At 41.8% G+C, this 121,896-nt stretch overlaps 1 protein-coding gene across 1 annotated transcript; it reads right to left on the reverse strand.

The window, feature by feature from the left end:
* Nucleotides 1–52,068: 52,068 nt before the first annotated feature.
* Nucleotides 52,069–120,918, reverse strand: si:ch211-191a24.3 (tensin-3). The gene is made up of 26 exons (XM_034179387.1): nucleotides 120,745–120,918; nucleotides 118,845–118,895; nucleotides 118,643–118,765; nucleotides 118,491–118,555; nucleotides 116,043–116,126; nucleotides 115,117–115,229; nucleotides 113,637–113,697; nucleotides 113,469–113,544; nucleotides 112,989–113,118; nucleotides 112,757–112,822; nucleotides 108,383–108,487; nucleotides 95,024–95,950; nucleotides 91,536–91,654; nucleotides 88,564–88,666; nucleotides 88,402–88,470; nucleotides 68,881–69,028; nucleotides 66,773–67,203; nucleotides 65,659–65,742; nucleotides 65,425–65,556; nucleotides 65,233–65,328; nucleotides 61,856–61,933; nucleotides 60,544–60,621; nucleotides 58,951–59,119; nucleotides 54,878–54,946; nucleotides 54,593–54,622; nucleotides 52,069–52,777 (listed from the first exon to the last, which is right to left on the reverse strand). Exons 1-26 carry the CDS (start codon nucleotides 120,892–120,894, stop codon nucleotides 52,636–52,638), a joined length of 3,699 nt encoding a protein of 1,232 aa, XP_034035278.1. The 5' UTR covers nucleotides 120,895–120,918; the 3' UTR covers nucleotides 52,069–52,635.
* Nucleotides 120,919–121,896: the final 978 nt, after the last annotated feature.

Raw genomic sequence — 121,896 nt, forward strand, 5'->3', positions numbered from 1 at the left:
GCCACTATATGTATTGAAAGCTTAATTTAAAAACTGATTCGTTCTACATGTGGCCCAAGACCCAAAATTACCCCCCAACACCACCTGCACGAAAATGTTTCAATTCTAGAAGCTCTGAAATGCAATCTGGGACTATTCCAGACAATAAACTGCAGTGAGTGCAGCATCCATTTAGTGAAGGAAAAAAAAACACAACTTTCCTTATTCAGATTCATTCCAGTAGTATTCTGCTCTTACTAGGATGCAGCAGTTTCCTAGATTGGTAGATAGTTCAGGAGGAAATCACTAAAGAAATTAACACATTGAAAATATGGTTTGACCGAAACAAACATTAAATAAGAATCAAATCAAATCAAATCAATTTTATTTATATAGCGCCAAATCACAACAAACAGTTGCCCCAAGGCGCTTTATATTGTAAGGCAAAGCCATACAATAATTACGGAAAAACCCCAACGGTTAAAACGATCCCCTGTGAGCAAGCACAAGGAAAAACTCCCTTTTAACAGGAAGAAACCTCCAGCAGAACCAGGCTCAGGGAGGGGCAGTCTTCTGCTGGGACTGGTTGGGGCTGAGGGAGAGAACCAGGAAAAAGACATGCTGTGGAGGGGAGCAGAGATCGATCACTAATGATTAAATGCAGAGTGGTGCATACAGAGCAAAAGGAGAAAGAAACACTCAGTGCATCATGGGAACTCCCCAGCAGTCTACGTCTATAGCAGCATAACTAAGGGATGGTTCAGGGTCACCTGATCCAGCCCTAACTATAAGCTTTAGCAAAAAGGAAAGTTTTAAGCCTAATCTTAGAGAGGGTATCTGTCTCCCTGATCTGAATTGGGAGCTGGTTCCACAGGAGAGGAGCCTGAAAGCTGAAGGCTGTGCCTCCCATTCTACTCTTAAAAACCCTAGGAACTACAAGTAAGCCTGCAGTCTGAGAGCGAAGCGCTCTATTGGGGTGATATGGTACTACGAGGTCCCTAAGATAAGATGGGACCTGATTATTCAAAACCTTATAAGTAAGAAGAATAATTTTAAATTCTATTCTAGAATTAACAGGAAGCCAATGAAGAGAGGCCAATATGGGTGAGATATGCTCTCTCCTTCTAGTCCCCATCAGTACTCTAGCTGCAGCATTTTGAATTAACTGAAGGCTTTTCAGGGAACTTTTAGGACAACCTGATAATAATGAATTACAATAGTCCAGCCTAGAGGAAATAAATGCATGAATTAGTTTTTCAGCATCACTCTGAGACAAGACCTTTCTAATTTTAGAGATATTGCGCAAATGCAAAAAAGCAGTCCTACATATGTGTTTAATATGCGCATTGAATGACATATCCTGATCAAAAATGACTCCAAGATTTCTCACAGTATTACTAGTGTACCTCCACTTCATCCCTGTCATAAGACAGGGATGAAGTGGAAGTGTAAGAGTCACTAGGTGTTCACAGGAAACACTTATTTATTTATGTATGTATGCATTTATTTATGTATGTTCATTGTTAGTTGCTTTTATATTTTCTGTTGTGTTTCTATTCAGGTTCTTTTTGCCTCTTTCTCTAAAATTGTATATAATAATAATTAGATTATTAATATATAAACAAAAATAAATTTAAGAAATATTACAATTTGAAAACAAATGCACCCGAACGTGATGAGAGCTGCAATTGCTAAATGCTAACTTATAAAATACATCTATCAACTGTTTCAGAAGACCATAACAGGTCGGTTTAACATAGATTTAAATGTAAATACACTCAACAAAAATATAAACGCAACACTTTTGGTTTTGCTCCCATTTTGTATGAGATGAACTCAAAGATCTAAAACTTTTCCCACATACACAATATCACCATTTCCCTCAAATATTGTTCACAAACCAGTCTAAATCTGTGATAGTGAGCACTTCTCCTTTGCTGAGATAATCCATCCCACCTCACAGGTGTGCCATATCAAGATGCTGATTAGACACCATGATTAGTGCACAGGTGTGCCTTAGACTGCCCACAATAAAAGGCCACTCTGAAAGGTGCAGTTTTGTTTTATTGGGGGGATACCAGTCAGTATCTGGTGTGACCACCATTTGCCTCATGCAGTGCAACACATCTCCTTTGCATCATCCGTGAAGAGAACGCCTCTCCAACGTGCCAAACGCCAGCGAATGTGAGCATTTGCCCACTCAAGTCGGTTACGACAATGAACTGGAGTCAGGTCGAGACCCCGATGAGGACGACGAGCATGCAGATGAGCTTCCCTGAGACGGTTTCTGACAGTTTGTGCAGAAATTCTTTGGTTATGCAAACCGATTGTTTCAGCAGCTGTTCGAGTGGCTGGTCTCAGACGATCTTGGAGATGAACATGCTGGATGTGGAGGTCCTGGGCTGGTGTGGTTACACGTGGTCTGCGGTTGTGAGGCTGGTTGGATGTACTGCCAAATTCTCTGAAACACCTTTGGAGACGGCTTATGGTAGAGAAATGAACATTCAATACACGAGCAACAGCTCTGGTTGACATTCCTGCTGTCAGCATGCCAATTGCACGCTCCCTCAAATCTTGTGACATCTGTGGCATTGTGCTGTGTGATAAAACTGCACCTTTCAGAGTGGCCTTTTATTGTGGGCAGTCTAAGGCACACCTGTGCACTAATCATGGTGTCTAATCAGCATCTTGGTATGGCACACCTGTGAGGTGGGATGGATTATCTCAGCAAAGGAGAAGTGCTCACTATCACAGATTTAGACTGGTTTGTGAACAATATTTGAGGGAAATGGTGATATTGTGTATGTGGAAAAAGATTTAGATCTTTGAGTTCATCTCATACAAAATGGGAGCAAAACCAAAAGTGTTGCGTTTATATAATACTCACAGAAGTATGCTCTTTAGGGTTTTAGAGTGGGAAAATTAAGCGAAAGAAAGAAATAATAAACGAAGCAATAGGTCGAAGCATTGCTTCAATCTGCGAACCACTGATTCGATTGGTTCACGGTTCAAAGCAAAGCCGTGCTGCAGAAAAGTTGATTACAGGCGCACATGACGTGAAATATATATATAAACATTAAACTGAAGCCAAGAGTAACGAGGCTGTTTGTTTTAAAAATGTAAGGAATAGAAAGTACAGATACTTGTGTGAAAATGTAATGAGTAGAAGTCAGAAGTAGGCAGAAAAATAAGTAAAGGAGTAAAGAATAGATACCTAAAAAGTGTACTGAAGTACAGTAACGAAGTATTTGTACTTCGTTACTTGACACCTCTGATGACATGTGACATATGTTACCCCGTAACATGATAACTAAGCATGATACATGGTGCAAACTATTCCTTTTTTAAACCCTATTAACTCAATCAATAATTTGCATCACCTTTGAACAAAATTGGAGCAACTCTAACTTTTGAGCCCTGTACAAACTGAAACTGACCTTTGTCAGCATTTGTTTAGTCACTAGCATATAGCAGTCTGCCTCTTGGTAGGAGGGATCTGGTTAGGTTTAAAACTCCAGTTTTTGTGGCTTCTGTTTGTTCTTCTCTACAAGAGTCAAGACAGAAGTTAGACTACCAGAGCAAGAATTTTAGCTGAGGAAGCTTTTGTGATTTGAAGTGAAACGTCCTCGCGTCAAGCAACCCAGTCCAGTCGAGGATTCAAGCTTCTCTACTATGGAAACCACCTGGACAACTGAGAGCCTACACAGAAAAATCACCATTCTTGTTGTTTTTACCCCATAACTCTATAGAATTCATAGATAGTCCAAACTATACCTTTTTGGAATCTTTACAATCAGACAAATAATGTGGTATAATTTTCAATATGACTGGAGCACTTTTATATTTTGGTCCCTATGTAATTCTTCAATTGACCCCTATGTGGCCGCCTATTGAAAATTCAAGTGGCCCGTCGGTTGTTTTCAAGAGAGTAATATCTAAGGTGCACTTTTGCCAAAATTGGTGCTTGTATCACCATTTGAAGAATTCCTCTGTAAATATTCTGTTATCTGCTGCACTAATGTACAAGATACATGAAAATTCTTTTTCAATTATTCATTCATTCATGTTCATGGCGATCCAATAGACTCCTAAATTGACTGGTAACTTGAGAGTACCATTTATCAATTAAAACTTATGTACTGCATATGGCAGATGTTTTAACCTAAACATCTTTGAACTAAAGTGACCACATTCACACACCAGTACCATCAGAAGAAGAAGTGGAAGTGATGGGTTGTACCACTTTGATTCTTTGAGGAATTTGCATTTGAGGTCCATCTCAAATGTTTAAACAGTTGCACCTCATTCAGCAACCAAAACCTTCATACACAGCAGGGTGTTCATTGCACTTCGTCACCGTAGCTGCCATTCTTATGTCTTTTCTGCTGATGGTGTTCAGGTGCATAATGTGTAGCATCATCTACCTGTCTGTGTCCTTGTACAAGACTTAGACAATATCTGCACTGTCCCAGTCCACCCAGCTGTAAGTAGGTACAGGCCTTGGCTGGGGAGGTGACCTGTGATGGCCTGGTGTCCCATCCAGTTGGAATTATAGATTCTCAGCCAAAAGATGTCTCACTTGTCTATGCCAGATGTGTTCTCACCCACTGGAAATGCTCCTTTTGGTTTGAGTGATGGGCGGTGTCTCGGTACAGTGTGCAGGAGGAACTCACGCTTGCTGCTCCATGAAGTTGTCTGGTGATCAGACTGTATCTATGGAATTATATAGATCTTGTTGTCCGTCTAATTAGACATTTTTGTTGTCATCGGTTTGTAAATGGCCCTTCTTCACCCTAGTTGCATAATAAAATCATCCAAACAGTGACCAGTGACTTTCACTCATGGGGTGAATTACCCCCCCCCCCCCCCCCCAAAAAAAATAAAAAAAAATTACAGCCTCTGTTCCAGGCCACACCCATATTTTTTTTTCCACCAAAACTTTGTGAAAACAGCCTTTAATTTATTTTCCTGACCAACAAAATGTAATTCCATAATGATGATGAGTAAAGCTCTGAACTGCTTTGTCACAGCATGAAGGAGTGATTAAAGATGGAGGGAGATAACCTCCTCTTCTTTTCTTGTCATTCTTTTTTTTCCACGCCGGTCGACCTTCTCCGCCCCCAGTCCAACAGGACATCTATGTTTAGATGAGATAGATCTCTCTCTCTCTCTCTCTCTCTCTGGGCTAATGTCCATCAGTCAGCTGATTTGTGCCGCTGAGGGGATTTGGTGTTCCACGTAGGCTATTTAAAAGTACCAACACCTCCCTGTCTCTGTTCCTCTTTGACATGTTTTCACCATCTCATGCTTTCACCGTCTTACCAAAGCTCAACAGAGCCCTCACTCATTCACTTGTAATGTTTCAAAGCAAGCATGAGACTAGACATCATATGTTCTTGTATCAAGACGTCTGAGGTCCACTCCACCTCGGTTAATGATAGCGATGCAACAGGGAAGAGCTGCCGTAGGTAGTCGGCTTGGAACATCTTCAGAGTTGTCACAGGTGTCTTGGTGGCTTCCCTAACGTTTTGAGGATGACCTGCTGTAGACGAATTTGCCATACTGTGTCATAGGCTATGTTTACATGCCATTAATATTCGGGATAAGGTCAATAATCCGGTTTCTGAATCATTAGGAATAACCCGTTTACAACCCCTGGCAAAAATTATGGAATCACCGGCCTCAGAGGATGTTCATTCAATTGTTTAATTTTGTAGAAAAAAAGCAGATCACAGACATGACACAAAACTAAAGTCATTTCAAATGGCAACTTTCTGGCTTTAAGAAACACTATAAGAAATCAAGAAAAAAAATTGTGGCAGTCAGTAACGGTTACTTTTTTAGACCAAGCAGAGGGAAAAAAATATGGAATCACTCAATTCTGAGGAATAAATTATGGAATCATGAAAAACAAAAGAACGCTCCAACACATCACTAGTATTTTGTTGCACCACCTCTGGCTTTTATAACAGCTTGCAGTCTCTGAGGCATGGACTTAATGAGTGACAAACAGTACTCTTCATCAATCTGGCTCCAACTTTCTCTGATTGCTGTTGCCAGATCAGCTTTGCAGGTTGGAGCCTTGTCATGGACCATTTTCTTCAACTTCCACCAAAGATTTTCAATTGGATTAAGATTATTATTAAGACTGTTTGCAGGCCATGACATTGACCCTATGTGTCTTTTTGCAAGAAATGTTTTCACAGTTTTTGCTCTATGGCAAGATGCATTATCATCTTGAAAAATGATTTCATCATCCCCAAACATCCTTTCAATTGATGGGATAAGAAAAGTGTCCAAAATATCAACGTAAACTTGTGCATTTATTGATGATCTAATGACAGCCATCTCCCCAGTGCCTTTACCTGACATGCAGCCCCATATCATCAATGACTGTGGAAATTTACATGTTCTCTTCAGGCAGTCATCTTTATAAATCTCATTGGAACGGCACCAAACAAAAGTTCCAACATCATCACCTTGCCCAATGCAGATTCGAGATTCATCACTGAATATGACTTTCATCCAGTCATCCACAGTCCATGGCTGCTTTTCCTTAGCCCATTGTAACCTTGTTTTTTGCTGTTTAGGTGTTAATGATGGCTTTCATTTAGCTTTTCTGTATGTAAATGTTATGTGTCGGACGCAGCTCGGAGAACCGACCAGCGTTTGAAGGACCCAGTATGAAATAAGCAGAGCACGGTACAAAGGCTAACTGAATTTAATACATAACAGTGATGTGATACAAAACAACAAAAGAGTGTGCGGTCTGGCGTGGTGGTGATACGGTGCGCTCCCAGCAGCGCTAACGGTCCGGAGCCAGAAGCCGTTCGGACCCAAGGACCCCGCCGACACCCCCCAGGTGGCCGCAACAAACCGAGTCTGTGAAAGAAGGAACCATTATGTGAGTCCACACTCTACACACAGAGAGACCACTCAAAGGTGTACATAAACAGCAAACACTTCCTGGCTTAATTACTAATCAGCTTCCCAACCTGCAGGCATGGAACATCCAGTTCACAAAACTCCACTGCAGTGGAAGCCGATACATGACTAACGTACAGCTCAATATAATAAGGTGTGAGGGACACCACATTTACTGACTGTATAAACGTTAGTCACAAAATCTAACGTACCTCAGGAAGTGTGCTGACGAGCGTGAGACCTCACCCCCTCCTCTTTCACAGACCGTGCATCAAACCCTGGACGTTCTCTGCATCCACTGATGATGAGATGGCTCCCGAGACGACGATCTCACCCGTCTGGTCACAAGGTCGAGTCTCTGGCAAATGCACACTGTATACTCCAGTCTTAAATGCCACCATGTTCCAATCCATATAGATGCACCACAGCTGTGAGTCCTGACGAGCCGCAGGTGATCAGGGTGAGGTCCTGATAACCTCAGCAACACAGCCACTCAGTCCCAAATGCAAGCCACCTGGAAGGAAAAACAAAAGACAGAAACAAAAAGGAAGCCAGGCCCCCCCAGCCATACAACAGTACCCCACCCTCATGGGAAGCCTCCCGGCGACCACACAAACCTGGCCCAGGAGAAACACCCCCCTCCAGGGAACATGGCTGGAAACCGCATCTGCATTCGTCTTCCAACAGAATGGTTGATGTCCTCTCCTCTGGCTGCATCCTTGCCTTTGTTTCAGTCAGTCACTTAGCACAGGTGTGGCCAGGAGTTCTTAAACCTGTGCGGTCAGCCTTTATCCAACCATGTTCGGTCTTTAGTCATAAAACAAAAAAGACAAACACAAACAACCAAAACACCCCCCCTCCCCAGGGGACCGTCCCATCAAACCCTGGGAAGAGGAGAAAAGAAAAACCCCAAACTTAAGCTTACAAATAAAAGTGCTAAAACACCCCCCCCCCCCCCCAAACGACATGTAGGGACCAACACCCCCCAGAGGACTTCCCGCCAGCTCCAGGAGTAATAACCACAGCCGAGGTCCCTCTGGGATCCAACGTCACCCACGGGGACTCCCAGCGCCTCCCAGAGGACCACTCGTCAACCCCAGGAGACGCCTCCCCTCATGACCAACGGACCCAGCCCCGGCCGTCTATGGCTAGATGGACCCTACAGCCCTTTCCCCCCCAGAGGACACCACAGTCAAACCCCGAGGGCGGAAACTGGGGGGAAAAACAAGAAGAGAGAAGAAAAAAAACATACAAACAAAACAACCCCAACCCCACCCCCTTGGCGCAGTGGAAACTGGAAGCACGTCCAGTGTCACCAATCGTGACTATACCCCAGAAGCCAACCGGGAGGAGTGGAACAGCGGTTATGGTAAACGGCGCCACTCCTCCGACTTCTACACCAGCCACTAGCTGCGGGTATATCCCACTGCCCCAAACCTCAGCCACGCCGATGGCAGACGGCCAAAGGCGTGCTGAAGCCGGAGGTGGAACAGGGAATCAAAAAACACCCCCCCCCCCCCCCCAGGTGCAGAGGTTACCCGGGAAACGCCCAGTATAACCAAACTGCACCACTCCAGCAACGCCGACACTACGGCTCACCCGGCTGGAGCCAGAGGAGAAGAGAGGGAAGAAAAAGAAAATACCCCAAACCCCCCCCCCCCCCCCCTCCCGGGTGCAGAGGCTACCTGGGAAATGCCCAGCACAACCAAACTGCACCCCTCCAGCAACGCCGACACTACGGCTCACCCGGCTGGAGTCAGAGGAGAAGAGAGGGCATAACAAAAACAAACAAAAAAAAAGAAAAAAAAAACCCAAGTACCACCCCATCACCCCCCAGGGGACTGTCCCATCAAACCATGGGGAGGTGAAACAAAAGAAATAAAAAGAAAGACTAACAGACCAACATACAGTTGTTTGGGTCCTTTTTTTTTTTTTTTTTTTTTTTCTGCTTAGACAGGCTGCAGGGTCACAACCCCAGACACAAACAGTGGAAAAAAAATAATAAATCCCACACAAAAACCAACTCAAAAAACACCCACACGAAATGAACTAACACAAAACAAATCAGTGACGTATACCGTTAAGCTCAAACAAATCGAACACACCTGTTCTAACTTAAGAGCTTAACGGTAATGTGAATAAGTCACCAAAAGAGGGAGCCAAAGTGCTAAAAATGAAAAAACACCCTTTGGTGACAGAAAACAAACAAGCTGCATCTCCGTGCGCAGCTGTGTGCAACACACAACCAAAATGTGCTCAACTAAATAACGCCGGAGCTGATACAACAGACGCAGTAGTTATCTTTATCCGGGGAAACAGGGCTACAACTGTAACACAGGAAGCTCAGCGACCCGTGCCACAGAGCTCCGCCGTGCGCGTGCACCCATTACAGACACACTCTTGCAGCTCCCGTTTAAACCTCTTATCCGGTCGGAGCGTGACGCGAAGCCGTCGCCAGTCACACTCCACCACGACCCACGGATAAGGCACAACACAGGAACACGGCTGCAAGAGAGCACAAATCAGTATTCAGCAATGGGTCTCAAACACGCACCATCCGGGCGGAGAGCACCTGCAACTGATCCGGATAACTACTGAACGTCTGCTGCCACCTTCCCGGCGCGTTACCGTCTCTGCTACCGCTGGGTCCGTGATGTTTGGCCAGAGACTACTGTTATGTGTCGGACGCAGCTCAGAGAACCGACCAGCGTTTGAAGGACCCAGTATGAAATAAGCAGAGCATGGTACAAAGGCTAACTGAATTTAATACATAACAGTGATGTGATACAAAACAACAAAAGAGTGTGCGGTCTGGCGTGGTGGTGATACGGTGCGCTCCCAGCAGCGCTGACGGTCCGGAGCCAGAAGCCGTTCGGACCCAAGGACCCCGCCGACACCCCCTAGGTGGCCGCAACAAACCGAGTCTGTGAAAGAAGGAACCATTATGTGAGTCCACACTCTACACACAGAGAGACCACTCAAAGGTGTACATAAACAGCAAACACTTCCTGGCTTAATTACTAATCAACTTCCCAACCTGCAGGCATGGAACATCCAGTTCACAAAACTCCACTGCAGTGGAAGCCGATACATGACTAACGTACAGCTCAATATAATAAGGTGTGAGGGACACCACATTTACTGACTGTATAAACGTTAGTCACAAAATCTAACGTACCTCAGGAAGTGTGCTGACGAGCGTGAGACCTCACCCCCTCCTCTTTCACAGACCGTGCATCAAACCCTGGACGTTCTCTGCATCCACTGATGATGAGATGGCTCCCGAGACGACGATCTCACCCGTGTGGTCACAAGGTCGAGTCTCTGGCAAATACACACTGTATACTCCAGTCTTAAATGCCACCATGTTCCAATCCATATAGATGCACCACAGCTGTGAGTCCTGACGAGCCACAGGTGATCAGGGTGAGGTCCTGATAACCTCAGCAACACAGCCACTCAGTCCCAAATGCAAGCCACCTGGAAGGAAAAACAAAAGACAGAAACAAAAAGGCAGCCAGGCCGCCCCAGCCATACAACAGTAAATCCCATTTCCTTTAGGCGGTTTCTTACAGTTTGGTCACAGTCGTTGACTCCAGTTTCCTCCCGTTCGTTCCTCATTTGTTTTGTTGTGCATTTTTGATTTTTGAGACATATTGCTTTAAGTTTTCTGTCTTGACGCTTTGATGTCTTCCTTGGTCTACCAGTATGTTTGCCTTTGACAACCTTCCCATGTTGTTTGTATTTGGTCCAGAGTTTAGACACAGAACAACCAACATCTTTTTGCAACATTGCGTGATGATTTACCTTCTTTTAAGAGTTTGATAATCCTCTCCTTTGTTTCAATTGACATCTCTCGTGTTGGAGCCATGATTCATGTCAGTCCACTTGGTGCAACAGCTCTCCAAGGTGTGATCACTCCTTTTTAGATGCAGACTAACAAGCAGATCTGATTTGATGCAGGTGTTAGTTTTGGGGATGGAAATTTACAGGGTGATTCCATAATTTATTCCTCAGAATTGAGTGAGTCCATATTTTTTTTCCCTCTGCTTGGTCTAAAAAAAGTAACCGTTACTGACTGCCACAATTTTTTTTCCTGATTTCTTATAGTGTTTCTTAAAACCAGAAAGTTGCCATTTGAAATGACTTTAGTTTGTGTCATGTCTGTGATCTGCTTTTTTTTCTACAAAATTAAACAACTGAATGATACATCCTCCGAGGCCGGCTGATTCCATAATTTTTGCCAGGGGTTGTACATGCTTAAGCAGACAGAGTTACTCCTGTACACATGGTCATTGGTATCCATGTTGGAATATCCCCATCTAAACAGCGACGCACGTCTTCCACTGGTGCTGATTTGGTCTGGCGTTCGTGCAAATCCTGCTTCGCGAACTTTTCAGCCGCCTCTTGTTAAATGTGCTATCTCGGTACTTTCTACCATCAATAAAAATGAGGTGGGCTTCATAGATAATTGGCAAAGCTTCTGGGGAAAACTGGTCTTGTTAGGAGAGACGGCATCCATCCCACTTTGGATGGAGCAGCTCTCATTTCTAGAAATCTGGCCAATTTTATTAAATCCTCCAAACCGTGACTATCCAGGGCTTGGGACCAGGAAGCAGAGTTGTAGTCTTACACACCTCTCTGCGCTTCTCTCCCCCTGCCATCCCCTCTATTACCCCATCCCCGTAGAGACGGTGCTGCTCCCAGACCACCAATAACCAGCAAAATCTATTTAAGCATAAAAATTCAAAAAGAAAAAATAATATAGCACCTTCAACTGCACCACAGACTAAAACAGTTAAATGTGGTCTATTAAACATTAGGTCTCTCTCTTCTAAGTCCCTGTTAGTAAATGATATAATAATTGATCAACATATTGATTTATTCTGTCTTACAGAAACCTGGTTACAGCAGGATGAATATGTTAGATTAAATGAGTCAACACCCCCGAGTCACACTAACTGCCAGAAGGCTCGTAGCACGGGCCGAGGCGGAGGATTAGCAGCAATCTTCCACTCCAGCTTATTAATTAATCAAACACCCAGACAGAGCTTTAATTCATTTGAAAGCTTGACTCTTGACTCCATCCAAATTGGAAGTCCCAAAAAACCAGTTTATTTGTTGTTATCTATCGTCCTCCTGGTCGTTACTGTGAGTTTATCTGTGAATTTTCAGGACCTTTTGTCTGACTTAGTGCTTTAGCTCAGATAGATAATTATAGTGGGCGATTTTAACATCCACACAGATGCTGAGAATGACCAGCCTCAACACTGCATTTAATCTATATTAGACTCAATTGGCTTTGCTCAAAAATGTAAATGAGTCCACCCACCACTTTAATCATATTTTAGATCTTGTTCTGACATATGGTATGGAAATTGAAGACTTAACAGTATTCCCTGAAAACTCCCTTCTGTCTGATCATTTCTAATAACATTTACATTTACCTCTGATGGACTACCCAGACAGTGGGGAATAAAGTTTCAGTTACACTAGAAGTCTTTCAAGAAAGCGCTGTAACTAGGTTTTAAGGATATGATTCCTTCTTTATGTTCTCTAAGCCATATACCACACAGTGCAGAGTAGCTACCTAAACTCTGTAGTGAGATAGTAGATCTCGTCACTAGTTTACATCCTCATTGAAGACACTTTGGATGCTGGTAGCTACTCTGAAAAAAGAGAGCTTTAAATCAGAAGTGCCTGACTCCGTGGTATAACTCACAAACTCGCAGCTTAAAGCAGATAACCCGTAAGTTGGAGAGGAAATGGTGTCTCAACTAATTTAGAAGATCTTCACGTAGCCTGGAAAAAGAGTCTGTTGCTCTATAAAAAAAGCCCTCCGTAAAGCTAGGACATCCTCACTACTAGTCACTAAAGTGAGAAAAAATAAGAAACAACCACCAGGTGTCTGTTCTCAGCAACTTAGTAGCCACGGCTGACAAAGAGTCAGAGCTCTATTGAGCTGATATTCCTCTAAAATTCACTCATCACCTATCCACAAAGACGTAGCGTTAGCGTTTGGCTGCTTCAGTGATGCCGTAATTTGTTAGACTCTTCCTCTCAGATTGTTCTGTCTGAGTTATTTTCATTATTACTTACTTCCCAAACCAGCACATGTCTATGAGACCCCGTTCCTACCAGGCTGCTCAAGGAAGCCCTACCAATTTAATGCTTCTGAGATCTTAATATGATCATCTTAGCATTTATTAGTTGGCTATGTACCACAGGCTTTTAAGGTGGCAGTAATTAAACCATTACGTAAAAAGCCTCACTTGACCCAGCTATCGTAGCTAATTTAGGCCAATCTCCAACCTTCCTTTCTGTCAAAATTCTTGAAAGGGGTAGTTGTAAAAACAGCTAACTGATCATCTGCAGAGGAATGGTCCTATTTGAAGAGTTTCAGGTCAGGTTTAGAATTCATCATAGTACAGAACAGCATTAGTGAAGGTTACAATGATCTTCTTATGGCCTCAGACAGTGGACTCATCTCTGTGCTATGTTCTGTTAGACCTCAGGTGCTGCTTTGATACTGTTGACCATAAATTTATTACAGAGATTAGACCATGCCATAGGTATTAAAGCACTGCGCTGTGGTGGTTTGAATCATATTTATCTAATAGATATACAATTTGTTCATGTAAATGGGGATCTTCTTCACAGACGTAGGTTATTATGGAGTTTCCACAAGGTTCTGTGCTAGGACCAATTGTTATTCACTTTATACATGCTTCCCTTAGGCAGTATTATATAGACGGCATTGCTTAAATTTTCATTGTTACGCAGATGATACCCAGCTTTATCTATCCATGAAGCCAGAGGACACACACCAATTAGCTAAACTGCAGGATTGTCTTACAGACATAAAGACATGGATGACCTCTAATTTCCTGCTTTTAAACTCAGATAAAACTGAAGTTATTGTACTTGGCCCCACAAATCTTAGAAACATGTTGTCTAACCAGATCCTTACTCTGGATGGCATTACCCTGACCTCTAGTAATACTGTGAGAAATCTTGGAGTCATTTTTGATCAGGATATGTCATTCAAAGCGCATATTAAACAAATATGTAGGACTGCTTTTTTTGCATTTACGCAATATCTCTAAAATTAGAAAGGTCTTGTCTCAGAGTGATGCTGAAAAACTAATTCATGCATTTATTTCCTCTAGGCTGGACTATTGTAATTCATTATTATCAGGTTGTCCTAAAAGTTCCCTGAAAAGCCTTCAGTTAATTCAAAATGCTGCAGCTAGAGTACTAACGGGGACTAGAAGGAGAGAGCATATCTCACCCATATTGGCCTCTCTTCATTGGCTTCCTGTAATTCTAGAATAGAATTTAAAATTCTTCTTCTTACTTATAAGGTTTTGAATAATCGGTCCCATCTTATCTTAGGGACCTCATAGTACCATATCACCCCGATAGAGCGCTTCGCTCTCAGACTGCAGGCTTACTTGTAGTTCCTAGGGTTTGTAAGAGTAAGAATGGGAGGCAGAGCCTTCAGCTTTCAGGCTCCTCTACCTGTGGAACCAGCTCCCAATTCAGATCAGGGAGACAGACGCCCCTCTCTACTTTTAAGATTAGGCTTAAAAACTTTCCTTTTTGCTAAACCTTATAGTTAGGGCTGGATCAGGTGACCCTGAACCATCCCTTATTTAGTGCTGCTATAGACTTAGACTGCTGGGGGGTTCCCATGATGCAGCTGAGTGTTTCTTTCTCTTTTGCTCTGTATGCACCACTCTGCATTTAATCATTAGTGATCGATCTCTGCTCCCCTCCACAGCATGTCTTTTTCTTGGTTCTCTCCCTCAGCCCCAACCAGTCCCAGCAGAAGACTGCCCCTCCCTGAGCCTGGTTCTGCTGGAGGTTTCTTCCTGTTAAAAGGGAGTTTTTCCTTCCCACTGTCGCCAAGTGCTTGCTCACAGGGGGTCGTTTTGACCGTTGGGGTTTTTACGTAATTATTGTATGGCCTTGCCTTACAATATAAAGCGCCTTGGGGCAACTGTTTGTTGTGATTTGGCGCTATATAAATAAAATTGATTGATTGATTGATAAAAGACATTATATTCATGTCTTTCACGATGCTAATGAAGTACTCCGTTTCCTCCTCGCTCCAAAAGTGTGGTGCTGTGCTGCCACATATGGATTTCCCCATGCTTGTTTGTCTGTGCTTCTGTGGTGTCCGGTGGGTTGCGCGCGCCGCATACAAGTAGTTGCCATACTCAAAAGACCAAGATTCCTTGCGGATAGGACATGCACAGAACACAAAATAATGTTCCTTTCTATAGGGATATTCCGATGTGCGTTTATATGACCTGATATTTGGGTTAGAAAAGGAATAACCCAGGGGTCATATTCAGGTTTTTAAAAAACAGAATATGAGCGTATTCGGGGTTTTGCGGGTGTTTACATGGCCGTGCGCAACCAGGGTATTGCTAATATTCCGGTAATGAAAGGGTTATTGGCTGCATGAAAACATAGTCAGTTTCTTTGCAGTTCTTCAAGCTTTCAATCAACCTCTGGAGTGTGGATCTGATGGACCATCCAGTGCCAGAATCTACTGGTGGTGCTTTCAGTGGAGACTGGTGGGGCCTGGGAAGACATGGTGGACACTGGCTGACTTGGACATTCAGTGAAAGTCTAAGGAGCAGAACTGTCAATTGACTGATGATTCCACCTGTATTCCACATCACGAGTCCATGATCTTCACTGCTTGCTGAGTTTAGACAACTGGTTACAAGACCATCACTGACTTAGAAAAGATTGTAGGCAAACAACCAATTACTCAGTCTGACAGTTTTTTACAATTATTTGCTGTGTTTTGTTTTATTTGTGTAAGTTGTTGGTAGTATGGCCAGAGCAGGTGGTCACCCCACTGAGTTTGGTCTGCTGGGGTTTCTTCGGTGGCATCAAAAAAGACCTCAGGGAGTTTTTTCGTATCACTGTGCCACGTGCTTGCTCAGGGGTTGTTGGTAGGTTAGAACTTCTTTGTGAAGTGCCTTGGGGCGACTTACATTGTGATTTTGTGCCGTATAAATAAGCTAAATTCTTAATATTTGATTTAATGTATTTTGCCAGCGGATAATCACAGGTTTTTTTTTATATTTACCTAGGCCAAATATGGCCTTTTGGGTATTGTGAAGGACTTTGCATTCATCGTCCCTCCGTCCATCCATCTGTCTGTGCTCAGCATAACTCAGCATAACTCTATCCTGTTACTGCCAGGGTCTTCAAATTCACAGGGAACATTCCTGGGACACAGACCATGGACAAGTTCAAAAATGGCGAACCTTGACCTATTTAAGTGGTCAAAAGGTCACATGCTCATACGGCCGAGGGTATTTTAGAATTGTGTTATATTTTTAGTGTAGCGAGTCCCACAACGTCTACTCCGGTGTTACTTATATACAGAAGAATTGTCTACTGATGTTTTAACTCATCTTGCTTTTATTCTGCTTTGGGGCCATCCTTGTGGTTCTTTTAGCTTTTTTAGCACTGTTGTCGCTTTGTCTTGTTCTGTGTTTTGCTGTGTGTTTACCGAACGAGATGACTCACTCACTGTAAACTAATTTTACCCAAGGGTATAATAATAAATTGAATCTGAATCTGAATCTTGCATGTTCTTTGTTAAGAATAATTTAAGAATAACAATATTAACTCTTTATATTGTGCTTTCCTAGGATGCAACACAAGGATTTTCTTTCACGAAGACATTAAATCTAGGCTTGCATCTCAGATGTACCTTCTGGCAAATTGTAGCTGAACTTTCAGGTTTTCTTTTTAAGAAAATCCTCCTCTGCTCCACTTCATCATGAAGCTGTATAACTGGAGATACAAAATGCAAAACATGCACTGTGCACAATTTCTCCAATCACAGCCACAAAAACCTGTATCTTCTTCTGGGTTGTCTGGGTGTCTTGGTGGCTTTCCTCACGCTTCTCCTTCTTGCACAGTCACTCAGTTTTTGAGAACGATCTCCTCCACACAGATTGACCATAGAGTGTCATACTGTTTGTATTTCTTCATAACTGATGTAAATAAAGTTCAAGACATATTCACTGACTTGGAAATGTTCATGTATCCATCCCCTGACTTGTCTGAAGAAAACTGGCAATGAAACTGATTACTTACAGGTATTATACCAAAGGGGCCCATTACTTATGCAACACATCATCATTATATTGTTAATTAATATATATCAAGTTAGTTGTAGAGATTTGCTTTGAGTTTAAGTTTTAAGGAGGATAATATTTGTGTTTCAGAAAGTCAAAATAATAAACAATGTCAATGTACAAATGCAAGACTCAGTATAAGAGTGCGTCTGGAAAATATTCACAGCGCTTCACTTTTTCCACATTTTGTTATGCCTTATTCCAAAATAGATGAAATGTATTTTCCCCTCAAAATTCTACACACAATACCCCATAATGACAATGTGAAAAAATTGAGATTTTTTTCAATGTATTAAAAAATTAAAACAAAAATGAGAAATCACATATACATAAGTATTTACAGTCTTTGCCATGAAGCTCAAAATTGAGCTCAGGTGCCTCCTGTTTCCACTGATCATCCTTGAGATGTTTCTACAGCTTAATTGGAGACCACCTGGGGTAAAGTCAGTTGACTGGACATGATTTGGAAAAGCACCCACCTGTCTACATACAAGGTCCCACAGTTGACAGTCAGAGCACAAACCAAGCATTTGTATTTGTTTACTGAGCTTTTATTTAACCAGGTTAATCTCATTGAGATCACGATCTCTTTTACGAGGGAGACCTGAACAATTTTTTAAGTTAACAGTTCACCTAATCTGCATGTCTTTTAGGATCATCAATCAACTTTTTTTTATATAGCGCCAAGTCACAACAGTTGCCCCAAGGCTCTATCTATTGTAAGGCAAGGCCATACAATAATTATGAAAAAACCCCAACGGTTCAAAACGACCCCCTATGAGCAAGCACTTGGCTACAGTGGGAAGGAAAACTCCCTTTTAACAGGAAGAAACCTCCAGCAGAACCAGGGCTCAGGGAGGGGCAGTCTTCTGCTGAGACTGTGGTTGTGGGCTGAGGGAAAGAACCAGGAAAAAGGACGATGCTGTGGAGGGGAGCAGAGATCGATCACTAATGATTAAATGCAGAGTGATGCATACGGAGCAAAAAGAGAAAGAAACAGTGCATCATGGGAACCCCCCCACAGTCTACGTCTAAGCAGCATAACCAAGGGATGGTCCAGGGTCACCTGATCCACCCTAACTATAAGCCTTAGCGAAAGGAAAGTTTTAAGCCTAATCTTAAAAAGTAGAGAGGGTATCTGTCTCCTGATCTGAATTGGGAGCTGGGTTCCACAGGAGAGGAGCCTGAAGCTGAAGGCTGGTGCCTCCCATTCTACTCTTACAAACCCTAGGAACTACAAGTAAGTGCCTGCAGTCCTGAGAGCGAAGCGCTCTAATGGGGTAATATGGTACTACGAGGTCCTAAGATAAGATGGGACCTGATTATTCAAAACCTTATAAGTAAGAAGAAGAATTTAAATTCTATTTAGAATTAACAGGAAGCCAATGAAGAGAGGCCAACACGGGTGAGATAGCTCTCTCCTCGTAGTCCCCGTCAGTACTCTAGCTGCAGCATTCTGAACCACTGAAGGCTTTTTAGGGAACTTTTAGGACAACCTGATAAATAATGAATGACAATAGATACCAGCCTAGAGGAAATAATGCATGATTAGTTTTCAGCATAACTCTGAGACAAGACCTTTCTGATTTTAGAGAATATTGCGTAAATGCAAAAGGCAGTCCTACATATTTGTTTAATATGCGCTTTGAATGACATATCCTGATCAAAATGACTCCAAGATTTCTCACAGTATTACTAGAGGTCAGGGAATGCCATCCAGAGTAAAGATCTGGTTAGACACCATGCTTCTAAGATTTGTGGGGCCAAGTACAATAACTTCAGTTTTAATCTGAGTTTAAAAGCAGGAAATTAGAGGTCATCCAGTGTCTTTATGTCTGTAAGACAATCCTGCAGTTTAGCTAATTGGTGTGTATCCTCTGGCTTCATGGATAGATAAAGCTGGGTATCATCTGCGTAACAATGAAAATTTAAGCAATACCGTCTAATAATACTGCCTAAGGGAAGCATGTATAAAGTGAATAAAATTGGTCCTAGCACAGAACCTTGTGAACTCCATAATTAACTTTAGTCTGTGAAGAAGATTCCCCATTTACATGAACAAACTGTAATCTATTAGACAAATATGATTCAAACCACCGCAGCGCAGTGCGCTTTAATACTCTATACATGCTCTAATCTTGTAATAAAATTTATGGTCAACAGTATCAAAAGCAGCACTGAGGTCCCAACAGAACAAGCACAGAGATAGAGTCCACTGTCCGAAGCCATAACGAAGGATCATTTGTAACCTTCACTGATGCTGTTTCTGTACTATGATGAATTCTAAAACCTGACTGAAACTCTTCAATAGACCATTCCTCTGCAGGTGATCGTTAGCTGTTTTACAACTACCCTCTCAAGAATCTTTGAGAGAAAGGGAAGGTTGGAGATTGGCCTATATTAGCTAAGATAGCTGGGTCAAGTGATGGCTTTTTAAGTAATGGTTTAATTACGTGCCACCGTTAAAAGCCTGTGGTACATACCAACTAACAAAGATAGATTGATCATATTTAAGATTGAAGCATTAAATAATGGTAGGACTCCTTGAGCAGCCTGGTAGGAATGGGGTCGTATCTAAACATGTTGATGGTTTGGATGAAGTAACTAATGAAAATAACTCAGACAGAACAATCGGAGAGAAAGAGTCTAACCAAATACCAGCATCACTGAAAGCAGCCAAAGATAACGATACATCTTTGGGATGGTTATGAGTAATTTTTTCTCTAATAGTCAAAATTTTGTTAGCAAAGAAAGTCATGAAGTCATTACTAGTTAAAGTTAATGGAATACTCAGCTCAATAGAGCTCTGACTCTTTGTCAGCCTGGCTTACAGTGCTGAAAGAAAACCTGGGGTTGTTCTTATTGTTCTTCAATTAGTGATGAGTAGTAAGATGTCCTAGCTTTCCGGAGGGCTTTTTTATAGAGCAACAAACTCTTTTTTCCAGGCTAAGTGAAGATCTTCTAAATTAGTGAGACGCCATTTCCTCTCCAACTTACGGTTATCTGCTTGTAAGCTACGAGTTTGTGAGTTATACACTGAGTCAGACACTTCTGATTTAAAGCTCTCTTTTTCAGAGGAGCTACAAGCATCCAAAGTTGTCTTCAATGAGGATGTAAAACTATATGACGAGATACTCTAACTCCCTTACAGAGTTTAGGTAGCTACTCTGCTTCTGTGTTGGTATATGACATTAGAGAACATAAAGAAGGAATCATATCCTTAAACCTAGTTGCAGCGCTTTCTGAAAGACTTCTAGTGTAATGAAACTTATTCCCCACTGCTGGGTAGTCCATCAGAGTAAATGTAAATGTTATTAAAAAATGATCAGACAGAAGGGAGTTTTCAGGGAATACTGTTAAGTCTTCTATTTCCATACCATAAGTCAGAACAAGATCTAAGATATGATTAAAGTGGTTGGGTGGACTCATTACTTTTTGAGCAAAGCCATAGAGTCTAATAATAGATTAGAATGCAGTGTTGAGGCTGTCATTCTCAGCATCTGTGTGGATGTTAAAATCGCCCACTATAATTATCTTATCTGAGCTAAGCACTAGTCAGACAAAAGTGTCTGAAATTCACAGAGAAACTCACAGTAACGACCAGGTGGACGATAGATAATAACAAATAAAACTGGTTTTTGGGACTTCCAATTTGGATGGACAAGACTAAGAGACAAGCTTTCAAATGAATTAAAGCTCTGTCTAGGATTTTGATTAATTAATAAGCTGGAATGGAAGATTGCTGCTAATCCTCCGCCCCAGCCCGTGCTACGAGCATTCTGACAGTTAGTGTGACTCGGGGGTGTTGACTCATTTAAACTAACATATTCATCCTGCTGTAACCAGGTTTCTGTTAGGCAGAATAAATCAATACGTTGATCAATTATTATATCATTTACCAACAGGGACTTAGAAGAGAGAGACCTAATGTTTAATAGACCACATTTAACTGTTTTAGTCTGTGGTGCAGTTGAAGGTGCTATATTATTTTTTCTTTTTGAATTTTTATGCTTAAGTAGATTTTTTGCTGGTTATTGGTGGTCTGGGAGCAGGCACCGTCTCTACGGGGTTGGGGTAATGAGGGGATGGCAGGGGGAGAGAAGCTGCAGAGAGGTGTATAAGACCACAGCTCTGCCTCCTGGTCCCAAAGCTGGACAGTCACAGTTTGGAGGATCCAAGAAAATTGGCCAGATTTCTAGAAATGAGAGCTGCTCCATCCAAAGTGGGATGGATGCCGTCTCTCCTAACAAGACCAGGTTTTCCCCAGAAGCTTTGCCAATTATCTATGAAGCCCACCTCATTTTTTGGACACCACTCAGACAGCCAGCAATTCAAGGACAACATGCGGCTAAACATGTCACTCCCGGTCTGATTGGGGAGGGGCCCAGAGAAAACTACAGAGTCCGACATTGTTTTTGCAAAGTTACACACCGATTTAATGTTAATTTTAGTGACCTCCGATTGGCGTAACCGAGTGTCATTACTGCCGACGTGAATTACAATCTTACCAAATTTACGCTTAGCCTTAGCCAGCAGTTTCAAATGTCCTTCGATGTCGCCTGCTCTGGCCCCCGGAAGACAATTGACTATGGTTGCTGGTGTCGCTAACTTCACATTTCTCAAAACAGAGTCGCCAATAACCAGAGTTGATCTCGGCGAGTGTATCGTCGAGTGGGGAAAAACGGTTAGAGATGTGAACAGGTTGACGGTGTACACGGGCTTCTGTTTAGGCTACGCTTCCCTCCTCACAGTCACCCAGTCAGCCTGCTTTCCCAACTGCCCGGGATCTGCCAGGGGGGAACTAACGGCGGCTAAGCTACCTTGGTCCGCACCGACCACAGGGGCCTGGCTAGCTGTAGAATTTTCCACGGTGCGGAGCCGAGTCTCCAATTCGCCCAGCCTGGCCTCCAAAGCTACGAATAAGCTGCACTTATTACAAGTACCGTTACTGCTAAAAGAGGCCGAGGAATAACTAAACATTTCACACCCAGAGCAGAAAAGTACGGGAGAGACAGGAGAAGCCGCCATGCTAAATCGGCTAAGAGCTAGTAGCTACGCAACCTAGCGGATTCCTAAAAACACACAAAGTGAATAATGTGTAAATAATTTAGAGGTGATTCAGCAGAAGGAGTGCCTTAGATGTGGGAGGAAGCTGAAGGACCCATGAAGTCAAAGGACTTGTCTGTAGACCTCTGAGGATATAAATATGATATATTTGCAGTAGAATTTGATTAGAATAATTACAATGTGTGTACAGCGAAGCAGATTTAACAAAAGTATTACAGTTTGTTGACCTGGGATATACACAAGTAAATGTATATACACTTACTGGGAGCAGTGCAGGAAAGATGACTAGGCCGGGGTGCCCAACCTTTTTTGAACCAAGATCTACAGTGTATCGAGATGTACCAAGCCATATGGAACGCCACAGCGTAGCCACAATATAATGTGCACCAATATAATAACACAATTTTCTGGCAGGTTTTAATAATAATAATGCATCATTGAAGTAAATGTGCATGGTGGAAAAGAATAAGCACAAGTAGGCCTAGGACTGTCCTCAAGTTGGAAAAGTTGTTCCCTACCTCAGTGGGACTTCTGGCCCAGAGAGGAGGAAGCTGGTCTTTCATAGTCCGGACAGTAGGAGCTGAGTGCAGCCGTAAGCCGGCACTCAGACACTCTCTGTCTGCATTCCATTCCAGATTTGGACATTCATGTCAGGTGTTGCTCTGGATTTGAGCTCAATGTCATTTTTCAGTGTGAGGATCCAGGATGAAGAGTTGCCACATTGGACGATATACAGTCCACATCTATATTTTCCGCAAATGGACAACAGACAAAACTGACAACAGGGTCCTTGGATGCAAAGTCAGTGAAGCGCCTGTGAAATTCTGACAAAATGCTCTGACGTGATCATCATAACATGCACTCTCAGGCTGCGCCCAGTCTGTGTCCTGGTACTTAAGTTCTGTGTCCGTGTGTGGAAAGTTCTGCAGGACCTGCACGATGTTGCAACCTGCTTGATAGCACATGTAATTTGCTTTCAAATTTGCTTTCAAATCCAAAAGCTGTGCATATTCAGCATGATTTGAACATTTCAGAAATTCTTTAATTTCAGGCAGAAGACTCGGCAGTTGCTTGTGGCAGGAGTGTGGTTTTTGTTTTATTTTTGTTAAAATAATTCACTGTATCCACACAAAAGATTAATTCTGGCCTAAATAAGGTGCCTGAGCCCAGTGAAGCAGACTCCCCACTCACATAAAAAAAATCCAAGCAAACAGGCTGTAATTTCCAACGGTACATGAACGCAGCAGCAGCAGCAGAACAGAATAAAAGCGTCCTCAGACTCCCGGCCTGAACAGAACACTGCAATTTTGTTGGCCACATTCATCACTTTTCATATTTATGGACCATGAATCATTGTGCTGCTCGCCGACTTTTCAATTCCTGGACTTTTCGAGCGGGCAGAGGGGATTTAGCCGGGTTAGCATTAGACGTTACATCGTTGTATTTCTTGTGAATCGTCTGAAATGCCGCTCCAAATTCCCTTTCATCAGTAAAGCCACATTTACATTGCAGATAAGACAGATGGATTTACCATTTGAATAAATGAAAAAATAATACAGGATGAAAATAATTGTTCTTATGCACCATAGAAGAAGAGCTCTTCTTCTACTCTGGCATTTAACAGGCAGCCGGCATCCTTGTTGGTGCATTGCTGCCACCTGCTGCATCAGTCTGTTATAGCAGCACTAAATCCTCTCGAGTCCAGTGACAGGTTTTTTTTTTTTCATGCGATCGACTGGAACTCAGCCCGCGATAGACCAGTCGATCGCAATTGACTGGTTGGGCACGCCAGGACTAGACTATATGTACCAGACAAACCCTCCGTGACATCACCCACAGGTTTTCTGAAAACACCCCGAAGAGTCACTTTAACATCAAAAAGTGGCGCTCTGGGTGTTGCCAATGGCAGTGCTCCATCTACAATCTGACAAAGCATAAATAGGTAAAGAGACGAAGTGTGGGCAAGACCCTGTGTGGTGAATGACACCTGGACACGCCCCCACTCGGAGTTACCTTGCAAGCTAAAGCTAACAGGCTAACCTTTGTCCTGTTTAATTAAAGCATATTTTTGTGACCTGAAATTCGGTTTCCATGATGGGCGGCTTGGGTGCGGATATTAAATATTATGATGTGTGAATGGTGTGTGAATATATTATTAAATATTATTTCCTCAGTAATTATGGAGTAAAAGTGGCACTAATATTACAAAGCTAAGGGTGCTTATATTACAAATTAAATGACAAAAATTTCACTCAACAGAAATGCTGAAGTGCAGACGTCTTAGGTGATAGAGATACTTGTAATAAAATGCTGAGAAAGGACAAGTATAGCCAGTCCAAAACAGCTAGCAGCCACAGCTAGCGGCCGCTGGCCACAGAGCTCTGACTCGGCTCAACTACACACACCAGTTGGACATTTTCACATGAGCTTCTATGGTGATGTGCTCACTTTTGGAGCCAGCCTCAAGTGGCCATTCAAGGAACTGCAACTACTGACTGTTCCAGGTGGCTTAATTTTTGATGGCCAGAGGTTGGGGCTTGATCCATAATAACACGTTTGATCTGGATTCCATCTGCAACATTCTGATCAAACAACCAGAATGTGTATGTCACAATTATATGCTGCATACCCACACACTCACACACACACACACTCACGGCAGACACTGTGGCACACAGCAGGAAGCTGAGCCGTGCGGTCCTGCAAGTTTTACGTTCTGGGAGTGTTTCCGGTTCTGTCAGCGCCAACTGTGTTCCCGCTGTTACGTTTACAACGGAAACAAAAATGTGGCCTTGGGACTTCGTGACAGCATCTCCTGCAGGAGCGTCTGCATTCTCCAAATGCATGTTTATAGGTGTTTGGAACTGAGACAAACCAACGGCACAACGGTGATTTGCACAATGGAGTTGAAAGGAAGTGATCAAGATGTGCATGTAGTGGAGACGATCAGCTCAAATGAAGGCGTTTAACAAAAATATCACATTAACCTTTAAGGATTACAGCCATTTTATACATAGCGGCTTCATTTTCAGAGCTCATAAGTAAGTGTTTTAGACAAGTCTTCACTTTTACAGCCAGTTTAGTCATCAGGTGTATGAGTGGATGAATACATCAACATATGCAAGTAACTAAATATGTATTTACCAGAATTACTGCCGTGTGGTAAATGTGCGTGTATTGAATGTCTCACACGTGTAACATGATTAAGACATGATAGTAGATAACAGAACAAAGCTGTGTTGATTTTAAACTCTGTTTTCTCATACGTTTGTGTGAAAGTGGGTCACGTCTACCCCCTCCTCACTTTACATATCTTCTTCCCTCTCTTTGCGTACTGGAAGGTCCAAATATATTTGGACATGGGCAAAGTTCATGACACTGTAGCCGTCATTCCTTCGTGTTTTGAGGACGTCCTTCTACATTCAAAAGGCTGAAACACTGACTTTAGTATATTGCTATTAACAAATCAGCAAAAGAATGTCACAGAGACTTTGTTCAACCTGTGTCTTCTCCTTCTTTGTTTTGGCATTAGGGGGCGCCACAGAAGATGATCCCTTTGCATCTCACCCTGTCCTCTGTGTCTTTCTCTGTCTCACCAACCACCCACATGTCCTCCTTCAGCACATCCGTAAACCTCCTCTTTGTCCTCCCTCTTCTCCTCCTGCCTGGTGGCTCCATCCTCAGCATCCTTCTCCCTATATACCCTGGGTCCCTCCTCTGCACATGTTCAAACCATCTCAAGCTCACCTCTCTGACTTTGTCTCCAAACCGTCCTATCTGAGCTGCCCCTCTGATATGTTCATTCCTAATCCTGTCCATCCTCATCACTCCCAAAGAGAATCTCAACATCCACAATCTCGTCTTTTTGTTAGTGCCACCGTCTCTAAGCCGTCCAACATAGCTGGTCTCACTGCTGTCTTGTAGACTTTCCTCTTCACTCTTGCTTATATTCTTCTTATATTATTCTCCACCCTGCACTCTCTTCTTCACCTCTCTGCCACACTCTCCGTTACTTTGGACAGTTGACCCCAAGTATTTAAACTCTACTTTCACCACCTCTACTCCTTGTAATGGCACTATTCCACTGGGCTCCCTCCCATTCACACACATGGATTCAGCCTTGTTCCTACTGACTTTCATTCCTCTTATCTCCAGAGCATATCTCCACCTCTCCAGACTAGACTCAACATGGCTCTCTACTCTCACTCCAGATTACAATATCATCTGCAAACATCGTAGTCTATGAACACTCCTGTCTGATCTCATCAGTCAACCTGTCCATCACCACTGCAAACAAGAAAGGACTCAGAGCTGATCCTTGGTATAATCCCACCTCCACCTTGAATAAGTCTGTCATTCCTACTGCGTATCTCACCGCTGTCTCACCGCTATCCTCGTACATGTCCTGCACTATCCGCACATACTTCTCTGCCACTTCAGACTTCCTCATACAATACCACAACTCTTCTCTTGGCACCCTGCCATCAGCTTTCTCTAAATCCACCAACACACAATGTAACTCCTTCTGGCCAACTCTGTACTTCTCCATCAGTACTCTCAGAGCAAATATTGCATCTGTAGTGCTCTTTCTCGACATGAAACCATATTGCTGCTCACAGAACTTCGCCTGTTTTAAGTCTAACTTCTACAACTCTTTTGCATAACTACATGCTGTGGCTGATCAGCGTAAAGCCTCTGTAGTTACTGCAGCTCTGCACATCACCCTTGTCCTTAAAAATAGGAACCAGGACACTTCATCTCAGGCACCCTCTCACTTTCCAGATTTTGTCTTGGAAATGCCATCTGGATCAACTGCCTTTCCACTCTTCACCATCTTCATAGCTGCCCTCACTTCATCATTCTCTCTCTCTCGCTCTCTTTTTCTTCATTCACCAGATCCTCAAAATATTCCCTCCACCTTGTCAACACACTCTACTCATTTGTCATGCACATTGCCATCTCTATCCTTTATTACTCTTAACCTGCTGCAGATCATTTCCAGCTCTGTCCCTTTGTCTGTCCAATTAGTAGAAGTCATTTTCTCCTTTTTTAAACTGTTCAACTTCTTGTACAGTTTGCAATATGCCTTTTCCTTAGTTTTGTCACTTCTTTTCACCTTATGCCGCATCTCCTTGAACCACTGCCTACTTTCTTCATCGGTCCGACTATCCCAGTTTTTTTCTCCAACTTCTTTCTCCTTATGCTTTCCTGGACATCTTCAGTCCACCACCAAGTTTCCTTGTCTTCCTTCCAGTGTCCAGATGTCACACCCAGTACTTTCCTGTCTGTCTCCCTGAACACATCTGCAGTACTTTTCCAGTCATCTAAAATTGCTTCCCCTCCATCCAGTGCCTCTGTCACCTGCTCACAATTTCATACAACAGTCTTCCTTCTTCAGTTTCCATCATATGATCCTTTGTTGAGCTCTGACTCTTTTCTTCTTCTTCACCTCTAAAGTCATCCTACAAACCACCATCCTGTGCTGTCTAGCTACACTCTCTCCTGCCACCACCTTACAGTCTCCAACTGTGTGCGCCTTCCTCCACATTTGTATGTCACCCCGTGCTCCTTCCATTTTCTTATGTAGAGTTTGTTCAACCACTTCTTGAAATCATCAACAACAACGTTGTCCATAAGGTCAGGGGCACAACTATAAGTTGATTTTTGAATGTGAGTCTGTCTTTTTATCACCAAAAGTAAATGTATGAACCTAATAACCAGTCGAGACCTTGCCACACAGTTGAGCAGCTTTTGTCACCATCTAGTGGATGAGGTGAGCATTTCAGGGCTTCTGGTATGATTCCTTATTAAACCCAAAATTTAGTTGTAATTTATCAATTTATTTATAAAAGTAATTTATAAATGTCAGAAATGCATGATTTTTGTTTGTTTGTTTGTTTGTTTTTGGCACACAGACCTTTGACCTCCCATTATTAAGATGTAAAAATTTTGATATTGATGTTTGGTGTTGGCTTTTGAGTTTTAATATACAAATATTTGCCAGAAGGACATACAGAAGGATAGAATGTCTCCTGACAATCACAACTTATGTTGTGAGTAATAATAATGATGATGATGATGATGATGATAATCATTCATTCATGGAAATGACTGAAGGTATGATAAAATTAAACTGTACCTGGTGGGGAGTCCATGGACCCCAGAGGGCTAAACCAAATCAAATAAATCATTTTTACTTAAGGACATGTATTTTAAGTAAAATGAAAGGGGAAAATTGATATAATTGAAATGGATTACATTCATATAAGAATTTTACCTCCGAATCCGAATGTTAAAGGGCTTTACAATGATACCTCACATTCACCCTGATATCAGGATGCTGCCATGCAAGGTGCTTAAATGGGGGATTAAGGCTTGACCAAGGGAACTTAGTGATTTTCAAGGTCTGGCAGGTGGTTTGATCAGAGGATCTTCTGGCCTAAAACCCACTGCGTAACCACTGGACCATCACCTCACACCTCCTCCTTCACTTTGACAAGTATTGTACAGGTTTCATGCTTATACGGGGCAGCTCCAAATGTCACCATCTTGACAGTGCCAAGCCTTAAATGTAAAGAGGCTTAGTGGAAACCAGTGTGATCTGGCCCACATAAATAAGTCCCCACATCTTCTTGGAGTTACAAATTACCAATAATTATTCAGAATTTATGTCTTAATATTAACCAATAAGTTACATAATCCCCCCCCCCCCCCCCCACCACCACTGACCAAAGACTTCTTTTTTTTCCGTGTACCAGACTTTAAAAAACCTTTTTCTGCTGTAAAGTTGGAGAATTTAACATGGGTGTCTACGGGGAATGACTCACTTTTGGAACAAGCCTCAAGTGGCCAGTCAAGGAACTGCAAGATTGCACTGGCTTTATTTTTCAGTATTCGGGGAAACCAGATTCTCATGTCTTTTAATAATCTCAACACCCAAATGCATGGATTCTTCTTATTTTATAGTGTTGCTCATCCCACGATCTGATGTGATCCGCAAACAAACAAACACAAAACCTGACAAATGACAAATCTCTGACGAGACAGACTCGCCGCTTTCTGGACGTTTCCTGGTCCCGTTTGTGTGTCTGTGGGACAGCAACCGCCTCCGTCCTCCATCGTCCTGTGGGCAGAGCGGCTGAATGAGCTCATTGTCGGCCCGTAGAGAGTGCAGGTGCACCTCTTCTTTTTCACCTCCGACCCTCGGCCCTCGACCCCACAAAGCCCTTTGTGAACTCTATTTACTGGTGACTCCAATGAAACTGCAGTCCATTACCAACATCTCCTCTGGCTCTTTCTCTTCCCATTTTCAAGAAACCAATTAGCGACAATACAAGTAGGTTAGACTCTCTATTCAGAGTGGGCATTGTTGAACACAATACCAGGAAGCATTGTGAGCTAACAATTAGTGGCAATGGGGCAGTGTAGAGTGTCACTGACATTGTTGGGAGTTGCACAAGGCTGGGTTTGTTCCCAAAGAGGGAGTTAGACAGGGTGGAGATAGGGAGCGGACGGGTTCCCAGGTGCTGAATTAGCCCAACCTCAGCCCATGTGTCCCAGTCACACAAGGTGCTTATCTGCAGCAGAGCTCAAGATTCAGCGGCGTGGCCCCAAGAGGGCGTGTTGCTTTCTCTGGGTGCAGAAGTTTATGTTAACTGTAACTCTATCTGGATGGGATTGTGTGTGCGTTCAGTTTCTATGTGTGCATAAACGTGTGTCAGGTTTCCCGAGCTTTTCTGCGTGTGCACAAACACATTTGATTGTCTGCTGCATGTGGACATGCGAGTGCAGAAAAAAAAGGAGGTGTGAGCTCGGGATCTTCCTCTGACCTCTTGACCCTCAGGTCAAGACCCTGGGTCATTAGCGCAAGCTAAAGCTAACAGCAAGCTCCGCGCCACGTGAGGGTCCGCCCCCTGCTGATGCACACAGGCTTCACACGGCTGGTGACTCAGAGTTAGAAGGTCACGACCAGAAGGTCAGAGGTTCAATCATCATTGTTTTCCTGCCTCAACATTTTGCAACCTCTGCACACCCATAAACACGCCCCCAAATCACCATGACATCATAGCACACACACTCAGGGAGACTAAATGAGGAGGGGTGGGGGGGTGGGGTGGGGGGTGACGCCTCTGTTAGGTGAAGAGAAAAGAATGATGACTGGAATGTTCTGAATGAACTGTGAACATTTTTCCTGCAGTGCATCATTGATTCACACCACACTGTAAATAAACAAACAAACAAACAAACAAATGTGTTATTTTTGCAGTAAAAACAACAACAAAAAAAAAATGTCAGCTGCCGTTACTAGAATAATTCTGTTAAAAAAATATGTACCCTATTTTCTGGAGTATAAATCACATTTAATTTTTTTATTGTTATTCCTTATAGTTTGAGAGGTCCTGCGACTTATATATTAAAAAAATCCCACATTCGATTTTCTTATGCCGCGTTCACACCGGACGCCACGCGACGCCAAAAATGCACATCCCTCGCCTGGCGATGGATGCGCCACCATCACCCAGTATGCCTCTGCTTGAGCCGCGTTCACCCCGGACGCCACGCAACTCCACAAATTCATCATTTGCTGCAGGAGCTGCATCTGGATGATGGCCACTTTCAGCGGTACTTCCCCCTCTATAGGACCCAGTTTGAGGACCCCCTGTCCCGTTCACACATGAACAATAACAAAAAAAAAACTGGCTGCTGCTGCAGTTCCACGCTCTCCTCTCAAACTCTGTCATAATTGTGTTATAAAACAGTCACCATTTGTTTTTTTATACATCTGTGTAGTTAATAAAATTATCTTCACGGACGATTCATTCGCACACGCACATGTGATAAAAAAAACTGGATGCTGCTGCAGTTCCTCGCTTTCCCCGCAAACTCTGTCATAATTGTGTTAGAAATAAAGGACAAAAGGGACATAAGTCCTGCTCACAGGCTGGCTGCCAGAGAGAGGACATGTCCACATCAAGTATAAACTCCAGACATCTCCACGTCACTGCATATCTAGTCCCTGATTGGTCATTACGGTGTGACAAGATGAAAAAGTTCAGATTTTTCAACTTGGGGAAGAGGGCGATGTGACACGATGCAACGCGATATCGCACCACAAACACACCAATCACTCAAAATTGCTTTATTCGCGTCCGTCGCATTGCGTGGCTTGGACTTTTGTGGCGCCACAATGCATCCTTCCATAGGGATTACATGGTAACCTCTCGCAGCTGCCGCTCGTGTGGCATCCGGCATGCATCAGCTGTTCTCATCTTGTGTGCACGTGTATTTTCCAGCAGTGGTGGAGGCAATCTTAACTGATCAACCATGAATGGCTGCTGTGATACCCATCAAACAATCTATAATGATTCTTTCGTAGCCGTTTCTGCAACAGAATATGACTCTACTTTCACTTTCAGGGTGGAAGATCTTTTTTTAAAGGCCCAGATTTTCTTTAGACGTGTGAACGCTATGTCACACAAATCTTTTTTTTCTTTGTTAAGGGCCCCTTCACACGTAACACGATTGAAGCCGACTGGTGCACGAAGGAGGAATTGCATGCTATTCGTGAAGCCATTCGTGTAAGCACAACTTCCACGTGCTCGCACTGTGTTCATGCGCGTAAACACAAGCGTGCACAAAGCCATCATCGCGATATTGTGCACGCCTGTCCGACCATGCGTCCCTCCCGACAACAGGTGGAATGTTTTGCAGTTCCCCATTTCGTTTTTGGTTTGAGGACTTTCTTCCGGTTTCTGTGTCTTTCGTGTTATGTGTGAAGGGGCCCTATGATGTTAAAGTGAAAACTGTCTTCAGGTGGAGCCAGAATTTGTCACGAGGTGCTTCTTGTTCTGTGGTTTGGTGCATGTATCATAATCCAAAAAACCATGTGGTGTTTTTTTTGTTGTTTATCTGTTTTACGGCACCACTCCTCTTCCAGCTCTTGTTGTCTCTGTATGATTTGGAGTAAAGTGGTTGAGTGTTTTGCAGGTTTAAGAGTCAACAGTTGCTCTGCCATCCAGCCAGGTGGGGCCAAAATACACCAAAAGTCTACTTTATGCAAATTCTAGCAACACAACACGTTGACTGCCAATCTGAGTGAAAAGGCAACGTGAGATCAGCTGATTGTTTGCTCAAACAAAATAATCCCAGATGCTCCGAAACAGCTGTTTCTTTATATATTTAATATGTTTCTCATCTATTTTGTAAAAGCTGATGAGAAATAAACACTTCTAAGTCTAGAAATGCTGTTTTTGTAGCCCGATAATACCTCTGAAGGGATTTACGAGACGCCTGCCAAGAGACAAAGCCAGCTAGCTCCCTGTTATCGTCATTTGTAGCTAATGTGACCGTTGGGTAAGAAGTGCCATTGTTTGAGTCGTCCTTTAGGTCTGACATTATGATGTTAGTTTGCTAAACTTAATTCAGATTTACAGTGGGGTAAATAAGTATTTGACCCCCTGTCAGTTTTGCAGGTTTTCCCACCTACAAAGAATGGAGAGGTCTGTAATTTTTATCGTAGGTTCACTTCAACTGTGAGAGACAGAATCTAAAAAAAAAAAATAAATCAAGAAAATCACATTGTATGATTTTTAAATAATTAATTTGCATTTTTAATGCATAAAATAAGTATTTGAACACCTACCATCCAGCAAGAATTCTGGCTCTCACAGACCTGTTAATTTTTCTTTAAGAAGCCCTCTTATTCTGCACTCTTTACCTGTACAACACCTGGCAATAATTATGGAATCACCGGCCTCGGAGGATGTTCATTTAGTTGTTTAATTTTGTAGAAAAAAAGCAGATCACAGACATGACACAAAACTAAAGTCATTTCAAATGGCAACTTTCTGGCTTTAAGAAACAATATAAGAAATCAGGAAAAAAAAAATTTGTGGCAGTCGGTAACGGTTACTTTTTTAGACCAAGCAGAGGAAAAAAATATGGACTCACTCAATTCTGAGGAATAAATTATGGAATCACCCTGTAAATTTTCATCCCCAAAACTAACACCTGCATCAAATCAGATCTGCTCGTTAGTCTGCATCTAAAAAGGAGTGATCACACCTTGGAGAGCTGTTGCACCAAGTGGACTGACATGAATCATGGCTCCAACACGAGAGATGTCAATTGAAACAAAGGAGAGGATTATCAAACTCTTAAAAGAGGGTAAATCATCACACAATGTTGCAAAAGATGTTGGTTGTTCACAGTCAGCTGTGTCTAAACTCTGGACCAAACACAAACAACATGGGAAGGTTGTTAAAGGCAAACATACTGGTAGACCAAGGAAGACATCAAAGCGTCAAGACAGAAAACTTAAAGCAATATGTCTGAAAAATCAAAAATGCACAACAAAACAAATGAGGAACGAATGGGAGGAAACTGGAGTCAACGTCTGTGACCGAACTGTAAGAATCCGCCTAAAGGAAATGGGATTTACATACAGAAAAGCTAAACGAAAGCCATCATTAACAGCTCAACAGAAAAAAACAAGGTTACAATGGGCTAAGGAAAAGCAATCGTGGACTGTGGATGACTGGATGAAAGTCATATTCAGTGATGAATCTCAAATCTGCATTGGACAAGGTGATGATGCTGGAACTTTTGTTTGGTGCCGTTCCAATGAGATTTATAAAGATGACTGCCTGAAGAGAACATGTACATTTCCACAGTCATTGATGATATGGGTCTGCATGTCAGGTAAAGGCACTGGGGAGATGGCTGCCATTACGTCATCAATAAATGCACAAGTTTACGTTGATATTTTGGACACTTTTCTTATCCCATCAATTGAAAGGATGTTTGGGGATGATGAAATCATTTTTCAAGATGATAATGCATCTTGCCATAGAGCAAAAACTGTGAAAACATTCCTTGCAAGAAGACACATAGGGTCAATGTCATGGCCTGCAAATAGTCCGGATCTTAATCCAATTGAAAATCTTTGATGGAAGTTGAAGAAAATGTTCCATGACAAGGCTCCAACCTGCAAAGCTGATCTGGCAACAGCAATCAGAGAAAGTTGGAGCCAGATTGATGAAGAGTACTGTTTGTCACTCATTAAGTCCATGCCTCAGAGACTGCAAGCTGTTATAAAAGCCAGAGGTGGTGCAACAAAATACTAGTGATGTGTTGGAGCGTTCTTTTTTTTTCATGATTCCATAATTTTTTCCTCAGAATTGAGTGAGTCCATATTTTTTTCCCTCTGCTTGGTCTAAAAAAGTAACCGTTACTGACTGCCACAATTTTTTTTTCCTGATTTATTATATTGTTTAAAAAAGCCAGAAAGTTGCCATTTGAAATGACTTTAGTTTTGTGTCATGTCTGTGATCTGCTTTTTTTCCTACAAAATTAAACAACTCCGAGGCCGGTGATTCCATAATTTTTGCTAGGGGTTGTATTAATTGCACCTGTTTGACCTTGTTACCTGTATAAAAGACACCTGTTCACACACTCAGTCAATCACACTCCAACCTGTCCACCATAGCCAAGACCAAAGAGCTGTCTAAGGACACCAGGGACAAAACTGTAGACCTGCACAAGGCTGGGATGAACTACAGGACAACAGGCAAGCAGCTTGGTAGAAGACAACAACTGTTATGATTATTTATTAGAAAGTGGAAGAAACACAAGATGACTGTCAATCTCCCTCGGTCTGGGATTCCATGCAACATCTCACTTTGTGGGGTAAGGATGATTCTGAGAAAGCTCAGAACTACACAGGAGGACCTGGTCAATGACCTGAAGAGAGCTGGGACCACAGTCACAAAGATTACATTAGTAACACATGATGCTGTCATGGTTTAAAATCCTGCAGGGCAGCAAGGTCCCCCTGCTCAAGCCAGCACATGTCCAGGCCCATTTGAAGTTCACCAGTGACCATCTGGATGATCCAGAGGAGGCATGGGAGAAGGACATGTGGTCAGATGAGACCAGAATAGAGATTTTTGGAATCAACTCCACTTACCATGTTTAGAGGATGAGAACAACCAGAAGAAAACCATCCCAACCGTGAAGCATGGGGGTGGAAACATCATACTCTGGGGGTGCTCTTCTGCAAAAGGGACAGGACGACTGCACCGTATTGAAGGGAGGATGGATGGGGTCATGTATTGCGAGATTTTGCTAAACAACCTCCTTCCCTCAGTAAGAGCATTGAAGATGGGTCATGGCTGGGTCTTCCAACATGACAATGACCCCAAACACACAGCCAGGGCAACTAAGGAGGGGCTCCGTAAGAAGCATTTCAAGGTCATGGAGTGGCCTGGCCAGTCTCCAGACCTGAACTCAATAGAAAATCTTTGGAGGGAGCTGAAACTCCAAACCTGAAAGATTTGGAGAAGATCTGTATGGAGGAGTGGACCAAAATCCCTGCTGCAGTGTGTGAAAACCTGGTGAAAAACTACAGGAACCATTTGACCTCTGTAATGGCAGACAGATGTTTCTTTACCGATTGTTAAGCTCTGTTTTTCTCGGAGATCAAATACTTATTTAATGCAATAAAATGCAAATGAATTATTTAAAAATCATACAATGTGATTTTCTGGATTTTTTTTAGATTCTGTCTCTCACAGTTGAAGTGAACCTACGATAAAAATTACAGACCTCTACATTCTTTGTAGGTGGGAAAACCTGCAAAACTGACAGGGGGTCAAATACTTATTTCCCCCACTGTATTTATTTTTGGTGAATTTAAGACTTCAGGAATAATGAAAAGTGGATCACAACAATGAGAAACATGTTGGACTGGTGCAGCAGTTTCTTCGTGTGATCTGATCCTTTATGTGACGTCAGCTGATTGTCTCCGGACCACCTCACGGGTGGATCCTGCCCCTCGCACAACACTCCCAGAAATCCAAAAACAACTTATCCTGGTACATCAGCTTTTAGTGGACTCTGTCCTAGGTCAAAGTTTTTGGGAACATACTAACACTACCCTGGCTGACCTTCTCGTTTTATCATGGGGGAGGTGATGGTCTAGTGGTTAAGGTGTTGGGCTTGAGTCCAGAAGATCATGGGTCCCCGCCTGACTGGAAAATCACTAAGGGCCCTTGGGCAAGGCCTTTAATCCCTATTGCTCCCGGTGTGTAGTGAGCGCCTTGTATGGCAGCACCCTGACGTCGGGGTGAATGTGAGGCAAAATTGTAAAGCGCTTTGAGCATCTGATGCAGATGGAAAAGCGCTATATAAATGCAGTCCATTTACCATTTGTCATTTTCTCTCAACGTTAATTCCCTCTCTGAAGACAAGTTAACTAAGCTAAGTCGATTTACAAATAACTCGCCTCTTTCTTCTGACATCAGACAAAATGAAGTCTGGGACATTTCATCCATAAAATCACAGCAACGCTTCCTGGATCAAGGGCTAATAAACAAAAGATGAAGGTATGAAAGGAAAACCAGCAGGTAAAAACAAGGAAGAAGGAAAAGACCGACTGAAGTTTATTGCAAACATGTAAATAATAAAAATACAAGTGCAAATAGGCAAAAATATTCACAGACAATGAAAAACATCAAGCAACAGAAATTGTCTGACATTTGTTTTTATTTTAATATTTGAAAAGAAGTGACAAGAAGACTTTCATGAATAGTTCTACAGCTTCCTTATCAATCTGAATCAAAACTTGATTGCCTTCATTATTAAAATATAAGAGGTATTATTTTTATTAATTCATTACAATTATCCTTATTAAATATATAAACTGATTATCAACGAAAAATACAAATTTATGACTTATTTATTATTCTTATTTGAGCTTTATACTGAAGTGAGGAAAAGTTGGAAGGTAAAATGAAAATAGGAGTGAAAGAGAGAATGAAGAAAGGACAACAGAAGGCAATAATAGGAAGGAAAGCTGGGGGAAGAAAGGAAAGCCAGAATGTAAAAAGAAAGAAGGAAGAAAAGCTGGAAGGATGAAAAGAAAGCTGGAATGTAAAAAGAAAGGAAAAAGAAATAAGGATGAAATGAAAGCTGGAATATAAAATAACAAGGGGAAATTAAGAAAACAAATTGAAAGAAAGAAGGAACAAAGAAAAGAAGGAAGGATGAAAAGCTAGAAGAAAGAAAGAAAGAAAGAAAGAAAGAAAGAAAGAAAGAAAGAAAGAAAGAAAGAAAGAAAGAAAGAAAGAAAGAAAGAAAGAAAGAAAGAAAGAAAGATTCCATGGATCATCATAGGCTGGAAAATTACTGGGAGTGCTCTTGCATGGTTGACATCATACTTGACCAGTCGTTCTCACTGTGTTCTGTACAGTAACACTACCTCTAACCTTAGTGACATGAAATTTGGGGTTCCACAGTGGTCCGTCTTAGGCCCCCTGCTTTTCTCCCTTTGTATAGCACCCCTTGGGCACATATTGTGGCGCTTTGGGATTACCTTTCACTACTATGCTGATGATACTCAGTTATACATGCCAATAACTGCTGGTAATCTCATCCACATAAAATCCTTTGAAGATTGCCTTGCATCAGTGACAAGCTGGATGTCTAGAAACTTCCTACTTTTAAACTCTGATAAGACTGAAATAATGGTTCTTGGTCCACTAAGACATCTGCATCAATTTGACCAGTTAACACTTAGCCTAGGCTCGTGTGTCATACATCACACTGACAAAGTGAGGAACCTTGGGGTAATTTTTGATCCTACGTTGTCCTTTGACCTCTACATTAGAAATATTACTAGAACTGCATTCTTCCACCTGCGAAATATAGCGAAGATTCGTCCCATCCTGTCTATGGCTGATGCTGAGACCCTGATCCATGCATTTATCTCTTCTAGATTGGACTACTGCAATGTTCTATTTTCTGGTTTACTGTAGTCTAGCATTAGGGCTCTCCAATTGGTTCAAAATGCTGCTGCCAGACTTTTGACACGAAGCAGAAAGTTTGACCACATTACACCCATTTTGGCATCCCTTCACTGGCTTCCTGTCCCAGTGAGATCAGATTTTAAGGTTCTGCTACTAGTCTATAAAATTGTTCACTGGCACCTCCCTACCTAGCTGACCTAATTAAACCTTATGTACTGGCCCGGGCTTTGCGTTCTCAGGGTGCAGGACTACTTTGTGTCCCTAAGGTGAATAAGAAGTCTGCGGGTCACAGAGCTTTCTCTTATCGCACCCCTGTTCTGTGGAATGATCTCCCTGTGTCAATAAAACAGTCAGATTCTGTGGAGACTTTCAAGTCCAGACTTAAGACGCACTTATTTTCCCTTTCATATGACTAGCATACTGGTACAGTTTTGTTTTACGCTTTTTACTCTTTTAATTCATGTTATTAGTAATTGGAGCGGGCTGCGGCCTCAACTTCAAAATCTAAATTCTGGGTCTTACAGTGACGCTTAGGGCTAGTGGCCGGCGATCACCTTAGTATTTCCTGTTTTTCTTGTTTAATGCTGAAAATTTATACTGCATTTCTTGTCTTTCTGATGCCTGATTCTGTTTCTTCTCTGTTTAAGGTGCAGCTCCATCCAGAGATGGGAGTGGTATTTGTGCTGGAGACCCTCCTGTCCTGTGCACCAACAGCATTTCCTGTATATTTGTTTGTGAATTGCTCTGTAATTTATGTCTGTATCATGGCCCAAGCAGAGGGTCACCCCTTTGAGTCTGGTCTGCTTGAGGTTTCTTCCTCAGAGGGAGTTTTTCCTTACCACTGCTGCTCTGGGGGTTAGTAAGGTTAGACCTTACCTGTGTGAAGCACCTTGAGGCAACTGTGTTGTGATTTGGCACTATATAAATGAAAATAGTTTGAAAAATACATTGAAAAGAAAGAAAGAAAGAAAGAAAGAAAGAAAGAAAGAAAGAAAGAAAGAAAGAAAGAAAGAAAGAAGAAAGAAAGAAAGAAAGAAAGAAAGAAAGAAAGAAAAACTGGTTGTAAAAAGGAAGGAAGAAAAGCTGGAAGGAAGAAAAGAAAACCAGAATGTAAAAAGAAGGGAAAAGCAAGGAAGGAAGAAAAGCTGGAATGTAAAAAGATAGAAGGAAGACACACTGAAAGGATGAAAGGAAAGCCAGAAAGTAAAAAGAAACTTCAGCTTGGGACTCCGGCAAGGACAGTTACATAATTCGGACCCGGCGCCACGAGGGGGCGTTTGGGGACAACGTCCCCTCACGTCATCAACCTCGCCCCCTCGGATGTGAGAGTTATCAAAAATAAAAATAAAAAAGAAAGAAAAAGAAATACTGGCAAATATAGCGCCTCGCAGTTTCACTGATTTTTTTAGTCCAATTTTGCATGCTTTTTTTTTTTTTTTAACAGTGTGCTCTGCGTCCTCATCAAGCAGGCCGGTGTTCTGTCGAGATGACGGGACACCTGTTGTGGCACCGCAAAGGGAGAGCATGCGCATTGTGTTCTATGTGTCTGTTTATAAGAATCTTCTCGCCCAGAAGAAAAAAGAGCACCAACAACTACCCATAACTGTGTTCTTCACTCCGTAAAAGACACCTGCAGCGAGGTTTGACTCAGTGGAAAAAGGTGCGACAGTAGCGCGGCGCCAGGATGAAGAGGCGCGATCAGAGGAACTGTGAAATACAGTTCAGTCACTATTAATAATTTCTTATGTGTCCAACCTCGTAGGTTGATCGTTAAAATTAAATTTGTTAGTTCTAAAAACCATCATAATTATTTATAGGAAAATGTTCTATTTTTATTTCTCAAACAAATGTTTTGGCCTGAAAGCAGGTTGGTCTTATTTTTCTACTAAGGTTTGAACTTTGAGAGTGTTTACACACGAGAGAAAAGTGAGAAAATGTTAATGCCTGTTTGAGAAAAGTGTATAAAGTGTGTAGTGAGGGGTTTTACAGCCTTAAAACATCTATAATAATTGTAAAAAAATAACACTGACTACTTTGCGGATTTCGCCTATTGCAGGCTATTTTTAGAACGTAACTCCCGCGATAAACGAGGGACCACTGTACATCTACATGAAAGGTTTATCTTTGACCCGTTGTGTGACTGTCCTGCCCAATTGCGCTGTGTTTGCACTTGTGATGGAGGGCTGTATGTGGGGTTAATCTACTGTCTTGTGTCGTTTCTCAGATCAGTTGTTGGTTTGGTTTTGTGGTATGCAGGAGATCACTTGACCGAGGGTCTATACGTTCAAATAATAATAATAAAAAAAATACTGTCATCACTCTTTACTCTTACTCAGTCAGTCTCTTACAATGGTGATGCCTAAATACATGAGCTTTCTAGGAGCACACCCAATTCATTACGCACACTCACAGGCAGGTACCCTCCGGTGCACACTTTTTGGGGGGGGGGGGGGGCTGATCCCGCCCCCTGTGATAAACTCATCGCCCCCTTAATATTTTTTTTTCTGGCACTGGGCCTGGTTGCATTCCTCCCCTCTCCTCTCCTCCTTTCTGTTCCTTGTGTCTCTCCACTCCCCTCACCCTGGCTTCCTCCCTGCCACCTCAAAGGCAGCACAGTTTTTACTGCTGTAGCCTTCAACTCCCCAAGCTGGGCGGTGTGGGCCCCTCCTGCTGCAGCCTTCACTCACTTTGCCTCAATTCGGATGACGGACTGCTTCAAGTTTAGTGCACATAAACAATGTCAAATGTATATGTGTTGTCTTTAATTCTGATGTGTGCCATTATTACGGTAAACTAGCAATAATTGTGGATTCATTGATGTATTTTGTCTGAGGTAATTAGAGTGTAAATGTAATTTCGTTGTTGCACTTGTGTAATGACAATGACAATAAATCTCATCTCATCTCATCATCAAATGTAAAAAGAAAGGAAAAAGAAAGAAGGATGAAATGAAAGCTGGAATATAAATAACTGGGGGGAAAGGAAGGAACAAAGAAAAGAAGGAAGGACGAAAAGCTAGAAGAAAGAAGAAAGAAAGAAAGAAAGAAAGAAAGAAAGAAAGAAAGAAAGAAAGAAAGAAAGAAAGAAAGAAAGAAAGAAAAGCTGGAGGGAAGAAAGGAAAGCTGGAATCTAACAAGAAGGGAAAAAGAAAGATGGAAGAAAGGGTGGAGTGGTGAAAGGAAAGCTGGGATGTAAAACAACCGGGAGAAAGGAAGAAAATAAATGAATGACAGAAGGAACAAAGAGGGAGGTATGGAAAATAAAAGAGAGAAGGCAGGAATGTTTGAAGAAAAACAAGATGGATAGAAAGAAATGGATCCAAAGGAGTGATCAGGATGATCGCCATGTGATCGTCTCCACATTCTGAAAAGTTTTAAAATGAAACTAAAGCAAAGAAGAGGGCTTAAAAAAGAAAAGCGATAAAGGATTACCCTGACACGTGATTAAAATGTGTGCGCTAATGTGGCCCCGCCCACACTGAATCAGCAAAAAGTGAGTCTGGGCACTCAATTCGTGATGCAATGACATTAGAAGCAGCGCACACGGGCCACTGGGCCGGTGGGCCGGACCTCATTAGGCGTATTGTGGCAATGCTGATGTGATGCAAGTTAATCTGTTGGCCTCTGGTTGGCTCAGCGGCACAGTGGGAGCTCTTTGTGCGGGACATTACCCAAGCCCCGCCCCCCGGAGACAGGTTTATTAAGGCTGACGTTGATGCCCAAGTACCCAGGCCCTTTGTGTGTGAATGTGTGTGTGTGTATGTGTGCGTGTGTGTGAGACTTCTGACCTTTGTAACCATGTGCCACAATTAAAAACTAGGAGTTTCAAAGTGGACGTTTTAGCTGTTTGACCTCCACCAAAAAGATTTTGGGTTGTTTTTTAATATGTTTCCAGCTGCCCTTCAGGGAATGACAGTGGAATAATCTAGTTTACAGAAAACTCCCTGTTTCGTGTGATTTGAGACCTGGATGTGGATTCAGGATCATTTTTGTTCTTTGAGACAGTGTGTTGAAGTATTTTTTAACTTTTTGTTCATTTTCTCAAAACCTGATACACAGATCATCTTTATGTTAGTTTCTTCCAAACTAATCTGCAGATAATCTCCTATTAAACCCCATTTATATCCCAAGTCTAAATCCTAAATGTCACCCCAACTTTGCTCAACCCGAACTGCAAATTTTACCAGGACCCATCTCTAAATTGAACCAAAACCTAAACCCAACCTCAACCTTTAAACATCACTAACTATGACCATATACCAAATCTAGAGTGAAGCCTAAACTAAACCAAAACTCTGACCCCAACCTAACCCTAACTTTAAATCTAACTCTAACCCAAAACCAAGTATAACGTGGCCAACAGGAGGAGCAATGCAGCGAGTAAAACCTCACTCTTCAATGGCAAAAGATATTCTAGCAACAGATGCTCGGAGCCTTTTGATCGGACCGCCTGCTACCCATCACTGGGACTACAGGGTTTGAGTCCAGTGAGGGACAAATCGACAAAAATTACATAAACCCAAAGCTAGCATTACCCTAACTCTGTCCTGAACCTTACTTAGCTATAACCTAAAAACTAACCTTAACCCAAACTCTAAACCAAAGACCAACTCCAAACCAGACCTAACCCTACAACTAACACTGCAGAGCGGGTTCAGGAGCTGACCTGCCAACATGTAGACCCAGGTTTCAATCCTGCTCACATTACCTGTGTGTGTGTGTGTGTGTGTGTGTGTGTGTGTGTGTGTGTGTGTGTGTGTGTGTGTGTGTGTGTGTGTGTGTGTGTGTGTGTGTGTGTGTGTGTGTGTGTGTGTGTGTGTGTGTATCCTTGGACAAGACACCAAATTTGCATTGCCTCAGTCAACCCAGTTGTAAATGGGTGCTGGTCTTGACTGGGAAGTTACCTGCGGAGGACTGGCGTGTCATCTGCAGGAATTCATGGACTTTCATTGGCTTCTTGCCACGGGAAATCAGAGAGAAGCATGGGTCTGTGGGGCCTCAGAGCCAATAAGGACTTACCACCCAACCCTAATCGGAAATTCAACTCAAAACCCAACCCTTACTGCATCATGATTGTTTTTTTTTTTTTTTTTTTTGGTCCTTGCAAAATCTGTTACTTTTCCTGTTGCATTGTATCTTCTAGATGGGTGTCTGAGGACCTTCATCAGCTTGTTCAAAGCTTTCAGTCATGTGTAGTCGATCATAGACCACCAGCCAGGAAACTACTCGCCCAGATCTTCCGCTTGATCAGGATTCATGCTGACTTCATGGGGCAATTCCACAGAGCGCCGTTCCTTTAATCCCAAACAGCAAATCAGGGCAGGTTGTGAAGCATCACAGTAACTTCTTGAACCATCTTTGTCAATCTTGAACACACTTGGCATTCTTAGTAGTTATGGTCATCACTGGCACCAGATTTGAAATCAAGACGCAATTTTTTTTGAATTGTTCAAAAATTTCATACCGATTCTCAAAATTGTTGATAGTATGTGGTAACTTCCAGACATTCGTAGTCTTAACGGCTTAACTCATGTTCGAACTTCTTTAAACGGGGTATTTGTAGTGACCGATTTGAAGCTTGTTTGATTGTGCTCCATCAGGGAAAGATTTGAAGCTGAAACAGGGTTTGTTGTGGTTTTTGTTAAAAGTTGAACAGCTTGAGCTCCTTTCTTTTGTTTTTGGGTGGGTTGCCAGGTCTGCACTTTATAAGACGGATTAAGCCATTTCATCCCATTTTTACACTTTTTTTGTATCGTGGGCAATCGTAGTGGAACGACGTCCTGTGAAATACGACACATGATGAACAAGGAGACAACTGTGTCCAGTCTGGCCAATCTGGACAGCTGTATTAAATATCTGTCCCATTTTTATATAAAGTACACGGTGGTTGAAGTGACAAATCCAAATATTCATCCATCAAGCGATGGATGAATATTCGCAGAAGAAGAAGGAAGTGGAAGCGCCATTAAAATTCTCAAATAAACAAATGTCTTTAGTGCTTTTGTGACTGTCGGAAGATAGATTTCTATCATTTAAAAATTAAAAACTAATTGAAAATAAATAATCTTCACTTTGCATGTGGTTAACTGAATAAAAGACGCATCGCGTCTTTTCTTGTGGGAAGGCGGGAAGCGAGAAAAACAGTCCAGACTAATCAAATCCTGAGAAATTGCAATGCAAAACAAAAGTCAGCACTTCTGCTGTCCTGCAGGATCCCACCACAGCAGCAAATTAAAAAGAGCAGAGGGATTATTTGTGGCTTTAGCATGTGCACGCTCCCCCATGCAGCCAGAGCAGTGGCAGCAGTCGCGCACTTAGCTTGAGCTTTAAATAGCAAAGTCAAATAAAGCCGGAGGAGGCCGGGGATCAGAGGCTCTCAGGGACTCTATGAGGTCGGCATTCCCCAACGGAAGCCTGCATTTGGATTTCCAAGCACCATTCTCAGCCAGCAATGCCAGGAATGTGATACTGTCCAGCGGCGGCTGTGCAAACCACCGGGCTGCCAGGTAGCTTTACCGGAAGTGTGGCTGAAAGTACAAGCACGGAACGGCCAGACGGGATAAAATGGCGGCTGGTTACTCAGCAGAAAGAGGGCAGAAGCTTTTGCATTCTTATTGCTTTCTCTTCCATCCCATCCGCCCTGAAAATCCCTGCAGTGAAAAGCCGACACAATTCCCGTCTTTCTTGTCGGCTAACTAACCACTCTTCCGCACACTGCCTCCTCTCTCTTTTTTACACACTGTGTTAAATTTCTATTCTTTCTCATCCTTTTTACCTTTTGACGGCCTTCTTTGTGTGAAGGCTGTGGGAAAGTTTTCCGTAATGGTGAGGTCATCCACCACCGACACTCCCGCCCCCTCAACACACCACCATCACCCCAACCACCCCTCCACCCCCATCACTACACCCACTCCCCACTCCCTGTCCCATCTCTCTCTCTCTCTGTCTTCTGACCCACAGAGGACTGAGATTTGACCACTCAGGTCTCTGTCCCACTTCCAGTTCCAGTTCCTCTGCTCTTGGTCTCCGCAGAGACCAGGATCATGAATAGAGTATCATTCAGAGCTGATATCTGTTGATCGAGCAGACCCAAAGGTTGGAGACAGACATCCATCAGCAGATCTGTCGGTGCTGTTGAGTCCCATCAGGCACCGAGCAGCATTACTATTTCACACGATGCATTTCTGTTTCAAACTAGATATTTCCATGGGATAAAATGTCCAGGGGCACAGTCAGACAACTACAGGGCAGTATTACCACATGCACAATATAAAGGTGGGAGGTAGTATAAAGTAGCAGTGCACAGATCCACAATTTGTGATCTGTATCAGTCTGATATTGGCCAAAAGTGATAGATCAGATAACAAAAACTTTAAAAAACGATCTGACTCTTCTATTGCACATCTGTGCCATGTTGTGGACTATGTTTATTTTACTTTAGGCTCATTGTTTAAAGATGGTGGGGGAGAGAGATTTTGGATTATCCGTATCAGCAGATACTGAAGTTTCCAGTATCGGTATTGGTATCGGGCATGTAAAAGTGGTATTGTGCCCATGTGTGGTTTCACCATAAGGCATAGGTAGGCAACTGTTTGGGGACAAATGATAATCTGTAATAGAAATAAAATAAAAACTGAAATAAAAATACATTTGTCAAAGATTGCATTGGCACCAGTTGAAACAATGTGGCAATGCAAGAACTTACTATTACATTCTACTCACATGTGGCACTCTGGACCATGCCAGAGCATGTTACACCTCTAAAGTCAAGTTTGTTTGATTAGTGCAGGGCAGTGGGCCATGGCCCAGGCTGGCCCACTGGTACGGGTCTGGCTCGACATGCAGAGGTGGTCCATGTTATGGTGCAGTGTAGTGTGATCACAAACAATGCTGGAGAACAGAAGTCGGACATCACATCACTGACGTAGCTGTTTGGTTTAACAATTATGACTAATATTATTACTACCTCTTGGATAATACAGTTTCAATACATTCAACAACATTTGGGTTAAAACAGGTCTAGTATCTTACGTTATGAATGAATGTGAGCAAAGCTGCAAAATCCTCTGTCATCCTTTGCAGTTTGATTGACTGTGAAATCTTTTATTGAAATAATTTATTGGTTTTATATGGGGAGGTGGTGGGAAGTCATTATTGCTAAAGTTTTTTTTAGGTTTTGGACATTTATGAATGCACAATTTCAGTCCATCTCAACCCACTCCACACACAGACACAGGACTCTGCCTTGTGTTGCACTGGTAAGGTAGCTAGTCCTCTTTCTGAGTCTGGGGAGCCATGGATTCAGAACCACTCCTCCCCCAAAGGGGGCCCAACACGAGTTTTTGCTTGCGGACTCAAATCACTAAAATCGCCTCTTATTGTCCATCTCTGGTCCTATGAGGTTAATCCTGAAAGATATTCAGAGGCTCATCAGCCAATACTTATTTTAGGATCCTCGCAGCAAAGAATGAAATGCCCAGATGGGTCAGCAACATCAAAACAGACAGAAATTGTTAAAATGGAAGGATATTTACATGTCAGAAGAACAGAAGTGAGATCACCAATGACACAAAGACATCGTTCTGTTGGCAGCTACAGATGAGTCAGCACTATGCTGCCATCTAGTGGATAAAAGCTTTAATTCTTCAACTTCACGCAAAGTGTGCATGGAAATGCGTGAACAAAGACACTGTTAGATAGGCGTTTTCTTCACATCCAGTAGCGAAAAGTTGAAGGATTCTCAGCACTCGAATCGCACGTCAATGTTCAAGGATGTCAGTTTACTTTGGAGTGCGAGAAACACTGTGACATCACACCGCATCTCTAAACCAATATAAACCTTATGTCATAAAAAAGTCGGTCAACAAGCGCACAAACGGTTCACTAATATTAGCATGATCAAGCTAATAGCAGGCTAACAAAAAAATTGACAGTACATCAGTCAGTCAAGAGTCATGTGACCATTTACGGAACCAATCAGAGTGACAAAGTTGTGTTTGGGGGCGTGGCAAAGTACACAAAGCCGCTGCGGAGCCGTTGAATAGGTGCTTTGTTGTCATTTTCTTCTTCTTTTGAAGAATATTTGTTGTGTGTTGGGGGGTGTGGCTGGATATTTTGGTGTTCTTTTCTTTTCTTTGCTCTCCAGGTGGCATGAGAACTGATTTGTCTGTGGAGAAGGTGCTGGCTGAAGAATCCTTCACCCTCATCAACATCATGTGTAGCACCTGTGAATGGTGCTCACATGCAACCTTAAAGACTTTCAGCTGAAGCAGATAATTGGATGGCGTTCTGCATTTAAGTCATGTGTGATTCAAGCAGAACTGCCCGGGAACTCGACCTTGTGATGTTCGTTTGTGAGACGCTGAGGACCGCGCCTGGGTTTGACACATCGAGCCCGTGAAGCAAGGAAGGGTGAGGGACACATGCTGTCAGCACACATCAAAGGTGATTAAGTGTTTGACTAATTGTTGATAGTAACTTGGTATTTTGTTACGCAGTATACTTGAATTGTGATGAGGATTGTGCAGCTCGCTTCTCACTGCTGTGGCATGCGGACAAGTGGTCCTCCACCTGTTGTGAGAAGCTGCTTATTTGCATAAAGCTTAAAATACAGACCTGTATGTGTTGCTGATAGCGTGTGTCTTTTGAAGGATATTAGTTGTAACTGCTAACTTACCTCACCTCTTCTATGCTTCGCAGAGAGTCGGTTTGTCGTGTCCACCTGGGGGGTGTTTGGCGGTGGTAGTGGGTCCGGGAGCGCCGGGCTTTGATCCTTTTGGGCGCTGGAGAGCGTGCCAGCCTTCACTCCACCAGAAGGATGCTATTTCTGTTTTTACACTTTTTATGCACCAGTGGGTGAAATAAATATATTGTTTTTGGAACCGCTTTTCTGGTTATTTGTAGCGCTGGGTTCCGTCTGACGCAGGTCCGCTCCTCAACCCGCGTCGACACATAACAATATTGGTGATTTAACTGTTCCTGCAGCCAACATTTTGCACATTAATAAATTACAGCCACTTTACAGATTTTCCACTGCTGCACAAACCTTCTGGCTCTTCTTTAATATGAAACACAAGGGTTTGGGGCTTTCCATTGGCCAGTCCTCTTAGTCCAGACACAGTTTCCTTTCTTGGTTGCTGTTCCATGTGTGTGAGCCTGAGGGGAGCTCGGCGCGCCATTTAGCGTTGACTGGTTTACACGTTTGCATTGCTACAAACTGGATTGTAGGAAAACAAACAGTAACCCTAACCCAAGCATGAGGTGCTTGTTGGCTGACATATGGCCAAAGATTTTCTGGGTTTTTGTTCTTTTTCAGTGGAAAAGAGGCTCCACACCACAACCGCTGGAGCTGGATTTAACGTTAGCGTGACTCACACCTCCATTATTGGACCAGCCTCTTCCATACAAACAAACTATGACACTTTATCAGTTCCAGTGAGGCACTATTGTTTTCAGATCAAAGAAAAGAGATGTGACAATTAGACTGTTTTACTCCTGATCACTAGGTGTCACTAATGTTAATTAAAGGAGTGGTAAGAGTGGAAGAGAAGGTCGTAGTACATACTCCTACCCAGTTGGTGGCAGTAATGTCCCAATAGTTTGCAAACTGTCAACAAATTACATGTATGGAGGAAAGACAAATGTGAAGAGTCACACGACAACAGGTTTGAAGTCAACGAAGGAGCTAAAAGACAATGTCGACAGCAGTTGGAATGACAACAAGACTGAACACCTAGCAAGCACTGAATAGCATGGTGGGGATTCAGGAGAACTCTGCCCAATGCAAACTCGGACTGTGTGTGCACTGGTCCTGGGGCTAACCCTAACTCTATCTTTAACCTCTGACCCTAACACTAACCCTTCCCCGACCTCTAAGCCTAACCCTACCTCTAACCCTAACCCGACCTCTAACCCAACTTTTAAGCCTACCTCGAACCCTAACCCTACACCTAACCCTAACTCTAACCCTACCCCTAAGCCTACCTCTAACCCTAACCCTACCTCTAAACATACCTCTAACCCTAACCCTACCTCTAACCATACCTCTAATCCTACCTCTAACCCTACGCCTAACCCTACAATCTAACCCTACGCCTAGCCCTACCTCTAACCCTAACCCTAACTACTCCTAACCCAGCCTGAGTTCTCCTGAGGGCTGAGTTCTCTTGTTTCCCATGCTGGCTATCAGCACCCTGAATAATTCACTTCTGAAATGGCCCATGGATGGATCAAGGTGAGACATGTTTATTGGAACCGATACTGAACAGTCAGAAAAATCTTCGTGTACTTCTGACGGGACACAAATGCACAATTAGAAAATTTGTGACAGAACAAAACAAAACCACATATCTAATGATGTTTAACACAGTCAGGATAGAGGTCTTTAGGTGGCGCTGTTCTCCTTCACACTTTCAGCTTCTCATTTTTACCAGGTTGTCTTTGCTAATTGTTTGACAAGAAAACACATTTTTAATTTTCTTAGCGTCCCAAAGCAAATGTAGTAGTAACAGTAGTAATAATAATGATAAATAGGATACATCTTCTACTGTGTGAGCGCTGCATAGTCACTCATTTATTTCCATTGCAATGAATAAAAAATCTTTCATAGCTGCTATGAGCACAGAGATTTGAAAATACTGTTTTGTTTTCTTGTAGAGCTATTAAAATTCTTGGGGGTGGGGGGGGGGGCACAGCCCCATCTGCTCCTACTGTAGAGCCGCAACGTTTGAAAACTAGAGTTTGAATTGATTCAACATATGTTGGCGGTACAAAAACAGGCAGCACTTGAGTTTGATAAATTAATATATTTTTTACCAATATGTAGAAGATGTTCTGGTTTTGTCTGATTCTTACACACACGTGATCCCGGCTGACTTCATTTCAAAGGTTTTTCATGCATGGACCGGGTCATATTTATGCTCTGTTTGTTCTCCAAACAAACCAAACAATGTTCCATATTTGTAGCAAAACTAAAATTCTGTCAATCTCGCGCACAAACGAAAACCTGTAACCAGAAGCAATGCAAAATGATGGCTCATTACCGCCATCTATTGGCACATGTGCTTACTGCACACTACTTTGGCTTTTCATTTTGAAAGTGTTAAATAAAAAAGGGGGGATCTTTGAAATTACTATAAAACAAAGCATTATTTGATATGTATTTGTAAAATAGAAATATTACTCTGGGAGTGAATAAATAGATCAAATGTAAAGAAAAACATTAAAGGATAAACTAAGCCTCCTTATGAATTCCAGGTTTTTATTGTTGCTTTTAGGTTTTTGTCCATGTCCTCGACTTTCCTACAAAGGCCGGATTCATCTGACCTGGAATATAAATTACAACATTTTGGGTCTGGTCCAGTTCAAGAGGCAGAACTGGAACTTTTGTTTATTATTATTATTTTTTTAGCAATAGTAGAAGTATGTAACCCAGAGTATTTATTGAACAAGTGCCTTTCTAGTTTAAAAACACCGGTTTTAGACTAGACAAAAGCCTGGGTGGGTGGCCTCTAAAATTCAGAGAGTAGTCAGATAAATAAGTCCATTTCCACCAGTCTGTTAGTACGGTAACTATGAAACAATAGAGTCTATTAACTTGTAAACATTCAAATCAAAAGACCGTATAATGAGGATTAACCGATTAAAATTCAGTTAATTTTGAAGCACCAGATCAAAACAAAAACTATTTTTCTTTGCTTGTATATTATAGCAAATACCTGTCTGCTACCTGCTGGACATGTCTGAATGTGTTGCAGAAAATAATCTTATTATCACATTCATGATGCTTGGTGGAAAAAAATTAGGAGCAGGTGTGGTTGACATTACATGTAGATGGAAATAAGCTTGTTTGTTAGCATTCTTTCATTTCCAAAGTACTGCTGCCTGTTAGAAGTTGTGGTTGCAAAATAAAGGCCTATCAATGTAATAACAAAAAATGTATCTTACCGAGCACTTTAAGGAAATGGTAAATTAGCATGAAAAGTGAAATAACACATCATAAATATATATATAAAAATTAATTTATAAATTTTCTATATTGCAAGCTCAAAAGCAATATTTGTCATTAAATTTGGTTAATTTAGAATAGTCACAATATTAAGAATTGATCAAACCTTGTTTATGTGAATAATCTAAGTAATATTTCATCAGCAGATTATAAAGTCAACTGCTATTGTGTAAAATGCTATATAATATTTTTCTTACACTATATGACATCATTACATACACCTTGGGGTTTTCTGCTTATATAATGTACAATATGTTATACAAAATATATGTAAGTATTTAGGACATTACACATCTGTATAAATGCTAAATATTTTGTGCAATATATAAACATAATACCACTGGGATAGGCTGCACCCACTATGACCTTTAACGGGACTAAAGTGGTTTCAGAAAATGAACAAATATAAACACAACATATCAAACTGAAGCAAAAGGTAATCACATTATTGTCACTGCTTGTCACCATGTGACATGTAGCTGTGCAGGCAGAGCAGAGTGATGATCACACGGATTCATGCACTTTTGTGCAGCTGTTTGCAGACGATGTGCTGTTCTCCACATTTAAATGAAGTGTGTCATATTTGCGAGCTGTGACTGCCACCAAGACACAGTGAAACAGTTTTACTTTGATGCTTTAGTTCAATATGTTGCTTTTGATGACGAGCGTGAAGGTTTTCGAGAACCACAAAGTTTCATTGCTTCGCCTGCATTACTGGACCAGTTTTTAAAATGAATGAATCACAAAATATTGCACAAATTAAACAAGAATTCCAAGATATACAGATATTTTTTTAAAAGTATTTTAGAATATAGACATGCAAAGAGAGAGAGAAAAAGTTTTTTAAAACCACATATTTGCTGTCTACCAATAAATTAGAGCACAATGAAAACATGATTAAGGTGTTTGTTATAGGTTCATTTCCCTGTATCTTTAAGCAATGGCAGTGTAACATTCACTCGCTCACTCACTCATCTTCAGCCACTTTCTTTAATTAAGGGTCATGTGGGGATGGAGCCTATCCCAGCAGTCATAGGGCACAAAGCAGAGTTCATCCTGGACAGGACGCCAGTCTGTCGCAGGGTCACATACAGACAAACAAACACATTCACACCCACACACACACCTACAGTCAATCTAAAGTTTCCAATCTACCTAACCTGCATGACTTAACTCCACACAGAAAGGCCACAGGTGGGAATCAGTACCATGCTGTGAGGCAGCAGTGCTAACCACTGACCCACCGTGCTGCCAGTCAGTGTAACAGCGTGTTTAATGTGTGAAAAACAGACAGGAGGAAGTTTGCGTGCCCAAATCAGATTACATCCTTCATGAAAAGGCATCAGTGATTTTAGGCATGAAGTACAACACACACACACACACACACACACACACACACACACACACACACACACACACACACACACACACACACACACACACACTCATCCTGCAGTGGATTCCAGTGGTTCTGTCTTTGTGCTGCCTCCCTCTACTGGTGGGACGTTGCAGTGCAGCCAGGCCAACAATCACAAAGGGTTTGGATTCATAGTTTTTGTGCACAAAGTTTCTGCAGATTGGATCTGTTTTTGTTTTGTTCCTGTGCCATTAGTTTGTGACAGTGATCCCAGGTCCGAGCACTGATCCCTGGTCCTTGCACACAGATCTGGAGCACCTTTTCCTCATTTCTTGTGTGACCCGATCATGACCTTCGAGACAAAGTTGACAATGGCGCTTGCTGGTTGCTCAGGGTCGTGCTCAGCAAACAAATGACACACATTCTCTGTTTCGCTTTGGGATTTCCGGGCAACAAAGCCAAAGATCCTAGAAGGCAAAGAAGTTTTCAAAAAGGTGTTTGTCCCACTTTACCATGAAGCAACAGTCAAACGTTTTCCCTCTACCCAATTTCTACAAGTTTCTTCCACAGAAGTCACTACTTTTGGAAGTTTCCCTCACCGGTCTGCTTTTGAACAAAAACTGCTCTCAAATAAAGTGGATTGTACATTTTCCATTAATTTTATATTTTCATTCTATGTACTTAAAATACATAGTCTTTGAGTTCAATTATTGTTAAAATATTGCAAAGTTCATTAAGTTAGAATCACTTAATATTTTTCTTTTAACTAACATAATGCAGTTTTGCAAAACCTGTTGACAAAATAAATTCAATTACAATAAATGTCAGATTACGTGTGTGTGTGTGTGTGTGTGTGTGTGTGTGTGTGTGTGTGTGTGTGTGTGTGTGTGTGTGTGTGTGTGTGTGTGTGTTCCACCATAATGTTTCTATTTACTCCTGATTGATATACACTGAATGGTTTTTCTGCCACTAGATGTCACATTAGTGCCACATTTCATGGTGTAAACAGCTCTTCCCTCCTTGGCCACTCTTCCTCATTCCTCCCTCCTCTGCATGCAGCATAATCATCGGAATGGAGCCTTTTAACATGTCTAAATCTCTCTATGTGGGGAAAAACCTGACGTATGAAGATTCTAGTCAGACCATATTGTGCTGTCCAGCGCCAGCTTGAAAAAAAAAAATTTTCAAAAGCTGTGCAGTGAGTACTGTTGTTTCTTTATCAATCAGGGGAGGGTGACCAGTTTCATATGGCAGGACTCGCATGCACTACATGTGCACATGCAGGTGGACCAAGAATGTAAATGGGGCAGAAAAGCTGCGTGCACAGAGGGAGTGCGGCCATTAAGACACCACATTTTTACATTTCACCACTAAATTAATGTTTAACATATAATTTAAGGCAAAAAAAAAAAAAGACAAAATGAACTACAAAAGATATTCAGTAGTTGCAAAAATTACTGTTCTGTGACTTGAATAAAGAAAACAAGCTGTAAAAAAAAGTATTTATATCAATATGTTACCAATTTCCGGAGTCTAAATCACTTTTTTTTTTTTTTTACTAGTTTGGGAAGTGCTGAAACTTGTACTCTGGTGCAACGTATATACAGGAAAAAAAAAAAATCACACATTCATTGTTTATAATAACAATTACAATTACTATTTACAAAGGACTTTCCCAGGAATCAAAGCACTAAACCAAATCAACTCTAATAATAAAAGAATAAATGGCAATGATAAAAAGTACACTATAATGCACAAAAATCCCAAATTAAAGAGGTGCAATTTATATTCTGGTGCGATTTATAATCCAGAAAAGACGGTATATTAAAGTGTGTGCATACTTTTGACATAAATTGACATTAAAGTGAAGTTGCTCACGTCTGTTGTACACGGCAAATGATTTGGTTCTTATCAGGAAAAAGAACAACTTAGATTTAGAAGTGTTAGATAAATTATCCTGTTTTAATAGTTAATTTCTTATTTTAAGTGTTCAACATGCTTATTTCTAGATTTAACAATCTTAATTCAAGAGTCTTGTCAAGTGAAATTATCTTGCTGCATGTACAGATAATTTCACTTGTTTTGGGTAGATTTCCCTCAGATTTAGGATTTTTATCTTGTTCTTAAACACCCCTTTTTGGCAGTGTGTAGTACTGTAATTATAAATGATAAAATACTATTACTTATTGGCTCTCCTGATTTGTTGTTGCCTGATGTTAAAATTTAATGTATTGATTGTAGAGTTAATTCAAGAAGAAAAAATAAATAAATTGTGGTCTTACTTTGCAGTGGAGCCGCTGTCTCTGGTCCATCTGTTTGAGAGATCATTAAAATCATGACTTCATTGTGCTATAATCAGATTATAATCTGAATAAGAATTCACTTGAATTTTCAAGATTTTACACATAAATAATCACAAGTGAATGATTCAGATATTAGAAGTTGTTTTAAGAATTAAACAATCCAAAAAAACACTTAAAAGAACAGCTCAAACATGCACGTCACCCGGGTTAGACTGTCATGAGTTTAAAGACCGACATGAGATGATGTTTGATCTCAGCACTTACTTGCGTCCTTGTGGGTCCAGAGAGCAGAAGATGACGCTGCTGACTGTGTAGTGTCTCCTGAAGAAGAGCCTGGAAGAAGAAACCGTCTATATCAGGGCCTTTCTGGGATTTTTGTACAACCCCAGTTCCAATGAAGTTGGGACGTTGTGTGAAATGTAAATAAAAACGGAATACGATTTGCAAATCCTCTTCAACCTATATTCATTTGAATACACCACAAAGACAAGATATTTAATGTTCAAACTGATAGACTTTTTTGTTTTTGTGCAAATATTTGCTCATTTTGAAACGGATGCCTGCAACATGTTTCAAAAAAGCTGGGACAGGGGCAACAAAAGACTGGGAAAGTTGATGAATGCTCAAAGAACACCTGTTTGGAACATAAAAGGAGCATCTCCAAAAGGCTCAGTGAGGATCACCACTTTGTGAACAACTGCATGAAAAAATAGTCCAACAGTTTAAGAACAATGTTTCTCAATGTTCAACTGCAAGGAATTTAGGGATTCCATCATCTACAGTCTATAATATAATCAGAAGATTCAGAGAATCTGGAGAACGTTCTACATGTAAGCGGCAAGGCTGAAAACTAACATTGAATGCCCGTGACCTTCGATCCCTCAGGTGGCACTGCATTAAAAACCGACAACACTGTGTAAAGGATCTTACCACGTGGGCTCAGGAACACTTCAGAAAACCATGGTCAGTTAACACAGTTCATCACTACATCTACAAGTGCAAGTTAAAACTCCACCATGCAAAGCGAAAGCCATACATCAACAACATCCAGAAACACCGCCACCTTCTCTGGGCCCGAGCTCATTTGAAATGGACAGACACAAAGTGGAAAAATGTGCTGTGGTCTGATGAGTCCACATTTCAAATTGTTTTTGGAAATCGTGGACAGGAAAAAGACCATCCAGATTGTTACCAGTGCAAAGTTCAAAAGCCAGCATCTGTGATGGTATGGGGGTGTGTTAGTGCCCATGGCATGGACAACTTACACATCTGTGATGGCACCATCAGTGCTGAAAGGTACATCCAGGTTATGGAACAACACATGCTGCCATCCAAGCAACGTCTTTTTCAGGGACGTCCCTGCTTATTTCAGCAAGACAATGCCAAGCCACATTCTGCACGTTACAACAGCGTGGCTTCGTAGTAAAAGAGTGTGGGTACTAGACTGGCCTGCCTGCAGTCCAGATCTGTCACCCACTGAAAATGTGTGGCGCATTATGAAGCACAAAATACGACAACGGAGACCCCGGACTGTTGAACAGCTGAAGTCCTACATCAAACAACAATGGGAAAGAATTCCACCTACAAAGCTTCAACAATTAGTGTCCTCAGTTCCCAAACACTTATTGAGTGTTGTTAGAAGGAAAGGTGATGTAACACAGTCATAAAATCCATTTCAAAATGAGCAAATATTTGCACAAAAACAATAAAGTCTATCAGTTTGAACATTAAATATCTTGTGCCAGTTTAGTGATGGGTTTTTGGGAAGAGAAATATATTTTTAGTACTGAAAATAACCCTTTTCACTCAAAAATATCATTATGGTGTAGATACGTTGATGACGTCCTCCTAAATTGGAGGGGCGCATATGATGAGTTACATCAATTTCTGAATTATATTAATTCCACTACAGATTATTTATCTTTTACTATGAACTATAATTCTCATTCTATAGATTTTTTAGACCTCACTATTTATAAGGATGTCAATAATTCTTTGCAATTAACTAGAAATACTTTGAGAGCTGATAGTAATCATCTGCCCCATTTAGTTCGGAACATACCAGTGGGTCAGTTCTTGCGAGTTAGAAGGAATTGCAGTTCTACCATGGACTTTATGTTAAAAGCAGCCCATCTAGCAACTCTGTTTGAACAACATGGCTATATAGTAGAATTAACATTGACAAAGCATGGGACAGAGCTCTAAATACTGATCGTGCCTCTTTACTTAAGAAAAAAATCTAAATCCTCTTCAACATCTAAATTGTTTTTTCTACCTGCTATACTCCATTTGCTGGAAGAATAAAAAACATAATTTATAAATACTGGCACATTCTGAAGAGTGATCCCACACTTAAAGACATCTGTGCTGAACCACCCAAATTTATATTTAGGCGTGCCCGAAATATTCATGACAGACTTGTTCATTCAGATATGATCAGTCCCACCTCAACTGCCTGGCCCTCCAGCTCACCAAAAGGTTTCTTTAGGTGTGGTAATTGTGCACATTGTTCAAATTCTACTAATGCTTCATGTTTCTCTCATCCTTGCACTGGTAAGCAATATCCTATTTCTTCATTTATCAATTGTAATACCACTCATGTAGTATATATTTTAAAATGCCCTGTGGCTTGGCATATGTTGGCCAAAGGAAACGTCAACTTAAATTATGGATAGCTGAACATAAAACGGCGATCCGTACTCAGAATTTAACTTATGCCATGGCAAGGCTGTTGTGTGGGCCGCCAGAAGAGGATGTACTGCTGGCCCACCACCAAAGGGCGCCCTGCCTGAAGTGCGGGCTTCAGGCACGAGAGGGCGCTGCCGCCACGGACACAGCCGGGAGTGACAGCTGTCACTCATTAATTCCTGACAGCTGTCACACATTCTTCATCATCGCACTCCATAAAGACCAGACGTCATCTCCACCTCGTTGCCGAGATATCGTACTTCCTTGGAGGTAATATCCTCAGCCGTTTCTTTTGCAATATATCTGTATATTGTGAGTGTTTGCAGGAGTACCGGTTCCTTTTTCTGTGGAAGCTGAGTGAGTGCAGGACGGCACTCTTTTCCTCTGAGGAATCACTGCGGTACTTTACTGAATATTGAGTGAGAGGTGGAGGTGGCATTCCCACCGCTGTTGTTACTGGGTGTACACACACCCACACTTGACTGTCTTTGTTCTCGCCAGCAGTACCAGATCCGACAGTTGGGGACGGTGATCACCTGGGAATTCGGGACTTGGCGGCTCCAGTATTCACCAGGTTCTGTGGCAGCGGAAATCGTGTGGTTCCGGCTCTTCTCAGGACAGACGTCTTCTATCCTCGAGCCTGCCCACACATCACCTTTGTGATTTGACTGTAATTATATTCTGAGATTGTCTGCATTTCGTTGTGCACGTTTCACAACATTAAATTGTTACTTTTTGGCTCATCTATTGGCCGTTCATTTGCGCCCCCTGTTGTGGGTCCGTGTCACTACACTTTCACAACAAAGGCACTACAAACAGGCCGGTCATGGCTCTCCAGCATCTTTAAAATTTTGAGGGATTGAGAGAATTCTAGTTCCACCCAGAGGTGGTGACATCATCAAAAAACTCTTATGTAGAGAAGCATTTTGGATTTATACTTTAGGCACTTTGGAACCTTTTGGTTTTTAGTCTGGTTTTAGTCATGTGTGTTTTGGGACAGTGTGTTTCTAATCATGAATTGATTACTAATTGAGTGAGTGTTGTGCCCTTTGAGTGATGGTCATGCCCTTTTGAAAGCATATGCTTCTTATTAGTATTTAAGCTGTGCCATCTCTGTTTGTGCAGGACTCTGAGGAAGATGTGACTCTCACATCGAAACGTCAGTCCCTTTGAACATTTTTTTCCTTTCAGCACCTTATTAAAGACTTTTTGCACTTATTTCTGTGCTGCACCAGTTATTTCAGATTAGATCATTTCTTGTTTAGCAGGGGTGGTGGCCAAATGGTTAATGCGCTTGGTTTCAGTTCAGAAGGTTCCGGGTTCAAATCCCACCCCTGCCACATTTCTCCATGTAATGTGGAGTTGCATCAGGAAGGGCATCCAGCGTAAAACTTGTGCCAATTCAACATGCAGATCCACCCTGGATTTGCTGTGGCGACCCCAAGTGCAAACAAGGGAGCAGCCGAAGGGACTTACTTACCAGTTATTTCTTCTTTTTTATTAAATATCTTGTCTTTGTGGTGTATTCAATTGAATATAGGTTGAAGAGGATTTGCAAATCATTGTATTCTGTTTTTATTTACATTTTACACAACGTCCCACCTTCATTGGAATTGGGGTTGTATGTGCTCTGTGTAAGTGTGTCTCACTTCCTCTGGTTGTCTGTGAGCGTGATGCCCTGTGCCGACACTTTGAAGTGGACCACGGTGAAGGCCGGCGGCGGGTCCATGGCGAGGGTCTGCGTGGTGGCCTTCTGGACAGCCTGGACTCCTGTCAGTGACTCCAACTCCACAGAACCCAGGTACCACACATTACAGGCTGCAGCAGACACGCAAACACACACACACACAGCTCAACATGCTCATCTGACACACACCTGACTGTATCCATGGTCAAAGCAAAGTAACGAGTCAAGAAACACAATCAAACGTCAACGAAAATTCTGAGAGTTTCACATATTTGTACAATGTGCAGAAACGTTATTTTTGTGGATGACTATCAAATACTAAAACACTAAAGTACAAGCAGGGCAGCGTGGTGGACAAGTAGTTAGTGCACGTGTCTTCAGACCAGAAGGTTCCTGGTTCAAGAGAACTCTTGCCTGTTCTCCATGGAGTTTTATGTAGATATCTAGATATATATAGCGAGAAATAATATTTTTATTTTAATTATTTGGAAGTTATTGGGTTTTAGGTAGTGGTCTGACTGAAAAATTGGTGAATAATTATGCTGCATTCTGCCAGTGGGACACGCAGAGAACTGAGTGCAAATCTGCCAGTGTGCACTTATTTTTTTTCTCTTTCTTTCTTTCATTCTTTCTTTGCCAGGACATGAAAACGTTCAGTTACATCTCATAAGTACTGAAGGCGCAGAGCTGCAGGTCACTAGTTTAATTTTATGTTGCTTTTAAAACATGTGCAAAATTGTTATTTACGTACTGCTATGTCATGTTACGGCCTGCTACCAACTGTGCATTCATCGTATTTTCCTTTGCATAAGTTGCTTTGTTTGTTTGTTTGAACTAGTTTGGGAAGCCCTGCGACTGAGAATGTCTTTATTGTCATTGTACGGGGGCAACGAAATTAGGGGACTCTTTATACTCTGGTATGAACTGTATACTGAACAATCATGTGTTTGTTATTGATGATAATAATTATAATAACTTCTTATATCAGAATTCCCCAAGAATCAAAGCACTAAATATAAATTCAAATAACAAATGAATAAACTGCAACAATAAAAAAGTACACAACAATGCACAAAAATCCAAAATTAGAGTTCATACAGAAAAAACTGCAACAGGTGTGACTTGCATCCCAAAAAATATGTTACTCTTAGTAAATCACCTGCAAAATTATTTATAACCCAATATGCAAATGTTTGGTTCACCTACCTAATTTAGCACTTGCTATCTGGGATCTTTGTACATCAGACTGAGAGTGTTGTTGGAGAACCTTTAAACCCAGCTCATTCATTCAAATCAAAAAACTTTTTAAAAATCAAGATTATCATTAAAATTTCTAAAAAAAATTATACCCTTTAAATGAACATCAATAAATGATTAAAGCCTAAATAATGTCATATTGTACATAAGGATGGGAACCATTTTTTATAACACAAAGAAATCACTTTTACAGCCAGTTTTCTTTAGAAAGGACCATGGATGGATATATGGATTTGTCTTCTACCTGAAGAGCCCTGATGATTGGTTCAGGTGTGTTAGTTTTGTGTCTTTTCTGTACCTGCGCCCTGTTTGAGAAGCTCAGCTGCTGAGTTGGCCGCCGTCTGCACAGGCGAGTTATTCAGGTCCTCCATCGGGTCTGGAACCAGACACAGTTCTAGAGTTTGTGGTGCTACAGACAATAATCACGAATCATTACTTTCATGCTTTTAGATGATCTCCACAAAACAGAAGGAGAAACCATCAAATGCTGCTGTTGATCAGGTCCAAATGTGGATTTTTGATCAGTTGATTAATAAATTGTTAGTTTCATAAAATGTAAAAAAAAAAAAAGTGCAAAATGTCTATCAGTGTCCTCCAGAGTAAAAGATGATGCCTTCAAAGGCTCCTTTTATCCACAGCTTGAAGATATTCAGTTTACTACCTGCGAGAAGTACACTCTAAAACATACTGCACGGCTCAACTTAAAAAGAATAGAAGTAACAATTTCCATAAATCTTCTTTAAGGCCATGAAACTTTTATAATCAGATTAGCTCAAGTTTAACAAAGTATTTAGTTAAGTCGTTTAGTACACCTGATTTACTTTGTTCTCTACAAAGTTAATTAAGTTGAACCCACTTAATGAAAATATTTTGGTGTTATTAAGTAGCCAAATTATTCCATTTAAGTTATTTTAACGCTTTTATTTTACCCATTAGAAATGTCCATGCAAAGTTACTTTAATTCTGTGATTTTAGATTTTAGTTTTTTAAACTTATTTCACTTAAGTCAAATAATAATAACAATAATAATAGTGACTGCTTATTTATTTCGCTCAAGTCAAATAACAATAACATTAAAAAATTACATGATGCAATTCAAGTTTTACAATAAAACTGTGCAAAAACCCTTGTCAACTCGTGTCCAACTGTTTTTAAACTGTGAACAAATTTGTACCAACATCTTGTAAGTTATCACCTTCCTAAAATTTGAACATGCAAATCTTTTTTCATGGTAAAAATACTCTTTAATTTTAAATTACACAACACTACACTAACCCCATGAAGCATTTTTAGAGTGTAAAGAAACTAATAAAATAAACCAGAAAATATTCACATTTAAGAAGCTGAAATCAAAGAATTTGGTTGTCTTTTTTGTTAAAGACTCAAAACAATTAAATTATCAAAGCAGTTGTTGATTCATTTAAATGTCAGTTAATAGTCAATTAATCAATAAAACTCTCATCCACTGGCCCACTGCTTTTGTTCACCTCAATGCAATATGTGAGGATTGTTTTTGTCATTTTTTTTAACTTGCCTTATTTACAGTGTGTGTTCTGACACTAGTTGTAGAATGTATGTCATCAGTGTAAAGCTGTGTGTGGAGCAGATACCTCTGTCAGGCAGGATGAGTTTACAGGGCAGAGCCAGAGGGGTGATGGAGTGCTGACACACCAGAGCAGTCAGACTTCCTGTCACAAAAATAAATAATCAATATTTTATCAAAACAATCACCTGGTCAAAGATTTAATATTTTGCATATAATTTTTTTCATCATGCAGACCCACATCCCTTAATTCAATTCTATTTATCTTTGTGGCCCAAAAATCACGTAATGTCACGGAAACAACAAACAAACAATTATATGACTACAGATATCGTGCAAACAAAAAGAGACTTTCATACAAATAAAAAAGGAGAAAAGAGGAGAAAAGAGGAACAAGCAAATACCAGCCCATCAATAAGAATTATAGGTATGAAAAAATAAATTATCAGCAGCAACTAACTGAAAATTAGAGCAAGAAGAGAATCTGGATTGCAGCCAACATCTGTTTTCTATGTAAACATTTAAGGCCTTAATTAGTAAAGGTTTGTGTGTTAAATGTGCAGAAACACCAGAGCACTTGGAAAAAAAGTAAAAAATTAAAAAATAAGAAAGTGCATGCTGATTTACTAACAGAGCACCCTGAGGACTGCATCTTTCAAATGCACAGATTAGTGCATTTTGTCCTTTTAGAGCATTTGCCTTCATGAATATACAACTTGGGGTTTATTCACCCGAGTGCACAAAACTGTGGGAGGGAACATGGAAATAACTGAGGTTTGCACACACAGCATGATTTATCAAGGTCAAAAGGAAATTTAGTACAATAGGTGCTAATAGCATCAGTACGTTATGCTGTTGAAACCTTGCAGTTAATGTACTGCACTGGACAGATTGCTGCTCCCACAGACGAGAGGCTGCCGCCTCCTCATATGCAAATATTATATATAATCATTCTTTGTCAATATCAGACATACTTAAAAAGTTCACATTTACTTTGTGCTTGTTTCTTTAAGAATGAACGTCTCCATGTGTAACAGGTGAACCATAGTTCCGTTGTGTGCACTAAGCAGATTTTATTATTGTTCCATCCACACTAAGTATTTAATTGTGCTGCATTAGTTTGTGTGCATTCCATCAGCAGAAAGCAGCAGAATTATTCACTAGTTTTTTAAATACTGTCAGTGGAACAATAACTAAATGGCTGAAATAGGAGAGTGCTTTTTTTTTTTTTTTGGTTGGGATTTTTTATGCCAGCGCATGAACATGCTCAGTTACGTGGCAGAGTTTATGCACAATGAAGCACGAGGTGCATACTGTACCTGCAAGTGGATAATTGAATTTCATTTTGTGCTTATGATTATTATCACATGCAAAATTACATACTGCTGTCTATGACACGTTACCACCCACAAATCTGAGAACATCACCTGCAAAACTGTTTCAGCCTCACCTGGCATAAGTTTGCAAAGCCCACAGGATTTATCTGGGATGCGTTGTGTGCAGAGAGTAAGGCAACACTCCCTCTGTGCCCTGAGCTTTTCTGTTCCTCTTTACATTCTCAGTCTGGTTTTCAGTGGTGTCAAAAGCACACACATTTGTTACTTAAGTAGAAGTATAGATACTGCAGTTTAAAAACACTCTGGTAAAAGTTGAAGTATCAACTTGACCTCTTTACTCAAGTAAAAGTGAAAAAGTATGTGCTCCAAAGCCTACTTAAAGTATAAAAGTATAAAGTAACCTTTAAAAAAAAAAGGTAGATGCCACTATATGAATTGAAAGCTTAATTTAAAAACTGATTCGTTCTACATGTGGCCCAAGACCCAAAACCCAAAATTACCCCCCAACACCACCTGCATGAAAATGTTTCAATTCTAGAAGCTCTGAAATGCAATCTGGGACTATTCCAGACAATAAACTGCAGTGAGTGCAGCATCCATTTAGTGAAGGGGGGAAAAAAACAAACAAAAAAACACAACTTTCCTTATTCAAATTCATTCCAGTAGTATTCTGCTCTTACTAGGATGCAGCAGTTTTCTAGTTTGGCAGATAGTTCTGGAGGAAATCACTGAAGAAATTAACACAATGAAAATATGGTTTGACCAAAACAAACTCATTAAATAAGACAGGGATGAAATGGAGGTATAAGAATCACTAGGTGTTCACAGGAAACACTCATTTATTTATGTATGTATTTATTTACGTATGTTCATTGTTAGTTGCTTTTATATTTTCTGTTGTGTTTCTATTCAGGTTCTTTTTGCCTCTTTCTCTAGAATTGTATATAATAATCATTAGATTATTAATATATAAACAAAAATAAATTTAAGAAATATTACAATTTGAAAACAAATGCACTCGAACGTGATGAGAGCTGCAACTGCTTAATGCTAAGTTTTAACATTGAAAATGCCATAGACATGCTAACGCGTTAGCATCGCTCCTGTTTTTAAGTTATAAAATACATCCATCAACTGTTTCAGAAGACCATAACAGGTCAGTTTAACATAGAAAAGGTAAATAATACTCACATAAGTATGCTCTTTAGGGTTTTAACGGGGGGAAATTAAGCGAAAGAAAGAAAGAATAAACGAAGCAATAGGTCGAAGCATTGCTTCAATCTGCGAACTACTGCTTGGATTGGTTCACGGTTCAAAGCAAAGCCGCGCTGCAGAAAAGTTGATTACAGGCGCACATGACGTGAAATATATATATAAACATTAAACTGAAGCCAAGAGTAACGAGTCTGTATGTTTTAAAAATGTAAGGAATAGAAAGTACAGATACTTGTGTGAAAATGTAATGAGTAGAAGTCAGAAGTAGGCAGAAAAATAAGTAAAGGAGTAAAGTATAGATACCTAAAAAGTGTACTGAAGTACAGTAACGAAGTATTTGTACTTCGTTACTTGACACCTCTGCTGGTTTGTATGTTGGGGAGTTGAGGAGGTGTGGCTGAGGAAGGAAACATTGTTTACATCCAGAAGTTCCTGATGTTTTACACAAATGCAACATCTAGTGGGCCTGCATGTTGGATTAGTGGTCAGCACTATTGCCTCACAGCAAGAAGGTCATGGGATTGAGTCCCACCTGTGGCCTTTCTGTCTGGAGTTTGCATGTTCTCCCTGTGTTTGTGTGGATTCCCTCCTGGTGCTCCGGCTTTCCTCTGTAACGTATTGTTGTGACCAGTAGAGGGTGACAGAGGACACCTCATAAGATCCAGGGGTGTAAAATCTAGTTTTTCTTGAACTATTCAGGGTTTTAACTTCTCCCCACTTTAATATAACACAAACAAACATGGTTTAAGCCACCATGCTGCACTGAAACATTGAACAGTTAATAGATTTTACATTTGGTGTCTGATTTCAGCTGTAGATTTTCCAAAAATGGCAATAAATAACCAAAAATGGCACAAACTCAGAACAGGAAGTGACTGACAGCTGTGCTCACCAAAGTAGGGCTCGTTGGGGCAGCCTTTTAGTCTCACTCCTTTCTGTGTGCACTCTATCAGAAAGTGTCTCACCAGCTCTTTGGACATGTCTCCATCTGCACAGAGACACCAAAGTTCATCAATAGATTTATCTTGGATCAAGGATGAGGACTTTCTTCAAAGAATGGCAGTGTTTTTGTGTTTACACTTACTCTTCTTACTGTGCTGCAGCACAGATGGAGGGGGCGTGGCTACCTTCATCGCCAACCCATACGCGCCACGAAAGGAGTGACTGTCCCTGACGATGAAAGCGCCCGGCTCTTTGTCCTTTAGCACGCCGATCGCTGCAGGAAGATAAAGTTCCACTGATAAAGTTTCACAGTCACACAAAAGCGCCACTATGTGCTCTGAGCCGTGTGGCCCCAGGGCCCAACACCAATATTTACCCTGTTCTCTGGAAATATCTGGCTTGTACCAAAACTTGGATGTGTCCTGAACAAACTTCACAGTGTCCTGCTTACCACCAGACTCTGAGAGACACAGATTCAAGTCCAGCATTAGTTATTTGGAAAAAAAAAAAAAAGTGAAATCTGTCTGGAAGAAGAAACAAGTAAGTTGTCTAGAACGGCAGCAACACAACTACAAGTTGATTTTGGCAAATGACAAAACAGTCAAGGCCTTGCTGCACAGTTGAACAGTTTTTGTCGCCATATAGTGGGCAATGTCAGCATTTCAGGGCTTCTGGTACACTTCCTACTTGAAACCCAAAATTTAAAAAAAGGCATTTAAAAATGTCAGAAATGCATGATTTTTTGGTATGCAGAGCTTTGACCTCCCAGTATTTGATATCCCTGATTTTGAAAGTTTTAAGATATGAAAATTTGCTGGAAGGACATATTATTTATATGCACGTGAGAATTCAACCAAGATTTAATGGCACTTGACATTTCCAAAACTTTTCCCTAGTGGTTCTCGTGCCTTAATACATAACATACATTTTCCAGAACCAAAGATATGAAAAAAAGGGCAGCCATTTTGGGTGCCATGTTGGATTTTGAAAAAGCCACAAGAGGGATTTTTGGGGTGTTTCAGTGTGTGATTCTACACAATTTTCTGGACCAATTGTTCTGCACAATTTCCTTTTTTTAATGTTAAAGCTAAATCCAAATCAAGCCTGCAGAAATCATCCTACAAATGTTGGTGGCAGGATTAGCATGGTGGACAGTTGAAGGTAGAATTAGTGTAGTGCTACATTATTGTTTCATAGGAATGTGGTCACTTACAGCTAAGCATTTGTTGAAATAATACAATCTTCTCTTGAGGCTTCATTGCCGTTGCTGTGTAGCATGTTATGGTGAAGACTGTTTTACACTTGCAGGCCACCGTACCCGTCAAAACTAATGCACGTTCAGTCATAATTAAGACTGAGGGGATAACTACAGAATGTTGTGCAGGACTTGGATGGTTACAGACCCCTTTCAGACAAGGGTTAAAGTAAGATTAATTTGTTAGTCCAATAGAATTCAGCGGCACCTCGTCCCTATACTGTGTGGACGGTACCTGCTCCAGGTGATGAGGCCCCGCTGTGCATCCTGTGGGGGTCAGAGTTCACTGCTGGTGAAAGAGGGATGCTGAGACTACTGCCACTGTGAGGGCTGGAAAACCCACTGAAGGAAGGAGAACGGGAGCCAAGCTCTCGCCCTTCAGCCGCTCTCCTCTTTTCAGGCAGCAGTGGAGGGAGGATCCCGTCTCCGGATCCCAGGCTCAGTCGTCCAAGGTCCTCCATCACCTCCAGCAGGCTGTGCTCCAGGCCTCCATTCCCCAGCAGCGAAGATAAGTTTGTGTTTTCAGTCTCTGAGTTTACGCCCAGACCTCCCAGGCCCTTTAGGGGTCCCCGGGGAGAACTGTGGGCATTGGGAGTGCTGAGGGAGAGAGGAGGGGAGGACGAGTTTGAAGTCCGGTCGAGCCACACTGGAGGAGGAGGAGTGGAGCTGCAGAGCAGAAGGTGGAAATGATACATTGGCCGAGTTGATATGATTTTTAATTTTTAATTTAAATTAGATTATTTTATGCCAGTATCTAGATATTATTGCTGATGCAAATCACCTATAAAATAACAATTCTGTGGTTATTAATTTGAAAAAGTCTCTTTCTGTGTGATGTTTCACTCTGTCAGCCCCTCTGTGTGTTTGTAGGCGGGGCCCTCTCACTTGGTGTTTCTTAACAGGTGTGTCTCATGATAATTACCTCACCTGCCTCTTGTCTTCTTGTTACATGCCACTATTTAAGTTTGTCACTGTTCTTCCCTCACTTGCTGGTTTATTTTGGTTTGTTCTGGTCCTGTTGTTCGTTGTCAGTTCTGTGTTTGCATGTCTTCCCTGTTCCTGGTGTTACCTTCTTGGTTCCTTTGGACTGTCCCTCAGTTTTGGACTTGTGTTATGAACCTCAGCTCTGCCAAATAAACTATTTACTTTCCACTCCTGTTTGGTCACTGTCTCCAACTTTGGATTCTGTCCCTCTAAAGTCATGACAGTTGCAGTTAAAAAAAAGTTTTTTATATGGAAGAACTAAGGTGTTAACTTTCTCTGTGGTCACTGAAACTCGACCATTTTTAAACTGTCTGGGCAATTCAGCCATGTGGAAAATTTCATCCAACTTGGATTTACATGAGCAAAGCTGCAGACGATGGAAAGTTTCAGTCTAAATAGCAGAATTTGTGCAATTATAAGATGATGTCATCAGCATAAGATTTCATTAAACACTGTATGTTGTCAAATAATATTTTGTCTTATTTAAAGGAGTTTTCATAAAACAAGGTGTATAGGATGGCTCTGTCCTAAAAAGTAAAACGGGGGAGGAGCCAAGACATTTATTTATTCATTCATTTATTTTACATTGACACGTAGGTTGTTTGGGGCCTTATTGGACATGTTTGCCCTAAATATCCTTTTAGGTTTTCGAAATGAAAATACCTGTTTTTTATATTTAAAACAAAAACGGAACAAGTCAAAATTCAAGCGAAAATTCCCTTGTAAAAATTTTAAAAGTCTTGAAATTAATCGAAATAAAAAACCCTTGTTTCATCTTAGATACAATATGACTCAAAATACGATGTTTCTAAGACTTTTCCTCGTATGATTGTTTATTATGTATTGCTTAAAAACATCCTTGAAAAAGTCTTCTTAAATAATGCTGAAATCGTACTTAAGTGATTATGTCTCATATTAAGTGCATATTAGATATTTGAGAAGCAGTTTGACAAATATACATAAAAATAATTTGTGTGTTTGCATTGCACTAAATCAAGAAGTAAACCATAACTTTCCGATTCCAAACATTCTGAGTGCTGAAATTCCAGTGAGTCCGACCTGCACACAACCCTGCAGGAAGGATTTTGTCAAATACAACTGCAAAAGAAAACCACAAGGAAGATGGTTGAGGGCAGTATGTAGTGAATGTGGTCTGTGAGAGAGAGAGCATTTCCACAGAAATGTACGAGGGATAGATGCTGTGACGGCATCGTCTCTGTCCACAGCCCTCCCCAAGGACAGGTATTTCCTGATGTGTATTCCTTTGTACTGATGACTGACCAATCAGTTTGTGTAACCAAGTAACTATTGCAGATATTTTAGGTTTTGAGGTCGACATTGGTGACGTTGTATTCTGACCTGTCAGTGTGTGGGCGGGGACTTCCAGACGACACCGAGCACATAGAACCAAACACCTTCCGGAAGGAAGTGGGCGTGTCTGATCTGAACAGCTCCCCCTCTGTGGAGCCGCCGGTGTGGTTCATGCCATCGAGGTAACCGCGAGAATCTGCTAGAAAGACAAAAATAGCCATTTAAAACAGACTCCACAAAATAGCAACTCAGATAAAGGCTGCCTGATCCTGTTTGCTTCCTCAGTTCGGATAAAGGCTGCCTGATCCTGTTTGCTTCCTCAGCTCAGATAAAGGCTGCCCGATCCTGTTTGCTTCCTCAGCTCAGATAAAGGCTGCCCGATCCTGTTTGCTTCCTCAGCTCAGATAAAGGCTGCCCGATCCTGTTTGCTTCCTCAGCTCAGATAAAGGCTGCCCGATCCTGTTTGCTTCCTCAGCTCAGATAAAGGCTGCCCGATCCTGTTTGCTTCCTCAGCTCAGATAAAGGCTGCCCGATCCTGTTTGCTTCCTCAGCTCAGATAAAGGCTGCCCGATCCTGTTTGCTTCCTCAGCTCAGATAAAGGCTGCCCGATCCTGTTTGCTTCCTCAGCTCAGATAAAGGCTGCCCGATCCTGTTTGCTTCCTCAGCTCAGATAAAGGCTGCCCGATCCTGTTTGCTTCCTCAGCTCAGATAAAGGCTGCCCGATCCTGTTTGCTTCCTCAGCTCAGATAAAGGCTGCCCGATCCTGTTTGCTTCCTCAGCTCAGATAAAGGCTGCCCGATCCTGTTTGCTTCCTCAGCTCAGATAAAGCCTGCCCGATCCTGTTTGCTTCCTCAGCTCAGATAAAGGCTGCCCGATCCTGTTTGCTTCCTCAGCTCAGATAAAGACTGCCTGATCCTGTTTTCTTTCTCTGTTTGGATAAAGTCTCTTATTTAAATCTACAGTCTGTAAGATTTGGTGTCATCTAGTGGTGAGGTTACAGATTGCATTATGACTGTGCGTCCTGATTTTGTTTTCTTTCATGTTTTCGCTTGTTTGTCGATCAGGATTCAGGCTCTCTTGCTTTCTCTTGTGATAAGAAACACATATGAGTTAGATTTCACAAAAATGACTGTATGCAAACTCTTTGCCGACACTCGGACGGGGGCAACCATGGATTCTTTTTTGTTTTATTTTTTCTTCTTCAATCTTCCATACTTGCTTGCAAAATACAAAAGCTGGAGTAATTTTGTCCCTTTTGGGCCACTGTATCAACATGGCGGCTTTTATGTAATAAAGCATTTCTCTTCAAATGTCGTTAAAATCTCTCCACAATGTTTCGTATGATGTCATCCACAGACGACAACAACAAAGCAAATAAAACATTCCCTGAGCGGCACAGGGGGCGCCGTGACACGGGTCTTCACTGAAGGACAGCCAGAGTCCAGATGTTCTGCTTTTAATCGGTTCCATTTAAACTGGATGTGGAGACGGTCGTGCTGGCAGAAGCAGAGTGTTCTGCACGTGACGCCCTGACGGCGCAGTGCGTCATTCAGCAAACATGCCGGCCGGCCTCCTCAGACCACAGACGGGTCTGTGAAGCACCATGAGTCATTGTTCAAAGAGTCAGTCATCATAGAGGGCCCCTTGTTCGGCCTGCTGCACTGCCCCCCCCCCCATTCAGCTCTCCACCAGGATCAGGGATTTGACTGTCGACTGTGCATGTTCTCATATCAGAACAACTCCATCACCTCCAACAGATTATATAATCCAACATGTGCCGCTGACTACTTTCTGGTTGCCAGTTTAACAGCCGGTGAGATAATATGCAGGGGTGGCTAATTGGTTTTAGCATGCATGATCACCATGTGCACCAGTTATGTGCACGCCTGTATATAATGCTGCATTCATGACGTGCCAGAAATTGTAAAAGATGCATTCAGGAAGTAATTTTATGTTGTAACACAGGAAAAGATTCCATGAAGCTGTGCGGGTTTGTGATGCTAAATATTTGTGTCCACACTGACAGCAGTCAGCTGCACAACAGACGGAAAGAAGCAACACCAGACATTCGGTCCAGCTCCTTTCTTTACACTTTATCACTCAGATAAAATTTGCTTTTCCAAATCTAAGTGTATCCGGGAAAAGCTGCAGTACTGTCCTGTGTGTGTGTGCGTGTGTGTGTGATTTAAGGAAACAGAATCCACAGAGGACAGCAGCATTCTTTAAACATTCCCATAGTCCCAGTGAGGGCTCTCTCTGGGGATGATTCCCAAACATCCCGTCTCCCTCCTCCCGTTCTCAAAGCTGTTTCTCCTGACTGTGGTTCATCATATCTGCTGCTCCACAGCTCATCCGGTAATTACAGAACATCTGAAACTGTAGCAGCCACCCTCTGACCCCACTCTGACCTCTGACCTCACTCACACTTATGAGGTACGTCGTCATGGTTCAACCTGAGCGCACCTTTCACCTTCAGTGTCCACGACACTCAGTTTCGCCTTTTGGTTCCGGTGCTTTTCTCCCAATTCCAAAGTGAGAAGTGGATTAGACCCTATAGTCTCCCTCTGGATGGGATGACAGTGTGACACAGGTTACTTCTCCAGTTAAGGCCGGTAGCCATTTCCAGCTACAAAGTCATCAGAGCATGCAGACCTCCACCAAGGCCACATGCTGCTACTTAAAATCTATTCTGGATCCTGGATCCAAAATATATTATGAGTAAAAATTCATTGTATTTCCCAGCTGACTTGGGAGCACATTGGGATCTTCTGGAAAGAGTTAGAGGACTTGGCTGAGGATAGGGAGGTGCGGGATGAGCTGCTTGGTCTACTGGTTCTTCAACCTGCACCAGAATCCACAGCAGAAAATGAATGAACGAATTAGCTAAATTCTGGAACATTATTCATCTGCTCGCCAGAATTTAACTTAATTTATCTAAGTTGTTAGTTAATGTGCTAAAAGTGAAACGCTGGTGAATCGTGAGCTCCTTGGTGGAGGTAATGAAGCAATGATAACATCACGTGCCTCTGCTTAATTTTGGTATCTGAGGTGACAGTAGAGGGGCACTCAGAGTGGATTCTTCAGCCAAACCAGAGCATCCGTATACCTGTTTTTATCTCAGGTGCAGATCAAATCTTCATAAAAATCTTCATTCATTCACAAACACGGACTAAAAAGCTGAAAGTTCTGAGCAGTTTGACATTTTCTCAACAGTGTTTCTCTGTTTTTTAGTCCTGAGTGAGAACAAAGCCTCTTTAGTTTGCACAGAAATGTGCAAAGCCAGTTCCACATGGCAACAAAAACCATTTCCACACACTGCTGCCCTGCACCAGCCAAACCCACCACACACACACACACACACACACACGCTGCTTCCCTGATCCCAGACGGTAACGGCTGTGTGGTTTTAGACTATAAACATGCACATATGTACCTTCATGCATGCTGCTGCCCCATTAATCAAAAATGATGTTACTGAGGTGAATATCTCATATTTACCATCTCAGACAACACTGGCTGTAAAGGAATTGGATTTAAGGAAAGAACACAAGGAGAAATGTGGAAGCATTGAATCAGATCCATGTGTTTATATTTGCAGTGACGCTGCAAAGGTTCTGCACAATAATGTACTAACTGTTAGCAGAGGTGGCTCCAAGGTTTTATATACAGGGTGGGCAAAGGAACAGTCAAGTGCTGTGTGTAAGAGCAAACCAAGGATTGCTACCATTGCATCATGGTTTGTTGCAGGATTTTTTTTAAAAACAGTGATTCCCAAAGCATGAGCTGCAGCTCCCTCCCCCCTGGTGGTCCATGAAGGTACTACAGGTCGGCTGTGACTAAAAACCAGGCCAAATGAAGCAGTTTCTGAGCTCACTTTGAAAAGTGAAGTGGTTGATTTTTTTCTTTTTAATAAACACTATCATCTAGTGGACTTAGAAAAAAACACCAAACTCTTCATGAACCCTCACTTTGACATCACTAGTGAGAGACCATTAAAAAAGAAATAAAATCACATTTAATTTCAATTTAATCAAATCTGAAAATACCCAAAAATGATTGAATGTTTAGAAAAGGAGTAATGAAACAAAACCGAGGAATTTAAATTGTTATTCCTTGTTTATCTAACAAAGTTTTACTTAATAGAGATGAAAATACTTCAGTTAAATCTTGCACGTTGATTAAAAAATTTAATATTTTCATGTTTCCACACAGGCCATGATGTTCTTCAGTTTGGGAATGATGACTTGTGTTTAAAGGCAAAAAAGGTGTGGCTTTCATTTTCACCACAATTGTTAAAAAACACCTTACCAACAAGCACGTCATAATAAAAAATGCAGCAAAAGGTTTAGAAATGCCAGCTTAATAAATTAAGAAAGAAAACGTAGGCAAGAAGTACGATTTTTTTTTTCCTACAGGGGAATGACTCATTACTGACCCCTACAGGACAGACTGCCTTGCATGATATCATTATCAGCACAACAGAGCTGTGATATTATTACTAATATTATCAATATTATCATCATTATTATTATGATTATCATCATTATTATTATTATTATTATTATTATTATTATTATTAGTGAATCATGTATAAGAGCAGGTGTACTGGATATTTCTTTCCTCTCTGTATTTACAGTGTATCCAGAAAGTATTCACAGCACTTCACTGTTTCCAGATATTATGTCACAGCCTTATTCTAAAATGAATTAAATTAATTTCTTCCTGCAAAATTCTACTCACAGCACCCCATAATGACAACATGATCAGTGAAAACAGGATTCACCTGAGCTCAATTTTGAGCTTCATGGCAAAGGCTGTGAATACTTACGTACATGTGATATCTTTAGTTATTATTAGTTTTTATGAATCTGCAAAAAACTCAAAGCTTTTTTCACATTGTCATTATGGGGTATTGTGTGTAGACTTTTGAGGGGGGAAAAATGATTTTGCTCCATTTAGGAATAAGGCTGTAACAAAATGTGGAAAAAGTGAAGCGCTGTGAATACTTTCTGGACGTACTGTACAGTATTACAGTCTGATTTCTGAGAACAGCTGCAGACCTGAAGACCTGCTGGCAGTTTGTCTGGTAGTTTGTGTGTCTGCACACATTCCAGCGGTCGGCAGAGAGTCCTCAAACCCTCGTCATTGCCATGTTTGAGCCAAATGCATAAAAATATACATATTACTGTACTATGCATTCAGACTGTATGTTTTCACTCATTAGCAACTTTCCCAAATGGAATTAGGCATGCAGCATTCCCTCATATGCTTCCTTCATTTTGGGATTTCTGTCTGCTTGCATGTTTCAGATAATGTGCGTGAAATCCCATGAGATGGTGAATGTGTGTTATTGCATTGCACACAACTGCGTGTTGAGCGGCTCCAGAGATCTGTTGGCTAATTTAATCTGCAGCTGGTGCAGAAACCAGGTGCCATATTTCAGTCATTATTAAAACTGTAGCCATGTTGTACTGAGTGCTGCAAAAACAAAAGGATACTTGTTGTACTGCATGAAAAGGAAAAGTCGCCCTGTTGCAGTGTATCCACTGTTTATCAAGGCCACGCACTGTGAAGGTCATCTGCCTGTTTTCCCCAATGATGCTGCAGGAGCAGATTTCCAAATATGACACAAGTTCAGCAGCACGTAAAAAAGACAAAGCAGTTTTTACGTCTTCGAAGGCGACTGCAAAACTGCACACGTGGTGTCCTACAGAGAGACCAGTCTTCATAGTCAAAATGCCAAACTTTCATTCATTTTCTGCAGCTTATCCAGACCAGGTCACAATGGCAGTAGACCAAGCAGCTCATCCCACACTTCTCTGTCCTCGACCAAGTCCTCTAACTGTTCCCGGGGTCTCCTCTCAGTTTGACGTGCCTGGAAGACCTCCAGAGAGCATCCTCAGCAGATGCCTGAACCACCTCAGGCGGATCCTTTCGATGTGAAGAAGCAGCGGCTCTACTCAGAGTCCCACCTTGTCCTCTTGTATCCCCAATCTTGTTCTTTGGGTCATTACCCAAAGTTCTTGACCATAGGTGAGGACAGGAGCATAAATCAACTGGTAAATTCAGAGTCTCGCCTTCCGGCTCAGCTCCTTCTTCATCACGATGGTCCATTACAGCGTCCATAAAACATCTGATGCTGCCCCAATCCATCCATTGAGCTCACACTCCATCTTACCGTCACTCGTGAACACTGCGAGATACTTAAAATCCTTCACTTGGGGCAGAAACTCTTCCCTGACCCAGAGGGGACAGACAGACAGTCCACCCTCTTCTGACAGAGGATCGTGGTCTCAGATTTGGAGGTGCTCATCGTCAACCCGATCGCCTCAAACCTGCTCAGTGCACATCGGCGCTCACTGCCTGATGAAGCCAACAGAACCACATTATCCAAACTTTGCCAGAATGCCAAAACCGTTATAATGCAAATATATGCTGATTGATAACTGCAATCAGCTGGAAACTGATCAGATGCTTCATGTGACTCCCAGAAATGTCCATAATGGCTTCGTGTGCAGCGAGTGAGCAATGTCAGGACTCACTTTTGAATTGAGCAGACTTTTGATGGTTTTTCGGAGTGCTACGCCGTTAAAGACCCTTTCACAGATTGTAATGTGGTTTTACTCGTAAATGGAAAAACACTTTGCTTCTGCTCTGCGTCATTTATTTGGACTCAGACTGATGTTGGCTGAAACAGCAGTGGGACTTGGATTTACGTGGGCATGTAAAAGGTCTAAGACCTTTAAAGTCAGTTTTATGGAAAATGTGTGTCCCTGAAAGCATGCGTTGACAGATGAACCGATATCTGATGAGCAAATCGTCTGACCGTTTCTTCGAAGGTTTTAGTGTCAGGACGTAAATGCTTCTTCTTGGAATCATCAGGCATTACATCAGCATGTGATCACTTCCTTCATGACCTCAGAGAAAAACCTCAAAGCTGCTCCGGCGTTAATCCACTTCAGGTCTTCTGAGCATTTTTGCTGGAAGGAGGATGAACTCATAGGAGTTTGTCTGTAATTCAAACTCCTTTGTCCTTTGAGTGTTCAGAAAAGTGACTTCATCATCTCAAAGTTACCAGCCAGCTTCAACGGATGGAACAGTAACAACTCCACACGTGTTGAAAGAGCCTCATCCAGGAGGACCATCTGAACTTGAGTCTCAAGTCAGTCAGGACTCATCAGTTCGGGTATGTCTTACATTAAGTCTGTCTTTGTGAACAGCCTTAATTGAATTTTTAATTCCTTGTGTTCTAGTCTGACTCTTGAGGGAGTTGAGATAAAACTTTAGTCAACATTCAGGTCTTTGACAGTCAAGCATCCAGTTCCTTACCATAAAATTTAATTGACGTTCCATGTCAACCCTTATGTTCTTGTGAGTCACTTCAAATCAATTGTAAATTTAATTGAGACAAGCCTGAAGTGTCAAGTCAAAACATTCTGAGGCTTGAGTTAGTCGAGACACGTTTTAGTCACCTATAATGTGACTGACATAGCAACCTGGTCTCACGGAAAGTCGTGATTCAGCAGCACGAAATATACATTAATCTATTGGTTTGTGATATTGTGATGAAAAGTGCCTCATTTTCGTAACAGCCGCACAAATTCATTCTAATTCATTCCATGATGGCTGCACGAAATTAAAAGTAAAGGGGGTGGGTCGGGGTGGTTATGGTTAGGGTCGGGGGTAGGAGTAGGGTTAGGAATAGTGAGTTAAAAAAAAAAACCCAACCCCGTCATGAAAATTTCACTCATTTTGTCATGGGAGCACAAAAAACAAACAAACAAAAAACGTGAGACTGGGTTGGACATCGTCAAGTCTCATGAATCAAGACTGGTCTTAAATCCCCAGCTAATTAGTCTGAAGTCAACCCTCATGTTCTTCTGCTTAACTTCAAATCAGTGGTAAAATCAGCTGAGACAAGTGCTATACTAGAAGCACTCGGAGAGCGCAAACTTCTGCCATAGGGTCACTGACGTCACATAGAATACCCTTTGGCAAAGAGACTTATTCCACACTGTTTCATGCATCTACCGTCATGTTTCAGATTCAGTGGTTAAACCCTTAGATCTTCAGCAAATGTATTTATAAAGAGAAACTGCATGAACTACACATTTTTTTTATTTTGTAATAAGTTTATTCAAAGAGGAGAAACAAATGCTAAATTATTGTTGTGTCGTAACTTAATTTTTGTTCAGCTTTTGTGACCCGTCTTCATGAAGTTAGATGGAAAAATGTTGAAATTGGCCCTATCCTGCAATGATAAAGAATCCTTAAAAAAATTACTGGATCAGGATCGTGTTCCGGATCATTACCAAAATTTAATGACTTCTAAGTTAGGCCAAGATACAGCCCTGGTAAAAATTTCATTGAACTCCGTTGAAGATCTTTTGAGTAATCCTGCTAAAAAAAAACAACCAACCAACCAACAAACAAACAGACGTGACCGAAACCATAACCTCCTTGGTGGAGGTAATAAAGTATTAAGCCCTTGAGGAAAATTTTAAGTTCATTTTCAAGTTATGACACATCTTAATGAAGCTGTCGCATCTTTGAGGACTAATATGAGTCTCAAGTCAGTCAAGACAACAGGATTTTGCTAGTTTTCATGTTGCTGTGAGATAGTCTAGTCTCAAAACAAGATAAGTCTAATAGCTCAAATTTACCTGAGAATTTAATTCATCTCTCAAATCAACACTTATGTCCTCATGTCCACATTCTGCAGATGAGATTCAGTAACTCCACTTGGATGGGGTGCCAGGTTACTTCACCAGCCAAAGCTGGAACCCATTTACAGCTGGGCTGACTGAGACAAAGCAGATAAAGTGTCTTGTCCAAGGACTCAGACAAGCAACATGACCCCTACTCTAACCAGTAGCGAGTGAAGTCACCCCACTGCAAACTCATCCCAGGTGAGGTCACCCCAGTCCAGTTGAAGTCACCCCACATTTTTTGGTGAAGTCACTCCACACCAGCTATCGATGCTTATTTAAATAATTAAGAATGACTAGTTTAAAGTTAGGAACCTGTCAGTGTGATGTACAGAACTGGGCAGTGCTCCCTGGTTCTCCCATCACTGGGCTTTTTACCTGACAATTACATTCCCTGACCTTAAAACATCATCTCTCTAACAAAACTTGAGTAAGAACAGTGTATTATGCCACTAGTGTGTATAAATAATTTATTACATGAACATATCAGAATTGAAATATTGTGTTATAGTGCAGAAGATAACAGAATATTTACAGAGGAATCCTGCAAATGGTGATAGGAACACCAAATTTGGCACAAATACACCTTAGACATTACTCTTTTGAAAAAAAAAAATGATTGGCCATTTGAATCTTCAGTAGGCAGCCAGGTAGGGGTCAATTGAATAATTGCACAGTGGTCAAAATTAAAAGATGCTGCAATCATATTGAAAACTATACCATATTATTTGTCTGATCACAAAGATTCCAAAAAGGTATAGTTTGGATGATCTGTGACTGAATGTTCTGGAGTTATGGGGTAAAAAGTGCAAGAATGGTGACAAAGGTCAATTTCAGTTTGTACAGGGGTCAAAAGTTAAAGTTGCTCTAATTTTGATGAAATGTGATGCAAATTATTGGTTGAATTAAAAGGGTTTTAAAAAGGAATAGTTCGCACCATGTGTCATGCTTAATTATCATGTTACGGGGTAACATATGTCACGTCATAGAATTCAATGGACGTCAACCTTGTTTGACCTTTACTTTGGAGAACAAACATTCAACACAGTCAAAACTATTCCATTTATTAATCCTATTAGCTCAACCAATAATTAGCACCATGTTTTACCAAAATTGGAGCAACTTTAACTTTCGACCCCTGTACAAGCTAAAATTGACCTTTGTCACCATTTTTGCTGTTTTTACTCCATAACTCTATAACATTCAGTCACAGACAGTCCAAACTATACCTTTTTGGAATCTTTATGCTCAGACAAATAATGTGGTGTAGTTTTCAATATGACTGGAGCATTTTTTAATTTTGCCCCATGTTTAATTCTTCAATTGACCCCTACCTGGCTGCCTATTGTAAATTAAAGTGGTCAGTTGTTTTTGTTTTTTGTTTTTTTTTTCAAAAGAGTAATGTCTAAGGAGTATTTGTCCTGAATTTGTTGCTTCTATCATCATAAGCAGGACTGTTTCAGTTATTTACTGCTCTATTACTAGATTGGGGTGACTTCACTATGAAGCACTCTAGCCTAGGTCTATATATTGGGGTGCCCGAACTCTTCTTCCACTGAGGTCCCTGCTCTGTGGAAATGTTCATATTAAATGAGGATACTGGCAGAATATTTGGATAAAGTAAATCATGGGGCTAAAAAACAAAAGGCACCTACTGATGCTTTTGATATTGCAGCAGCAGTTGTGTCAGAAAGTTACACATCTGACTGGGTTTCCTCTCTTTAGTTGTCATAAACATAATTCAAACAGGTTAATAAAGTACATTAAAATGATTGAGATTGGCTAAATTGATGTGTGGATCACTCAGACCGGGATAACAGGCCATTCTTTATGCTATGTTGAGAACTCCATGAGTTCCTGGAGCTCCCAAGTACCTCCACAACAATTTAATGTCTCCCCACAGCAATAAGCAAACTAAGAGCCTTCACAGACTGTTTTACTGAGCCCTGGTCAACAATACGGCAAAGGGAAAAGGGAAAAACATCCTCCCTTAAAGCAGACTTCCATAAGTCTACAATGGAAGCCAACAGAGCCTTTAACAGGATGAGATCATCAATGAAACAATGGAACAAACCGTGTCATTGTGCTACCAGCAGAGATGCCAGGATTACGACAAATACACAAGAAAAACCCCTTCTGCAAAGGTGTAAATGCTTTTGGAAAGAGGCATCTGAAACATTCCAAAAGCCGCCTGTGAATACCAGCAGCCTGGAGGGGAGACGGATGTGTTGCTGTGTGTGTGTACACGCCTTCAAATTCCCAGGAGGGACCAAGATAGTGCCAAATAAACAGGAGAAAGAAGTGCAAGGAAAAACAAAATACAGAATGCACAAAAATACTGGAATCAACTGTGAAGGAGCTCTGCTATCGAGTCAACGTGCCAGAGTGGACGTACCAAGAGACGCGGTCATGCTGGTGACCCTATCATCACACAAGCGTCACCCCCCTGCGTCGGATTCCTGTTGGAAAATCTGTCAGCCGCTTCTTCAAACTGAGAAGTCCAGAATCTGTCTCAGCTCCGTGTTTTTCGTCTGCCTGCCTCAACCCAAGAGGCTTTTCAGGGGCCGGATCCCAACGCCACCGTAGATGATTCCCCCATTCCCCAGATGGAAAAATAAGCTCCCGGCTTGTTCCAGGCGTTTTGTGGCACGGCTGAAACTCTGAGTTTGTATGGAGGGAGGGACCAAGGGAGGGAGGGAGTGAGGAGAGGTAGAGAATCCCCCCTTTCACTGACCACTGTTGTTCCCGCTGGGCCGCTACAAGCAGTTCCTCCAATCAAAACAGGTTCCGTGGGGGTTTCAGGGGTTACATGAGTCCTTTTATGGTTGGTTGAGGGTGGGGGGGGGGTTGATCTGGTTTTTCTTTGGCCTCTCTGTCAGGACATGTGTCTCCACTTCAATCATCTGCTCACCGCACTCACAACACACAAACCGAGACAAAGGCATGCAGACGCACTAACGCGTCTGTTGCCATGTGGCTAAACTTAGCACATCATTAGCAGACGCCGTAAAGCTCTCTGTTCAATTGAGCTGAGGTTACTTGCTGAATGGAAGCATGTGCTCACCATCATATGTCCACTGACTGATCGTCTGGCCCGTCTTCTTCACTTTGATGATACAAATACAGGTTTTCTATCTTGGAAAGACAGTTTTATGCCACCTGGTCTCCTTACAACTGGCTATTTTACACTGCAAACACTTTATTTGACTTATTTTCATGGATCAGGAGGGAGCAACAGTTGAAACTCTGGAGTCATTTCATGCACTTTGCATTTAGTGTATCATTACCACCAACAATATCTAGATGAAGATGCCAAGTAACACCAGGCTGGAGAAGTTGGATCGTTAAGGCGTCATCACACAATGATAGATTGAGTAAATTGATAAGTAACAGATTGAAATAAAGTGTTCAGTGGCAAATATCACTTAAACTGGCAGTCTGTGGTGGATTTGGGGCTCTGATGGACAGATGACGCCACATTTCCACTGGCAACACAAAGAGCCGCATTCAGCAGAATGATTTTCCCGGTTTCACGTACATGCACATTATGGGGAACTAGATTTGAGTGGGATTCGCTTAATTCTGAACTCAAACATGGTGAGAATCCACCTCACTCGGGGATCATGACATCATACGTCCTCACTACATTTGTGCGCTGACGCCGTCCTCCACCGTGCTGCCACTCAGGACAGCAAACAACCTTCTTTCTCTGTGGTACCTGCTCGCCGCAAGAGAATCTGCCGGGTGTGCTCTGACATCAATCAATCAATCAATTTTTTTTATATAGCGCCAAATCACAACAAACAGTTGCCCCAAGGCGCTTTATATTGTAAGGCAAGGCCATACAATAATGATGTAAAACCCCAACGGTCAAAACGACCCCCTGTGAGCAAGCACTTGGCTACAGTGGGAAGGAAAAACTCCCTTTTAACAGGAAGAAACCTCCAGCAGAACCAGGCTCAGGGAGGGGCAGTCTTCTGCTGGGACTGGTTGGGGCTGAGGGAGAGAACCAGGAAAACATCCACCTACCAATGCACACAGCCATCGGGAACTGTCCTTTCTCCCCTGATGCTGAATTCATACTTCATGCTGGAGCTTTAGCCAATCAGAAGCCCAGTCTGAAGCATCAGACAACCACAGAATATGAATGTGTGTGTATTGTAGAAGAAAGAGACAAGTACAGGACGAAATGGTAAACAAACGTGCAACCAGAGGGACAGTTCTCCACCTGATGTCTAGTCAAAGTTTTGAGCACGCATGGCCCATAGGGCCAACAACCCAACAACTCGTAGGACCAACAATCCATCCCCCAATATAGTCCCAAGATGTATTAAAATAGCACACTTAAAAGTATACTTAGGAAGTAAACATAAGGTTTTATTAATTTTTTTTATAAAATACATTTTAAACATACTTGTTTTAAAGAAAACCTTAATAATTGCATGTACTGACTGGACTAAGCTAGCTAGTAGCGGCTAATTATTAAACATTGCTGGAAGGAGAAGCATTTGCACTCTCACCCTTAAAACCAACAGCAAACTATATCAATTTATTTTGTATTTTTTAAGTTTACACTTTTGGAAGAGCAGGAATTTAGATTATAATATAATATAATATAGATTTTAGTGATGTAATACAGGTAGCTAATACACTGTCTCCATTTTGGACAGTGTGTGTCTTTATGACCTCATAGGTCTGTCTGTACCTCAAAGGTAAATGTCACAGATTACTGCAAAAGTGTTGTCGAGTAGTGCCTTTGCTTCATTTTGTGTTGTTTTAATCTCTTGAAGACTTTGAACTTCTTTATAACTTATTCTGGATCAGCGGCGGCTCTTTACCAGAGAGCCTCTCATGATGTTTGTGGACATCAGTCATGTGACGGAGCTCATTATGGCCTTCCTGCTACGCCCCCCTGCACTTTCTCTTGCCCTTTGACCCCGGGGTTCACACCATCACGTGTCGTCCGAGCTGACCATCTGTCTCCGCTGAACCTTGTAACCTCTGCGTTCCTTTGGCTGAATCCTCCTGAGACGAGCGCTGATTTATGTGCGAGCTTGTTTATTTGGATTTGGCCACGAGTGCACAAAGGAAACGTTATTACATAACATTTCAGAGTGGCGTGTGGATGTGAGGAAACACGACGGACACATTTGTCTTTTTGGACACTGCAGTATTATACTGAATTATGATCATTTGCATAATTTGATGATTATAATTTGATGATTAAGCCACAGTGGTGTGGTGGCACAGAAAAAAAAAAAACGGAAAAAAATTCTGTTGTTTTGAGTGAAGAATGTCCTTTTTATTTTAATTTTACTTATTACGCAATTGGTGCAGACCTCAGGACCAGGCTTTCGGCTCTGTGCACATTGGCTGCTCGCTGTGCATAAAGTCTGGAATTTGAAACACGTTTTATTTAAACCTGGATTTGTTTGTTTTTGCTCTGTTCTGGTTGCTTGTTGATGCCTGAACTTCATAGAACTTGTGTTTGTCTTGTTGCTGGTTTCTCAGCAAACTCCCATAAGTTCCTGAACCTGGAGTATAAATAAATGGCAGAGGAACTACAGTTCAGCAGTAAAAATGGTTCCTGTTTAATTGGCGCAAAGTTCAGTCAATGTTTCAAGTTCCAGAAATATTTTTCGTGCAACTTAGCTGACGTCATCCTTTCCTTCTGATGTTTAGTCAAGACAACAAGAGAACATCAGATCTGTACGTCTTCATGCAGCAAGCTGCCACCAAATGATTGATCAATACTGGTGTACCAACAAAAACAGGCCCGTGAGTCGATACTTTTTGATCTCACATCTCCATATCTGTGTTTATTGGTCTGTTTTACAGTTCTGCCTGTTCCTTATGCTCCAAGACACATTGTCTGACATATCAGGATGCCAATGATTCTCTGCCCCGCCCCAACATCCTACCACCCTCTCATCTCGCCAGCATCACATCCCAGCGCCCCAATAGTCCATCAACATTCCAGTGCACATTCCAGTGCACCAACATCTTTCCACCCTAATATCCCATCACCCACACTCCCACTGCATCAACATCCCAGCACCCCCACTGACTCACTGCCCCCAACATCCCAGCACCCCAATGTCTCACTGCCCCTAAATCCCAGCACCCCCACTGACTTACTGCCCCGACATCCCAGCACCCCAATGACTCACTGCCCCTACATCGCACCACCCTAATGTCTCACTGCCCCTACATCCCAGCACCCCAATGTCTCACTGCCCCTATATCCCAGCACCCTCACTGACTAACTGCCCCGACATCCCAGCACCCCAATGTCTCACTGCCCCTACATCCCAGCACCCCCACTGACTTACTGCCCCGACATCCCAGCACCCCAATGTCTCACTGCCCCAACATCCCAGCACCCCCACTGACTCACTGCCCCAATATCCCAGCACCCCAATGTCTCACTGCCCCAACATCCCAGCACCCCCACTGACTCACTGCCCCAACATCTCAGCACCCCACTGACTAACTGCCCCAACATCCCAGCACCCCAATGTCTCACTGCCCCTACATCCCAGCACCCCCACTGACACACTGCCCCAACATCCGGGCACCCCAATGTCTCACTGCCCCAACATCCCAGCACCCCCACTGACTCACTGTCCCAACATCCCAGCACCCCCACTGACTCACTGCCCCAACATCTCAGCACCCCACTGACTCACTGCCCCAACATCTCAGCACCCCACTGACTCACTGCCCCAACATCCGAGCACCCCCACTAACTCACTGCCCCAACATCTCAGCACCCCACTGACTCACTGCCCCAACATCTCAGCACCCCCATTGACTCACTGCCCCAACATCTCAGCACCCCCACTGACTCACTGCCCCAACATCTCAGCACCCCCATTGACTCACTGCCCCAACATCCCAGCACCCCCACTGACTCACTGCCCCAACATCCCAGCACCCCCACTGACTCACTGCCCCTACATCCCAGCACCCCCACTGACTCACTGCCCCAACATCTCAGCACCCCACCGACTCACTGCCCCAACATCCAAGCACCCCCACTGACTCACTGTCCCAACATCCCAGCACCCCAATGTCTCACTGCCCCAACATCCCAGCACCCCAATGTCTCACTGCCCCAACATACTAGCACCCCAATATCCCATCACTTTCACATCCCGCTGCCCCAACATCCCACTGCTGTTGCATCCCACCACTCTCGCTTACTGCTGCCCCCTTGCTTAGTGTCCTACCATCTCACCACCCCCATGTCCCACTGCCCTCACATTCCACCGTCCCTTCATCCTCCCGCCCGGAGCGATGACATTATGGTGACCTCAGGTCAATTTGTGCTGATGGTAATAACTCAAATAAAATGTGGATTCTGAGTGTTCTGCCTGTGGGGCAGAGTGCTTCCCAGACTTTCATCTGCCTTTAACGTGGGAAACAGGAAACACTCGTCTGTGCCTCAAAGTACACACCATCATAAAAATGGGTCTGGTGTTTTTGAATCTGTCTGGAGTATAATCAGATATTTGTCTGTACACACGTGGTATCTTCTCTTCCGTCGTGTGGCGTCTCTGCTCTGACAAACATATTTACAATAAACAGAGTTTTGCCCTTTAAAGACAAGCTGCTCTGTCTCACGTCCAGAACAACAAATATTACATTTATTGCCCTCAAAGGAGTTTCTGAATATCTGCAGACGTCACATGTGGAAGCTGAAAGATGGAGAAATGCTTAAAATCAAACTAAACGAGCACTTGGAGTGTGCCCTCTCCTACCAAGGTGGAATAATCCTGGAATTTTGTTTTGAGATCAGATTTTCTGGAACTACTGTAGCTTTGTGAGAGCCCCCCCCCCACACACACACATGTACGTTGCAGGTCACAGGAACAGAACCAGATCACAACATGTTCCCCTGCCAGTTTTATTCAAAATCACTGTATAAAATTTGACAAATGGCTCAAAATCTGAGGAAAAAAGCCATCTTGGGATAAATAATATAAGCGTATGTTTTTTGAGTTTTTTATTTATTTTTTTTATTTTTTTTAATTTTTTTGTTCCTTGTGGCCACCCTAACTCAAAGAGTTTTGATCAGACTTGAACCAGACTTGATGGAATGATTGGGGTTCAGTCAAAGACAAAGTGATTTGATTTTGGGCAAAATCAGTTAGAAGTCATGGTCAAGGCCTAAAGTCAATCTTCTAGCAGAATGCTTATGTCCCGCAGACCCACCCACGGCTCTGTGCTCTGTAGGTGGCTCTGTGGGATTGGAGCTGAACCACAAATATGTGGATTCAAGTTTGATCCAAGATGTGTGCTTCAGGATGCCTGTCTGTGTCCCAGTCCACCCAGCAGTCAATGGGTGCCAGTGTTGGATGGAGGGAAGTAACCTGTGATGGACTGGTGTCGACGTCATCTGTGTAGGACATTGTCCACCCCTTAGGAGTGTCACTCATTACTTTACTTGTAGTAATATGACATTTTTTAAGACGTTGAAGTAAATCTTTTCTCCAGCTCTGAGGCGTTTAAAGCTTCGGTCCCACCGGATGTCCCAGTAACAATTGACCCTCCCCTCTCCTTTTGTCCCCTCCCAGAACAGGATGCAAGTGGACATCCTGCCAGCAGTCGTCTCTTCCTGTGTTATTGTCAGTGGACATCCAGTATCAGCTGCATCGCACTGACAGGACACAGCGAGTGAATCTGATTCTACATTTCTGCAGCTCCGACGGGCCATAATTATTAAATTAAATTTAAAAAAAACAGTCATATTGTTGTTTTTAATAAAAGAAGCAAGGATGAGCTGATTCATCTCCTGATGGAAAATAATTAATTAATTATCAAAATCATTAATAATAACTGAAGTAATACATCTATTAACTCATTCCTGGAATTTTATGATATATTAGAAGATTTTTTGTTTTTTGAGTTTTTTTTAAGTGTTGTTTTGAAATCATTTCCAACATGAGATTATTCATGTTTTTGGTCCCGATCGTCCAACCAACTGGCAGCAGCATTATGCAAACTCTTCAAATGTTCATCAAAAATGGAGGGACAGAACACGGGCCAACGAAAAACACACATAAAACTGGATTAACAGAAAAGATACAGTTTGTTTCATTATTTATTTTTTTTATTTTTTTTTTATTTGACTGAGTAGTAGTATTAATCAATTTATTTATTTTATACTTCAGACAGTAAAGATAATCTGGCCCAGATGTGACACAAGTTGTGTGTGGACAAGCACTGGGCCAGATCTGGGACATTTCTTTTAACATCATGAGACATTTTTTATCAGTTCCTCAGTGTATAAATGAGCCACAAATCTTCATAACAAGGATTCAGCATGTTACACATCCACCACACTACTGAATAATGTTTGGTCCTGGATGGCAACCATCCAGCCACATCATCCCCACCTCTCAAACAAGTACCTACAACCATGTGAAACATGGACGTCCACTTGGGTTTCTCCAGTCACTGGAGTCCTCAACGGCAACGAGGCACCTTCAAGCTGAATCATGTCCAGACAAACACACCACGTGGTCACAGCGTTGCAGGTGACGCTGCCTCAACTGTCTAAATATAATCATTAGTTTGAGACAAAGTTGTCCCCAGAGGTACCCAAGGATCCTCTGAGGACAGACGTACTACTAAAGACATCTAGTTGTTGCCTTAATGTCAAAGTCTCACAACTACACAGTCAGACAGGAACCACCAGCACCCTAAAGACTTGGACCTTCATTCTTCAGAAATCTCATGACTCCATGAGCTCTTCTCAGGTGTCTCTCAGTCTCTAAATGACTTGAACCAGTGCTGCATTTCACTTTCAAAAGTGTAAGAAATCAAATCTGAGTGAGAAACTGTCACATTTGATTGGTGCAGATCAACTTGAATTAACGCTCTAATCTATCACTTGTAAGAAATTTTATTTTCCTGTTCCGATTTCTGAAAGCTTAAAGTTTAGTCTCTTTCAACTTTTCAAAAAATAAAATAAAATTCCTTTGTGTTGAATTGTAGTTATTAGAAAATTCCTTTATTTCTGTGATATTGCTGGTAAAGTTTTTACTTTATTAGAAATCCCACATCGTGTCATATGGCGCCACATCGCTGTGTTTTAACCCACGTGGCCAGTGGTGGAACTAGAGGGTGGGTTGAGGGGGTGTGTTGAATGTTATTCAGACAAACACAAGAAAACAACCAAAAAAAAAATTAAGTCAATTGAGACCCTTCGACTCACTCGGGGTCGCCACGGCAGATCTACATGTTGATTTGGCACGAGTTTTACACCGGATGCCTTCCTGACGCAACTCCACATTATATGGAGAGGTGTGGCAGGGGTGGGGTTTGAACCCAGCACCTTCTGCACTGAAATCAACCGCACTAACCACTTGGCCACCGCCCCCACTAAGACGACTACAACATTAAGACATCTGAATGCGCCAAACTGTAGTACGACACTTTCCATCTGGGTAGGCGGTTTAGCCCCGCCCCCTGAAGGAATTTCCGCCTGAGCCGGGCGGGGCGGCGTCAGGATGGTGAAGTGATGTGTTGAGGAACGTGGAGCCTGAAGCCTGTGCTGGCGGGAGGCGAATCATCTATACTCACACAAACTAATCAGTCCTCCAGAGCTGACTTTTATCACCTGTAACCATGGCAACAGCAACATGCCAGAAACCAGGTGTGTGTGTGTGTATGTGCGTGTGTGTGTGTGTGTTGCTGGTGCCAGGAGGGACATTCCAGCCCCCCTCTTGAACCCTGACCGGCACAAATCGAGACGCTCAAGTGTTTGAGTTAAAGCTTCACTGCTCTTGCCACTCATGGACACACGTGCACGCTCACGTGCTCCTGAAAAAAAAAAAACAAAAAAAAAACGTACCTTGTGTCCAGTCAGGTGCCTGCCACTGTCCACTGGACCTGGACTGGGACGCCTCGGAGAAGGTTTTTACTGGAACAAGAAGGAGGGCCTGATAAGATTTCATCACACACGTGCACACACACACACACACACACGGATGTAGTTTCTGAGCCTATTGCGCACCGTAGGGTGTTGGAGGTGAAACTGGGAACGCCGGAGTAGGCGGGACTATGTCCATGGCTGTCCCCTGGACGTCTGTGCTGTTAGATTTGTAGAGCTCCCCGAGCTTGGGAAAAAAAAGAGAGAGAGAGATATTGCAGGTTTGCGAGTGACTCACACAGACACACAAGCAGACATCAGTCTTGTGATCAGACTGTGACTGCAGCCGGTGTTTTGGTGTCAACAGTGAAGCCATTCATGCTGCACGGCCACGGGCGCAAGAGACGCGCGTCCACTGGGTCCAAACAAGGGAGGCTGGCGAAAAGAAAGACGTTCTCTGGAACACACGTTTAGAATGAAGCTGTGGTTCAACAGCACATCGTTTTAATGAGGCATCAGAGGGCTGGTTCTCGCTCGACACAACGCCACATAAATAGACGCATGTCTGTCATGGTGCTTTTGACTGAGTGTGACTTATATCAGACATCTAGGCTTCCTGACTTTTGAGACATAAATTGAAAAAAATGTGTTTTTCAGACCAGATTTTCCTTGATCTTGATTTGTGATCAAACTACTCCAAAATCGAATCACCTCTTGATAGCCATTCAAAGAATATTCCCATCAAGTTTGGAGGAAATCAGTCCAGCTGTTTTTGAGTGATCTTCTCAAAGTCAAAAGTCAAGTCAAAGTCAGCTTTATTGTCAATTCTTCTCAATGTACTGGACATACAAGGAATCAAAATTTCGTTTCTCACCTTCCCTCTGTGATGACAGGAAAGGTGCACAAGTATTTACAGTGTAGTGTCTGAGGTAATAGTAAAAGTGGAAAGTTCAGTAGTGCAAATCATTCAGTATTTGTAGCAGCAGCACATTTTTGTTAAGACACTGTGCAAGTGGTGATAAAGTGGAACAGTGCAGGACACTGGTCATGGGCAACAGATTTTATATATATATATCCCCTTAATGCATTGCCTACTGTCGCATATATGCTACAATATTTGACTCAAATATGCAACATACCAAATTGACCAGTATGCCTGTTGTCGCATATTTGCAACATACCATTATTATTATTATAACATTATAACATAAATTATTACCAAAATACCAAAATTACTATTTATTTTTTGTGCAAAAGTGAAATTAATAATCTCAACATTATTTACCATCTACTTAAAGGCCAAAACACACACAAAACTTTTTTTATATACAGCTATATAAATTCAGGCGTTAAGGGGATATATATATAAGCTTCTTGAAAGCCTGGGTGAGGGAGTTCAATAATCTCACAGCCTGGTGGATGAAGCTCTTTGTAAGTCTGGTGGTGCGGGACGTGCATACTCGTATGTCTTGCAGAGAGGGGAGTGAGGCACCAATGATCCTTCGAGCTTCATTCACTATGTGCTGCAGGGCTTCCTGTTTAGTCAGTGCAGCTTCCGCCCCACACAGTGATGCAGCTGGAGAGGATGCTCTCAATGGTGCCACGGTAGAAAGTGCTCATGACGGGTGGTGATGGCTCATGAGGCGCCGCTGAGCCTTCTTTGCCAGTGGTCCAGGACAGGTCATCACTGATATGCACCCCCAGGAATTTGGCGCTGCTCACTCTCTCCACAGCAGCACCCTCGATGGTCAGTGGCAGGTGTTAGGTGTGACCTTTCCAGAAGTCAACAACAATGTCCTTGGTCTTGCTGTCATTCAGCAGGAGGTTGTTGTTTCTGCACCACGTGGTCAGAAGGTTGACCTCTTCACTGTAGTGAGTTTCATCGCCCTTGGTGATGAGCCCCACCAGAGTTGTGTCATCGCAAACTTCACTATGTGGTTTGTGCTGTGGGTTGTTGTGCAGTCATGTGTCAGAAATGTGAAAAGCAGTGGACTGAGCACACAGCCTTGGGGAGCCCCTGTGTTCAATACAATGCTGCTCAAGGTGTTGTTGCCAACACAGACTGCTTGTGGCCTCTGGGTGAGGAAGTCCAACAGCCATTTGCAAAGGGATGTGCTGAGCCCCAGCTTGTCCAGATTGCAGATGAGCTGTTGAGGGTATTATGGTGTTGAACGCTGAACTGAAGTCTATGAACAGCATTCTCACATATGAGTCCTTCTTGTCCAGATGGGTGAGGGCTGGGTGCAGGGCTGAGCAGATTGCATCCTCTGTAGAACGCTTGGCTCTGTATGCAAAATGGGAGGGGTCTAGGGTGGGGGGCAGTATGGATTTAATTTGTGACATGACTAGCCGTTCGAAGCACTTCATGATGATGGGTGTCAGTGCCACCGGACACACACACACACACGCACACACACACGCCACATAAAACAATACCTTGCTCTTGTTGCTTCTTCACACACATGTAATAGGTCATTTATTACAGTGTGTACTTCTGACAAGGCTTAAAACACCCTAGTTTGCAGTGTTAAAAATTTTATTTTGAAATTTCCTGACAAGAAATGAAAACTGGATCACAAGGATGAGGAAAATGTAGTATGTTGCTCCATGGTTGGATTGCTTGTTCAGGGGTTTTTTTTTGTTGTTTTTTTTTGGGGGGGGGCTGCTATTGGTGACTTGTTATGGCCAAGAAATAGGAACTGAGCTCATGTTAAAGATCAAGGTGATGATCAAGGTCAAAGGTCACATATGCATTTTGTGCCAGAGACTGAAATGACCAAATTGGTTATTTTGGGTGGTTTTGTTTAGATGCTGTTCCTCGATGTGGCGCCGAGTCGTGACAAATGCATTTAAAGCGCAAACCCGAAAACATGCTTTAGGTTGAGCGACAGTATCATTCTCAGCATCTGAGACATGTTAAAAATGGACAAAGTGCAGATGATTGACTGTGAAAACACGCCGCAAACCGGAAACATTTGGAAACCACCTGGACTTAATGAGTCAACAATGTTTAAACAGCTTGACAACCATTTGAGGCGAGCCTTCCGGAGGCGGTACCTCAACCCTGACGGGATGTTTAAAGTCGCTACGCCAGGTGACGGGGAGGTGATCTTTACCTGAGACAGCAGGAGGTTTGAGCCACTAACTGTGGCGCTCCTGAAGGTCTGAGCTCCACCTCCTCTCCATCCTGGACTGTAGAGTCCAGAACCGTCTGTCACATCTCTGAGCTCCCAACCTGTTCACAGAGATAAGGATTTTCAGCACCAAGAGTAAAATAGGGATCGCCGGCATCTGCTGCGCGTGAGCCTTGTGGCGCCTTCATAATAAAAGGTGACGACAGCGACGTGCTTGTTCGTGACAGTCTTCTGTCAGCTTGTGCCACTAAACCAGACTTTCCCGTCATCACTGTGTCATGTTGGGAAACATCTGTTGGAATAATCAGTCCTCCTCTCGTGTATTTCAGAACGTTTGCTTTCCACAATTTCTTTAACCGTCTGTATGAGTTGTATCAAAGCAAACGTCAGCTCAGCAGTTTCACTTCTGGTCAGAAATTACCGGAAACTCTTATTTTCAAGAGCATAATTCAGTATAGCTTCAGAAATAAGAACTCGTTCTGCACAATCTGGATATTTAATAAGATGACAAAAGCAATAAAATGGAATAAAAACTACTAATGCAAACTATATCCCGGATGCACTTATTGGCACCTTCACTAATATTTGGTTGCAGAATGTTTGGCAACAGTCTCTAAGTATTTCTTGGAGCCAACTACAGAAAGGAGTCCTTCCTAGACCTCCGTCAGTAGGTGACAACTATGGGCGATGTACCTGAGTAGTGTTGTGTCCCGTTAACGCTTCTAGGAGTGACCGTCTCTGCCACGTTGACTGGAAGTACAGTATGGCTGGTCATGGGGTTGTCTCCATGAGGGTGCACCTTCACCCTGCTTCTCTTTTCTTCCATAAAGGTCTGGAGCTCCTGCCCTGAGTTGTCTTTGGAGCATGTTGCAGTCAGCTGCCACATCCTCCCAGCTCTCTGTGTTGATGCCCAGAGCTGTCATGTCAACTGGAGGCTGGCCAACGGATCTATTGCCAGATGCCTTCCAAGATGTCCTTTGGAATGCAACCGTCTTCCCTCCAAGGAACATGGCCGGGCCAGCACAGCCTGTGTGTGCTATCTGAGCACCATGTACATGGTAGGAAGGCCAGTGCGAGCAAGGACCTGGGCGATGACCATTGTAGCTCCACTTGATGCTAATGATTCGGTGAAGGCAGCACATGTGGAAACTGTTCAGTCTCCGCTCTTGATCTTGCTAGAAGAGGAGTCACCAGCCCCGTTGTCCTACTTTTCCTGCTCCACCCACTGCTAGTTAACCACGTCAGGTCTGCTCAGTCCATCATCAGCTCAGACACACCACACGTGGCTGTGAGCTGTGGTTGCAGCTGGTACACATGGAGAACATCCTAGAGCAGGATTGGTGACTTCTGTTCTAGAATCTTCTTGCAATCATCTGCTGGTCATATCTGTTGCAATTCCTTTGCTGTAGATTCAAGCTTTCTGAAGGTTGCAGGAGTTTTTTTGTTGTTGTTTCTTTGTGCAGTGGCATGTATTTCAGAAAAGGTAGGACTTGGTTCTCTATCTTTTGCATTCTGAGAAACCAATAATTCTTGAGAATGTGTGAAGTCTTAACTCACTGGCTTGAGAAATGTTGGTTTCTCAGAATCCAGAAGATGGAGAACCAAGCCCTACTTTTTCTGGGTCAGGTTCAAAACTTCTCAATCATGTCTCATAAATCCTATAGGTCCTGAGACCTGTTGGTTCTGGTCCTTAGCTCCAGATTCTATAGTGTGAAGAGGATGAGAGTGTTTTGTTCCCCTGGATGGGACTCCAGTCTGATGCGCATTACTTCCCTAGCCGGTGCTGGTATCCATTTACAGCTGAGTTGACTCAGAGGATGTAGATGAAGTGTCTTGGTACTTTGTAGTTTTTGTAGTTTTACTAGCTTGACTAAGGGGATTCCAGTTAATGTGACCTGGCATTGATCTACTGAGTGAGATGTGTAGGGTTGGAATATTACCTGAAACGAGAATGATGTAGCACTCTGTCAAAGTTACTCTTTGCTTTTTGTGACTTCTAGTAGTGACACTGAACCCACCAGTCCACATTGGCCCATTCCAGCTGATAACATTTTAGATGTCTTGCAAGGTGCCCCCCCACGACCAAAAAAACCGCACCAAACTTCACTCACAAATTCACATTTTGTGTAAATATTTTACTGTCTGTAAATCAGATGAAGAACCCCAGAGGGACCACTGAGGTTTAACAGTGTCTTTGTTACATGATGCCAAAAAAATGATGAACTCTCTGAGAATCAGGTATCAGACTTCAAACACATTCCCCATCGCTAAGAAATTCTTGCCCGAAAACGTCACCTTGGAAAGCACACATTAAAAACAGATCGACTCTCAGATACGAATGTGCACTAAATAAATACGAAAGCAGTGAATTACAGTAAGTCGACCTCGAGCTCAGACAACACATCCGAAATATCTAAATAAAAACAGAAATGGCAATGAAAAGCCTTAAAAATGACAGACAGCAAAAACTAGACCTGGGATTTATTTATATAGTTATTCCATAGAGCAGCCTTTTTTTTTTTCTTTTTTAGATAAGAACCCATGAAAAGTAGAATCAACAGCATCTACTGAGTAAACAGCAGGTTGTGGGTTCGTTGGGTTTTTGGCGACAGCTGCACTGGGTTCACGTTATCATTATTGCATATTGTGTAATAACTGGTGCATTGTGAGTCTTACATGGAGGAATGCAACGTGCACATCAGTGAAATGCAAATTTATTGGACTTTGTCCTGCTGAGATTAGGGTGGTTACTTTGCTCACAATGTAGGAGAGACTAATGCTCATAACACACACCTGTTGAAGAGTTCAAGCTTTTGCAACAAAAAAAAACATTGTTTCCTGCTGAGATCAAAGTGAAAGATGTGTGGTGGGAAATCTACAGAAATTGACTTTTGTTGCCATGTTTTGATGTTTTTACCCTGTAACTCTATAACATTCAGTCATACATACACCAAACTATATCTTTTTGGAATCTTTATGAGTGGACAAGTACTGTGGTATGTGTTTCAATATGATTGGAAGATTTTTTTTTAAAAATTGACACTTGTGAAACCCTTTATTGATCCCTATCTGATTACAGCTACCACCCTGGGATGACCTAAAGAGACCTAGTACCATATACAGCCAGTCATCACCTTACATCCAGGTCCCAGTAAGACAGGAACCACCAGGAGCCTAAAGACTCCAACCGTCTTTCACTGAGCAAAGACGTCCATCTTCCACCGCTGTCACGGGAGCTTGGAATCCTCCACACGTGTAACAGACATGAACTAAATTTGCACGGCAAACTCCTGATGTGGTCAGGAATGCAGACTATTTTGTGGAAACATTTGTGTGTCCAGTTTTGCTGCACCATGGAATCTGTCTACAACGTCAGAGTCGAGTTTTACTGAGCTGTCAAAGAAAAGCTCGTCTGTGGAGTTGGACAAGTTGAAAGTCACATTCTCATGTGATATTTTGGAAGGTCTTACCTGACAGCTGGACCTTTCCTTTATGGTTAAGGCCGTTGGCGTTGAGTGATACTAAGTGGGATGCGGGGGACCAGCAGGTGGGAACAGGAATGAAGGCGGGGTCCAAATCCAGAATCAACTGGTTCAGCTGTTCAATCGATTCATCGATGTCAGTGGCTAACGACGCCAACTCCTCATCTTGGCAAGGCGCGCCGTGTGTGTCCTGAGTCATGTCTCTGTTTTGTCGGACGCTGTGTACGCCGTCTTTATTTATCAGCACTTTCTGCACCGCCTCCTTGCTACTGAGTCCCCTTGGTGGTGTGTCAGGAGCAACCAAAGGTGGCGGCTTCATGGGGTTTGAATGCTCTTCTCTGTCTGCTGTCGGGTAGCTGTGCGTGAGGACATCTGCCATCTGCTGCTGCCGAACCCACGAGTGAGTGGAGTACTCCTTTAGAGTTGTTTCTCGCCCTTCAGGTGGGTTCTCAGAGGAGAGGGACCACAATCTTCTTGAATTTGACATCTGTAAAGCAGAAGCTGCTACATTAAGATCATCTATTTCCTCATCATCCAATATGTCAGTTTCCCTCTCGGTGGAAAAAGCTTTTCCATTGATGCACCCAAAGACAGGCTCATCTCTGGTCGCCTCCACCTCCCCTCTTCTGGAAACAGGAAGCTCAGTCATGCCCTCCAGTGGAGGCTGAGCTGGCTCAGGGGCCAGCCCACAGACGAGCTTTCTGGCCTGTGGACAGTTGTCCTGTTTGACTTCTCTCCTCGGTTTGATTGTGACTGACCCACCAGCACACCCTTGTGAGGTGACCAACAGGCCTGAATCACTGTTGGCAGATGGGACTTGAGTGGACAGATGGAATAATGCTCTTTCTCCACTACACTCCTTCCTCACTTTGGAATACAGAGCATCATTCCCAGGATTTTGGAGATGATCTGGGGCTGTGAGGAATCAAGGACAAAATCATTGTGAGAAAACATTAACCATCCATCCAATTTTCTCTGCAATTAGCAAGGCAAGAGCGAGCATAATGGAGTGAGTGAGTGAGTGAGTGAGTGAGTGAGTGAGTGAGTGAGTGAGTGAGTGAGTGAGTGAGTGAGTGAGTGAGTGAGTGAGTGAGTGAGTGAGTGAGTGAGTGAGTTATGATAGGTGGAGGCGAGGACCAGTGAACCTCCTGCTTTGGGCATCTTTTAACATAATTTGCAGTTATCCTTTGATACATTACCATATTGTTCTAAATATAAGACTGTGGGGGTTGCTATTCATGGAAATGCATCTGAACAAAGGTGTCATCATATCTTCAAAGTTTCACTTCAGTACATCCACAACTAGAAATGAGTGTGCCCCACAGGACTGAAGTGATCTGCCCCTCTAACTTCATATCAGAGTAGTTGGACAGAGTATTTGGCTTGTAAGTATAATGGGGGGACAGGATGGGGAATCACTGTATGCACAGTCAGCTGGTTGGTGTTAATAAATGCTCTGTTGCAACACAAGAGGTTATTTTTATTTATTTATTCTCAGGAAAAATTGCTAAATAAATTTTGGGGTTGCACACCTAAAGAAAAATTATGATGCAAACTTTAATCTTATAAATGCAAGAGTCATCAAACAACTCTCAAGCAGCCAAGAACTACTATATGACCGCGTGTAATGCTAGAACAGGGGCGACCAACTCTACTCCTGGAGATCACCTGCATGTTTTTCAGCTCTCCCTGCTACACCCACTGGTCATTAACAGCTATATGTGCTCAGCCAATCAAGAGCTGGGAAACACCAGATGTTACTAATCAATTTCGGTGGCTCAAGATACACATGAAAACATCTAGAGCAGGTGAGCTGCAGGAACACGTGGTACATGGTTGAAAAATGACAAGTTACATGTAAAATGTGTTTTTATTTTTCAAAGAAAAGCATTTTCTTGATTTAAAAATATAAACTAAAAGAAGATTTGGTCTTCTGAAAATCTTTTCTATAAGTCTTGAAAAATGGTTGTCATCTTATAATCGGTGCTGTCTTGTATTCAGAACAGCGTGATGGGACATGTCTGGTTTTCTGCAATCAGGTACATGTGAAGTTTGTCTTTTGTTTACATCTGATTTTTGAAGTCTTTTTGCTAATCACAGGGTCCTGCTGGCCACCCAGACCAGTGTTACTTCTGATGCAAAGAAAATGCTTTGCTGTGGGTGAAATGGATGCAAAAGTGACATGCTGAAGATTATCTGTGGAACACAATCAAAGTACTGTGTAAAATATAAAAGTTAAATAACAGGAGATCAGTGGAGAGTCCAGGAAGAAGCTGAAGAAGAAGATATGGGTCCAGGTGTCTCCTCTCAGCCAATCAGCTGATCTCTCCTGGTGGGTTTTGTGACTTTTTCATGTTTGCCTGTGTGTGAGTCATTATCGCAAACAGACATGCAAACACACGACCTGCTGGACCACAAACATCACGGAGACGGACGCACTTCAGGCAGATAACACGGAAACTTTTGTCACACGAACAACACGTTTGCTGCAGCCGTCTACCTGAGCTTAGTTACAGCCGGTTACACGTCGAACAGTCTGTTAAACCTTAACTGACCACAGCACAGACTCAAGCACTGACTCACAGTTTAAAACAGAATGCTAAATTAACAAGCAAGTGATTAACCACATGGAAAATAAACTAGTGGCTTCTCAAATGTGAAGATTTTACTTACTTCTCTAATGTTTTGGGGTTTTCATGTTAAAACATCATCTTGGATTTTACCGGGTAGTTTAGTATTTACAAGCAATTTATAAATTAACCAATTAAACACATAACTGACAGGTTACTTGATTCTGAAAGTAACCGGCTTTACTGCCTGGTGGTCACACTCGGGTTCGTCAGAGTAAAACATTAACTCTACAGGTCAAATTGGGTCTGGAAGCATGTGCTGGTGCTGCATGTCCATGACAGAACATGTCCTAGGCCTTTTCCAGTTACTGAGGTCATTATTGTTGAGGCACCGGTGTGCTGGGTCATGAACAGGGAAGCGCATTATGTGACCATAATGTCATCTGAGTGTCACTGTGTCACCTTTCATCTGACGCAAAATCGTCCTAGCAGTGTCCAAAGATCCTGCAAAAAGACACTGGTCTCGGTTGATCGCTGCCTTAGCTTGAATGTTCATTCTCCTACAGAATACTCGACATCATAGAGACGGTGCCTGCTCCCAGACCACCAATAACCAGTAAAAATGTATTTAAGCATAAAAATTCAAAAAGAAAAAATAATATAGCACCTTCAACAACAGTTAAATGTGGTCTATTAAACATTAGGTCTCTCTCTTCTAAGTCCCTGTTGGTAAATGATATAATAATTGATCAACATATTGATTTATTCTGCCTTACAGAAACCTGGTTACAGCAGGATGAATATGTTAGTTTAAATGAGTCAACACCCCCGAGTCACACTAACTGCCAGAATGCTCGTAGCACGGGCCGAGGCGGAGGATTAGCAGCAATCTTCCATTCCAGCTTATTAATTAATCAAAAACCCAGACAGAGCTTTAATTCATTTGAAAGCTTGACTCTTAGTCTTGTCCATCCAAATTGGAAGTCCCAAAAACCAGTTTTATTTGTTATTATCTATCGTCCACCTGGTCGTTACTGTGAGTTTCTCTGTGAATTTTCAGACCTTTTGTCTGACTTAGTGCTCAGCTCAGATAAGATAATTATAGTGGGCGATTTTAACATCCACACAGATGCTGAGAATGACAGCCTCAACACTGCATTTAATCTATTATTAGACTCTATTGGCTTTGCTCAAAAAGTAAATGAGTCCACCCACCACTTTAATCATATCTTAGATCTTGTTCTGACTTATGGTATGGAAATAGAAGACTTAACAGTATTCCCTGAAAACTCCCTTCTGTCTGATCATTTCTTAATAACATTTACATTTACTCTGATGGACTACCCAGCAGTGGGGAATAAGTTTCATTACACTAGAAGTCTTTCAGAAAGCGCTGTAACTAGGTTTAAGGATATGATTCCTTCTTTATGTTCTCTAATGCCATATACCAACACAGTGCAGAGTAGCTACCTAAACTCTGTAAGTGAGATAGAGTATCTTGTCAATAGTTTTACATCCTCACTGAAGACAACTTTGGATGCTGTAGCTCCTCTGAAAAAGAGAGCTTTATATCAGAAGTGCCTGACTCCGTGGTATAACTCACAAACTCGCAGCTTAAAGCAGATAACCCGTAAGTTGGAGAGGAAATGGCGTCTCACTAATTTAGAAGATCTTCACTTAGCCTGGAAAAAGAGTCTGTTGCTCTATAAAAAAGCCCTCCGTAAAGCTAGGACATCTTACTACTCATCACTAATTGAAGAAAATAAGAACAACCCCAGGTTTCTTTTCAGCACTGTAGCCAGGCTGACAAAGAGTCAGAGCTCTATTGAGCTGAGTATTCCTTTAACTTTAACTAGTAATGACTTCATGACTTTCTTTGCTAATAAAATTTTAACTATTAGAGAAAAAATTACTCATAATCATCCCAAAGACGTATCGTTATCTTTGGCTGCTTTCAGTGATGCCGGTATTTGGTTAGACTCTTTCTCTCCGATTGTTCTGTCTGAGTTATTTTCATTAGTTACTTCCTCCAAACCATCAACATGTCTATTAGACCCCATTCCTACCAGGCTGCTCAAGGAAGCCCTACCATTAATTAATGCTTCGATCTTAAATATGATCAATCTATCTTTATTAGTTGGCTATGTACCACAGGCTTTTAAGGTGGCAGTAATTAAACCATTACTTAAAAAGCCATCACTTGACCCAGCTATCGTAGCTAATTATAGGCCAATCTCCAACCTTCCTTTTCTCTCAAAAATTCTTGAAAGGGTAGTTGTAAAACAGCTAACTGATCATCTGCAGAGGAATGGTCTATTTGAAGAGTTTCAGTCAGGTTTTAGAATTCATCATAGTACAGAAACAGCATTAGTGAAGGTTACAAATTATCTTCTTATGGCCTCAGACAGTGGACTCATCTCTGTGCTTGTTTTATTACAGAGATTAGAGCATGCCATAGGTATTAAAGGCACTGCGCTGCAGTGGTTTGAATCATATTTATCTAATAGATTACAATTTGTTCATGTAAATGGGGAATCTTCTTCACAGACTAAGGTTAATTATGGAGTTCCACAAGGTTCTGTGCTAGGACCAATTTTATTCACTTTATACATGTTTCCCTTAGGCAGTATTATTAGACGGCATTGCTTAAATTTTCATTGTTACACAGATGATACCCAGCTTTATCTGTCCATGAAGCCAGAGGACACACACCAATTAGCTAAACTGCAGGATTGTCTTACAGACATAAAGACATGGATGACCTCTAATGTCCTGCTTTTAAACTCAGATAAAACTGAAGTTATTGTACTTGGCCCCACAAATCTTAGAAACATGGTGTCTAACCAGATCCTTACTCTGGATGGCATTACCCTGACCTCTAGTGATACTGTGAGAAATCTTGGAGTCATTTTTGATCAGGATATGTCATTCAATGCGCATATTAAACAAATATGTAGGACTGCTTTTTTGCATTTGCGCAATATCTCTAAAATCAGAAAGGTCTTGTCTCAGAATGATGCTGAAAAACTAATTCATGCATTTATTTCCTCTAGGCTGGACTATTGTAATTCATTATTATCAGGTTGTCCTAAAAGTTCCCTGAAAAGCCTTCAGTTAATTCAAAATGCTGCAGCTAGAGTACTGACGGGGACTAGAAGGAGAGAGCATATCTCACCCATATTGGCCTCTCTTCATTGGCTTCCTGTTAATTCTAGAATAGAATTTAAAATTCTTCTTCTTACTTATAAGGTTTTGAATAATCAGGTCCCATCTTATCTTAGGGACCTCGTAGTACCATATCACCCCAATAGAGCGCTTCGCTCTCAGACTGCAGGCTTACTTGTAGTTCCTAGGGTTTGTAAGAGTAGAATGGGAGGCAGAGCCTTCAGCTTTCAGGCTCCTCTCCTGTGGAACCAGCTCCCAATTCAGATCAGGGAGACAGACACCCTCTCTACTTTTAAGATTAGGCTTAAAACTTTCCTTTTTGCTAAAGCTTATAGTTAGGGCTGGATCAGGTGACCCTGAACCATCCCTTAGTTATGCTGCTATAGACTTAGACTGCTGGGGGGTTCCCATGATGCACTGAGTGTTTCTTTCTCTTTTTGCTCTGTATGCACCACTCTGCATTTAATCATTAGCAGTGTTGCCACAGTTACTTTGAAAAAGTAATCCAATTACTGATTACTGATTACTCCTTGAAAAAGTAACTTAGTTACTTTACTGATTACTCAATTGTAAAAGTAACTAAGTTAGATTACTAGTTACTTTTTTAGTTACTTTCCCCAGCTGCCGACAACAACCCATGTCAACATGACAATGATACCTGTTTTGCCAAAACTCACTTTATAGTCACCCTTTCTTGACTTCAATGAAAATAAATACTTGTTTTATAAAAAGTAAAATAAAGACCTCTTTCTTGACCTCATATTTAACTGCTGACAGCACTGTAACAGTAAAACTTGCAATTTCAAACCCACATTGTTTATAAATGTAACTATTAAATTCTAACATTTTTCTAACATTTAAATTCTCTCTAAACATTTTACTTGTCAAAATTATTATTATTTTAAGTAGTATTAGTAGTTGTAGTAAAAAAAACGGCTTCAAAACTGGACCTTTAATCTAGGGGTGTTGTGAGGGGGGCACATCCTTGCCCCATGCCCCCATTCCATCTGGATTCGCCCCTGCTTTGGCGTTTGAGCACAAAGAATGGATAACATTTATTTATGCAGAAAACATGACCAGATTTACAGGTAAGAAAGTTTTATTGCGTTTTCACATCATGTGGTCCTCAGAAAGAGAGTTTAGCTGCATTTGAGTGGAAAATAGTGTTAGTTGTTGACGCGTCGCGGAGGATCAGCTGTTTTTAACGAGACGATACAGAGTGGCTCAGCTCAGAATTCTAAATAAAGGAGGGAAAAAAGTATAAAAATGTCTTTGTAAAGCTCAGTGCAGGTGTGCTGATCACCGCGCTTTAAGAGGTGAGGAAGAGTCGAGCAGCTGCAAAAAAACGAGGATGAAAAGCTCACAGCTCACTTAAAGTGGGCAGTTCAGTCGAACCCCGACCTCCTGCCCACGGACCAAGTTTAATGCTGCTATCGACCCACAATGAAAAATAATAGTAACGCACAGTGACATGGAGAAGTAACTTTAATCTGATTACTGATTTGGAAAGATTAACGCGTTAGATTACTCGTTACTAAAAAAAGTGGTCAGATTAGAGTAACCCCCGGCATCACTGATCATTAGTGATTGATCTCTGCTCCCCTCCACAGCATGTCTTTTTCCTGGTTCTCTCCCTCAGCCCCAACCAGTCCCAGCAGAAGACTGCCCCTCCCTGAGCCTGGTTCTGCTGGAGGTTTCTTCCTGTTAAAAGGGAGTTTTTCCTTCCCACTGTTGCCAAGTGCTTGCTCACAGGGAGTCGTTTTGACTGTTGGGGTTTTTCCGTAATTATTGTATGGCCTTGCCTTACAATATAAAGCGCCTTGGGGCAACTGTTTGTTGTGATTTGGCGCTATATAAATAAAATTGATTTGATCACCAATCACCTCCATCCATAAGTTCTTCTCAGGCATCCCTGGATCTCAAAAGCTGAAGCCCCGGGGACATGAATGTCACTAGTGAGATAACTAACCTCTCAGCAAGTCAACACTTTCACCATAAAGAGATACTTTTCAGATGGATGAGTCCAGGAATCATTGAAAGACCATCCAGGACAATTGCAAACACAAACACTCTGACTCCTCGTTCAGTTTAAGTGCTGCAATCAGAGAATCTTGATTCCATAAAGATATCCATGATCCAGAGATGCCTGTGCATTGGTTTGTTTATCATAGGAATGTTGTTGCACACCGACAAGCACACGGTCCTTGACAGATCCTGAGCTAGTCCAGTGGCTGGGGAATCCCAGACGATCGGCGTCTGAGGACCTGCTGCAGCCTTCGTCCACCTTCACAGGACTTCTTGTTTCACCAGAGCCCCATTAGTCTTCTCATGTTCATGGTTTCTGTTGAGCCATCCAGGCTACCATAGTGGCCCCAGGACACACAAGGTCCTCACCGTATTTCACCCCAACAGGCGATCCTCGACTTGGTCAGTTACCCAGGTGTCATGATGTGGATGAGGGGCTGGACTTGGACATCCTACATTATCACTACACAGCTACTTAACATGCACAACAGCAGCATCTCATCTGTGACTATCAAAATCTTCATGACCAAACAAACATGAACAAAAAGATCTGAATTTGGCTGCTGGTGAAGTCAGACACTCTCTGACATATTCCAGACCAAGAAAGTGAGCAGGAGTGGACAGTATTAACTAGCTGTGTCCTAACTATTATCATGATGTGTCCTGTCTCCTGCCCACGCCCCAACACATTCAGTGACGAAGTGCCCTTAAAGGCCTTATTTTAGCAAAGGTCAAGGTCATCAGGGTCAAAGGTCAAAATTCTTTATTCTTCTCTCTAATGGCACACATATGTAGGTCAGTTCTGGAATTGTCCCGGCGAGCCAAAGTCAAACACTGGAGTCAAGGTGGATTTTTTTTTTTTTTTTCTCAAACTTGGCATGGGGACAAAGGTCAACCCAGGAATCACTCTTAAAGGGTTCATTTTTTAAAGGTGAAGGTCCTTTGGATCAAAATCAAAACATTGAATTTTGAACCTGATTTGGACAGCACTTAGCACACATACTGGATTTAGGTGGATCTGAGAATTGCCCGGTAAAAATTAGTGAAAAGTCAATCATTGAAATGAAGGTCAAAGTCATTGGGGCCAAAGGTTAGATCTCCATCAAATCAACATGTGTGCATCAACAAACAGACGTGAGAAGAAGAGGTGTTGACCTCTCAGGACTTTTCTCTTGGACAGTAATATGTTGCCATGAGCAGAGTCCAGAACAGGAACAGCGTCGAGATCATAGACGATATGGGTTTCCAGGAAATTCTAACCTAAACAAGGTGACCACAAGAAATAAAAAAAACATCTGTAATTTAGAAGCATTTGCTATTTCAGGTTTCCTCTTCAACAAAGTGAACGACTATGAAAGGTCCATCAAGGTCAAAACCTTGCTTGTGATTTCAGTTATCACATCTCCTATCACAGAGTCGGTAACTGGTTTAACTGCATCATGATAACAGTGAGCAGAACCCGTTCTCTTCCAAAAGCTTGCTACACTTCAAGAAGATATGAGCAGCGTAGAGTAACAAAAGCAGAGCAGCCCTGTGAGCCGTGCAGCCAGAACCTCTGAAGTCCAGAACGGCAATAAAACTCAAATACCAGACATGCACATGGTAAAACCTCACGGCTGCTCTCACAGGTCCGGTAAAGGAGTACTTACATGACTGGGAGCAAACTTTCACTGTTTCCCAGAAGAAAAACAGGATGGAAGGACTCGCCTCAGAGATAGAGAGAAAGCAAGGAAAAGAGGGAACAATCAGGATAGAGTAAAAGAGGGTAAGGATGAAAGGGGGAGAGGGATAAAAAGGCGCCGGAGCGGATCCAGATCCGATTGGCTGTGGACTCACTTTGCTGTTGTTTCTCCGCCTGCTACAGAACGTTCTTCCTGTGAAGGTGCTTCCAGCCCCCCTTCATCCCCTCTTTGTCATTCCTGCACTTTTTCCTCGCCTCCTCCAGGAGTCCCCGCCTTCACATCCTTTTGACTTTCGCCTTGTCCCCCCCCCCGTTTCCTGCACACACACACCCCACCCCCACACACACTCCCCCATCCTGACCAAGGAGGCGCTGTGACACACAGGTGAAGACTGTGTACGGCTCACAGAACACTTCAGGAAAGAAAAAAGAGGAAAAACACGAAGACCTTGAGGAGGCCAAATATGGTGAGGAGAATGTAAACATGTGGGCGGGGCTTCAGCAGACTGAGTGTGGATGGGAGGGACAGGAAAAAAGTGCAACTTGAACTTGAGAGAGATGGAGAGATAGAAAGCAGATAAAGAGAAGAAAGAGATGAAGGTGATGAAATGAATGACAGAAAGGAAGTGTGTGCATGTATGTGTGTGTTATGACAGCTCCATTGGTGCAAAACCCAAGAACATTTTGCAAAAAAAAAAAAAACAGAAACACTAACACAACATAACCTTACAGCAAGAAAATATATTGTAGAAAAACATCACTAACAGCATTCTCTAAAAAAGAGAAAGATATTTTTTTTTTAAATTTAGTGAAAACTACGCAACATTTATCAAAACACATCTTTCATTAAAATGACAGAACAAGACAACAACAACTTTTACAACAAGACAACATTAACTGCAACACAACAATGTTTAATGCAAGATGAAAACATTTCAGAATTTGCAACAGTTGAGGAAACCATCCATCGATTTCCTCAACTCATTTATTACACTGAAGGGTCACGGGGTGGAGCAGGGGGGTGGAGCCTGTTTGAGTGGGCGAGAGGCGGGGTTCAGTCTGGACAAGGCGCCAGTCTATTGCAGAGTCGAGACATATAGACAAACATTTACTCTCTCACTCACACCTACGGTCAATTCGTACCTCATGTAGGCGCTTATGTACCGCCACAGGGGGCGCATTATTTGTTTTTGCCTAAATCTTCCGAGGTTTGCCGACCAATGTATTTCTGGCTCCTTTGTAGCCCACTGTGTATTCAGAAAAAAAAAAAAATCAAATACATCTTAATGAGACTGGATAACCACAAATGAAGTAGTAATAAATACAAACCCTGAAACACAACCGTATCCCGCTGTTTCTACATCTGCTGCGTTAGCACGTTAGCCATGTAGAATATTGTTCTGCATGGCGATCGGTAAATGTCCGATAGCCGTTGTCACATTTGTGTAGCTTGAGTCTTTCTCAGTCAGTACGCAGGTAACATCGGTGACACGCTTCAAGTCCCGTGTCCACATCACGGCTGTCCCATTGAGATCGCGAACACAGCTGTCCACCGTCACTTTCTTTCTGTCGCTTCGTGGTCACATTTCTACAAAATGGGATAAACGTGTGCTACTTCCTCAAGGAGATTCATCGGCTCCAGGCTTAGTTTTCCACTGCAGGGAACGCCCCTTACAACAGGACATTTTCTCAGCTGTGGAACCGTCATATTCCTGATGTTCATGCTTCTCCATGATGACTGACTTTGAGCTAACACATGTGAACGTAACAGTAAACAAACAGCAAAAATGATGTCAAAATAAAGCACATTAGCCAGGCAATAAAACTACATTTCAGAAATCATGACTTCATGAGCCAGAATATTATGGCTCCTGCTGTCTAGTTCTTAATCCTGATTGGATAGACCCAAACCAGAACAGATCTGGAGGGAGCCTGCTGGACCCACCATGTACAAACAACATTTCACAAGCAAATCAGAGTGAAGTGAACCGGACCAGAACATGAACTGAATGCATTTTGCATGTTTGGGCCACCATACGCCAGCATGTGCACGTCTGCCCTGTTTACATTCACTTCTTCCTCACTGATACATCTAAAGTCCTTCAGATGAAGCAGCTGGAAGTGGAGCATTGGACCGTGGTTTGCCCGTTGCAACTGTTTGGACGCAGGTTGTTGTTTTTGTGGGGTGTTTTGAGTGTGGACATGAATCCATCTGATTAAATGGAAACTCCTGAAAAACAGACGCCTGTAAATTTTTGAGTCTGGCCTGTCGTTACACCCTTTCCCAAAATGCGACAAAGAACCCTTTGTAACCATGGCAGTTAGAAGCCGTCATGTTGATGAATATCTGTACAAGAACCCAGAACCTCCTGACAAACAAGCTGCACACAGCACGAGGTCAAGCGACGCCAGTGGACACATATCAGTAATAACGGTAAAACCAAGAAATGTGCACGTTTGTGTTTTTAAGCTGCAGCAATCTGACATTTGTCCCCACTGATGCTGACCTTCACTCAAGTGATTGATGTTGCCTGAGAACTTCTGGAATCCACCTCAGCATGAACCACATTTGGTCCAAATCCCGGTAAATCCCGATATTCCTTGACCTTTGCCAAAATGATTTTTTTTTTTTTTCAGGGCAGATTCAGGGTCAACCTATATTGATGCACCAAATTTACAGCCATGACCTTGACCCCAATGACTGACCTTTGGCCTTTCTGATGTTGGGAAAACTGAGTATACACACTTGTTTTGTTGTTGTTTTTTTGTTTTTGTTTTTTGTTTTTTGCACCACTTGCACACTAGTATAATATCTGATATGCCTTTTAATATTTGATTTTTACGAACATTTACGGTGCATCTGGAAAGTATTCACAGCGCTCCATTTTTTCTACATTTTGTTATGTTACAGCCTAACTCCAAAAAGGAGTAAATTCATTTTTCCACAAAATCCTACACACAACACCCCATAATGACAACATTTTTAATTTTTGCAAATTTATTAAATATAAATAACTAAGAAATCACATGTTCATAAGTATTCACACCCTTTGCTCAATACTTTGTTGTTGCACCTTTGGTAGCAATTACAGCCTCAAGTCTTCTTGAATATGATGCCACAAGCTGGGTGCACCTATCTTTGGGCTGTTTGTCCCAGTCCTCTTTGCAGCACCTGGTGGATCCAGACATCTTCCATTAACAAATGATGGAGGCTGCTGTGCTCATTGGGACCTTCAAAGAAATGCAGAAATGTTTCGGTGCCCTTCCCCAGATTTGTGCCTTCAGACAATCCTGTCTTGGAGGTCTACAGACAGTTCCTTTGAACTCATGCTTGGTTTGTGCACTGACATGCATGGTCAACTTTGGGGCCTTGCATGTAGACAGCTGTGTGCCTTTCCATTTCATATCCAATTAACTGAATTCACCCTGGTTGGAGTCCAATTAAGCTCTAGAAACATCTCAAGAATGATCAGTGGAAACAGGAGGCACCTGAGCTCAGAAAAAAACAAAAAAAAAACTTTTTTCACATTGTCATTATGTGGTATTGTGTGTAGTATTTTGAGGAAAAAATGAATTTCATCCATTTTGGAATAAGGCTGTAACATAAGAAAAATTTGGAAAAAGTGAAGCACTGTCAATACTTTCCAGATGCACTGTAATATTTTTATTTATTTATTGATAATTATTATTTATCGATAATTATCTTTTGCTGTTTCTATAACACTGACAATAAATAGAACTTTTGACCTTTAAAAGTCATGGACACAAAGTAACCATGACAATGAGAGCACTTAATTTAAAGATCATAACGAAATTATGCGGAAATCCACAAGTCGTCAACATCAGAGGACAAAAAAAATGATGGACAGTCAGGAGACTTTCTCATCAGAAGCAGCTGGATCTTACCACTTTTAGGAGTGAGCGTGGCTTGATATGAATCTCTTCTCACCACAGGGTCCAAGGTGTCATAGTCCACGGTCACAGAGAGTGGGTTCTGCCACAGCGTTCTGCCTGCAAGAGACAAAAAGCTCCAGTTCATCAGCAACAACGGCATCAGCCGATCCACGACTTCCTGACTGAGTCACTGAAGGATGGAGGCTTTTACGTCAGTGTGTTATACAGAACATGTGATCTGAAACAATCAATACAATCACCACATCTTTTGATCATCAGTAACTGTATTTTCTGGATTATTTCATGCTTTTTCAACAAGTTTTGTCTGGTCCTGTGAAATGAAGTGACTTATATGTTAAAAATATACTGCATTATCATCTACAGCCACAAGATGGCACCATATATACGCATGACAATTAAAAACCTAGATTAAGATCAGGGTCTTAGAGAACAAGCCCCTACTTATCGCTCAACTTGTTTGCACTATATGGGACAACTGCAACTGAGGTGGGCATCGTGGCTAAGGTAAGGCTAACTTCAAGGTTATTTACATTTAGTGAGTTCAATGTGCAAATGTGTAACGCTGCATCCACATACTTTTTTAAAAATATATTTATTAGCTTTTTTCCAAAACAATATGGCAGTGTACAAAAATACTAAGATTTAGAGTGAAAAATATGTATAGCAGTGGAAAACAATAAAATTAATAAAAGTAGATAAAACAAAAAAGTACTGTTAAAAACAACAAAAAAATTATTGCATCAGGAGTTCTCTGAATTAATCCAATCCAATCCAATCCACTTTATTTATATAGCACATTTAACAACAAAAATGTTCCAAAGTGCTTCACATACAATAGAATCATGATAGATAAAACCCCAGTAGTCAAAAATTAAAAATAAGAAAATTAACAATAAAATTAACAAAAATGTGCAAGATAAATAAATAAATACATACAGCATACAAAAGATAAAACCAATAAAATCTACCAAAATAAAAACAAAACCAATAAAACAGAGGACCACACAACTCACGCAGTGTTAAAAAGCAGAGAATAAAAGTGGGTCTTCAGACGAGACTTAAAACACTCCACTGTGGGGGCTGTTCAGACATGGAGGGGCAGAGCGTTCCAAAGTCTGAGGCCAGCCACATAGAAAGCCCTGCCCCCCCTGGTTTTAAGTCTCGTCTTGGGTACCACGAGCTGGAAATGGCCCTTAGACCTCAGAGCACACGCCGGAGAGTAAATTTGTAGGAGGTCAGTGATGTATGGAGGGGCCATTCCATTCAAAGCTTTAAAAACAAACAATAAAATCTTAAAATCAATTCTAAAATTAATAGGAAGCCAGTGCAAAGATGCAAGAATTGGGGTTATGTGATCACGCTTCCAGGTTCCTGTTAAAAGTCGCGCTGCAGTGTTCTGGACTAATTGCAAACGAGAAAGAGCCCGTTGGCTAATGCTGAAATAAAGTGCATTACAGTAGTCCAGACGACTTGAAATAAAAGAGTGCACAACTTGTTCAAAAAGGTTGAAAGATAAAAACGGTTTTACCTTTGATAAAAGACGAAGATGATAAAAGCACAATTTCAAAACACCATTGATTTATTTATCAAATTAAAATCGCTGTCTATCGTGACGCCAAGGCTGGTGACCTTGGGACATACAAAATCCTTAAGAGGTCCCAAGTCAATGAGGGTACTTCCAAACAACATAACCTCTGTCTTGCCCTCATTAAGTTTCAAAACATTCTGTGACAACCAAGCCTTGACGTCACACAGACAGTCGAGTAGGGGTGTCAGGGGGCAAAGGCTGTTTTTAGCAATAGGCATGTAGATTTGACAATCATCAGCATAAAATTGGTAGGCCACGTCATGTTTTTTTTTAAATCTCTCTGAGTGGGAATAAAGAGCAAAAAGGATGGGTCCCAGGATAGAACCCTGGGGGACTCCAAATTAAAACACAAAACTTCAAGGAAGAGGTGGGTGGGTATTATGGATCGCATTACTGCCCAAGTTCCCTGCATCCGGGTACTTTGCATAAAGTTTTTGTCTGTTTTTTGTGAACAAGAAGCAGTCTATTCAGTTTTTTTTTTTTTTTGCCTCGTACAGTGACATTAATTATCCAGCAGCCGGTCTGCTCTGTGTAAGCCTGATCCCGTCAGATCTCAGAAGCTGAGCAGAGCAGGATCTGGTTAGTACTTGGATGGGAGACCTCTTTGGAACATCAGCGGCTGTGTGTGTTTCTCCAGGTAAAACTGGAGTTGCGTCAGGAAGGGCATCCGGTGTAAAACTTGTGCCAATTACCAATGTGGATCTGGCTGTATCCGCTGTGGTGACCCGAACAAAACCGGGAGCAGCCAAATGAACAACAACAATAACAACAATAGTAACATTAATTATCCAGAAGCTTCTGCTTGCTAACAAAATGTTTGCATTATGAATAAACAGTGTGCCAACAAAATTGATTTTGCTTCTTTTTTTTCATGAAGCGGTAGACCTATAAATCCATCCAACAGACCGATGTGACTTATATACTGTATGACTTTTCCCACTTCATGACACCTTTTCATGACAGATGCGACTAATATTCTGGTGCGACATATAGTCCAGAAAATAGAGAAATTGCTGAAGTCATTTTGCAAGTAAACATAACACTGTGACATAAATGGATTTTAAAGTGACAGACTGATTTAAATAATTTCTTAAATAATTTAAATATGTTTAAAACAGATTTAAACCTCATATTTGTAATTCTCATTGTCTTTTAAAGGCTCTATCCCAGAAGTAAAATGTCTTAAACCGACTTTATTCAGACTTAAAATTATTACAAAACAGACAGTTGCTTTCAGCTTCCTTCTTGATGAGATGTTACATTACACTGAGAACAGTCAAGACACTGAATCTACATTGTCTCAGTCCAGCCAGCTGTCAATGTCCTTGGCTAGGGGTGTAACTGGCATCACATCCAGAAGGAGTCAGACTTTCATCTGCCCAACTCTACGGATTCCAGAGATTAGCACCAGCAGGCCTCAGGGCCTACTGTCAGAGTCCCATTAATATGAATTAAACTGTGATTTGCTTCTACAGTGATTTTAAACAAACAAAACTATTTTAAACTAGATTTTAAAATGATAAGCTCCAAGACACATTTTAAACTGCTTCCATCTGCCTGCCTGTGTACAAAATAACTCAGAAAGAGGTGAGCAGATTTTCGCAAAACTTGGCAGGAATATTCCTCATATGTGTATCTCCAGATGATTAACTATTAGAAGAGATCGGTCAAAGTTCAAAGGTCAAAGATGTTGTCAAAAAAATATATTCCCAAAAAAGGCAGTTTCCTGAATATCGCTTCAGCCAATCAGAATAGAAAGACTATGTTAAGTTTATACCAACGAGCAAATCATTTGTCATCACATGGTATGTGAAAAATTATGATGACATCACAAAGACACAAAATGACATCATAAATGTGTTTACAAACACATTTTTCAGTATATCTCTGGAACTAATACAGCTGGAAATGTGAGTCAAAGGTTATATCACTCAGGATGACATTGTTTTATGAATGACATCATGATGAGGTCACTAAAACATCATGAAGTAACATCACTATAACTGGAAAAATACATTTATTATGTGCATGTGCAGGACATAAAACCGGCCCACCCATACCAATTGTTTATGTGTAAATTGCTTTAAGATAGTAGCAAACTGATTTTAAGATCAGATCAGATTGTTGTCCAACCTTCCAGCCACTGGAAGGTTGGTGGTTTGATGCTCAAATGCTTTGAGTTCCTGTGTGAACAGCCTTGAGAAGACTTCAAACCTAAAGAGAAATCAGGTAAAGCTCATCAACACAAAAGATGAAGATATTTTTGATTACTTGTCAAAATAAATTTAAAATAATAATTGGATTTAGGGCTGTTTTTGGTCAAATTGAGTAATTTGAGAGTATCTCCTGGCTTCTGAGCAATTGTTTATGGGCATTTATGAGGTTTTTTTTTCTTTCATTTTGTAATGAAAGAAATGATTCATTACAACAATAAATCAACAAATGAATCAACCATGAAAGTAAGAGCTGGAGGTCTAAACACTCATGACTTCGGAATATGTTCTTGCTCTGCAACATCGCCCCCTGCTGGGTGATACAAACGTAACAATTGTGCTGATTGGTCGAACCCATTCATACAGTGGTTCAAATATTTATTCTAAATTATTTTGACGTGTATGTGGCCTTTCTACTCTATTTTATACTGTTAATCTTTTGTTTTCAGGCTCCAACCACTTATAGGTTTTGTGTTTTGTGTCTGTTGGCTGCATTTATGTGGCCTTGAGGCAGCGTCACTTTTAATCTGATAAAAGTCGACGAGGAAAGGTTATTTTTGAAACCTTTAAAGTTCTCAGGGCCGTCTGACAGCATCAGCTCCACTTTTCCATCTTCTGGGAACCGACAGTCTGGAACACAAAGATAAGAGTGACATCACAAAGGGAACTGCACACCTGTGCAGCTCGTTTGTTGCCATGGTAACATCCCGTTTCATGTTCACACTGGAGTATTTGTCGGTTCCAGTCTGATGACAGAATGAAGCCGGGTGATAAAACAAAATCAGAATATACAAACCTTCATTGGCACAGTCAAGCTCCGCCTTCAAGAAGGTGAGGGCGTGTCCATGTGTGACACCTGTGTGAAACTGGAGTCGGAAGATGAGCTGACGACTGGCCGATCGGCTGTTTTTATCATAACAAGCCACCTACAATCAGAGAAACAAAAGCATCACCAGAATAAATACTGAAAAATCTGACTGGGCCTTTAGGTCCCTGAACGCCACACAAAAACAGGTTTTAATTGAACCAGGCTTAATTGATATTGTCCAATTACTCTCACCTCCAGCAAGGATGTTATATAATCATCAGCATTTATATCTGTTTATGAGCAAAATTACTCAAACATCTAAATATTTTCAGTTTATCTCCATGGAATTAGTTGAAATGATCAGAAAATGTAAACAGCTCTATTCTGGAGTTTGATGGGATTTTTTGACACACAATAATCACCAGTTCTTCTGACTACACAAATGATTAAAGTTTCGTTCACACTCACCATGATGTCCCCTTTGAGCAGCTGTGCAGGTTGCAGAACAAAGTAGAGCCGCTCTGTCTGAGCTGCAGTCACATGACTGAAATACAAACAAACTCACGTTGCTGTTACTCCACACTGCTGCTGCATCCTCTCACGTTTAATTTGCACACTTCCTGGCTAATTTCTTACTAGACTGGTGATGTGCAGACAGCTTGTAGACTCTGGTAAACTCTCAGGAACAGAGAACATCCTAACAAGAAGAGTTGAACCCAAAAGGTCAAAAGGTCACAACACAAGACATTACATTAACTATCCAGACTGTATGTATAGAAGAAGTTCTTGCTCATTTTTGTTTCCTGAGAGTTCTAAAGTTTATCCACTAGGGGACAGATCAGCAAGAGATGAATTATTAAATGAACCACATTTCTGCAGCACTTTTCCAAGTGATGCGGACAATCAAAACACTTTACAGTGATGCCTCATATTCACACACCATGCAACTTGGGGATCAAGATCCTTGCTCAAGAGCATGTTAGTGATTTTCCTGTCTCACCTCTAACAGATGGAAACTTTACTTTACTTTATACTTTCCAAACTTTTCTCTCTGTATTTAATTTAATTTGTTTTATTTATTTTTTTTCATAAATGTGTTGCAGGGCTTCACGTCATCTTGCACATGTTCAGTGTCACTTTCTGGAGGATTTGCCACCAAAGCAGATGAATGAAGCCTCAGAATCATCATTTTAAGTCTTCACTGTACTCCACTGTATTCACAACGCAACACAGAAACAAGGAAATCCCAGGAAAAAAAAAAAAAACAGTTTTCAGCAGGATTTCCTTTGGGTAAATTAATGTAATCCCAAATTAAAGTGCATGCAAAGCACAATTTGTTTGAAGTACAGCACCCGTTGTAATTTAAACTATCCCATGTCATGGTTCATTCCCAACCCAAACATCTTGAGCTTGAAATTCATCCGTTTCTTTCTGTGTAGCTTCACTGTCACTGGTTTCTCATTAGATGCTGTACGATCACAGCAGGTTGTCATTGGATGTTGTGCTTATTGGCAGAATATGATATGTATCAATAGCCACTTCATATGATTTCATTTAATTGACTTGGGGCTCCATATATTCATATGTACCTGGCTCTGCTGTCTGTTCTCGGGATCTAGTTTTGTTGTGTGTTCTGAGGGTGAAGAAGAAGTCAGCTGATCACAGGCCATTATTGTAATAAGGCTGGTCTGTTTTCTGTGTCTTATAAATGATTTAGTGGTTTTAATTGGCATGTTTACCCTTTGTTTTAAGTGTTTGAATTGTATGCTGATGATTTTTATTATTGTTTTCCAAGTTTTACTTCATTGCTGTTTGTTGTAACAAATATCTTGTATGTTGCGTTGCTTTATGATGATGTTTTATATTGTTGCGGTTGCCAGAATGGATGATCAACCAACTGAGTTATGGACTCTTTTGGACCCTGCTCTTGTGAAGCACCTTGAGACGACCTGTGATGTGATTTGGTGAAATACAAATAAATTGAACTGAGGCATTGGACTTCATCTTAAAAGGTTTTTTTTTTTTCTTCTTTTTAAGGAAGGATAGAGAAGAGAGGAAGAGATCTCCTCCACTGGTCACTTTGAGCTCTTAGCTGACTCAGGTGTGAGTTGCTTACCTCCACCTGGTTGTATTTGAGGAAGTCCATGAAGAACAACACAGAGGAGGAAACATGGAGAGGAGCACATCTGTAAATCTCCCATTAACATGCTCCCCAGCATCCACACATACCTGAAGCAAAGAGAGAAATCTTTTCATTCATGCAAAACAGTGTAAAACATCATGTAAGAGTCATCTGTGTGCATGGCTGCATCTTCATTCATATATCTGCACACTGCCTGCAGGAGGATATCTATAAAATAACACCAACGTTGCAGTAAAGTGAGCCATCTGCTCCTGAATGCACATTCTGCTGACCTCCAGATTTTGAGCATTCTTCCTCCCATGATACAACTCTGACGTTACGACTGACAATGGCACCAGAAAACTCCTCCCACCTCCTCTCAGTGATTTCTTGGTCTTACCTCCTGAATGCTCTTCCCATCATGCATTATGTTGAGTCCATCTGTCAAGCTCCTGTCAGCGGCTCAGCTCTCACTGGATTTATTGTGCTTAACTAGACATTTCTTTGAATTCCTGAGGATTTCTTCCTGTGAATGTGATGTAATATAGAAGGGCCGTATTCAGCGTGAGCAGCCTTCCAATTATCCGCCCAAAATCCAAGCTCCAACAGCTGGAACATAGCAGGAACCGTTTGACGTGGACTTCTTTCTGCAGCCCTTCAGAGGAAGCAGGTGTCTAACACTCACACACACTGCTTGTCCACTGGAGTACCACAAGGCTTGGTGTGTGGACCTGGCCAATGCTATCATCCATTCTGATGGTCACGCAACCTTCTTCTTAAAACTGATATGTCATCACCTTCAGCTCAGCCGGTCAAACACTGAGCTAATAACTCTGAGGTCAGCATGGATATTGTGAAACTAAGAGCAGAAGCAGAGTTGACCTTTGATCTGCAGAGTTCCTGCAGAGGCCGGCTCTTACCGTCTTTGTGAGGGTGTCATCACAGCGGAGAGGTGGTCGGTATAGAACCTCCTCATGGCAAAACGGTCCAGAGAAAGTTCTGCACTGAGAGACATGCACATGTTCAGATCTTGTGTTCAAGTGTCTGTGTAAGATTTTAATCATCACACAGACAACCAGCAAATAAGCAAACACTAAAGAAGATCATCCACATGAGGTCATAAATTAAATGTGTCCTGCAGCAGGATTCCGGGTCCAGAAATCAGATAATTTTCAAAGTCCTCCATTGAGCTGCGCTGCTCTTTACAAGGTGCAGACAGCAGATGAGTTCAGTGCGTTTATTGTTCACTCAGCGATCTTCGATCTGTAAACACGTCTTATCAGTGAACAACACAGTTCGCACTGTGTCACAACACAGATCACTTCACCAACGGTGCATCTGGAAAATATTCACAGCGCTTCACTTTGTCCACATTTACAATGTAGTTATGTTACAGTCTTATTCCAAAATGGATTAAATTCATCTTTCCCCCTCAAAGGTCTACTCACAACACCCCATAATGACAACATGAAAAACTTTTTTTTTTTCAATTTTTCAAATTTAGTAAAAATAAAATACTAAGAAATTACTTGTACATAAGTATTCACAGTCTTTGCTTAATACTTTGTTGTTGTACATTTGGCAGCAATTACAGCCTCAAGTCTTCTTGAATATGATGCCACAAGCTTGGTGCACCTGTCTTTGGACAGTTTGGCCCATTCCTCTTTGCAGCACCTCTCAAGCTTCATCAAGTTGGATGGGGAGTGCCGATGCACAGACATTTTCAGTTCTCTCCAGAGATGTTCAGTCAGATTCAGGTCTGGGCTCTGGCTGGGCCACTCAAGGACATTCACAGTTGCCTTGATGTCACTCCTTTGATATCTTGGCTGTGTGCTTAGGGTCATTGTCCTGCTGAAAGATGAACCGTTGTCCCACTCTGAGGCCAAGAGCGCTCTGGAGCAGGTTTTCATGTCTCTGTACATTGCTGCATTTATCTTTCCCTCAATACTGACTAGTCTCCCAGTTGCTGCTGCTGAAAAACATCCCCACAGCACGATGCTGCCACCACCATGCTTCACTGTAGGGATGGTGCCTGGTTTCCTCCAAACATGATGCCAAAGAGTTCAATCTTTGTCTCATCAGACCAGAGAATTTTGTTTCTCCTGGTCTGAGAGTCTTTCAGGTGTCTTTTGTCAAACTCCAGGTGGGCTGCCATGTGCCTTTTACTATGGAGTGGCTTCTGTTTGGCCACTCTACCATACAGGCCTGATTGGTGGATTGCTGCAGAGATGGTTGTCCTTCTGGAAGGTTCTCCTCTCTCCACAGAGGAATGCTGGAACTCTGACAGAGTGAGTAACAGGTTCTTGGTCACCTCCCTGACTAAGGCCCCTCTCCCCCAATCGTTCAGTTTAGACGGGCGGCCAGATGTAGGAAGAGTGCTGGTGGATCCGATCTTCTTCCATTTACACATGATGTAGGCCACTGTTCTCACTGGGACCTTCAAAGCAGCTGAAATGTTTCTGTACCCTTCCCCAGATTTGTGCCTCCAGACAATGCTGTCTACAGACAGTTCCTTTGACTTCATGCTCGGTTTGTGCTCTGATTGTCAACTGTGGGACCTTATATGTAGACAGGTGTGTGTCTTTCCAAATCATGTCCAATCAACTAAATTTACCCCAGGTGGACAACAATTAAGCTGTAAAACATCTCAAGGATGAACAGTGGAAACAGGAGGCACCTGAGCTCAATTCTGAGCTTCATGGCAAAGACTGTAAATATTTATGTACATGTGATTTCTCAGGGTTTATATATATAAATTTGAAAAAACATTTCAAAAATCTTTTTTCACATTTTCATTATACGGAATTCAGTGTAGAATTTTGTGGGGGAAAAAATTTATTTAATCTATTTTGGAAGAAACCTGTAACATAAGAGCTGTGAATACTTTCCAGATGCACCGTAAATCATCTTCAGTGCAGGCTGTCAGGCCCTTTATTACTTAAATCTTGGATGGGCCAGTTGTGCAAAGAGATCATCTGCTACTTGTGTCTGTGGGTTTGAATTATCGCAGCAGTCTGCTATGATATTCCGATCATTCTTTGAGATGATATTGTTGAGAAAATAAACTGAGATGAAACAGAATCCTCACATAACAATTCCTTTGTTTAAAAAAATATACTTGCAGCATCATGTTGATTACAATAAATAATTCAATAATTGAGGAGCCAGTAAATCAAATTTCAGTTTCAGTGCAAAAATGGACAAACTCAAAGAGTATGTGCACTTTTAGCAGTCGCTGCAGTTCACACATAGAAATAATCTTGGTTAACAGCCTGTCAGTCATAAAGCACAATTCTATTTATTTATTTTTCTATATTTATTTATTTTTTCTATATTTCAACAAATTAACATTACGTCCTCGGTGTTACCTGTCTGACGTACTGGTGAAGTGGATATAAGACGCCACCAGGACTCCAGTCCGGCTTTTTCCCCCCTGTTGAACCACATGATAAATCAATGTGACACCAGCAGCAGTGTAACAAACATGTCACTGTGAGCCGTGCACAAACAGGACGTTTACCCTGCAGTGTAGCACCACCACATGTTTTGGGTGTGTTTGCAGCCACTTCTCCATCGCTGTGCACACACTGAAGATCTGATCCAGGTCAGGAGCCAAGAGGTCCACCCAACCCATGTCCAGAACCTGACAGATAAACCACAAACAGCGTAAGAAACAACCCGCTGCCCCTTCTGGATCACAGTGTGTACACAGTGCTCGTTACCTTGGGCTTCATTTGGGTGAGGGCGTTGCTCTTCTCAGACAGGTTGATAAGCTGAATAAAGTTCAGAAATTACGAAAAAAAAAAAAACACACAATTATGATAATTATTAAAAAAGTAATTTCAAAAAGTTGTACATAAAGGGTAACAGGCAGCTTAGTGGTTGGCACGGTTGTCTCACAGCTAGAAGGTCCCAGGTTTGAATCCCACCTGGTCCTTTCTGTGTGGAGTTTGCATGTTGTCCCCGTGGCTGCGTCGGTTCCCTCCAAGTACTCCAGCTTCCTCCCATTTCCATAGACATGCAGGTTGGGTGAACTGGTGACTCTAAATTGACTGTCGGACTGTGTAAGTTTATCTGCATGGGTTGGCTCTGTGATAGACTCGCAACCTGTCCAGGGTGAACTCCACCTCTCTCCCATTGACTCCTGGAATAGCCTCTAGACCCCCTTTTAACTGTAATAAATGGGTTCATGAATGGATGGATGGAAAATGGCTGTTAGAGATGTGTGTTTTAATTGGTTTAGTATTCATTACAATGACTTTAAAATGTTGGCATTTCTGTACATAACTACAAATTGATTATTTAAAATAAATTATAAGTGAATAAACTGCGGAAATTGAAGGGGTGATGATAAATGTCATCAGCACATATGCCCTACAGGTAGGTTGTGAGACAAAGGAGAAAGAAGATTTCTGGAGTGAGTTAGATGAGGTGGTGGAGAGTGTGCCCAAGCATGAAAGAGTGGTGATAGGAGCGGACTTCAGTGGGCATGTTGGTGAAAGAAACAGAGGTGATGATGAAGTAATGGGTAGATATGGTATCAAAGACAGGAATGTGGAAGGACAGATGGTAGTTGATCTTGCAAAAAGGATGGAAATGGATGTCTTGAATATTTTTTAGAAGAAGGAGGAAACCAGGGTGATGAGTAAGAGTGGAGGAAGGTGCACACGGTTGCACTATGTCTGATGTAGAAGATGCAACCTAAAAGAAACTGGAGAATGTCAGGTGGCATCAGACAAAAGTGTAGTTAGGCGGCATTTGATGGCAGTTTGTAGGATGACTTTGGAGCTTAAAAAAAAGAGGAAGAGAGTGAGACCTGAACCAAGGCTTGGATGGTGAAACCTGAAGGAGGAAGACTGTTGTGTGAGATTCAGGGAAGAGTTGAGAGAGGTGAAGTGAATTTGGACAAAAGAAAACTACCACACATGTGGTGAGGGAGACACTGGCTGTTACATCTGAACAGGTGAGACTTGGTGGTACAATGAAAATTTTCAGGAAAGTATATAGAGAAAAAGACTGGCAAAAAGAATTGGGATAATCAGAGAGATGAGAAGGTGAAAAGAAATGTGGCAAAGGCTAAGGAGAGGGTATATAGGGAGTTGAACACAGCAAGGAGAAAAGGACTCGTACTGATTTGTTTTGACAAAGGAACTGGGCATGAAAGGATGTGCAGCAGGTTCAGGTGACAAAGGATACCTATGGAAATGCACTGACAAGTGAGGTGAGTGTGTCAAGAAGGTGGAGGAAATATTTTGAGGAGCTGATGAATGAAGAATTTGTATGATTCAGCAGGTGTAACTCGTGACATTAAAGCAGCAGTTGATCCAGATGTGCTGCATCAGGTGATGTTTGTAAGAAAATTTGTCCTTGACCTCTCTCCTTGCATCATTTCCTTACATCTTTTGGTTAAGGGTTAGGGTATGTGGACATGGATTTCTGCTTACCACATCCAGATGAATCTTTCAAAACTGATCATGCAGATTTGACATGAATGAAAGAATTTTCCCTCCATTTGAAACAGTAGTTATAAAGCATTGAAAACAGTCCCATCAAGAACTCTTCAGAACTGGACTCAGCTGGAGTGCAATTAATTTAAATGTGTGATTGTTAGATGTGTCTCACCATGCAGTTGTGTCCATGCTTGGATTGCAGCATGAGAAGAACCTCCTGCAGATCCTGCAGGTACATCTGCTGCGGACACTCATGGAGGCAGAATATGTTGATGATGCGTTCACCGATATAGGTCAAATCAATGCCGCGTCTTTCCTCCATTGTTGGTTTTGGTCACATGAGCTCCTGCAAACACAGATTTTGTGGAAGTCTCATTTTCATGACAGGTTGGCTGATATTTTCAGAGTGTTTGTGTCCTTGTGCATCAGCTGGAACAGTGAACACCAACTGTGGTTTACTTTGGTGTTTTAGTTCATGTATGGTCAGAATTATCCATCAAATAATTAAATACATAAATATTTTATTGCATGTGATGAAAACCAAAGTGAGGTAAAAGTCAAAAAAAGAGGAACGAAACCAAAGGCTTCGTCATCGGGATCACTCGCTGAGCTTGTGACCACAGAGAAATGATTCACAGACATTTTAAAGATACTGAGAGGAGCCTGGATCAGAGATGATGACCTCTGACCTACAAACACTCATTCACTCAGCAGCTCCTGCACACCTACACTGTCAATAAAATAAAAGATGAGAAAAATAAAGATTCAAGGCAACTGACTACAATAAATGTTTGAGTTTACTCAACATAAAAATCTGTTTACTGGCTGATTACGGGCCCAATTAGGGCACGACGAAAGCTGCCCCAGGAAGAACAGCTGCTATTACTACTACTATGCTACTGTTACTTTCAGACATGAAGAGGTAAAAAGTTTAAAGGAAAAGAAGAGAATAGATTGAAAAGTATGACCCCTAACTTTTTCACACACTTGCCGATGATGATGCAACACAAAAGTGTCTCTCCCCTTAACCACTACTACGACTACTACTACTACGACTACTAGTACTACTACTAAAGTTCTTTCTGTAGCCTATGCCACTTCCTAAATTTCAAGGTATATGTGTGTCAAGTGTGGCTCAATTCCAACATGCAGTTTGGACCAGAGAGGGACACACACACACACACATTGTGTTACAATGGAGTGAAAGTGTAAATATACCATTCTTCAAAATGATTCAGGTTCTGTGCATTTTTTCTTGATTTTTGACTTGACTAACTTTATGTCAGTCAACCCTAACCCTGCTTTCAGTTCACTTGCAAATGAG

The sequence above is a fragment of the Thalassophryne amazonica genome, chromosome 10 (assembly GCF_902500255.1).
Source record: "Thalassophryne amazonica chromosome 10, fThaAma1.1, whole genome shotgun sequence".
Taxonomy (NCBI): Eukaryota; Metazoa; Chordata; class Actinopteri; order Batrachoidiformes; family Batrachoididae; genus Thalassophryne; species Thalassophryne amazonica.

Excerpts from the sequence above, each read along its gene's own strand:
- si:ch211-191a24.3 (XM_034179387.1), bottom strand. The coding sequence starts at position 120,894 with ATGGAGGAAAGACGCGGCATTGATTTGACCTATATCGGTGAACGCATC. Across the intron at positions 91,655-95,023 it reads AGGAAAGGTCCAGCTGTCAG|GTTGGGAGCTCAGAGATGTG; the intron begins GTAAGACCTTCC and ends CTCTGTGAACAG. Across the intron at positions 65,329-65,424 it reads GCTGCAGCACAGTAAGAAGA|ATGGAGACATGTCCAAAGAG; the intron begins GTAAGTGTAAAC and ends GTCTCTGTGCAG.